Raw genomic sequence first — 144,179 nt, 5'->3', positions numbered from 1 at the left:
CAGTTAATTCAGTTTTATTAACTTTTCTTTACACTTTACTTTTTTTTCTAGTCCCCATAGGGGGCTATAACATGCAATCTTTTGATTGCATATACTGTTCAATGCTATGCCATAGCATAGCATTGATCAGTGTTTTAGGTGCTCTGCTGCTTCAGCCTGCTGAAGCTTCCTGGAACAGCAAAGGACTGATCGGACGTGAGTAGGCAGGTAAGGTCCACTGAGCTGATCGGGAAATCGCGATTTTACTGCAATGGTCCCGATCAGCTCCGCTTTTAGGCTAGGTGAGTACCCGGCATTGCCTGGTTTTTCCTTCCTAATCCTTGTTGGGGAGGTAAGTCAACAAAGGAGGAAGCTTTTGACTTTATATCCCGTCCTCATATATTGTTGTCATATCTTAACCCCATATCCCATTCTCATATCTCAACCTCACATCCCATCCTCATATCCCGACCTCATATCCATCATCATATCCTGTCCTCCTATCCTGTCCTCATATCCCGACCTCCTATCTTGACCTCATATCCTGTCCTCATATCCCGTCCTCATATTTCAACCTCATATAACGACCTCATATCCCGAACTCCTATCATGACCTCCTATGCCAACCTCTTATCCCGACCTCATATCTCGACCTCATATCCCGTCCTCATATCCCATCCTCATATCCCGACCTCCTATCTCAACCTCATTTCTCGTCCTCAAGCTCATATCCCATCCTCAAGCTCATATGCCATCCTCATATCCCGGCCTCATATCCCGGCCTCATATCCTGACCTCATATCTCGTCCTCATATCCTGTCCTCAAATCCCGTCTTCATATCCCGACCTCATATCCCATCCTCATATGCCGTCCTCATATTCCGACCTCAAAAACCCCGACCCTCACAAATGGGGGTATTTTAGGGTTAAATTAACTATCCTATATTTTAAGTGGACATATAAATAACATGTGACCGAGTATTATTAAAATATCTCCAGACGTTTGGACGTTATGCAGTAACATATATTTCCCATAGACTTGTTTGGGACTTTAAACAAAAACCCTGACCCTGGAAAATGGGGGTGAGTAAGGGTTAAATCACCTATCCTATGTTTGTTGTTGACATATAAGTAATGTGTGCCAAGTTTCATGTTAATATCTTTAGCCGTTTGGATGTGATGCTGGAACATACACACACACACACACACATTTGGGGATATTTATCAAAGCTGTCTATGTCCCGCATCAGTATAGACCAAACTACAGAGCGTTGGGCTGGTCTATTGTGCGCCTAATTTATTAAAAGGCACACAGCTCTTGATAAATTCTGCGCACGGACTTCGGAATCCATGCTTTAGACTGTATTTAAACCTGCTCCAACATGGTCTGACATTTCGGCGTACTTTCAGCCGATGCGTCGCTGAAAAGTCACTTTTGATAAATTCAGCATCAATGCATTTTCCAATGCATTTTTCTGTCTAAAATAGACTAGCATGCATCATGTTCTAAAAATCCGCTAAAGCAAAAGTCGCACAAAAGTCGCACATATTTAGACTGCGACTTTCTGTGCGACAAATTTAGACAGGAAAAACCAGTCTAAGGGTGCGTTCCCACAGGGCGTATATGCAGCGTATTTGACGCTGTGCAAAATTTATGGCAGCAGCGGGAAATACGCTGCATATCCCTTGCTCACTATACACACAGGGCTTTCCGGCGGCAGCCCTATGCGTGTAGTGAGTTTTGGAAGGGGGTCCGCGCGTCACAGTCACGCCGGCACACGGCCCCGCCTCCAAAACTCACTACACACATAGGGCTGCCGCCGGAAAGCCCTGTGTGTATAGTGAGCAAGGGATATGCAGCGTATTTCCCGCTGCTGCTGTAAAATTTGCGCAGCGTCAAATACGCTGCGTATACGCCCTGTGGGAACGCACCCTAAATCCTTTTGATGAATCTCCCCTATTGAGTTTTAAATATATATATATATATATATATATATATATATATATATATATATAGATGTTGTGATCAACTTTGATGATAAAGGGTTATTGCTGGGCACCTGTACTCACATTTAACCCCTGGACATATTTTATTTATACAGTTATCGCTTATATGAGCACTAGTATTCATGGAATATTATGTGAGATGCTTACGCCTGAATTTTCCGTGATTCAAAATTTGGTGGCAAAATCGACAATTTTGGTGCCAATTTTGGCTGATTTTGACACCAAACTCAGCATTTTTGGCGGAAAAAACTTTTTTTTATAGTTTTTTGGTGACAAAATCTTCAATATTGGTAATTTTGGCATTTTGGCATATAAAAAAAAAACAAGTGCCACAAAAATTTACTTTCACATATTTTCAAAGCAGCAAATGAGACCTTTGAAAATGTGAAGAGAAAAAAAAGGTGTAATTAATATCCCTCGAACATAAATTACAGTCGTTTTTGAATATCTCCCCCATTGTCTTTAGCAGTAAACTCCACTCTCCTTTCAAAGGTTCTTTGTCAAACAGTAGAGCTGAGATGATCTGTGGACTGAAGGGTCATGGTGTCCAGCTCTCTGTCATTTGGAGAAGAGGTATAGCTGTTTCTATTATTCACAGGCAGAGCACAGGATCACTGATTTCATCTGAGAATACAAATTAATTAGAGGATTTATCCAAAGACAGAAAGTAGCTGAGTGCTGATCAGGTGACTTTGAGAACTATAGGTCATCACTGCTCATTATGTGTTATCATTTTTGTCAAACATCAGATTATTGTAACGTTTGTGCTACATTTTGCTGTGTAAAAAATAAGTAAAGTGTATACTGCACTTTGCTTACATTAGCCTATGTCCAAAAGCAATTGATTAGCTGTGAATTAGTTGTGGATTTTAAACATGGAAGTCGTACTGGAAATCCATGACTAAAGTTAAAGGAAGACAGTCACCCATTCGCCCGCACTATAACCTGATACACCTGGTTATAGGACGGGTGAACAAGAGACTGATGTGGAGTCTCGGACTGCTGTACCTATCTTCAGTCCGGATCCCCGATCCTCCAAAGGTTCCCCTCTTCCACATAGATTTAAATATTCATAAGCGCCAATCACGTGAGCGCTCAGTAGGCACGAATGCTCACGTGACCAGCACTTGGTCATGAATGAATATTTAAATCCAGCCGGCGGGCCCGCCTCAAAGCGCAAGTCAACAATGGAAGAGGGGGACCTTTGGAGGGTCAGTGCTCCGGACTGCAGGTAGGTAAAGCAGTCCGAGACCCGCATCAGTCTCCTGTTCACCGGCACTATAACCCGGTGTATCGGGATACAAAAAACATGCAAAGAAGGTTTCTATATACCTAGGGCATATACAAGCATCCACCTATAATAAATGCCACAATGGGAAGGTAACTATAGTAGTTTCTCAAATGAGAAATGGGGTGCTGTATCACTAAAAAGCCCTATTGATGTGACAAGAAAAGCCAACTAGACTCCAAAAAATTCAAATAAACAACAAAGAGAGGGGAGCAATTTGAAAGATAAACAATTAATCTTTATTGAAGAAATACATATTCAAAACAGTGCATGAATAAAAACATATTAAAACAGGAGGAATAGGCAAAACCTGGGACAAAACACTTGTCAGGCAGTAATGGATATAATTCATAAAAGTACCATGTAAACAGAAAGATGTGAAGCAGCTGAGAATTTAAATGTGCAAAATGGCAGGGAATCTGGACAACATAAGTCCTAAAGTGCAGGTGCAATTCACTATCCGCCACAATGAGCACAAAAAGTAATAAAGCTGAACAGACATCATCTGGTTATAGTGCGGGTGAACAGGTGAATGTTTTCCTTTAAAGGGGTTGTGCGCTGCCCTGACTTTCAAGTTCATTACTCCGAACGCTGTGTGCGGGCTTCCATGTTCGCAGCTGCCCCTCGCGACGTCTCGCGACGTCTCGCCCGCCCCCTCGTGACGTCTTGCCCGCCCCCTCAACGAAAGTCTATGGGAAGGGGGCACGACCGCTGTCACGCCCCCTTCCCATAGACTTTGGTAGAGGGGGCGGGCGTGACGTCACGAGGGGGTGGACGAGACGTCACGAGGGGGCGGCCGCGAACACGGAAGCAGAAAATTAGGGCAGCGCACAACCCCTTTAAGCATAATGCATGTTAACAGTAAATGCCATTGTTTTCCACATTTACCACAGATTTCAGACATTACTGCAGAGAGAAATCCACTGGATAATCTGTACTGAACTCTTGGGCTGTGACATCCTTAAAGGGGTACTCCGGTGAAAACCTTTTTTCTTTTAAATCAACTGGTGCCAGAAAGTTAAACAGATTTGTAAATTACGTCTATTAAAAAACCTTAATCCTTCCTGTAGTTATTAGCTGCTGAATACTACAGAGGAAATTATTTTCTTTTTGGAATTCTCTCTGATGACATCACGAGCACAGTGCTCTTTGCTGATGTCATTATAATAATAATGCCTCTTTATTTATTGTTGTCCTTAGTGGGATTTGAACCCAAGGCCCCAGCACTGCAAGGAAGCAGTGCTAACCACTGAGCCACCATGCTGCCCTTAGCATACATCTGCTATGCACGGTTGCTAAAATGGACAGAGATGTCAGAAGAGAGCACTGTGCTTGGGATGTCGTCAGTGTTCCAAAAAGAAAGGAATTTCCTCAGTGGCATTCAGAAGCTAATAAGTACTGGAAGGATTGAGATTTTTTAATAGAAGTCATTTACAAATCTGTTTAACTTTCTGGCACCAGTTGATTTAAAAGAAAAACTTTTTAAAGGGGTACTCCACTGGCCAGCGTTCTGAACATTTAGTTCCGAACACTATGCTCGTGCTGCGGGAGTTGGCCATGCCCCTCATAATGTCACACTACGCCACGCTGCATTGAGGGGGCATCGCGTGACATCACGATGGGGTGTGGTTGACCCCAGCAGTACGAGCACAGCGTTCAGAACTAAATGTTTCGAACACTGTCCAGTGGAGTACCCCTTTAAAGGGAACCATTCTCTTTAAAAAAAAAAAAATTGTGACAAGTCATAGAAGTTTTAAAGAGGTATTCCAGGAATTTTTTTATTTGACTATGCTACCGGGGCTGTAAAGTTAGCGTAGTTCATAATAAAGTGTCTGTACCTGTGTGTGACGGTTTTCTCACAATTCTTCTGTGATTTTCACCCCAATGTTTATTTTTAACAGCATACAAAATGACTGTTGTGATTTTTCCCAGGTTGCAATTAGGCCGAGACTGGACTCACTAGTCAGCTGATGACAGGGAGCCTGTCTGCTTCAATGGGTGGAGGGATCGCATGGTGGGATAGAGATCAATCTGTAACAGCTGTAGACACCCTGATTGCAAACCACACTGATTTGAATGGATGCAGCTCTGATTCATCTAAAGAATAGGTTCCTGAACATATTAGGCCTACTTTCCTGTCGAGAAGAAAATTACTCCGTCAGTTTTTTTTAATGATCGGCTCTATTTTTGTCAGCAGCATTTTTTAATCACTGTGATTAGCTACAAAATTACCCCATGTGCACAGCTCTGCAGCATGCACATTATACACACACACACACACACACACAACACTGCTGTTCACACAATATATGTACAAACACAGCTCTGCTGCACCCACATACCCAGCTTAGCTACACACACAAATAGCTCTGCTACACATACACAGCTCTGCTGCACCCAAATAAAACACACAGCCCTGCTTTAACCACAAACACACACTCGCACACAGTTTTTGTACCAATTTTTTTTATAACAATCTGGGATGTGATTTGATCAAATATCAGCAATTTTCTGAATTTGGTATTTTGTTACCACAACTGATGAACTGCAACTGATGGTTTATAAAGCGAGTGTAGAACCTGACAGGTACATCCTGTGTCCTCTAAGAGTTAAAAAGAAACCTATTCAATTTTTTATAAATTCTTGTGAATTGAAACAGCACAGTATAAATGTATACTCTGACAGCAGCGAAACATTATTCAATACAGGGGCGGATCCAGAGTCTACTCTCGGGAGGGGCACTATTAGAGTATTTTGTGTTGGCAGACAGAAAATAAGATGTTGCTCACGGAACTTACAATATTATTAAATGTATCATACAGTCCTAACCTTGTTTAAGACTCTTAGGCCGTTGTTACGCCTAGCGCTCCGGGTCCCCGCTCCTCCCCGGAGCGCTCACGGCGTCTTTCTCCCTGCAGCTCCCCGGTCAGTCCCGCTGACCGGGAGCGCTGCACTGTCATGGCCGTCGGGGATGCGATTCGCACAGCGGGACGCGCCCGCTCGCGAATCGCATCCCAGGTCACTTACCCGTCCCGGTCCCCTGCTGTCATGTGCTGGCGCGCGCGGCTCCGCTCTCTAGGGCGCGCGCGCGCCAGCTCTCTGAGACTTAAAGGGCCAGTGCACCAATGATTGGTGCCTGGCCCAATTAGCTTAATTGGCTTCCATCTGCTCCCTGACTATATCTGACCTCCTCCCATGCACTCCCTTGCCGGATCTTGTTGCCTTGTGCCAGTGAAAGCGTTTAGTGTGTCCAAAACCTGTGTACCTGAACTTCTGCTACCCATCCTGACTACGAACCTTGCCGCCTGCCCCCGACCTTCTGCTACGTCTGACCTTGCCTCTGCCTAGTCCTTCTGTCCCACGCCTTCTCAGCAGTCAGCGAGGTAGAGCCGTTGCTAGTGGATACGACCTGGTTGCTACTGCCGCAGCAAGACCATCCCGCTTTGCGGCGGGCTCTGGTGAAAACCAGTAGCCTCTTAGAACCGGTCCACTAGCACGGTCCACGCCAATCCCTCGCTGACACAGAGGATCCACTACCTGGAAGCCGAATCGTGACAGTAGATCCGGCCATGGATCCCGCTGAGGTGCCGCTGCCAAGTCTCGCTGATCTTCCCACGGTGGTCGCTCAGCAATCGCAGCAGATTGCCCAACAAGGACAGCAGCTGTCGCAGTTGACCGCCATGTTACAGCAACTTCTGCCTCTGCTACAGCAGCAACCATCTCCTCCGCCAGCTCCTGCACCTCCTCCGCAGCGAGTGGCCGCTCCTAACCTCCGCTTGTCCCTGCCGGACAAATTTGATGGGGACTCTAAACTCTGCCGTGGATTTTTGTCTCAGTGTTCCCTGCATATGGAGATGTTGTCGGACTTGTTTCCTTCAGAACGGTCTAAGGTGGCGTTCGTAGTAAGCCTTCTTTCAGGAAAGGCCTTGTCTTGGGCCACACCGCTCTGGGACCGCAATGATCCTGCCACAGCCACAGTCCAGGCCTTCTTCGCTGAACTCCGGAGTGTCTTCGAGGAGCCAGCCCGAGCTTCTTCTGCTGAGACTGCCCTGTTGAACCTGGTCCAGGGTAATTCTTCCGTTGGCGAGTACGCCATACAATTCCGTACTTTTGCTTCTGAACTATCCTGGAATAATGAGGCTCTCTGCGCGACCTTTAAAAAAGGCCTATCCAGTCGCATCAAGGATGTGCTGGCCGCACGAGAGATTCCTGCCAACCTCCAAGAACTCATCCATTTGGCTACCCGCATTGACATGCGTTTTTCTGAGCGACACCAAGAGCTCCGCCAGGAAAAAGACTTAGATCTCTGGGCACCTCTCCCACAGCATCCTTTGCAGTCTTCGCCTGGGCCTCCCGCCGAGGAGGCCATGCAAGTGGATCGGTCTCGCCTGACCCAGGAAGAGAGGAATCGCCGTAGAGAAGAAAATCTCTGTCTTTACTGTGCCAGTACCGAGCATTTCTTGGTGGATTGCCCTATCCGTCCTCCACGCCTGGGAAACGCACGCACGCACCCAGCTCACGTGGGTGTGGCGTCTCTTGGTTCCAAGTCTGCTCCTCCACGTCTCACGGTACCCGTGCGGATTTCTTCTTCAGCCAACTCCTCCCTCTCAGCCGTGGCCTGCTTGGACTCCGGTGCCTCTGGAAATTTTATTTTGGAGTCGTTTGTTAATAAATTCAGCATCCCGGTGACCCGTCTCGTCAAGCCGCTCTACATTTCCGCGGTCAACGGAGCCAGATTGGACTGCACCGTGCGTTACCGCACAGAGCCCCTCCTCATGTCTATTGGACCCCACCTTGAGAGGATTGAGTTCTTCATTCTCCCCAACTGTACCTCTGAGGTCCTCCTCGGTCTGCCTTGGCTCCGGCTTCATTCCCCCACCATTGATTGGACCACCGGGGAGATCAGGAACTGGGACTCTGCCTGCCACAGGAAGTGCCTCTCCCCCCCTCCCAGTCCCGTCAGGCAAGCCTCTGTGCCTCCCCATGGCCCCCGTCCTGGTGTCTCCCTGCCCCGTGCCAAGCTTCACCCTCTGCCCCCCCTCCCCATTCCTACTCCTGCTGTACTGCCTGCCGTTGAGGGAACCATCCATTCTGTCCCGGTGTCCTCATCCCAGGGGAGGCAGTCACCGGACAAAAAAAAGGGGAGACCTAAGGGGGGGGGTACTGTTACGCCTAGCGCTCCGGGTCCCCGCTCCTCCCCGGAGCGCTCACGGCGTCTTTCTCCCTGCAGCTCCCCGGTCAGTCCCGCTGACCGGGAGCGCTGCACTGTCATGGCCGTCGGGGATGCGATTCGCACAGCGGGACGCGCCCGCTCGCGAATCGCATCCCAGGTCACTTACCCGTCCCGGTCCCCTGCTGTCATGTGCTGGCGCGCGCGGCTCCGCTCTCTAGGGCGCGCGCGCGCCAGCTCTCTGAGACTTAAAGGGCCAGTGCACCAATGATTGGTGCCTGGCCCAATTAGCTTAATTGGCTTCCATCTGCTCCCTGACTATATCTGACCTCCTCCCATGCACTCCCTTGCCGGATCTTGTTGCCTTGTGCCAGTGAAAGCGTTTAGTGTGTCCAAAACCTGTGTACCTGAACTTCTGCTACCCATCCTGACTACGAACCTTGCCGCCTGCCCCCGACCTTCTGCTACGTCTGACCTTGCCTCTGCCTAGTCCTTCTGTCCCACGCCTTCTCAGCAGTCAGCGAGGTAGAGCCGTTGCTAGTGGATACGACCTGGTTGCTACTGCCGCAGCAAGACCATCCCGCTTTGCGGCGGGCTCTGGTGAAAACCAGTAGCCTCTTAGAACCGGTCCACTAGCACGGTCCACGCCAATCCCTCGCTGACACAGAGGATCCACTACCTGGAAGCCGAATCGTGACAGCCGTGCTCATATGTCAGAATAATTATCAAATACACCAATTGCCACAGAATGGGAAAGCGGTAAAGAAGTTTTTACCATTTAAAACTACAGCTTCCAGTATGACCTAAGTAGTGGTAAGGGGATGCTGGGAGTTGTTGTTTCACCCATCATTACTGCAGAACTTCTTCAGTGACTACAGCTCTGATGGGACACACACAGGAGGATACAGAATGATGTCAGTGACTACAGGTGACGTCTTCTCTATAGTCTTTCCTTATCTAATTCAGATGTACATACCACGGGACTTGTTCCAGCTAAATGTTCTCTCTGCAGAACTTGATGCCCAGACGTCTCCTCACTATGTCAGCGCATTCTGATCCTCTATATGAAAACAATAATTATTATAATACTGCCAAACACTGTATTCTTCGAATTTAATACTGGCACATACCTTCTGAATATGATTCTTACACACTGTACCCCCTGAATATAATACTGGCACACACCCTCTGAATATAATTCTGACACACTGTACCCCTGAATATACACACTGTGCCCTCTAAATTTAATACTACCACAAAAATGTATTGTGGCCCATAAAAAACATACCACCCCAGAAATTCCTCATTACATACACTATACTTCTGAAATGCAAAACACTCTGTGCCTTCACATATGGTAATAATGCCCCATCTTGTGCCCCTACATATAATAATTATGACCTGTCCTGTTCCCCCCACATAATAAAAATGCCCTCTGTGCTGTGCCCCTCAAATATAATGCTCCTGTCATGTGCCCCTCACATATAATGCCCCCATCATGCGCCCCTCACATAAAATGCCCTCGTTCTTTGCCCCTCACATATAATGCCCCCTGTACTGTGCCCCTCACATATAATGCTCCTGTCATGTGCCCCTCACATATAATGCCCCCTGTGCTGTGCCATTCACATATAATGCCTCCATTCTTTGCCCCTCACATATAATGCCCCCGTTCTTTGCCCCTCACATATAATGCCCCCATCATTTGCCCCTCATATATAATGCCCCCGTCATGCGCCTCTCACATATAATGCCCCCATTTTTTGCCCCTCACATATAATGCCCCCTGTACTGTGCCCCTCACACATAATGCTCCTGTCATGCGCCCTTCACATATAATGCCCCCATCATGCGCCCCTCACATATAATGCCCCCTGTGCTGTGCCCCTCACATATAATGCCCCCTGTCCTGTCCCCTCAGGGGGCATTATATGTGAGGGGCACAGCACAGGGGGCATTATATGTGAGGGGCACATGACAGGAGCATTATATGTGAGGGGCACAGCACAGGGGGCATTATATGTTTGGGGCACATGACAGGAGCATTATATTTGAGGGGCACAGCACAGGGGGCATTATATTTAAGGGTGCATGATGGGGGATTATATATGAGGGGCGCATGATGGGGGCATTTTATGTGTGGGGCACAGCACAGGGGGGCATTATATGTATGGGGCACAGCACAGGGAGATTATATGTGTGGGAAACAACACAGGGGGCATTATATGTGAGGGGCGCATGATGGGGGCATTATATATGAGGGGCGCATGATGGGGCATTGTATGTGAGGGACACAGCACAGGGGGCATTATATGTGTGGGGCAAAGCACAGGGGGCATTATATGTGTGGGGCACAGCACAGTGGGCATTATATGTGTGGGGCACAACACAGGGGGCAATATATGTGAGGGGCACAGCACAGGGGGCATTATATGTGTGGGGCACAACACAGGGGCATTATATCATATAATGCTCCCTGTGCTGTGCCCCACACATATAATGCCCCCTGTGCTGTGCCCCACACATATAATTTATATGTGTGGGGCACAGCACAGGAGGCATTATATGTGAGGGGCACAGCACAGGGGGCATTATATGTGAGGGGCACAGCATAGGGTGCCCCCCTGTCATGTGCTCTTCACATATAATGCCCCCTGTGCTTTGCCCTGTAGCCCCTCATTAAATATTCCCCTTTCTCTGCCCCCCAAGTTTTTAAATCCCCCTCCCCCTCTTCCTGTACGATATAATGCCCCTAACAGTGGCACATATTCTGTTTCCCTAATACACTGGGCCCCGAGCATACTCTTGTTACTTACAGTATGCAGGCTGCGGGATTCCGGCGCGATGATGTGACGTCATTGCGCTGGCCTGCAGTGGATGGCATCCCCGCAGCTCACAGTGTGTGTGTGTGTGTGTGTGAAAGGTTAGTGAATAGTGGAGTGGGAGCTTACAGCTTCGGCTTCACCATGCTAGGGGGCTGTTACGCCTAGCGCTCCGGGTCCCCGCTCCTCCCCGGAGCGCTCACGGCGTCTTTCTCCCTGCAGCTCCCCGGTCAGTCCCGCTGACCGGGAGCGCTGCACTGTCATGGCCGTTGGGGATGCGATTCGCACAGCGGGACGCGCCCGCTCGCGAGTCGCATCCCAGGTCACTTACCCGTTCCCGTCCCCTGCTGTCATGTGCTGGCGCGCGCGGCTCCGCTCTCTAGGGCGCGCGCGCGCCAGCTCCCTGAGACTTAAAGGGCCAGTGCACCAATGATTGGTGCCTGGCCCAATTAGCTTAATTGGCTTCCACCTGGTCCCTGACTATATCTGACCTCCTCCCATGCACTCCCTTGCCGGATCTTGTTGCCCTTGTGCCTAGTGAAAGCGTTTTGTGTGTCTAAAGCCTGTGTACCAGAACTTCTGCTATCACCCTGACTACGAACCTTGCCGCCTGCCCCCGACCTTCTGCTACGTCCGACCTTGCTTCTGTCTACTCCCTTGTACCTCGCCTATCATCAGCAGTCAGAGAGGTGAGCCGTTGCTAGTGGATACGACCTGGTCACTACCGCCGCAGCAAGACCATCCCGCTTTGCGGCGGGCTCTGGTGAAAACCAGTAGTGACTTAGAACCGGTCCACTAGCGCGGTCCTCGCCAATCCCTCTCTGGCACAGAGGATCCACTACCTGCCAGCCGGCATCGTGACAGTAGATCCGGCCATGGATCCCGCTGACGTCCCTCTGCCTTATATCTCTGATATCACCACGGTGGTCGCCCAGCAATCCCGATAGATCGCCCATCTAACCCACCAGCTGTCGGAAGTATTCACCATTGTGCAGCAACTTCAGTCGCAACTTCAGCAGCAATCATCTCCTCCGCCAGCTCCTGCACCCCTTCCGCAGCGAGTGGCCACTCCTAGCCTCCGCCTGTCCTTGCCGGACAAATTTAATGGGGACTCTAAGTTTTGCCGTGGCTTTCTTTCGCAATGTTCCCTGCACATGGAGATGATGTCGGACCAGTTTCCTACTGAAAGGTCTAAGGTGGCTTTCGTAGTCAGCCTTCTGTCTGGAAAAGCTCTGTCATGGGCCACACCGCTCTGGGACCGCAATGACCCCGTCACAGCCTCTGTACACTCCTTCTTCTCGGAAATTCGAAGTGTCTTTGAGGAACCTGCCCGAGCCTCTTCTGCTGAGACTGCCCTGCTGAACCTGGTCCAGGGTAATTCTTCCGTTGGCGAGTACGCCATACAATTCCGTACCCTTGCTTCTGAACTATCCTGGAATAATGAGGCCCTCTGCGCGACCTTTAAAAAAGGCCTATCCAGCAACATTAAAGATGTTCTGGCCGCACGAGAAACTCCTGCTAACCTGCATGAACTCATTCATCTAGCCACTCGCATTGACATGCGTTTTTCTGAGAGACATCAAGAGCTCCGCCAGGAAAAAGACTTAGATCTCTGGACACCTCTCCCACAGTCTCCACTGCAATCTGCGCCTAGGCCTCCCGCCGAGGAAGCCATGCAAGTGGATCGGTCTCGCCTGACCCTGGAAGAGAGGAATCGCCGTAAGGAAGAGAATCTTTGTCTGTACTGTGCCAGTACCGAACATTTTTTGGTGGATTGCCCTATCCGTCCTCCCCGTCTGGGAAACGCACGCTCGCACCCAGCTCTCGTGGGTGTGGCGTCTCTTGATGCTAAGTCGGCTTCTCCACGTCTCACGGTGCCTGTACGGATTTCTACTTCAGCCAGCTCTTCCCTCTCAGCCGTGGCCTGCCTGGACTCTGGTGCCTCTGGGAATTTTATTCGGGAGTCCTTGGTGAATAAATTCCGCATTCCGGTGACCCGTCTTGTCAAGCCACTCCACATTTCCGCGGTCAACGGAGCCAGGTTGGATTGCACCGTGCGTTACCGCACGGAGCCCCTCCTAATGTGCATCGGACCTCATCACGAGAAAATTGAATTTTTGGTCCTTCCCAATTGCACTTCCGAGATTCTCCTTGGACTACCCTGGCTTCTACACCATTCCCCAACCCTGGACTGGTCCACGGGGGAGATCAAGAGTTGGGGTCCCTCTTGTTCCAAGGACTGCCTTAAACCGGTTCCCAGTACTCCCTGCCGTGACCCTGTGGTTCCTCCTGTATCCGGTCCCCCTAAGGTCGTTAGGGACTCTGCCTGCCACAGAAAATGCCTCTCCCCCCCTCCCAGTCCACTCAGGCAAGCCTCGGTGCCTCCTCATGGCCCTCGTCCTGGTGTCACACTGCCCCGTGCCAGGCCTCGCCCTCTGCCCTCCCTCCCCATTCCCACTCCTGCTGTACTGCCTGCCATTGAGGAAACCATCCATTCCTTCCCGGTGTCCTCATCCCAGGGGAGGCAGTCACCGGACAAAAAAAAGGGGAGACCTAAGGGGGGGGGTACTGTTACGCCTAGCGCTCCGGGTCCCCGCTCCTCCCCGGAGCGCTCACGGCGTCTTTCTCCCTGCAGCTCCCCGGTCAGTCCCGCTGACCGGGAGCGCTGCACTGTCATGGCCGTTGGGGATGCGATTCGCACAGCGGGACGCGCCCGCTCGCGAGTCGCATCCCAGGTCACTTACCCGTTCCCGTCCCCTGCTGTCATGTGCTGGCGCGCGCGGCTCCGCTCTCTAGGGCGCGCGCGCGCCAGCTCCCTGAGACTTAAAGGGCCAGTGCACCAATGATTGGTGCCTGGCCCAATTAGCTTAATTGGCTTCCACCTGGTCCCTGACTATATCTGACCTCCTCCCATGCACTCCCTTGCCGGATCTTGTTGCCCTTGTGCCTAGTGAAAGCGTTTTGTGTGTCTAAAGCCTGTGTACCAGAACTTCTGCTATCACCCTGACTACGAACCTTGCCGCCTGCCCCCGACCTTCTGCTATGTCCGACCTTGCTTCTGTCTATTCCCTTGTACCTCGCCTATCATCAGCAGTCAGAGAGGTGAGCTGTTGCTAGTGGATACGACCTGGTCACTACCGCCGCAGCAAGACCATCCCGCTTTGCGGCGGGCTCTGGTGAAAACCAGTAGTGACTTAGAACCGGTCCACTAGCGCGGTCCTCGCCAATCCCTCTCTGGCACAGAGGATCCACTACCTGCCAGCCGGCATCGTGACAGGGGCGAGGGGCAGCAATCTCGGGGGGGGGGGCAATTGCCCCGTTGCCCCCCCCCTGGATCCGCCACTGATTCAATATACAATAAAATATGTAGGTTGCTTATAGTTCTGCAGTTCAGATAAGACAATGTGAAATTTGTTCAAAACTTTTTACTCCACTTTTTGCATGTCTCCGGTTTATTCTAGATTATGGGACATTTTCAAAAGCTCATACTTGTGTTTACATGAAATTTCTGGTGCAAAGTTTACACTACCTTTATAATTGTGTAAAAACAAAACAAAAAAAAATCTTTTTATACTTTCCAATGTTACGTAATACATTTTTAAACTTGGCATTGCAAAATTCTAAGTATTTAAAGCTACATTTATTTATTTTTAAATGGGGTCTGTCCGAACATACCATCTGGTGTGGCTGTCTTTTAACTGGAGACATATATGGCTTTGCTGTTTTGCAGTTTCGGCCCATGTTGACAGTAATGGCACGTGGGTACACAACCTCTGGCCTCTGAAGAATGCAGTAATAATATCTTGCATATCTTGATACAGGGGATTTGTACTTTCCCATCTGAATTTGGGGGATCTTAAATTGGTGCATATGTAAAATTTTGGGGCCTGAAGCCTAACATAAATTACACAAGTCTTTGAATATGTCCCCTGCTGTGTGTATCTTGGAAAGTAAACCCTGTTTCTTTAACATTTCTTCAGAAACTAACTATAAATACAGTTATATATATTTTTGAAGTGCTCCCTCTAGGATATATTGACAAGTTTTTATTGCCCAAATATAAAATATCTCATATATACCATCTCTGGCTTTGACTGTCTTACTCTTTTGGTACAGGCCGTGCTGAGCAAGTGAGCAAGGGTCAACAGCAAGACCTTTTGAGAAAAAAACTGAAAGATTGATAAAAGTTTTGAACAATACATGTCACAGGAAGAAGTATCTACACTAAAAGAAATTAGTTGAAATGAAGTCACTGAAGCATTCAAGCTAAGAGGTCACTGTAGGCTCTATGCATTCATGTGCCAGTTGGGCATCCTTTATTATAGAAGATGTGAAAACACATCCAGAAAGGTCTTCTTATCCATTACTACAAAACACAGCTTTACGAAATGTTCTGCATTCCTCTAACAACATTAAGCTGAATACATGAAGTAGTTTGTTATTCTGTACAGAGTTTTTTTTAAGTACAGAGAAGTTAATAAATAGGATAGTAAACACACCCTGTCAACTAGGCAGAACAGAGATATGGCTTCAAAGATAACATGAATCAAGAAAGAGGAATCCATCTCTAATAAAAAATGTTCTAGAAAAAACATAGTAATAGTGGTACACGTCACCAGATCACTAAGGCCTGTGAATGGCTGCAACGGTGACAAGGAGTATATAGCACCTTTATTTATTTTTTTATTACAGTTTTAACTTAGCCCACTAGTCTGAATTCCTCTCAGAGGGAGGTCTCCGCCCCCTCCCTCAGTATGCTGTCTGCTCACATCTCCCCTAGCATTAGCAAAACTACAACTCCCAGCTTGTCCTCACTGACAGTAGTAGGACACAAGCTGACAGTGGGAGGATTTTTCCTCCAGCTGTGAGCCCTGCACTCACAGCTATCAATCAAGGAAGTGTGTCCATGACGCATGGACACAGCAGGACTAGTATGTGTCCAAGCAGGCAGGGGGGGGGGGGAGTTGTTTGACTGGCTTTTTCAGTATGAAATACTGAAATTTTTCTAATGAAAGCAATTGCAAAACATATTGGTTGTGCATGCTTTACAACATGTCAAAAGTTTTTGTATCTGACAGTGCCCATTTAAAAATTGAAAACATTTGTTGAATGTCTAGTCCAGTGTTTCCCAAACAGTGTGCCTCCAGCTGTTGCATAACTACAACTCCCAGCCTATCAGGAGAGCCAAAGGCTGGAGTTGTAGTTCTTCAACAGCTGGGGACAAACTGGTTGGGAAACACTAGTCTAGTCTAAGCTAAGAATTGGACACTTTTTTCCTTGCATTTCTATATGCCCTTTAAGTGAAGATAAAGATTTATGCACACAGGATTGTTGTGTATATGAGTAAGGCTGGGCTCTCATATATCAGGCATCCGGCATAGTTACCCTCTGGCATGCAGCGTCACAATTTTGACACCGGATGGTTGGTCATGCTGGAGAGTCCTGGACAGGGGAACGCAGCTTGCTGCGTTCCCCTGTCTGGTGCTAGAAACAATGGATACCGGATGCCATACAACTGAAAACAATAGGTCATCAGTTGGGACATCAGTTGCGTCGAAATCTAGGCTGAGTTCCCCTATGCCGGATGCCGGACATAGATGAACCCAGCCTTATTATTTCTGTCTGATAATTATCATTGGGCAGAAGAAATGTTGAGGATTTTCCTCAATCTGTTATAATCCAGTAATGGTTTCTTTGGAAATGTTGTACTTTAATAAAAAAGTTGCCAAAATAAATAAATAAATACATAATTTGAGTTAAGCCAGCTATCACAGAGGGCTGTTAAACCCGACTTACCTACTTGTACCTTTTTATATGTTGTTTATACAGTATATATCACTATTCTAAAGATACTTCAGAGCAATCTTGTAAAACAGTTCTATGGTTTTCACAGTGTCAGTCACACATTTGCAGGATTGGCTCATATAAATATAAAAGCTTCATTTAAAAGCTTAAATAAGAGGTACTATAATCTGAACTGGGAAAAATTTAACATCCTTGTGGTTTGTGGAAATTTTTTATGTGCCTGCTGGCTTTTCAATAAAAATCAATTATGCCTTAAATGTGAGCGGCAGTCAACATGCTACAGACTATAAATTCAATTTCATACTCAGAAATATGGATTAGCTGAACCTGATGCCCTTCCATTGATTTGAGAAAGCAAAACCTGATAAAGTAAATAAGAGTAAGACGCTCTACTGACACTTTACATCAAGTTACAAATTTCCATATTATTTTTGTAAGAATTTTACCGCTAGTAGAATTATCTTCTTTTGAAATATGTATAATGGATTGATAGTATAGAATGCTGAATCATCATATGCTATATACACAAGGATGGAAGTATGTGTCATCTGCTATGATGGAGCCAGATGTGCTTTTTAATACTTGTTTTTGTGTATGAAGAGTGTTGGTACGTTTATACACACGCACACACACACCCACCCAAATATATTTTTGGGGAATTGAGCAATATTAGAATAAAAAATGTAAAATTATTGTTTACATAGTTGTGTAGTAAAGACGTTCTATGTTCACCACATAGTTTTTATTTTTAATACATGTAAACATATTAATATTTAAAATGTATTCAAACAATAACCAATGTATGTTTCATTTTCGGAAATGGTAAAAAAAAAAACTGTGAGGGTAGGCTGGGAGCGCTCCATGCAGGGAAGTCTTTTGGAGTTACCTGTTGGACTGTTCTCAGCTAAGAGGCCTCAATAGTAGGACTGACTTAATTTATCATTATTAATATTTTTGCTGGTCGATACTCTGTTGTTATATTATGTTTACTTAAGGAGACGCAGACCATTTGGGCCTTAAGGACGCAAACAAATACATTTTTACGTTTTGTTTTCCTCCTCGCCTTCAAAAAATCATAACTCTTTTATATTTTCATCCACAGACTAGTATGAAGGCTTGTTTTTTGCGCGAACAGTTGTCCGTTGTAATGATATCACTCACTTTACTATTAAATGTATGGTGCAACCAAAAAAATATTATTTGTGTGGGGAAATTAAAAAGAAAACCGCAATTTAGCTAATTTTGGAAGGTTTTGTTTTCATGACGTACAATTTACGGTAAAAATTACATGTGTTGTTTATTCTTTGGGTCAATAAAATTAAAATGATACCCATGATAACATACTTTTCTATTACTGTTGCGCTTAAAAAAATTGCAAACTTTTTAACCAAATCAGTACGTTTAAAATCCCCCTATTTTGAAGACCTATAACTTTTTCATTTTTCCGTATAAGCGGCAGTATGAGGACTCATTTTTTGCGTTATGATCTGTACTTTTTATTGATACTATATTTGCTTATATAGAACTTTTAATCCATTTTTTATAAAAAAAAATTGGGAATAAATTGTAATGAAAAAGCATCTATTTTGGATTTATTTTTATATTTACGTTCACTGTACGGTATCATTAACATTTTATTTTAATAGTTCAGATATTTACGCATGCGGCGATACCAAATATGTATATAAAATATTTTTTTAACACTTTTTGGGGGTGAAATAGGGAAAATGGGACAATTTACGTTTTTATTGGGGGTGGGTGTTTTTCACATTTTTTTACTTAATTTTTTTACTTTTTCACTTTTATTTTTACACTTTAATAGTCCCCATAGGGGACTATTTCTAGCAATCACTCGATTGCTAATCCTGTTCAGTGCTATGTATAGGACATAGCACTGATCAGCATTATCGGTCATCTTCTGCTCTGGTCTGCGGGAAGGCAGATCAGAGCAGAAGACTCCGGGAAGGCAGCAGAGCCAGGTGAGGGGACCTCCATCTGCCGTGCTGGATGATCGGATCGCCGCAGCAGCAGCAATCATCCATTTAAGTGTCCGCATTGCTGCAGATGCCGTGATCTGTATTGATCACGGCATCTGAGGGGTTAATTACGGGCGGGTCCCTGGCTGTGATCAGCAGCCGGGACATGCCGCGCATGATCCGGGCATCGCTCCGATGCTCGTGGTTATGCTTAGGACGTAAATGTACCTCCTGTTGCGTTAAGTACCACCTCACCAGGTCGTACATTTACAGCGCTCGTCATTAGGGGGTTAAAAAAATGTAAATTTTACTAAAAAATTTAAATAGCCGCCACGAGAGGTCATCAATCTTTATGCAGACAGACTACTCTGTATTTTGCAGCATGAATACCATGTAATGAATACCGGCTGTAAAGTATGTTGGTATCCAGTATAGGAGATCATCACTAGAGCCTTCAGCTGTTCCTAAACTACAACTCCCATGATGGGAGTTGTAGTTTTGCAACAGCTGGGGGTACAGTCTTTGTCAAAACTATGTGTTAGAGCTATGTATTCTACAGCTGTGTGCCTCCAGCTCTTGCAAAACTACAGACAAAGGATGTGTGGGCATGCTGGGAGTTGTAGTTTTGCAACAGCTAAAGGCAACTCTGCTCTAACACAGTGTTTTACAAACACTGCAGCTCCTGCTGTTGCAAAACTCCCAGCATGCTTAACCCCTTAACGACGAAGGACGTAAATGTACGTCCTGGTGAGGTGGTACTTAACGCACCAGGACGTACATTTACGTCCTAAGCCTAACCGCGGGCATCGGAGCGATGTTCGCGTCATGCGCGGCAGGTCCCGGCTGTTGATCGCAGCCAGGGACCCGCCGGTAATGACGGACATCCATGATCCCGCGGATGTCCGCCATTAACCCCTCAGATGCCGCGATCAATACAGATCACGGCATCTGTAGCATTGCGGTCACTTAAATGGATGATGGGATCACCCACAGCGCTGCCGCGGCAATCCGTTCATTCAGCACGGCAGCCGGAGGTCCCCTCACCTGCCTCCGCTGCCTTCTGGGAGTCTTCTGCTCTGATCTGCCTTCCCGCAGACCAGAGCAGAAGATGACCGATAATGCTGATCAGTGCTATGTCCTATACATAGCAATGAACAGCATTAGCAATCGAATGATTGCTATAAATAGTCCCCTATGGGGACTATTAAAGTGTAAAAAGAAAAGTACGAAAGTAAAAAAAATGTGAAAAATCCCCTCCCCAAATAAAAATGTAAATTGTCCCATTTTCCCTATTTCACCCCCAAAAAGTGTTAAAAAAATATTGTATATACATATTTGGTATCACCGCGTGCGTAAATATCTGAACTATTAAAATAAATTGTTAATGATACCGTACGGTGAACGTCCTGAACGTAAAAAAAAAAGTCCAAAATAGCTGCTTTTTTATAATATTTTATTCCAAAAAAAATCAATAAAAGATGTATTAAAAGTTTTATATAAGCAAATATGGTATCAATAAAAAGTAAAAATCATGGCGCAAAAAATGAGCCCTCATACCACCGCTCATACGGAAAAATGAAAAAGTTATAGGTCTTCAAATTAGGGGGATTTTAAACATCCTAATTTGGTTAAACAGTTTGTGATTTTTTTAAGCGCAACAGTAATAGAAAAGTATGTTATCACGGGTATCATTTTAATCGAATTGAACCAAAGAATAAAGAACACACGTCACTTTTACCGTAAATTGTATGGCGTGAAAACGAAACCTACCAAAATTGGCAAAATTGCGGTTTTCTTTTAAATTTACCCACACAAATAGTATTTTGTGGGTTGCGCCATACATTTTATGGTGAAGTGAGGGATGGCATTACAACGGACAACTGGTCGCACAAAAAACAAGCCCTCATACTAGTCTGTGGATGAAAATATAAAAGAGTTATGATTTATTGAAGGTGAGGAGGAAAATACAAAAACGTAAAAATAAAATTTTCTGCGTCCTTAAGGCCCAAATGAGCTGCGTCCTTAAGGGGTTAAACAGCCAAAGATTTCTCTGACTCCTGAATGACAAAGAAGCTGATCAGACATTCAGGATTCTGTGAAAGCTGAATGACACACATAGTGACAACTATGTTGATTAGCATGCAGCTTTACTGGGAACAGATAGGAAATGTATGAATAAAAACTACTGGGCAGTGATTTGCAGACTGCCAGGCTGCTTCCAAACTCAGAGAAGATGAGTTATCCACAGTGGAAGAGAGAGATAGATACTCCCCCTTCATAAGGCAAGAAGACAAAGCAAGTGAGCAACATATAAATTCTATTTGTTAGGGATATATAGGTCCTAGACACAAAAATATATGTACATGATCAGGATTAGGTACTGAGTAACATATCACTTTTTTTTTGGCACTATGACAGGTAAACTTTAAAATGCATCTATATGAGCATTCCCTAGGATGCTTTTGAAATATTTTTTTTATTACTTGATTACTTTTTGTTTTGATCTTTTTGATCATGCCTTCGGTTGGAGGAGCTAGCTCTGCACCATGCCCAGGTGAGATGACCCTCCTTGGACCTCTGCATTTCAACACAACTATGAACAAAGTATAAAGGTCAGCTCCCTATGTAGTTCTCCATTTATGTGCTTGACATGCTACTCTGTCTACAGACCCATATGAGGGCTTGTTTGTTGCTGAACCATTGTACATTATAATGACACCCTTTATTTTTCCATAAATGATGCTTTAAAACATATATACATTTTTGTGAAAGGAAACTGAAAAAAGCAATTTTGCTAATTTTGGGGTTTCTTTTTTACACCAATCACTGTGTCGTCAAATTGACATATCTTGATTCTTCGGGTTAAAAGGATACTGGATTTGTATAGTTGTTGTATAACTTACTAATTTGACAAAAAGAAAACTTTTAAATTAGTATACTACAATCGGGTACTGTTCTGACCCATATAACTTTTATATTTGTCCACCTATGGAGCCATTTTTTTCTTTGTTCTGTTATCTGTAGCTGGCGCATGCTGGAGGTGTGAGCCTGTTTGCCCATAAGCATGGATTTTATCCACTTTAATAAAGAAGATTTTTGCACATGAACACAGGTGAGTGCCATCTACTTTTTCCATATATTTGTGGATTAACAGTTAGCAACACATCCGTTTGCTTTCTAATAGAAAGAAATAAAACAAAAACAGAATAATAAGAGCAAATTGATACAAACCCCATAACTATTGCTTGTGATACAGAACTCATTTTATGATATTTTAACATTGTTCAATAAGTCTTGCTGTCAAGTACTTATGTGTCATTGACATGTCAATACAGTCTGAGGTGGTCTTTTTGTCATTACATTTTTAAAGTTGAAGCCATGTGCCATCTGCTTGTCTGAGGTGTCATTCTGTTCAGTTTGTCATCTTTCTTAAAGGGGTACTCCGATGGAAAACTTTATTTTTTTTTATCAACTGGTGCCAGAAAGTTAAACAGATTTGTAAATTACTTCTATGAAAAAATCTTAATCCTTCCAGTACTTTTTAGCTGCTGAATACTACATAGAAAATTCTTTTCTTTTTGGAACACAGAGCTCTCTGCTGACATCACGATCACAGTGCTCTCTGCTGACATCTCTGTCCATTTTAAGAACTGTCCAGAGTAGGAGAAAATCCCCATAGCAAACATATGCTGCTCTGGTCAGTTCCTAAAATGGACAGAGATGTCAGCAGAGAGCACTGTGGTCATGATGTCAGCAGACAGTTCTGTGTTCCAAAAAGAAAATAATTTCCTACTAAGTATTCAGCAGCTAATAAGTACTAAAAGGATTATGATTTTTGAATAGAAGTAATTTAGAAATCTGTTTAACTTTCTGGCACCAGTTGATTAAAAAAAAAAGTTTTCCACCAGAGTACCCCTTTAAAAACATCCATAGGTAAGTGTTACTGTCATTCTTTCCATACTCCCCTCATTCAATTGATGGGAAATATTGCTGTGATGTATGTATGAGAAACATGTTTGTCTAGGCAAGGAAAATGTGAAGCGGAAGTGTAGAGCCCCCGCCTTGACTGTATACCCAATTTCAGGCCCATCATAAAAATTGTGGGAGGAAATGATTATTCTTGTACACCTATTTTCTGGCACACAAAAGTTTCAATTGTTGCACAAGTGGAACCACTGATGCTATTTTTTTTTTTTAAGTGGATGAGGCTTAGTGGAGAGGCATGACCTCCTGAAGCCAGGCACATTTAACATCATTTTTGCTAGAAATTGGTTCAATTTATATGAGAAGTCTTTTCCAGCTTATGGCTGTAGTAGATTACAAAGACTGAAAACAAAAAAAATAAAACATTCACCAAGATGATGAACAGTTTTTCATGTAGAAATTTAGGCTGCATTAGGAGATCCATATCAGAAGTAAAATAGGAATCAAGATGGCAGAAAATGTATGCATGCAACATGAACTAAAATAGGTATACCCAAGACATACACACTCCTCTATTATGTATCAGCAAGTGGTAAGAATTAGTCCTGTCTAAAGGCATATATCTGTAATTTCAAAATAAGGCTTTTTAATACATGACAGTTCTTTACAGAAAGACCACGAGGGAACAAAAGAAGTTGGGGCAGGGCTTCCTTAACCCCTTAACGACCACGGACGTAAATGTACGTCCTGGTTTGGCGGGACTTCCCGCACCAGGACGTACATTTACGTCCTGTGTATGACCGCGAGCATCGGAAGGGTGCTCACGTCATACACGGCAGTTTCCGGCTGCTAGCAGCAGCCGGGAACCCACCCGTAATGGCCGCTATAGCGCGGATGTCCGTCACTAACCCCTCTGATGCCGTAATCAATACAGATCACGGCATTTGCGGCATTGCGGCACATTGATTGGATGATCGGATCGCCCGCAGCGCTGCCGCGGGGATCCAATCATCCAGCATGCCAGCCGGAGGTCCCCTTACCTAGCTCCGGCCGTCTCCCGGGGTCTTCTGCTCTGGTCTGCGATCGAGCAGACCAGAGCAAAAGATCACCGATAATACTGAGCAGTGCTATGTCCTATACATACCACTGCACAGTATTAGCAATCAAACGATTGGAGACATAAAAAGTGTAAAAAAAAGTTGAAAATGTAAAAATAAAAAGTAAAAAAAAAAAGTGAAAAATCCCCTCCCCCAATAAAAATGAAAATTGTCAGTTTTTCCCATTTTACCCCCAAAAAGCGTAATTTTTTTTTTATGAAAGAGGAAAACCAACTCACCACCATGTAAGTTCTTAGGAGGAGGAGGACTTCAGGTATAGGTAGAAAGCACGGACAACATCCAACCGCATGCTTGAAGTGAAGACTTGGAATGAAGAAAAGGGCAGGGTCCAGCTCCCAAGAAAAATGAATAAAATCCAAAATTTTTATTCAAGCCATTAAAAAGTAACTGAACAAAAAAAGGGGGGATAAAATCATAGCAGAAACGCCGACGCGTTTCGGACTATATAGTCCTTAATCATGCCATGATTAAGGACTATATAGTCCAAAACGCGTCAGCGTTTCTGCTATGATTTTATCCCCCCTTTTTTTGTAATTTTTTTTTAAATAAACATATTTGGTATCGCCATGTGCGTAAATGTCCAAACTATCAAAATATAATGTTAATGATCCCGTACGGTGAATGGCGTAAACGTAAAAATTAAAAAAGTCCACAAATGCTGCTTTTTTGTCACATTTTATTAAAAAAATTTATAAAAAATGATCTAAAAGTTTTATATATGCAAATGAGGTATCAAAAAATTACAGATGACGGCGCAAAAAATGAGCACTCATACCACCCTATATACCGAAAAATGAAAAAGTTATAGGTGGTCAAAATAGGGGGATTTTAGATTACTGATTTTGTACAAAAAGTTTTAGATTTTTTTTAAGAGGTACAAAAATATAAAAGTATCTAGCCATGGGTATCATTTTAATCATATTGACCCACAGAATAAAGAACACATGTCATATGTTTTACCGTAAAGTGTACAGTGTAAAAAAAAACTCCAAAATGTGCAAAATTTGGGTTTTCATTTAAATTTCCTCCCTAAAAAAATTTTTCTTTTGGGTTCGCCGTACATTTTATGGTAAAATGAGAGGTTTTATTACAAAGTACAATTGGTCACACAAAAAACAAGCCCTTATATGGGTCTGTACATGGAAATATAAAGGAGTTATGGATTTTAGAAGGCGAGGAGGAAAAAACGAAAACGCAAAAATAAAATTGGCCTGGTCCTTGAGGTGAAAATGGGCTTGGTCATTAAGGGGTTAAAACTATATGGATATAGAGCAAGAGAGAAAGAGAGAGCGAGAAAGACTGTGTGCATGAAATCAAAGCCAGTCTGCTTTCTCCAGAGGGTCCACACTGTGTCTGAAAGTTAAACCAAGGCTTCCATCTCATCTTTTACCACCTATAAAGTTCTAGGTTCTAAAGTATTGTATAAAAAATGCTGCCTCACTTTAGCTTGTCAGCAAATTCAGCAGCTATAGATGTGGAATATCACAAGGATGAGTTATTCACTTGGAAATTCTTCTATTTAAAAAAAAAAGTCTAGCCATGGAGCCACTGCAATTGAACTGCTGTAGGTTGCGATTTTTTTGTTAGATTCATGTACTACTCAGCTCTGAAACAGCTTTTCATCTGATAATACTAAAGGATGCACTAAAAGACTATATTTGCCCGTGACCATGATATCCCCTTTTATACTGTGCTGGTAGAGTAGCATACAAGACCTGACAAAGCCACTTAAAGAGACTCTCTTACCAGATATCTGCTCCACTAGCAATGCTCGCTCAGTATTCCACAGCTATTAACAGTGATTTCTTCAGATGTATGACACCTACAAAGAAATGTAACTTGGTGTTTTACTTTGGGTCCCTGTTGCCAGGCTTATGATGCTGTCTGATAAATTTGGCAACCAATTCCCTTTAAAGTACTGTAGTTTTGAGAATGATTCCCGATTCCGTAATGCTCTCGATAGTGGAATGAATCTTGGCAAAATAGCAACAGGCTGAAAGGCCTGACTAGTTGATTTGCTCCTAACAAGAAGCATTTGAGAGTTAAGGTCCAAATTAATGATTATGCAAGAGTAAGATACAGTATTGATATATAACTTAACCCCTTTAAAGCTCACCTGTTATTTGGAAAGTTAATGTTTTTTTAAATAGGTAAATAGTAATGAAATAGAAAATTATGAATTGGAAAAACTATGCATTATAAAGTTATTGTCACGAACCGGCAGGACTGGTGGTGGATCCTCTAGACCAGAGAGGCGATGGCATGGGCCGTACCAGGGGAACAGAGTCTAAGGGACTACTGGTCTTCACCAGGGCCTGCCGCAAAGCGGGATGGACTTGCTGCGGCAGGTAACCCCCAGGTCGTTCCCCCAATAGCGACTCGACCTCTCTGGCAGCTGATACGACGTGGTACACAGGTAGTGGGCAAAAGCGTAGTCGCACGTAGCAGAGGTCAGGAAAGGCGAGTAGACGGAAGGGTTCACAGGCGAGTAGACGGAAGCAACGGGATCGGCAACAGGCAGGGAATACAAGGCTACAGGAATGCTTTCTCAAAGGCACTAGGGCACAAAGATCCGGCAAGGCAGGAAGGGACAGGTAGCATTTATTGGAAAAGGAACTGAGGTCAGGAACCAGCGCTCCAATCATTCATGCGCTGGCCCTTTAAATTTACTGAAGCCGGCGCGCGCGCACCCTAGATAGCGGGGCCGAGCGTGCCGGGAGGCAGAGAACGTCGGCACAGGGAGCGTGGAGCAGGGTAAGACAGATAGGGGCGCGTGAGCGGGGACCAGCGGCCACAGCAGCCACGTCCCAGACAGAAGGGGACCCGCTCTCGATCAGCGCTTCTGACCAGGAGGCTCCGGGAACCCGAGGAGGGAGGCCGAGGGAGCGGGATCTCTGGTCCGGATGAGAGGGCCGGAGTGCTCGCTGTGACAGTACCCCTCCCCTTAGGTCTCCCCCTCTTTTTGGTACCCAGCCCTCCCAGTCGACCAAAAAAAATCTTCTCCCCCGGGAGATCTTGGTCGCCAAGATCTCCTTGACAGAGAATATATTGGAGGTCCCAGCGACAGGGGTGGGAGAAAAAAGCTTGGGAGAAAAACGGTTCAAGACAGCAGGTTTAAGAAGGGAGACATGGAAAGAGTTATGGATACGGAAGGAGGGAGGAAGATGGAGCTGATAAGAAACTTGGTTGATACGACTCTTGATTTTATAGGTACCCAAGTAACGAGGACCCAAAAGTGCAAAAGTGTTATGTTTTATTCAGACAAAAGTTGTCAATAATATTTAACATGAATCCTGGTATAAACTTTTCATTAAATATTTTATGCATTTGCAAACTTTATCCTGCATAACAAGACCCCTTTTAGGTGTTTTGACCTTTTTCATGCCTTTTTGTGTCTTTTTCTTCAACAAGGAAATAATCCTACCCCTGTACAAATCACTAGTCAGACCACACATAGAATACTGTGTACAGTACTTGGCATCAGTGTACAAGAAAGATATAGTGGAGCTGGAGAGGGTTCAAAGATGGGCAACAGGGTAATACGGGGAGTGGGAGGACTACAGTACCCAGAATTATGGTTATTTAGTTAAGAAAAAGAAGGCTTAGGGGCGACCTCACAACTATGTTTAAATAAGGGCAGTACAGAGATTTCTCCCATTACCTATTCATACCCAAATCTGTATCTATAGCAAAGGGGCATCCTCTAAGAGGAAAGAAGGTTTCTACACCAGCACAGACGGGGGTTCTTTACTGTAAGAGCAGTGAGACTGTGGAACTCTTTCCCGGAGGAGGTGGTCATGGTGAACTCTGTAAAAGAGTTCAAAAGGGGTCTGGATGCATTTCTGGTGAGTAATAACATTACAAGTTATGGATACTAGATTTAAAGGGACAGAACGTTGATCCAGGGATTTATTCTGACTGCCATATTTGGAGTCGGGATGGAATTTTTACCTCCAGTATGAGGGTTTTTTGCCTTCCTCTGGATAAACACTGCAGGGACTTAACCCCTTAAGGACCAGGCCCATTTTGGCCTTAAGGACCAGATCAATTTTATTTTTGCATTTTGATTTTTTCCTCCTTGCCTTCTAAAAATCATAACTCTCTTATATTTTTACATCCACAGACCCATATAAGGGCTTGTTTTTTCCGTCACCAATTGTACTTTGTAATTACATCACTTACTTTACCAAAAAATGTACGGTGCAACCAAACAAATATTATTTATTTGGGAAAATTGAAAAGAAAACCGCAATTTAGCAAATTTTGGAAGGTTTAGCTTTCATGCTGTACACTTTCCAGTAAAACTGACATGTTTTCTTTATTCTGTGGGTCAATACGATTAAAATGATAGCATTGATTATATTATTTTCTATAATTGTATTGCTTAAAAAAAATCTCAAACCATTTTAACAAAATTAGTATGTTTGAAATTGCCCTATTTTGACCACCTATAGCTTTCTCATTTTTCCGTATGTGGGGCGATATGAGGGCTCATTTTTTGCGCCATGATCTGTAGATTTTATCAGTATCAGATTTGCTTAGGTTATACTTTTTATAGATTTTTTATAAATTTTTTTGGAATAAAATGTGACAAAAAAGCAGCAATTTTGGATTTTTAAAAAATTTTTTTTAACGTTTAAGCCGTTCACCGTACGGGATAATTAACAATATATTTTAATTTTTCAGACTTTTATGTATGCGGTGATACCAAATATGTGTATTAATTATTTTTTTAAGGCTTTTTGGGGGGTAAAATGGGAAAAACGGACGATTAACTTTTTTATTGGGGGAGGGGATTTTTCAAATTTTTTTATTTAAAATTTTTTAACTTTTTTTTTTCACTTTTCATGTCCCCATAGGGGACTATTCATTGCAATCAGTTGATTGCTAATACTGTGCAGTGCTATGTATAGGACACAGCACTGCTCAGTATTATCGGTCATCTTCTGCTCTGGTCTGCTCGATCTCAGACCAGAGCAGAAGACCCCGGGAGACGGCCGGAGCCAGGTGAGGGGACCTCCGGCCGCCATGCTGGATGATCAGATCGCCGCGGCTGCAGATGCCTTGATCTGTATTAATCACGGCATCGGAGGGGTTAATGGTGGACATCCGCGCGATCGCGGATGTCCGCCATTACCGGCTGGTCCTTGGCTGCTGGCTCCGGTGCTTGCGATCATGTCGGACCATAAATGTACGTCATGGTGCGCTAAGTACCACGTCACCATGATGTCCATTTACGTCCATTGTCATTAAGGGGTTAATAAGGATATAGGTTGAACTTGATGGACTCTGCTCTTTTTTCAACCTTATAAACTATGTAACTATGTAAACTATGTAACAGATAATCTGCTCATTTCAAATGTGTCTTTGTACCTGATTAAGTGCTGTCTCACCTTGAAACTGTTACGCCGAGCACTCCGGGTCCCTGCTCCTCCCCGGAGCGCTCGCGGCATTCCTTTCTCTCTGCAGCGCCCCGGTCAGACCCGCTGACCGGGAGCGCTGCACTGACATTACTGGCGGGGATGCGATTCGCATAGCGGGACGCGCCCGCTCGCGAATCGCATCCCAAGTCACTCACCTGTCCCGGCCCCCGGCTGTCATGTCCTGTCGCGCGCCGCTCCGCTCCTTAGGGCGCGCGAGCGCCAGCTCTCTAAGATTTAAAGGGCCAGTGCACCAATGATTGGTGCCTGGCCCAATTAGCCTAATTAGCTTCAACCTGCTCCCTGGCTATATTACCTCACTTCCCCTGCACTTCCTTGCCGGATCTTGTTGCCTTGTGCCAGTGAAAGCGTTTAGTGTTGTCCAAAGCCTGTGTTCCAGATCTTCTGCTATCCACATTGACTACGAACCTTGCCGCCTGCCCCGACCTTCTGCTACGTCTGACCTTGCCTCTGTCTAGTCCTTCTGTCCCACGCCTTCTCAGCAGTCAGCAAGGTTGAGCCGTTGCCGGTGGATACGACCTGGTTGCTACCGCCGCAGCAAGACCATCCCGCTTTGCGGCGGGCTCTGGTGAAAACCAGTAGCAACTTAGAACCGGTCCACCGACACGGTCCACGCCAATCCCTCGCTGACACAGAGGATCCACATCCAGCTAGCCGAATCGTGACAGTCGATCAGGCCATGGATCCCGCTGAGGTGCCGCTGCCAAGTCTCGCTGACCTATCCACGGTGGTCGCTCAGCAATCGCAGCAAATCGCCCAACAAGGACAGCAGCTGTCGCAGTTGACCGCCACGTTACAGCAACTTCTGCCACTGCTACAGCAGCAACCATCTCCTTCGCCAGCTCCTGCACCTCCTCCGCAGCGAGTGGCCGCTCCCAGCCTCTGCTTGTCCCTGCCGGACAAATTTGATGGGGACTCTAGACTCTGCCGTGGCTTTCTGTCTCAATGTTCCCTACATAGGGAGATGTTGTCGGACCAATTTCCCACAGAACGGTCTAAGGTGGCGTTCGTAGTGAGTCTTCTTTCTGGAAAGGCCTTGTCTTGGGCCACACTGCTCTGGGACCGCAATGATCCTGCCACAGCCACAGTCCAGTCCTTCTTCGCTGAAGTCCGTAGTGTCTTCGAGGAACCAGCCCGAGCTTCTTCTGCTGAAACTGCCCTGCTGAACCTGGTCCAGAGTAATTCTTCAGTAGGCGAGTACGCCATCCAATTTCGTACTCTCGCTTCCGAATTATCTTGGAATAACAAGGCTCTCTGCGCGACCTTTAAAAAAGGCCTATCCAGTAACATCAAGGATGTGCTGGCCGCACGAGAGATTCCTGCCAACTTGCAAGAACTTATCCATTTAGCCACCCGCATTGACATGCGTTTTTCTGAGAGACACCAAGAGCTCCGCCAGGAAAAAGACCTTGATCTCTGGGCACCTCTCCCACAGTATCCTTTGCAATCTACCCCTGTGCCTCCCGCCGAGGAGGCTATGCAAGTGGATCGGTCTCGCCTGACCCAGGAAGAGAGGACTCGCCGTAGGGAAAAAAATCTTTGTCTGTACTGCGCTAGTACCGAACATTTCTTGGTGGATTGCCCGATTCATCCTCCACGTCTGGGAAATGCACGCACGCACCCAGCTCACGTGGGTGTGGCGTCTCTTGGTACGAAGTCTGCTTCTCCATGTCTCACTGTGCCCGTGCGGATTTCTCCTTCTGCCAACTCCTCCCTCTCAGCCGTGGCCTGCTTGGACTCTGGTGCTTCTGGAAATTTTATTCTGGACTCTTTGGTGAATAAGTTCTGCATCCAGGTGACCCGTCTCGTCAAGCCGCTCTACATTTCTTGGGTCAACGGAGTGAAGTTGGACTGTACTGTGCGTTACCGCACAGAACCCCTTTTAATGTGCATTGGACCCAATCACGAAAAGATTGAATTGTTTGTCCTTCCCAACTGTACCTCTGAAGTCCTCTTCGGTCTGCCATGGCTCCAGCATCATTCTCCCACCCTTGACTGGACCACCGGGGAGATCAAGAATTGGGGTTCTGCTTGCCGTAAGAAATGCCTCACCTCTGCTCCCAGTCCCGTCTGTTGGGCCTCAGTGTCTCCTCCTGTTCCTGGTCTCCCCAAGGCCTATCAGGACTGTGCCGTGCCTCCTCATAGCCCCCGTCCTGGTGACACTCTGCCCCGTGCCAAGCTTCACCCTCTGCCCTCCCTCCCCATTCCCACTCCTGCTGAACTGCCTGCCTTTGGGGAAACCCTACAATCGCTCACAGTGTCCTCGTCCCACGTGAAGCAATTGCCGGACAAAAAAAGGGGGAGACCTAAGGGGGGGGGGGGTACTGTTACGCCGAGCGCTCCGGGTCCCTGCTCCTCCCCGGAGTGCTCGCGGCATTCCTCTCTCTGCAGCACCCCGGTCAGACCCGCTGACCGGGAACGCTGCACTGACATTGCCGGCGGGGATGCGATTCGCATAGCTGGACACGCCCGCTCGCGAATCGCATCCCAAGTCACTCACCTGTCCCGGCCCCCGGCTGTCATGTCCTGGCGCGTGCGGCTCCTCTCCTTAGGGCGCGCGCGCGCCAGCTCTCTAAGATTTAAAGGGCCAGTGCACCAATGATTGGTGCCTGGCCCAATTACCCTAATTAGCTTCCACCTGCTCCCTGGCTATATTACCTCACTTCCCCTGCACTTCCTTGCCGGATCTTGTTGCCTTGTGCCAGTGAAAGCGTTTAGTGCTGTCCAAAGCCTGTGTTCCAGATCTTCTGCTATCCACATTGACTACGAACCTTGCCGCCTGCCCCGACCTTCTGCTACGTCTGACCTTGCCTCTGTCTAGTCCTTCTGTCCCACGCCTTCTCAGCAGTCAGCGAGGTTGAGCCGTTGCCGGTGGATACGACCTGGTTGCTACCGCCATAGCAAGACCATCCCGCTTTGCGGCGGGCTCTGGTGAAAACCAGTAGCAACTTAGAACCAGGCCACCGACACGGTCCACGCCAATCCCTCGCTGACACAGAGGATCCACATCCAGCTAGCCGAATCGTGACAGAAACGTGTTCTAATTTTAGACAAAATAAGCTGATAAACCCACTGTATGCCTTTTCAATTTATCTAAAAATTTGCAAGTTGCGCCAATCACAATTGCTTTCTTTTTCTTTTTACCAATAGCAGATGACTGGAAGAACCATTATGTGAACAATGGAAAGCAGCAAAAAACGATTCAAAATTATATATATATATATATATATATATATATATATAGAAAAATAAAATAAACAGTGGCACACCAGGTGTAAGCAAAAATAAAATGTGATTTATTCCAGAGACGTGTAGGCAACGTTTCAGCTGGCTCACCCAGCCATTTTCAAGCAACAAATGACTCACAGTGATACATATATATAGGGTATACAATCATTAGTATCCAATAAATTAATTTAGTATGTAAACAAAAGCACAAAGTACATGAATCATAATAAATATACTCATAAAACAGTGTTTAGGATGCACATACATATAGAGTACATGGTCTGGAACACCGATCACGCTCAAATATGGATCCGCATAGACAGTATAAAAGTGTATATTATAATTATATAGTGGTTGTGCACAGGTGAATATTAAAATCATCATCAACTGGGCGGGGAGATGAGTCCACTCACCAAGAAGTGTACAACAGTGGCCACGAGGACGCCATTGCCAAGGGAGACAGCACACGCCAACAAAGGGGAACCGGAAACAACGACTCCAATAGAGTATCATGTGATCCTGCGTGTCACGCGCCGTGGCGCATGCGCAGGGCCAAAAACATAAGCACCGTCAACCATCTTGGTTATGGGCACACCCACACACATACTCGTAGGGAGCACAGCAATCTTTGGTGCGCGATCCAGCGCAAGGTGTGGCCAGGTGGAGGGCGGAGCCCCGTCCCCATCTAGCGAACCTGTACCTCCTATTCTCCAAAGCATCAGTATCCCTGATGAGCTGGGTTTCGGGGGCGCTATTTGGCACCATGTGAAGAAGTGCAGCCTTTTTTCTTCTGTGTTCTTCGGGTGGCTTTCATATGCGTTGATGGTTGGGTGATAAGATGTAAATGCGGTTCTTGCTGTAGAGGCGTGTGCTGTTATTAAATAAAAGTGTATAGATATTTGTGAGTGTATCCCATCTCCAGTGTCCAGTGATCTGAAATAAAATGGAAAAAAGAATAAATAAAAACAAAGTATGTAGTCAAAAATACAGGGGGGTAGCAAGCAGAAGTTGGTCCAATACAGTTATACATTATAAATTTCCTGTGTTACATGAAAATCTACATTAAGGCCAGAGGGTTTTAAAGTATTAAGTTCATAAATCCATTTTAGTTCCTTACGTTTGAGTATAGCCACTCTGTTCCCGCCCCACTTAGGTACCGGTACATGATCTATAAGCATAAATTTTAGATCTTTCTCACTATGTCCAAATTCTACAAAGTGGCTTGGGACTGGTAAATCAGTTCTCTTTTTGCGGATAGAATAACGATGTTGATTCAATCTAGTCTTAGCATCTAATGTAGTCTTACCTACATATATAAGGTTACAGGGACATTGTAGAATATATATTACATGGTTAGAGTTACAGGTAAGATAATAACGGTTATTATACTTTTTACCAGTTCGTGGGTGTGTAAACTCATTTCCCTTCATCATGTATGTACAATTCACACAAGTGCAGCATGGGTAAGAGCCCTTACTTGCTACTGTCAAGTATCGTTGTTTGGGTTTATTGAGGGAGACATCAGACTTGACTAGTTTATCTTTCAAATTGGTCGCTCTACGGTAAGATAGAAGTGGAGGATTAGTCATTTCTGGTATATGTGGCAATCCAGTGCTCAAGATCTGCCAGTGTTTCCTCACAATACATGCAATTTTCTGGGACGCGTCAGAATAGGTAGTTACAAAGGCAATTCTATTTTCTTGTTTTTTATTTGTATTAGTCTGTAGTAGTTTATGTCTGTCTAGATTTCGTACTTTATTTTTACAAGTAGTTAATAAAGATCGTGGATAGCCTCTATTTCTAAAGTTAGTACACATGCGATCTAATGCATCATCAATGTTGTCCTCATTACTCACAATTCTTTTAACTCGCATCATCTGACTCGTCGGGAGTGATCGTAACATACTACGTGAGTGTTGACTGTCGTAACGTAATATAGAGTTCACATCTGTCGGTTTTGTGTAAATATCAGTGATGAGCGTCTTGTTATTAACACTAATGGTAGTATCCAAGAATTGTACCTGAGTCGTGGAAAGAGTCAGAGTGAATTCAATGCTGGTAACCAAGGAATTCAGAAATTTGTGGAATGAATGTAATTGGTCAACTGTGCCAGTCCAAATCAGTAGAATGTCATCTATGTATCTCCACCACTTCAGCACATGGCTGAAGTGGGGAGATACATAGATCATAGTTTCTTCCATATGGGCCACGAACAAATTGGCGTAAGTGGGCGCCACGTTCGTGCCCATAGCGGTGCCATTTACTTGGATGTAAAATGCGTCGTTAAACACAAAATAGTTTTTAGTCAACACTGTTTCAAGTAGTCCCAAAATTAGGGAACATTGGTCAGGACCCAAGTCATCCCGAATGAAAGATCCTACAGCCTGTATACCCCCATCATGCGGGATGGAGGTATACAGGCTCACAATGTCAAAGGATGCCAATATAGTGCCTTCAGGAATGATAAGTGTGTCTATTTTTGTCAATAAATCCCCAGTGTCTCGAATGTAAGATTTGGCAGTATACACATATGGTCTGAGTATTTTATCTAGAAAGATCGATATATGACTTGTTAAAGACCCCCGGCCAGACACAATTGGTCTGCCCGGCGGGTCACAGAGGGTCTTGTGTATTTTTGGCAGTAAGTATAGTTGTGGAGTGATCGGATGTTTAACAATCAGGTACTCTAAAAGAGATTTATCGATGAGTCCCTTCTCAAACGCTAGATGTACTGTCTGTTCTATTTCACGGCCCAGTTGCCATTTGGGGTCTGAGTTGAGAGGTTGGTAAATATTTGTATCACTTAATTGTCTGTTAGCCTCCTGAATGTACTTGGATCGATCCATGACCACAACCCCACCCCCTTTGTCAGCGGGTTTAACGATGAGGTTGTGGTCATGGATCAGTACATTGAGTGCCACCAATTCATTATGTGTCATGTTGGGATGTGCCAAAGATAACACCTCATGTTTAAGTTTCTCTATATCTTTCCTGACCAGTGTGTGAAAAGCATCAATCAACGGAGAATTAACATTAGGTACAAAATCACTCGGGGATTTAATCCCTAGGTCTGAAAATTGAAATGCATTAGTGGCTTGAGGTTCAGTTAAATCGCAAACATTGTTTACAGGTTGATTGGAAAACCATAGTTTCAGCTTCAGCTTTCTGACCAATTGTAATAGGTCAAGCTCAAGCTGAAACCATTCAGGCATTTGTGCAGGGCAGAAATTGAGTCCCTTGGCCAACAATTTCAATTGATCATCAGTGAGAGTAGTGGAAGAAATATTTACCACTAATTTTTTGTTATTTTCCTTGATGGATTCTGTTTGGACGGCATAGTTTTGTTGTTGATTGCAGTTCGCTGTCCCCTGGTACGGACAAATCCGTTTGTGTCTCCGCCCTCCTCTTCTGGTACGTTTGTGGCGAATGAGTCTCTGGTGCCTAAAAAATCAGCATGGTCTGTAGAGGGAACAGTAGAGATATCAGCATTTATATCCACATTTTTATCAGTCTGTCTATTGCCATCACGCATCCTCCTATTGACCGGTCTTTTATTCTGTACTGTGGGTATACCCCACCTATACACTTTGCCATTATCATAATCGCCAGAGTCACGTGCCCATTTAAGTCTCTTTGAATCCTCTTGTTCACCTCTGAATTTTGTTAGAAAAGTATCTTGTTTGCACACCAGTTTTTCATAATCAACAGTTAATAAATGTTCCTTTAATGCAAAGTCCAAGTCCAATAATTTTTTCTTGGAAACCCCCACATCACGTTGCAGAAATTCAAGTTGTAATAGTATAAGATCCAATGAATACTTATTTGAGATCTGTTCATATCTGGCACGGAAATCTACATCATGTGAAAAAGAATTATCATGTGGTTGTATCCGCATTCCTCTTGGTATGCGTTGATGTTTAAAATATTCAGCAAGTGTAGTCAGATGTAATTCTAATGAGAGTAAACGTTTAGATTCCGCCTCATACCTTCTCTGTAGATCAATAGTGGATGGAGTATGTAGGAACGAAGGGTTACCATCCAAAAGGCCCATAATTCTGCTTGCATCGCCCTCTGTATAAGAAAACACGTTAGAAGCCGCTGTAGGAGGATCCGATGGTGTTGTGATAGTAGTAGGTTCCATGGTCAAAGGTAAAAAAATGGGTGCAGGCTCATAAACCAGAGAATAGATAGAGCAGGAAAGCAGCACTCCAGGGTAAGAAAAAGTGCTCGGGTGCCTACTGTGTCGGGTCTAGGTTGAGGACCCCTCCAAACACAGAAAAATAAAATAAACAGTGGCACACCAGGTGTAAGCAAAAATAAAATGTGATTTATTCCAGAGACGTGTAGGCAACGTTTCAGCTGGCTCACCCAGCCATTTTCAAGCAACAAATGACTCACAGTGATACATATATATAGGGTATACAATCATTAGTATCCAATAAATTAATTTAGTATGTAAACAAAAGCACAAAGTACATGAATCATAATAAATATACTCATAAAACAGTGTTTAGGATGCACATACATATAGAGTACATGGTCTGGAACACCGATCACGCTCAAATATGGATCCGCATAGACAGTATAAAAGTGTATATTATAATTATATAGTGGTTGTGCACAGGTGAATATTAAAATCATCATCAACTGGGCGGGGAGATGAGTCCACTCACCAAGAAGTGTACAACAGTGGCCACGAGGACGCCATTGCCAAGGGAGACAGCACACGCCAACAAAGGGGAACCGGAAACAACGACTCCAATAGAGTATCATGTGATCCTGCGTGTCACGCGCCGTGGCGCATGCGCAGGGCCAAAAACATAAGCACCGTCAACCATCTTGGTTATGGGCACACCCACACACATACTCGTAGGGAGCACAGCAATCTTCGGTGCGCGATCCAGCGCAAGGTGTGGCCAGGTGGAGGGCGGAGCCCCGTCCCCATCTAGCGAACCTGTACCTCCTATTCTCCAAAGCATCAGTATCCCTGATGAGCTGGGTTTCGGGGGCGCTATTTGGCACCATGTGAAGAAGTGCAGCCTTTTTTCTTCTGTGTTCTTCGGGTGGCTTTCATATGCGTTGATGGTTGGGTGATAAGATGTAAATGCGGTTCTTGCTGTAGAGGCGTGTGCTGTTATTAAATAAAAGTGTATAGATATTTGTGAGTGTATCCCATCTCCAGTGTCCAGTGATCTGAAATAAAAATTTGTGAGTGTATCCCATCTCCAGTGTCCAGTGATCTGAAATAAAACCCTCTGGCCTTAATGTAGATTTTCATGTAACACAGGAAATTTATAATGTATAACTGTATTGGACCAACTTCTGCTTGCTACCCCCCTGTATTTTTAACTACATACTTTGTTTTTATTTATTCTTTTTTCCATTTTATTTCAGATCACTGGACACTGGAGATGGGATACACTCACAAATATCTATACACTTTTATTTAATAACAGCACACGCCTCTACAGCAAGAACCGCATTTACATCTTATCACCCAACCATCAACGCATATGAAAGCCACCCGAAGAACACAGAAGAAAAAAGGCTGCACTTCTTCACATGGTGCCAAATAGCGCCCCTGAAACCCAGCTCATCAGGGATACTGATGCTTTGGAGAATAGGAGGTACAGGTTCGCTAGATGAGGACGGGGCTCCGCCCTCCACCTGGCCACACCTTGCGCTGGATCGCGCACCGAAGATTGCTGTGCTCCCTACGAGTATGTGTGTGGGTGTGCCCATAACCAAGATGGTTGACGGTGCTTATGTTTTTGGCCCTGCGCATGCGCCACGGCGCGTGACACGCAGGATCACATGATACTCTATTGGAGTCGTTGTTTCCGGTTCCCCTTTGTTGGCGTGTGCTGTCTCCCTTGGCAATGGCGTCCTCGTGGCCACTGTTGTACACTTCTTGGTGAGTGGACTCATCTCCCCGCCCAGTTGATGATGATTTTAATATTCACCTGTGCACAACCACTATATAATTATAATATACACTTTTATACTGTCTATGCGGATCCATATTTGAGCGTGATCGGTGTTCCAGACCATGTACTCTATATGTATGTGCATCCTAAACACTGTTTTATGAGTATATTTATTATGATTCATGTACTTTGTGCTTTTGTTTACATACTAAATTAATTTATTGGATACTAATGATTGTATACCCTATATATATGTATCACTGTGAGTCATTTGTTGCTTGAAAATGGCTGGGTGAGCCAGCTGAAACGTTGCCTACACGTCTCTGGAATAAATCACATTTTATTTTTGCTTACACCTGGTGTGCCACTGTTTATTTTATTTTTCTGTGTTTGGAGGGGTCCTCAACCTAGACCCGACACAGTAGGCACCCGAGCACTTTTTCTTACCCTGGAGTGCTGCTTTCCTGCTCTATCTATTCTCTGGTTTATGAGCCTGCACCCATTTTTTTACCTTTGACCATGGAACCTACTACTATCACAACACCATCGGATCCTCCTACAGCGGCTTCTAACGTGTTTTCTTATACAGAGGGCGATGCAAGCAGAATTATGGGCCTTTTGGATGGTAACCCTTCGTTCCTACATACTCCATCCACTATTGATCTACAGAGAAGGTATGAGGCGGAATCTAAACGTTTACTCTCATTAGAATTACATCTGACTACACTTGCTGAATATTTTAAACATCAACGCATACCAAGAGGAATGCGGATACAACCACATGATAATTCTTTTTCACATGATGTAGATTTCCGTGCCAGATATGAACAGATCTCAAATAAGTATTCATTGGATCTTATACTATTACAACTTGAATTTCTGCAACGTGATGTGGGGGTTTCCAAGAAAAAATTATTGGACTTGGACTTTGCATTAAAGGAACATTTATTAACTGTTGATTATGAAAAACTGGTGTGCAAACAAGATACTTTTCTAACAAAATTCAGAGGTGAACAAGAGGATTCAAAGAGACTTAAATGGGCACGTGACTCTGGCGATTATGATAATGGCAAAGTGTATAGGTGGGGTATACCCACAGTACAGAATAAAAGACCGGTCAATAGGAGGATGCGTGATGGCAATAGACAGACTGATAAAAATGTGGATATAAATGCTGATATCTCTACTGTTCCCTCTACAGACCATGCTGATTTTTTAGGCACCAGAGACTCATTCGCCACAAACGTACCAGAAGAGGAGGGCGGAGACACAAACGGATTTGTCCGTACCAGGGGACAGCGAACTGCAATCAACAACAAAACTATGCCGTCCAAACAGAATCCATCAAGGAAAATAACAAAAAATTAGTGGTAAATATTTCTTCCACTACTCTCACTGATGATCAATTGAAATTGTTGGCCAAGGGACTCAATTTCTGCCCTGCACAAATGCCTGAATGGTTTCAGCTTGAGCTTGACCTATTACAATTGGTCAGAAAGCTGAAGCTGAAACTATGGTTTTCCAATCAACCTGTAAACAATGTTTGCGATTTAACTGAACCTCAAGCCACTAATGCATTTCAATTTTCAGACCTAGGGATTAAATCCCCGAGTGATTTTGTACCTAATGTTAATTCTCCGTTGATTGATGCTTTTCACACACTGGTCAGGAAAGATATAGAGAAACTTAAACATGAGGTGTTATCTTTGGCACATCCCAACATGACACATAATGAATTGGTGGCACTCAATGTACTGATCCATGACCACAACCTCATCGTTAAACCCGCTGACAAAGGGGGTGGGGTTGTGGTCATGGATCGATCCAAGTACATTCAGGAGGCTAACAGACAATTAAGTGATACAAATATTTACCAACCTCTCAACTCAGACCCCAAATGGCAACTGGGCCGTGAAATAGAACAGACAGTACATCTAGCGTTTGAGAAGGGACTCATCGATAAATCTCTTTTAGAGTACCTGATTGTTAAACATCCGATCACTCCACAACTATACTTACTGCCAAAAATACACAAGACCCTCTGTGACCCGCCGGGCAGACCAATTGTGTCTGGCCGGGGGTCTTTAACAAGTCATATATCGATCTTTCTAGATAAAATACTCAGACCATATGTGTATACTGCCAAATCTTACATTCGAGACACTGGGGATTTATTGACAAAAATAGACACACTTATCATTCCTGAAGGCACTATATTGGCATCCTTTGACATTGTGAGCCTGTATACCTCCATCCCGCATGATGGGGGTATACAGGCTGTAGGATCTTTCATTCGGGATGACTTGGGTCCTGACCAATGTTCCCTAATTTTGGGACTACTTGAAACAGTGTTGACTAAAAACTATTTTGTGTTTAACGACGCATTTTACATCCAAGTAAATGGCACCGCTATGGGCACGAACGTGGCGCCCACTTACGCCAATTTGTTCGTGGCCCATATGGAAGAAACTATGATCTATGTATCTCCCCACTTCAGCCATGTGCTGAAGTGGTGGAGATACATAGATGACATTCTACTGATTTGGACTGGCACAGTTGACCAATTACATTCATTCCACAAATTTCTGAATTCCTTGGTTACCAGCATTGAATTCACTCTGACTCTTTCCACGACTCAGGTACAATTCTTGGATACTACCATTAGTGTTAATAACAAGACGCTCATCACTGATATTTACACAAAACCGACAGATGTGAACTCTATATTACGTTACGACAGTCAACACTCACGTAGTATGTTACGATCACTCCCGACGAGTCAGATGATGCGAGTTAAAAGAATTGTGAGTAATGAGGACAACATTGATGATGCATTAGATCGCATGTGTACTAACTTTAGAAATAGAGGCTATCCACGATCTTTATTAACTACTTGTAAAAATAAAGTACGAAATCTAGACAGACATAAACTACTACAGACTAATACAAATAAAAAACAAGAAAATAGAATTGCCTTTGTAACTACCTATTCTGACGCGTCCCAGAAAATTGCATGTATTGTGAGGAAACACTGGCAGATCTTGAGCACTGGATTGCCACATATACCAGAAATGACTAATCCTCCACTTCTATCTTACCGTAGAGCGACCAATTTGAAAGATAAACTAGTCAAGTCTGATGTCTCCCTCAATAAACCCAAACAACGATACTTGACAGTAGCAAGTAAGGGCTCTTACCCATGCTGCACTTGTGTGAATTGTACATACATGATGAAGGGAAATGAGTTTACACACCCACGAACTGGTAAAAAGTATAATAACCGTTATTATCTTACCTGTAACTCTAACCATGTAATATATATTCTACAATGTCCCTGTAACCTTATATATGTAGGTGAGACTACATTAGATGCTAAGACTAGATTGAATCAACATCGTTATTCTATCCGCAAAAAGAGAACTGATTTACCAGTCCCAAGCCACTTTGTAGAATTTGGACATAGTGAGAAAGATCTAAAATTTATGCTTATAGATCATGTACCGGTACCTAAGTGGGGCGGGAACAGAGTGGCTATACTCAAACGTAAGGAACTAAAATGGATTTATGAACTTAATACTTTAAAACCCTCTGGCCTTAATGTAGATTTTCATGTAACACAGGAAATTTATAATGTATAACTGTATTGGACCAACTTCTGCTTGCTACCCCCCTGTATTTTTGACTACATACTTTGTTTTTATTTATTCTTTTTTCCATTTTATTTCAGATCACTGGACACTGGAGATGGGATACACTCACAAATATCTATACACTTTTATTTAATAACAGCACACGCCTCTACAGCAAGAACCGCATTTACATCTTATCACCCAACCATCAACGCATATGAAAGCCACCCGAAGAACACAGAAGAAAAAAGGCTGCACTTCTTCACATGGTGCCAAATAGCGCCCCCGAAACCCAGCTCATCAGGGATACTGATGCTTTGGAGAATAGGAGGTACAGGTTCGCTAGATGGGGACGGGGCTCCGCCCTCCACCTGGCCACACCTTGCGCTGGATCGCGCACCGAAGATTGCTGTGCTCCCTACGAGTATGTGTGTGGGTGTGCCCATAACCAAGATGGTTGACGGTGCTTATGTTTTTGGCCCTGCGCATGCGCCACGGCGCGTGACACGCAGGATCACATGATACTCTATTGGAGTCGTTGTTTCCGGTTCCCCTTTGTTGGCGTGTGCTGTCTCCCTTGGCAATGGCGTCCTCGTGGCCACTGTTGTACACTTCTTGGTGAGTGGACTCATCTCCCCGCCCAGTTGATGATGATTTTAATATTCACCTGTGCACAACCACTATATAATTATAATATACACTTTTATACTGTCTATGCAGATCCATATTTGAGCGTGATCGGTGTTCCAGACCATGTACTCTATATGTATGTGCATCCTAAACACTGTTTTATGAGTATATTTATTATGATTCATGTACTTTGTGCTTTTGTTTACATACTAAATTAATTTATTGGATACTAATGATTGTATACCCTATATATATGTATCACTGTGAGTCATTTGTTGCTTGAAAATGGCTGGGTGAGCCAGCTGAAACGTTGCCTACACATCTCTGGAATAAATCACATTTTATTTTTGCTTACACCTGGTGTGCCACTGTTTATTTTATTTTTCTGTGTTTGGAGGGGTCCTCAACCTAGACCCGACACAGTAGGCACCCGAGCACTTTTTCTTACCCTGGAGTGCTGCTTTCCTGCTCTATCTATATATATATATATATATATATATATATATCATCTGCTCTAGATAATAGGTCTTTAAAGATCATCAGAATGATTAGCTGATATGTGCTGGGGAGGAGAGATAACATGTCTTTTTCAGGGTTACTTGCTATAGGGTCATATATATTTATCTTTCACTGTAGGTCATGTATTCCAAGTAAAGGATTATATAATGACCAATAAATTTTGTGCATTAAGAGTAAGACACCTGTCTAACACATTATGGAAACAATGTTATCTCTTACTGTTAAGATGCACAGTTGAATCTCATCAGTCATAGACATAAATATCAATACTATGTTGTTTTTGTTAACAAACACAGCTGTCTCACACTGCATAATTTATTACTTGGGGATAGGAATCGTCTATATTGTTTGTATTATCCTAATTTACCACATTCTGTTCTTCATTTACCACTATTACCAGCCAGAGAAATACATAGATAATTAAATAAATAAATAGACAGACAGATAGATAATAAATAGACACCATTTTTATTTTTTCTATTATTATGACATGTTTTAGGGTTTGCATACATCCTACTATTGGAAAGTGAAAACTTGTTCATTGTTTGATGATTCTGATTCACCAGCAATAAACTAAGAACTGGACCGCCAATGTGAAGTTTTTATGCCAAATCATGTGCCACATATCACAATTCTGCACAATGTGGAGAGTCTTATAAAGAACCTATTCAAACCAGAATTTTATAAAAAAAAATGTTTTGCTATCTTAATACTTGAGAATTTTGATTTTCTGATCTGCACAATACACAAGCAGTTTAACTCTAATGTGTGTTCTTTTTATAGGAGGCATAGGAAGAACAACAAGCACCAGAAATCCATGATTTACAGTCATATATAATGTGCCTGGTTTATCACATACAAATCTTCAAAACTAAAAATGTGTATATTTTTGTATGTTTTTACATCTAGGAAACAAAGCACTGGATTATTGTAATTTATATTCTGTACACAGGAATACTTTCGTCCATACATGACACAGGTAGAGGATATTGTGTAATTTAAGGGTGCCTGTATTTTTCATTCGATCCATGAATAGAGAAGAAGAATGGTGATCAAGATAGTGGCCGAACTTTATTACTCAGCAGGATGACTTAGGAGCTGTGGAATGGATTGCTAGTTAATTCTGGTACCTATTCTTATATCCAACCATCTACCAAGTATGCACCTATTCATTTCTTCATTGTCCTTTATTTCTTATAATAAATGTTATCACTACAATAACTATCTGTACAATCTCCTTTGTCAACAATTGGATTTATATGTAAAGTATTTATAATGAAAATGTACAATAACAACTTACAATAGATAAGAGGGGGAGGGGTAGTTAGTGTATTCCAATGGCAATGCATAGTGGTTAAATGTGAGTTCTGGATAAGACCGGTTAATGAGCTATAAACTTTTATTATGCAGAGGGATAGTTAACATTTCCTACATAATATGACTTTATAGAGTTTGTTGTAAACACTAGAAATAGGCAATACATTTTCCAAAACATTTTTGACATTAAACAAATAAGGCACATTAGGATCTAATTAAATATAAAAAAAGGGCAATTTGGTACTGATAATTAGAGACCCTTGCAGAGTACTGAACTGATAGACAATAAAGACAATTTTGGTGCCCTTTTACAGATTGTATTAATTCATCTGTCACATACTTTAGGCAGAATGCACTGTCAAATAAATGGGCTGGCCATATGTAGATCCCTGTGTGAACTTGTCCCTACCCTGCCCCCAAATTGCATAATGACAGGTGGGATAAATACATTTCCTTTAAGGTCAACTATTTCTTTGCTTTTTAATGTGCCCCATACAATCTGTCGTCAGTGTTTTTAGCATTCTAAATAAATGTAGAACTATGTTTTCTAAGCCACAGCTAACGCACAGATTAAATCTGCTTCTAAACCCCGTTCTTTTCTTATGTCTTGGTTTTTATCGTATTATTTTCATCTGGCTGCTCATTCACTGTTTCATTTTCTGGTTCTACTACTTTCTCTGTATTTTCCTGAGATTTCTTGTGATTCAGTGTTAAATTATCTTCTATTCTTTATTAACATAATTCCTCTAGGGAAAACCATCAGCAGATTTGGTTTTCAGTACAATCTTTATGCCTCTGATTGTAAAACCGCGTTCAAGGCAATGTGGAGACTGGACATTTACTGCTACAACTGAGACATCTAGAAGATGCAGAATCCCTTTGTGTAGTCAGCTCCCTCAGTGGACATTACATCCAGTGTACAAATACATATTTACACCACACTTCAGCTCAATATACATCCATAAATAATTTATTACACCTATATGCAATTACATTTATGGGAGAGATGAGTATAACAATCAGCCTCAATTATGTCTGAAATTCATATTGTTGATTTGATCAACTGATATTGATCCTAAAATATCTCTAACACAATAGAATGAGTTGTGACTATTTTTATATAGATATATTTGAATTATATACTGAAACCTAGTGCCCATAGGCAGTGGAATATATTGAGAATATATCATTATTCTTTATAAGGTGTTTGTCAAATGTATCTTGGTACCTGTACCTGCTGCACCTTATAAAAAATATTTTAAAATCATATGTGCAGTATATGAAGGATGTGTACGAATATATAGGTAGTTTTGCAGTTGTCACTGTATATCCTATAGTTCTTTGGAAGCACCACAATATTTAAAGAGAAGCTACAGCCAAATCATGGATTTGCCATTGTTATTATACATTAGGTTAATTCCTAAAACTAATTTGGCCATTTGTTTTGCAAAGTTGTGACTTGTACATGTTCAGGCACTTGAACTGCAGTGCAGGATTTGGCCTGTATGTTACATTTATCATTTATGCAGCTCTATTGCATTTATAACTCAAAATGCTTATTTTAAAGAAGTTGTTCTACAAACCTTATTAGCGTGTAAAGTACCAGCATACTGAGGCAGCATAATGCTATTGCATATGTTAGTCAGCCAGTTTCTACACTCATTGCCATAGGTAGGATACAGAACCATACATACCATGTGACACAGTCTTTGGGTGGCACCATTATAGTATTTTACTTAAAAGCTGCATTCAAAGTAGTCCAATCCTATAATAAAAAAAATAAAATAAAAAAACAGTGCTGTAACCTTCACCTGCCTGTTTACAGCCTCCTTGCTGCAGCTCATCAGCCACCATCTTGACTTTCAGATTTTATCCTGCTTTATTTTCCTCTGTGATTTGCTACCAGTCCCATGAGGAATCAGCGCCTCATCACCTGAACAGTAAGTCCTTTCACTGTCTGCTCAGAAGGCATTATAATAATTCTTACCACTGCAACATATTCTCCTGAAAGAGCAAAAACATTATAAGGCTAAGTTTCCGCACAGGTTTTTTTCTTGCATTTTTCAGAAAACTGCTCTGCTGTTTTTGAGCCAAAGCCCGAAGTGGAGCCATTGGGAAGGAAAAGTATAAGTCCTTCCTTTATATTTCCCATTCCTTTTGAACACACTTCTGGCTTTGACTCAAAAACTACAGTGGCAGTTTTCCAAAAAAATACCAGAAAAAAACTGTGTGGAAACCAAACCTAAGTATACAGTCAGGGAGTCTGACTATATCATCCATTATAACAATGTAATAGTAGCTGTATAATCATCAGTAACTGTGATGGGAGTTTGTGTTTCCTATGTGAAAAACTTGTGTAGAACAGTCCATACAGTTTCCTTATATAGGAGGTTTTAGCAAGTGAGTTAGTGACTCCATCAAGAGCCCAGAAGCATATTTTCAGGGGCTCACTATGAGATCATGTGGCTCAGGGAAGATAAGTATTCTTGGGTGTAGAATGATCCCTGCACTGCTATATAGGGATCCAGTACCAAGGCTGGGCTGCACCTTTCTGCTCCCCCAATATTCTGAAGGATGGCACATACTTAGGAATTAACACAAGAAGAGGTGTGTGAAGGAGAGGACTTAAGGGCCTTCCAAATAAGTCACATGCCCTTAAGGTCCTCAATGGAAAGTGTGGAGCAGCAATGGAGGAAAATGAGAAGAAAGTAGGTTGCAGCATAAATGTTATGTCTGTATGTGTGTGTGTAAGATATTTAAAGACACAATTTTTTTTCCAAGCATCTCAAAAATAATCTTTTTGGGAGTTGCAACAGGATTGGTTAAAGTGTCCCAAAATAATAAAGAACAGTGAAGAAATAAATTTTTTGGGTTCACTGAAATGGACTATTTCAGGTTTTTTTTCAGTGATGATGTTGTCAATCTGATGGTTGACCAGAGGAACCTGTACGCCCAACAGTTTGTCGCCGCAAACCCGCGCTCACTTTTGGCTAGGCCCAATGGCTGGTTCCCAGTCGATGCAGCCTAAATGTGGACATTTTGGGGCCTCGTGCTGTATATAGGCCTGGTCAAAAAACTCAGTGTCAGGCAATATTGGGGTGGGGGCATCCTTTACCAGACCCCGCTTTACAATATGGCCATGGCACATCCCCGGTTCGAGGCCATCTGGAAATGTTTGCATTATGCTGATAATGCAACATTTCCCACCTGAACTGATGCCTCGTATGACCGCTTGTGTAAAATCAGGCCGGTCATCAATCACTTCGGGGCTTAATTTTGGGAGGCCTATGTCCCTGGAAGGGAGGTAGCTATTGATGAGTCTCTCAACATCTTTAAGGGGAGACTCAGCTTCCGGCAACACATCCCTACCAAGCGAGGGAGGTATGGCGTGAAGATGTATAAACTTTGAAAGAGTACCCCAGGGTACACTTGCAAATTTATGGTGTATGAGGGACAAGATTCCCGTATTGAACCCCCAGAATGTCCCCCCACTCTGGATGTTAGCGGGAAAATCATTTGGGGCCTTTGCACCCATAGCTAGATAAAGGTTACCACCTTTACCTGGATAACTTTTAGACTAGTATCCCTCTCTTCACATCCCTCAGTGCCAGATCCATGCTCGCTTGTAGGACAGTCCGGAAGAATCAAAGAGGCCTTCCTTCCTAGCCCCTCCAAATTCCTATCCCCCGGGGTCACTCCCATGCCCTTACCCATGAAAACCTGTTGCTGGTCAGGTATAAGGACAAGAGGGATGTCCTTATGCTCACCACAACTTATGGGAATGGCTGCACCCCCTGTCCCTGTGTGAGGCACCATGGGACCGGCCCTCAAGCCCGATAGTATTCTGGACTTCAATCGGTATATGTGGGGAGTTGATCTTTCTAATCAAGTCCTCAAGCCATGTAATGCCATGGGGAAAACATGGGTATGGTACAAAAAAGTTGCAGTCTACATGGTATAGGTTGCCATGTATAACTCTTTTGTACTGTCCCAGTATGCTGGCAACACAGGGACATACCTGCAGTTTCAATAGGAAGTTCTAAAGGCCCTCATCTTTGATGACCGCCAAAGAGCGGGTGAGAGCATCTCTGGAACTGTGGGCCCCCGGATCGTCCCCGGCCAACACTTCCCAGGTGAGGTCCCCCACACTGGAAATAAGAGACGATCCCAGAAAAAATGTGGAGTGTGTCTCAAGAGGGGGATTTGTAAGGACACCACCACTCTGGGCCTCTGCATTAAAAACTGCTTCAGGGAGTATCACACTTCCACGGAGTTCTAAATTTTTTATCCTTTCACCTGATTTTCATTCCCCAGAATTCGACTCAAATGTACCAGTCCAGAGTACATTGTCTTCCAAATTTAAAACCAAAACACCCCTCCCCCCTAAAAAACAAAACAAAGCAAAAAAATACCTCTTTGCCAATGCCCCCTAATATTTACATTTTTTTCCCACAAAAACAATGGGTCATGGGACACAGAGTCAACAGCATTGGGGGTTTGCAGTTGCCTCAAATGTGCAGCACTCTCTCCCCACCTGAGCTGGGTGCGCATTATAGGTAACAGAATAGGGACGGCCACACACATCACATTCCCAGAATGATCATTCACAGCATAGGGTTTGGGGCGGGCATCATTTTTACTTTCGGCTATACTCTGGGTCATCATTCTGGGAATTGGCATATCAGTATTAAAATTGCAATTTTTATTCCCCCCCCCATAGTACACTTCATCCATTACTGGAAAATAAATTTAGGAAACACCCGTCTGTTCCAAAACTCCACTTCACCCCTATACACCTTCCCTAGGGGGTGTACTGTTTGTAATAGGCTCACATGTGGGTGTTCCATTCTATTTTCCTCTGAATGTATGTAACTGTTAGGTCCATAAGAAACATCGGCCTCAAATGCGTAGAGTTCTCGGTCATGAGCTCTGTCACATGTTAGTTGTTCACATGTTACATGTTAGTCACATGTTAGTTGTTCCCCCGAAAGATGAAGCAGAACATAGGTTGAAAATTGCAATTTTCAAAAGCTACCCTTCATCCATTCCTGGAAAATACATTTAGGAAACACCAGTGTGTTCAAAATGTCCTCTTTACCCCTATACCCATTCCTCAGGGTGGGTACTTTCTGTAATAATGTCACATGTGGGTGTTTCATTTTTGTATCTTCCTCTGAATGTATGTAACCGTCAGCTACTGATATGCCATAGGCCACAAATGCAAACAGACTTCTATGACTTCTGAGCCTTGTTGTGCGTCCGCCCAGCACGTTACCCCATATGTGGATGTATTTCCATAGTCAGGGGAAAAAGCCCTCCAAAATATGTAGCCCAATTTCTCCCATTACCCCTTGTGAAAATGTAAAAAATTGGGTAACCCCAGCATTTTAGTGTAAAAAATTTTCATCTTTCAATTTATGGCCCACTTTTCAAAAAAACCTGTGAGGTGTAAATACTCACTTTACCCCTTGTTACCTTCCTTGAGGGGTGTAGTTTCAAAATTGTGGTCAATTGCAGTATTTTTTTTTTATTTTATGTCAGAACCTCAACCATTGCAGTGCGAAGCACCACATTTGGCCTCAAATCTCATCGTTGGTGTCTCGCTCCTAAACCCTGTTGTGCACCCGCATAGTGCTTTACCTCCTTATATGAGGTATTTCCTTATTCTGGAGAAATTGGGCTACAAATTTTGTGGAGCTTTTTTTTCTCTTTTTTTCTGTGAAACAAAAAATGTTGGGGTTAATACCAGCATTTCAATGTTAAAAATCAATTCTTACACTTACAGTTCACTGTTCAAAAAACATGTCAGGTGTAAGTGCTCACTATAACCCTTTTTACGTTCCTTGAGGGGTGTAGTTTCTAATATGGTGTCACATGTGTGCGGTTGTTGCTGTTCTTGCACAATGGGGGCTTCTGGCCCCCAACTTCAATTCCAACAAACTTTTCACTCCAAAATCCCAATGGTGCTCCTTCTATTCTGAGCATTGCAGTGAGCCCGCAGAGCACTTTACATCCACATATGGGGTATTTTCTTTCTCAGGCGAAATTGCACTACAAGTTTTGGGAGCCATTTGCCCTATTACCCCATGTGAAAATTAAGCATTTGGACTAACACCATCATTTTAGCGTTAAAAAAACAAATTTTTCCCTTTTTACAGCCCACTGTTCAAAAAAAACTGTGATATGTAAGTAGTCACTGTAACCCTTGTTAAGTTCCTGGAGGGGTCTAGTTTCCAAAATAGTGTCACATGTGGGGGGGGGGGGGAGGAGGTTGTGCTGTTCTTGCTCCATGGGAAGTTTGAAAATGCACATGGCCCCGACTTCAATTCCAGCAAAATTCTCTTTCCAAAAGTCCAATGGCGCTCCTTCTGTTCTGAGACCTGTAGTGCTCCAGCAGAGCACTTAACGTCCACATATGGGGCGTTTTTTTAATCAGGAGAAATTGGGCTTCAAATTTTGGCGTCCATTTTCTCCTATTACCCCTTGTGAAAAAGAAAAATCTGAGGTAACACCATAAATTTAGTGTTAAAATAAAATTTTCCATTTTCACGTCCAACTTCAACGCAAAGTTGTCGAACACCTGTGAGGTGTTAAGGCTCACTATACCCCTTGCTGCATTTCTATTGGGGTGTAGTTTCCAAAATGATATGCCATGCATTTTTTTTTGTTTTTTTTATTGCTGTTCTGGCACCATGGGGGCTTCCTTAATGCAACATGGCCCCCCAAAACCATGACAGAAAAAATTGTTTTAAAGAATCCCACAGTTCTTTCCCTCTTGAGCCATGTTGTGAGCCCGCAGAGCACTTTATGTCAATACATGAGGTATTTCTATATTCAAGAGAAATTGGACTACAAATTTTGGGGGGCTTTTTCTTCTTATACCACTTTTAAAAATGAAAAAAATGGGGCTACAAGAACATGTTAGTGTAAAAAAAATGCAGATTTAGATTTTTCTCCTCCACTTTGCTGCTATTCTTGTGAAACACCTAAAGGGTTAACAAACTTTCTGAATGTCCTTTTGAATACTTTGAGGGTTGTAGTTTCTATAATAGGGTCATTTATGGGGTATTTCTCACAGAAAGGCCCTCAAATCCACTTCAAACTTAACTGGTCCCTGAAAAATCCAGATTTTGACATTTTCATGAAAATTTAGAAAATTGCTGCTATACTTTGAAGCCCTCTAATGTCTTCAAAAAGTAAAAACATGTCAACTTGATTATGTGAACATAAAGTAGACATATTTTATTTGTGAATCAATATATAATTTATTTTGAATATTCATTTTCCTTACAAGCAGAGAGTTGCACATTTTCTAAATTTTCATGAAATTTGGGGATTTTTCACCAAGAAAGACAATTAACGACAAAAATTTACCACTATGTTAAAGTAAAATATGTCATGAAAAAACAATCTCGGAATCAGAATGAAAGGTAAAAGCATCTCAGAGTTATTAATGCCTAAAGTGACAGTGGTCAGATGTGCAGGATTACATCATCACCTACGAGATCCCCGCCTTCTAGCTCCCAAATCCCTCCCAACCCAACCCAGATCTGTATGCTGCTGCTATTTCTATGGGATCAGAAAAGATATCGTTGTTACACACTTTCTTTGAGGCAGTTTTTTTGTTCTGTTTTTCTTTTAAGTTTTTGCTGTGATTATTCCCAACATTGTGGCAAATGTCAGGAATGTGAAATGTGATATTTTAACACAATTATCCAAATCACAGTAAAAATGTGTCTTACTGCTTTTACTACCTGACGGCAGCCCTGCACACACAACACACATACTGTACACACTGGCACTCATTTACTATTGCAAACCCGACATTTTTTGCGCCAGAAATTCTGTCTGCAACATCTGGCACAGACAGAATTTATGGCGCAATGCGACAGAATCTGGCGCACAACCCGACAAAACATGTCGGATTTGCAATAGTAAATGAGGGCCTTTGTATAGATACACACTCATGCACTATATTTTCATCCAGAGTACTCACACACACACACACACACACACACACACACACACAAATAGGCTCAATACATAGAAACACAAATATGCACACATACATATATATTCACACACACATGCTCACACTTTTTGAACAAATCCTTTTTTCAGTCACCATGTCATACAGCTTTTGCAGGGCTTTCCCCTGCTTACGGTTACAGTCAGCACTGTGCTCTGTCACCTTCCCTCTCCCTCATTCTCAGATGGCTGCAACTTGAAAGAAGAGTCCAGAGATGAGGGCAGACAGTAAGTTGAGGGGGAGCCCAGGTAAATATAGCGACTAATGAGGTAAAAAGAATGGCCCTGCTGACTTGCAAGGGACCTGTTCCTTTTGCCAGATAGTACAGTGGGCGGCCCGGCCGGGCCCCCTCTAATCTTAGTTTTAGTCCAGGCCCCTGGCGACAGGCCCGCCATTCTTGCTCTGATTATGGTCCTGTGTGTCAGTGACACAGGGGAACATTACCTGCTGTGGCCTGCAAATGCCTGATGGCCAGTCTGGCCCTGCTTACTAGTAAAAGTGTTAATAAATTCCCCCTCCCCCATTCTGTCAAAAACATTGTACTATACCCTCAGCTTCATAACATACTGTATGTTGCAAGACCTCTAAATTTTTTTTAACCAATTTCTCCTTATTAAAGCAAGCATGGAACTCAACTTTTTTTTCTGTAAAAAGCTAACAAAAATATGTTTCTAGAGCACTGGGACCACGTATTACCCTTTATATTTTGTAAAGATTTTCTTTCTCTTTTGTTTGTCAAATGATCTGAGAGTGTATTTGTTTAGATCAGGTTGGAGACCTCCCAATATGCCCCAAACCTCAAACAGAATCGTCTCAATCTGTAACATCTGTTTTAGTTATTCTCATTAGCACAGATACTTTCATCTGAAGATTTATTTGTTGTAGAATAATACATTGCAAAGTAACATACAATAAAAACCTTGCTTAAACCTGGAAGTATATATATATATATATATATATATATATATATATACATATATTAATTAATTAAACTCAACATGTGTATGTGTGTGTAAATGCATATGTATGCTCCAGCATAATTTTTTTTAACCCCTTAAAGATCCAGGGCGTACATGTATGGCCATGGGAATTTCGGTCCCCGCTGCTCACTGGGCGGGGACCGGACAGGGATGCCTGCTGAAATCATTCAGCAGGCACCCCGCGCAAACCCCTGGTGAGGTCCTGTGACCACAGTTTGCGATGATTACGGGTCAATCAGGTGACCTGGTGACCTGGAAAAAAAAGGGTGAATAGGGCTGTCCGAGAAAGCCCCATTAACCCTTACCCAGCACGGGTGCAACCTCACGATCACTTGATTGATTGATCGGTCTGAACAACCGACCAATCACTACCCTGCTGGGCTGTGATCGGAGCTGCGATCGGGGCTGACGCGGGTCTCTTACCTCTCCCTAGCCTGGCGGGGGACCCTCAGGAGCAGCAGTGGCGGTGAGCACGAGGTGAGGCCTGTTCACCCCCTGCTGTTGCTTAGAAACAGCTCTCAGCATGCACAGCCAAAGGGCATGCTGGGAGTTGTAGTTTTGCAACAGCTGGAGTTCCAACTACAACTCCCAGCATGCCCTTTGGTAGTCTGCACATGCTGGGGGTTGAAGTTATGCAACAGCTGGAGGCACATTTTTTCTATGAAAAAGTGTGCATCCAGCTGTTGCATAACTACAACTACCAGCATGCACAGACTACCAAAGGGCATGCTCGGAATTGTAGCAGTGTGCATCCAGCTGTTGCAAAAGTACAACTCTCAGCATGCCCTTCGACTTTCAATGCATGCTGAGTGTTGCAGTTTTGTAGCAGCTGGAGACACATTGGTTATGAAACAGAGTTTGTGTCCTAACTCAGTGTTTCCCAACCAGTGTGCCTCCAGATGTAGGGTCAGAGTCAGAGTTTTTGTCTAAAGTCCCATGCAAGTCTATGGGACTTCTAATACCTAACTCCACAAGCTTCTCTCTGTTTCTCCTGTTGAGTGTGCTGATCCAGCTTGCAAGCCAGACCCCTCCTGCAAGCCACACTCTTTCTCTTTGTGATGTCCCAGTTTGGCCCTGTCAGGTTGAGTCCCTCGGTGACCTGAGGGGCTCCCCTGCAGGGTCTCCCCTGTTTTTTCTATAATGTTATTTATCCTTCCTTGTGTGTAGTCAGTGTCCTAATGTATAGATAGTCAAAAGGACCTGCAAGTTATCTAAAGGACCTGTAAGATCTAAAGGACCTGTCCCATGTTATGTTATGTTGTCACATAATGTTACCCAGAGAGCACCAGCTTAGCCTCCACTATAAAAAAAAGGGTGGCCATTCCAATTTCTCGCAGATTCAACCTGCTACTGAGCACAGCAAAAACCAGAGATCTCAGTGCTAGTGACCATCATCTGGAAAACCACTAAGCTACAGTCATTCCAGTAAGTCAAAAGTCCGTCTGCTGTCACTACAAATAGTTAAGTCGGTGCATATAGTCAAGCCTCAAGATAATTGTCTCAAGTCTATTACAAGTATAATTGGTCCCAGCAAGCTGCAAGGTCCTTCTGGGTTCCTGGCCAACTCTCTGGGAATCTGTCCTAGTTGTGAATATACTTCCATCTGTCTTAACTCAGTAAAGCCTCCGTTAAACCATAACTGGTTGTGGACTCTCCTTTCCTTTATTGGCCATTGGAATAGCGGAGATACCATTCGTGTGGTTCCGGTACTCAAAAACCACTCTGGCATCACGAACACTAGGGATTAATAACATCTTGCCCCAGGGGTTAATACCATCTGGCCCCACCACCTACACTGCTACACCTGTGGTCCCGCCATACACCAGTGGTCCACCACATCTTTTTGGTTCTTTTTATGTTTCAGCTAAAGGCTGACAGCCCCAATTTTGCTCCACACGCCTACATCACAGGTCCTTTAACCACATGTTCACAGCTCAGCCCCTCCTTACTCTACAAGCTCTGCATTCCCAGGGTAAATGAGTTGGTCTGGCTTGCAAGCCACACCCCTCCCACAAAACAGACCCATCACAAAGCCACGCCCCTTCTATTTTTGACATACAATCTATTCATCACAACTCAGTCCCACCTCAGCAAGGCAGGATATGAGGATGGGATTTGAGTATGTGATATAAGGATGGAACATGAAGAAGGGATATGAGGTCAGGCTGTGAGGACAACATATAAGGAGGAGATATAAGGTCAGGATGTGAGGATAGGGCATGAGGTGGGGTTATGAGGTTAGAATATGAGGTTAGGATATGGGGATAGGATATAAGGACAAGATAAGAGGACAATATATGAGGTATGTATCTGAGGACAAGAGCGTCATTGTTGCTTTTCCTCTACCACAAGGTTTAGGTAGAAAGACCGGGAAATGCTGGATACAATAAAATATAATTACAATACAATATAATTGCAAAAATTCCATTGTTTCCAGCATTTGCTGGCAACAACAGCATTAAAGGGGTACTCCAGTGGAAAACATTTTTTTTTAGATCAACTGGTGCAAGAAAGTTAAACAGATTTGTAAATTACTTCTATTAATTTTTTTTTATCCTTCCAGTACTTATTAGCAGCTGTTTGCTACAGAGGAAATTATTTTCTTTTTGAATTTCTTTTTTGTCTTGTCCACAGTGCTCTCTGCTGACACCTGATGCCATTATCAGGAACTGTCCAGAGCAGGAGAAAATCCCCATAGCAAACCTATGCTACTCTGAACAGTTCCTGACACAGACAGAGCACTGTGGACAAAACAAAAAAGATAATAATCAAAAAGAAAATAATTTCCTCTGTAGCATACAGCTGCCAATAAGTACAGAAAGGATTGAGCTTTTTAAATAGAAGTAATTTACAAATCTGTATAACTTTCTGGCACCAATTCATAAAAAATAAAAAAAAGTTTTCCACCGGAGTACCCCTTTAACAGGCTCTTCTATAGAGAATGAAATGTTTCTTACAGTATGTTCTCCACACATATATACATTACATAGAAGCAACCAATACTACTGCTATGAGCCCCAGAGAAATGCAAGCCCAGCCTAGGGTGGCCAAATGCTTTAGCCTAATGGTTTGTGTCTATTTGTGCAGAAATTATTTTTCCATAGACCCTACTGTACCACAAGGTTTAGTTCCTTTCCTCATGCTTGGTTCCCTGTACAGAAGACAAATACAGATGATACAAGTAGTAAAGAGGGGATACCTTTCGTCAAACTGCCCACTGGAAGTAAAGTGACAGGTGCCATGCCCCTTTTTCTAACAGAGCCTCACTAGGCCACGCCCCCTTCCCTGCACAGCTTTGCCCCCCTTTTCTTTCACATTCTCTGACGTTAAACGTAGTCTCCTAAACAGAAGTGAATGTTTACAGTGTGGGGCCCTGTGTAATATGTGGAAATGTCCACCAGCAGACTATAAATGCTTCTACGACTGCTGTTCATAGTTACAGTTATGTAATGATCTTCTTATAGTTTCTGAGAGTATAGTAGAAAAATTTAAAGATATTGGGGGACATTTATCAAGCACTGTCCAGAGGAAAAGTTGCTTATGATATACAATGAATGCTTGATGCTATACTACGCACCTTGTGCTGTAATTAACAAACATCTGGTATGCATTTAGCTCTCTGTCATTTCTTATCATACTTTTTACAATATACCCCATTTCTAAAACTAGATAAAAAAGTTAAAGGAGGTAAATGTAGCATTTACACTATAGAATCCTACACTCCTAATTGAAAAAGAGATTTGCGGCACGTTGCATCTCTTGATTTCTATAACATGTTTAGCTATATAAATTCCCCTGTACTGCTTTTCTTTACCCCTGTAAATAATTTATGATATTAATGTGATTTTACTCTACATTTTACTTGCGTCTTATGAATATTATCCAATGACTGTTTCAATATCCAAAATGCGTCTAACCAGGCACTTATCTTTTATAAAAAATATTTTGATGTATTTAACCCTATAAATGTAGAAACACTTTACTCTATGAAATGTGCTTGAATATATGATTAGTTCTATTAATAAAGCTTTATAAACCCATCAGCCATAACATTAATACCACAGCATTATATTGTTTCCCATCATCCATAACAGCAATACCATCCTCTAATATTGCGTCCCAGCAGCCATAACGTTAATACCACTCTCTAATATTGTGTCCCATGAGCAATAACATTAATAGCACTGCCTAATATCATGTCGCTTGGTTGAACTCGATGGACCTCGTTTTTTTCAACCTTACCTAAGGTTACTATGTGGCCCTTTGGAGCATTCTGAGTTTTGTTTTCTTTCTTTGTAAACCATGATATTCTCAAAGTTCATAACTTCCAGTTACAGATACTTTTCATCCCCCTTTAACTGCTTTAGGTACTGTATACATGACAAAGATTCAGGAAAATATTACCCCAATAAGACAGGGTGGGCCATTTATATGGATAAACCTTAATAAAATGGGAATGGTTGGTGATCTTAACTTCCTGTTTGTGGCACATTAGTATATGTGAGGGGGGAAACTTTTCAAGATGGGTGGTGACCATGGCGGCCATTTTGAAGTTGGCCATTTTGAATCCAACTTTTGTTTTTTCAATAGGAAGATGGTCATGTGACACATCAAATTTATTGGGAATTTCACAAGAAAAACAAAGATGTGCTTGGTTTTAACATAACTTTATTCTTTCATGAGTTATTTACAAGTTTCTGACCACTTATAAAATGTGTTCAATGTGCTGCCCATTGTGTTGGATTGTCAATGCAACCCTCTTCTCCCACTCTTCACACACTGATAGCAGCACCACAGGAGAAATGCTAGCACAGGCTTCCAGTATCCGTAGTGTCAAGTGCTGCACATCTCGTATCTTCACAGCATAGACAATTGCCTTCAGATGACCCCAAAGATAAAAGTCTAAGGGGGTAAGATCGGGAGACCTTGGGGGCCATTCAACTGGCCACGATGACCAATCCACTTTCCAGGAAACTGTTCATCTAGGAATGCTCGGACCTGACACTCGTAATGTTGTGGTGCACCATCTTGCTGGAAAAACTCAGGGAATGTGCCAACTTCAGTGCATAAAGAGGGAAACACATCATCATGTAGCAATTTTGCCGGCTCTCTGAAATTTAAAGGGCCAGTGCACCACTAATTGGTGCCTGGCCCAATCAGTGCTAATCACTTCCTACACTATTAAAACCCACTTCCCCTTCCTGTCCTTGCCGGATCTTGTTGCCTTGTTCCCTGAGAAAGCGTTTCTGTGTGTTCCCTAGCCTGTGTATCCAGAACCCTTGCCGTTGCCCCTGACTACGAACCTTGCCGCCTGGCTTGACCTTCTGCTACGTCTGACCTTGCCTTGCCTTGTCCTTGTGTACCGCGCCTGTCTCAGCTGTCAGTGAGGTTGAGTCACTATCGGGTGGAACGACCTGGGGGTTACCTGCCACAGCAAGTCCATCCCACTTTGCGGCGGGCTCCGGTGAAAACCAGTAACCTCTTAGATTCCGTTCGCCTGGTACGGCCCACGCCATCGCCTCACTGACACAGAAGATCCACTACCCGTGTCCTCCCTGCATACCAGTCCGGATCCTGACAGTAGATCCGGCCATCAATCCCGCTGAGGTGCCGCTGCCAAGTCTCGCTGACCTCACCACCGTGGTTTCCCAGCAGTCTCAGCAGATCACCCAACAAGGACAACAGCTGTCGCAGTTGGCTGCCATGCTCCAGCAGCTTCTGCCTCCACAGCCTCTATCATCTCCTCCGCCAGCTCCAGCATCTCCTCCACTACGAGCTGCCGCTACTACCTCAAGAATCCGCCTGTCTCTTCCTGAGTAATTTGATGGGGACTCTAAGTTGTGCCGTGGGTTCCTGTCCCAATGTTCCCTGCACCTCGAGATGATGTCGGACCAGTTCCCCACAGAACGGTCTAAGGTAGGGTCTAAGGCTTTTGTGGTCAGTTTTTTTTCTGGGAAGGCCTTGTCCTGGGCCACACCGCTTTGGGACCGCAACAATCCTGATACTGCTTCCATCCAGTCCTTCTTCTCTGAAGTACACAGTGTCTTTGAGGAGCCAGCCCGGGCTTCCTCAGCCGAGACGGCTCTATTGAATCTTGTCCAAGAGAGCTCTTCAGTGGGCGAATACGCCATACAGTTCCGCACCCTCGCCTCTGAGCTAGCCTGGTACAATGAGGCCCTCTGCGCGACCTTCAAGAAAGGTTTATCCAGCCACATCAAAGATGTTCTGGCCACACGAGAAATTCCTGCTACTTTGTCTGAACTCATCCATTTGGCCACCTGCATTGACATGCGTTTCTCTGAAAGACGCCAGGAGCTTCGCCAGGAAAAGGATGTTGTTCGCACCAGGCGGTTTTCAGGCGGCATTTGGCACCTCTCTTCCAGTGTCCTTTGCAACCTGTTCCTGTGCCTTCCGCCAAGGAGGCTATGCAAGTGGATCGGTCTCGCCTGACCCAACAAGAGAGGACTCACAGCAGGAATGAAAACTTGTGCCTGTACTGTGCTAGTACCGAACATTTCCTGAAAGACTGTCCTATTCGTCCTCCGCGTCAGGGAAAACGCACGCACCTAGCTAACGTGGGAGAGGCGTTGCTAGGTGTAAATTATTCCTCTCCATGACTGACTATTCCTGTGCGGGTTGCTGTACCCACTAATACTAATACTTCCTTCTCCGCTGTGGCCTTTCTGGACTCAGGCTCAGCAGGAAATTTCATTGAAGCCTCTCTCGTCAACAGATTCAATCTTCCTGTTACCGTCTCGTCAAGCCTCTCTTCATTTCATCCGTGAATGGAGAAAGACTGGTCTGCACCGTGCGTTACCACACAGAACCTCTGCTCATGAGTGTTGGAGTTCACCATCATGAAAATATTGAATTTTTTGTATTGCCCAACTGTACCTCAGAAATTCTTCTTGGTTTGCCCTGGCTCCAGCGTCACGCACCCATCCTCGACTGGGCCACCGGGGACATTAAGGATTGGGGATCTTTCTGCCACAAGCGATGTCTCAAGTCGGCTCCTACCAGCCAAGTCTCCATCGCTACTCCATTGCCTGGCCTTCCTAAGCCCTATCAGGACTATTCTGATGTTTTTTGTAAAAAGCAGGCAGAGGTCTTACCACCACTTACGACTGCCCTATTGACTTGCTTCCTGGTACCACACCGCCCCGTGGCAGGATTTACCCACTCTCTGCTCCAGAAATGCAGGCCATGTCAGAATACGTCCAGGAAAACCTAAAAAGAGGTTTTATTGTGAAATCTTCTTCTCCTGCTGGAGCAGGATTCTTCTTTGTTGCTAAAATAAAATGGACCTCTACGCCCTTTTATAGACTACCGAGGTCTTAATAAGATCACAGTGGAAAACCGCTATCCTCTGCCACTCATCTCTGAACTCTTTGACAGACTGCGTGGAGCAAACATTTTCACCAAACTTGATCTAAGGGGCGCATTTAACCTTATTTGTATCCGTGAGGGTGACAAGTGAAAAACCGCATTTAACACCAGAGATGGACACTTTGAATATCTCATCATGCCGTTTGGACTTTGCAACGCCCCTGCAGTTTTTCAAGATTTTGTTAATGAAATTTTTCGGGACTTACTTTATACCTGCGTTGTTGTCTATTTAGATGACATCCTAATTTTTTCCTCCAACCTAGAGGAACATCGGCTTCATGTCTGTCAAATGCTCCAGCGCCTTCGGGAAAATCATCTTCACGCCAAAATTGAAAAATGTCTTTTTGAACACGACTGTCTACCTTTTCTGGGATACCTAGTCTCCGGTCAGGGTCTTAAAATGGATCCTGACAAACTCTCCGCGGTATTGAATTGGCCTCGCCCCTCTGGTATTCATGCTATCCAGCGCTTCCTCGGATTTGCCAATTACTATCGTCAATTAATTCAGCACTTTTCTACCATCGTTGCTCCTATTGTGGCATTGACTAGGAAAAACGCAAATCCGAGGTCCTGGCCTCCCCAAGCGGATGAAGCTTTCAATCGCCTCAAAGCTACCTTCGCCTTTGCACCAGTCTTGTCCAGGCCAGATCCTCTCAAGAATTTCTTCCTTGAGGTTGATGCATCTTCAGTCGGAGCCGGAGCTGTCTTTCTTCAAAAAACCGCTAAGGGAAAATACGTTACTTGTGGATTTTTCTCCAAAACTTTTTCTCCTCCTGAAAAAAACGATTCTATAGGTGACCGTGAATTATTGGCCAATAAGTTGGCACTGGAAGAGTGGAGACATCTTCTGGAAGGGTCCCTTCATCCCATCACCATCTACACGGACCACAAACATTTGTCTTATCTTCAGTCCGCCCAGCGGTTAAATCCTCGCCAGGCTAGATGGTCCTTGTTTTTTGCCCGTTTCAATTTTCAGATTCATTTTCGCCCTGCGGACAAGAATGTCAAGGCAGATGCTCTATCATGTTCCACGGATGCCTCAGAATTGGAAGCTCTTCCTCAGCACATCATACCTCCAGAGTGTCTTATCTCCTCTGTGCCTGCTTCTCTGGTGCCAATTCCTCCGGGAAAAACTTATGTTCCTCCACGTCTTCACCTCCAAACTCTCAAATGGGGTCATTCCTCCCACCTGGCTGGTCATGCTGGAATCAAAAAGTCCATACAGTTAATTGCCAGACACTATTGGTGGTCCTCCCTGGAGAAAGATGTGACGGATTTTGTACGGGCCTGTACAGTGTGTGCATGTGACAAGACTCCATGCCAGAGGCCTGCTGGTCTTCTCCTTCCTCTGCCTGTGCCGGAACAACCATGGTCCCATATAGCTATGGATTTCATCACTGACCTTCCTTCATCTCATGGCAACACTGTCATTTGGGTGGGCGTTGATCGTTTTTCTAAAATGGCTCATTTTGTCCCTCTGCCTGGTCTGCCTACTGCGCCTCAATTGGCGAAACAATTTTTTCTTCATATTTTTCGCCTCCATGGCCTTCCCACGCACATCGTCTCTGACAGAGGTGTGCAATTTGTTTCCAAGTTCTGGAGAGCCCTATGTAGTCAATTAAAAATCAAATTAAATTTCTCTTCTGCTTACCACCCTCAATCAATGGTCAAGTGGAAAGAGCTAATCAAATTCTCGGTGACTACTTTTGTCTCCGCCCGTCAAGATTCGTGTTGAGCGGAATAGGCCATATTCGAATTTGCGATATTTCGCGAATATATAAACGAATATTAGTCATATATTTGCTAAATTTGCATATTCATAATATTTGTGTTTATTTTCACATATGCGAAAATTCGCGTATGTGAAAATTCGCACGCCAGCCTCACACAGTAGTATTAGAGCCTTCTTTACACCACACAAGCTGGAAGCAGAGAGGGGAGATCACTGTGATGTGTACTGTGAAAAAAACAAAAACATTCGTAATTACGAATATATAGTGCTATATATGTGAATATTCGCAAATAAAATTTGCATTGTGAATATTCGCGAGCAACACTAGTCAAGATGACTGGCCTCATCTCACATGAAGAGACATGCTGATAAAAAGAGAAGAATTCCTCCTGTCTTTGCCCCCGGTGACAAATACATCAGTTTCTGCCCGACTGAGACCGGCGGCACCTCACGGGATTCTGCCACCAGATCTATCTGCGCGACGCGCGCGCTACTACCAGTAAGTGCCGACGCCTCCCTCCGGCCTCAGAGCTCGGCTGTATTACAGCCCCTTGTTGCCGCGTCACAGCTCGGCACAGTGTGTGCCCGCGCTGCACTGAACCAGGTCACCCACCAGCACAATCCAGGGGATCAGTTGGTGACCTCTTCCCCTCCTGCTGCCACATACCCACCTGTGCACTTGCCTGTGACTGCCAGCCCACCCATATCGGGACGCCAGTCTGCAGAGCAGACGGATGCTACCCTGCTACCTGCGCCCACTCACCTTTCAGTGGCACAGATGGGGACTACTTCCTTACAGGCTGATGAACACCAGTCTGTGCGGCATGCGAAGATACCTACCTCTCCTGCTCCCGACAGCCGCTTGGTCAAACAGCCAGAGCCACTGTCTCTCCCTGCTCCCGGTCACCAACAGGGGACACAACCTGAGTCTCCCATCACCACTGTAGTGCAAACTAAAAACACGACATCTACTGCAGCAGTCAGTGCTGACCATGTGAGCAACCATTCTGTCAGCCCCTCGCCACCCTTGTTGTCCCCTGCCGCCGGACAGCCTGCTCAAAGTGGGACTCAGTCTATGGACACCATATCTAAGCCGCCTGTCCAGCCTGCCTGCTCTGACCTAGTAGGTGGCCCACATGGTGACGACTGGCACCTGGTTACAAGAAGTCATAAAGTACAAAAGGCAGCAAGTGAGACGCCGGTAAGCGGCTCGCCAGTGATGACCCAGCTACCTGCAATCCCAGACAAGGTCCCTGGCCCTCCCGCTCGTGACATAACTGATTGGGCTAATGAAATGTACTCTGATGGCTCTAACTCCGATAGGGACTCACGAGACTCTTCTGTAGACAGCGACGCTCCCGAATACTGGGGTAACAGTCCGCCTGCAAAGAAAAAGTTGTTCAGAACCCCGTTGAAAATGAGACATAGCAGACGCCGCTCCCATGGCCATTCATCTTCTGAGGACTCTCACACTCCAACTGAGGATGCCCCTCAACGCCATGAGGCCCCAGAGATGCAATCCACTTCTGCTGACGCAACACATAGGTTAAATGAACCGGCTCCCAACTTTTCGCTTACTCCAGAGATGGCGATTTCGACTTTGCAGGGGCACCCTGAATTACAGGCCTTCATGACCCTTATTCCCACCAAGGCTGACTTAGTCACTCTAGCCACGGATCTCAAACATGCCTGGAACCGTGACCGGAAACCTGTTAAAACTGAGGTGTCTGCTTTACATCAAAAAGTCCAGAGCTTGGAGGACTTTCGTTCTAGAACTACATCCCAACTCCAGAAACTACAAGAAGCCACGGCAAAATTGACGCTGCATCAAACCCAGACAATTGATCACTTGGACGATATAGATAACAGGAACCGACGCAATAACCTCAGGATCAAAGGTCTCCCAGAGACAATCCAGCCTCAAAACTTATCAGACACATTGCAGCGCATCTTTAATGAGCTGCTGCAGAAGCCGCCTGATTCGCCTATAGAACTGGATCGAGCTCACAGGGCCCTTAAAGCAAAACATCCTGATCCTAAAAAGCCCAGAGATGTTATTTGCAGAGTCCACCATTTCCTCCAGAAGGAAACGATAATGAAGTATGCTAGACAGGCTAAAAATCTCTCATATAATGGGTCCCCGATACAAATTTATCCTGACCTCTCTCTCCAAACCCTCCGCTTGAGAGCCTCCTTGAAGCCGTTGCTGACTCTGCTACAGAACGCTAAAATAATTTACAGATGGGGCTTCCCCTTTTCTCTGATAGCGAAATATGGATCCACGATGTCTACGCTTAGGAGGCCTGAGGACTTGGACTTTCCTTGGAACTTTCCGTCTCCCCCCAGTCAGCTTGCCTGAGTGGGAAGCTATGGTCCTGTCCCCTTTACTTGCTGCAACGCAGCGTCCTGTTGACCGATCTCCGAGAGACCGTCCATCCAGTACTCCTACCACTGCTCTGCTGCGGCACAGTACAAAGCGTAAAACTTGAATTGACGTTTGTGATATTGATGTTACACTGCCTGAATTACTCTCTACTATTGATTGTAGTTTCTCTACGACATACCTAACTGACATGTGATGTTACTGATTTATTTGTGGTTTGCTCCCCTATGGTTACTGATTTACCGTCCTCTTAGACTTACACCTCCAGTGTGTTTAATAAGTGCTTCTACAACTCACTAGTTGTCACACTTCCTACTTGTGGTTTACAGTCTATATTCAACATGCCCATGGCCCACAGGTTACAAATTTTCCCTCTTTTGATTGTGGTTTTGTTATATTTAGCCCGTTCCATTAGCACTTCTCCCCCTTCCGGTGGAATGAAGCTTTTTTAGTTGTCAATAGGTCCAACGTATGGCCCCTAAATGCTAGCCTCTCTGGCTTGTCTATTGCGTTACCCCCCTAGCATGTGCGTCGTACTGGTTCCGTTTTCACTTCTGACCCTTATGGTCTACTCTTTTAGTTCCTCTGCTCCTGTGCCTGTACAGAAGCTTTTCTTTCTTTGTCTCTCTCCCCATTCCTGACTTATTTCCTTCTTCTCATTTGTGTTTTCTTTTACATGCAGATCTGAGGCCTCGGACACTTTCTTGCCTGGCGGACCGGACCCTCCACCTGTCTATCAATGGAATGGTGAGTCTTGGCATACCCACACTGACCCTGATGGCGGTTGACCTTCACATTACTACCCTTAATGTTAAGGGTTTCAACACCCCTGAAAAGCGTGCCCAGATATTGTACTCCCTACATAAGCAGAGATCCCAGGAAACACAGGAAATAGGAAATACAAAACAAATAGGAAACACAGGAAATAGCCCTGCAGGAAACACACTTCAAAAAGGACCACCTCCCCACTATACCTACCAGACACTACGATAACTGGCTGCACAATGTTAACCCTGATTCTAGGACTAAAGGAGTATCCATAGCCTTCCACAGAACTCTCCCCATCACAATCCAGTCTTCCCTGATAGACATGGACACGAGATTTGTCTTCGCCAATTGCCTCCTCGCAGGACGTAATCTGACAGTGGCTTCTATTTACGCTCCGAATCATAACCAAATCTCCTTCTTGTTGAGGACTTTAGAAAAACTCTCTTCCTTTGCCACTGTCAGATCCTCCTGTGTGGGGACTTTAATATCCCTCTTTTCCCCCAAGTGGACACCTCATCGGGACACTCGTATATTTCACACAGTAAACTCAGGGCCCTTAGGCATAAGCTGCATCTGTTGCAACTGACTGATGCTTGGAGAGCCTTTAACCCACAAGACCGCGACTATACCTTTTTTTCACACCCTAGGCAAACTTACAGCAGAATAGACTACATTTTTTGCTCGCACTCCCTACTCCCTTCCTTTAATAAGATCACGATTGGTGTTGTCTCTCTGTCTGACCACGCTTCAGTCCATGGCACGTTTACGCTTCCTGCCTTGGCCAAGCCCCATGCTTCTTGGAAACTCAACGAAACGCTACTATCTGACTCCCTCTGCATCCAGGAGCTGAAGTCGGCGATCCCCCTATTTAATCAAGACCACTCATCAGACCCATCTTCACCGCTGCTCAAGTGGGAGGCTTTGAAGTGTGTCTTGAGGGGTGTATTGATGAAGCATGGGACTCGGCTGAAGAGGGAAGCCTCGTCTAAACTGGCATCACTACACCTAGAACTCCACTCCCTAGAGACACAACACAAACAACAACAACAGGACTCGACCTACCGAGAACTTATCAGAGTCAGGAATGAACTGTTAGAGTTGCTCAATAAAAAACACTGCCACTATAAACAGTTGACGGGTAAGCTATTCTATGAATGGAGCAATAAATCGGGGAAGATGTTGGCGAGAGCTCTCAGGGCAAAACGCTCGACCCTCTTTGTTCCATCCATTCACTCCCAGAGGGGCACTCCTACCCAAAACTACCGCTCTCACTTCCTACACTAGTTCCCAACTCTCCTTACAGGACTACTTAAACGATATGGCATTGCCCACCCTGACTACTGATTCCATCTCAGACTTGGAGGCTCCGTTCACCCCTGGGGAACTCCACTCTGCAATATCTGCCCTGCCTGCTGGTAAAAGCCCAGGGCCAGATGGCTATGCCGCCAAGTTCTACAAGGCCCTCAGGGATGATCTGACCTCCACACTCCTGACGACGTTCAACACCATCTCAACCACCTCCTCAATACCTCAGGCCTTTCTTGATGCTTATTTAATGGGCATCCCAAAAGATGGAAAGGACCCTTTGCAGTGTTGTAACTATCACCCCATATCACTCCTTAATACTGACACAAAACTTTTTGCAAAATTACTAGCTAATAGACAGGCCCCCCACATGGGCTCCCTTATCCACCTGGATCAGGTGGGCTTCATCCGGGGAAGAGAGGCAAGAGATAACACTCTACGTGCATTCTCCGCAGTGCATTACGCACGCTTGCAAAATTCTACCCTATTCTTGCTCTCTCTAGACGCGGAGAAAGCCTTTGACCGAGTGGATTGGGAGTTCCTGGAATCAACATTGAAACAAATAGGGCTAGGCCCTTCGATGCTTGCCAGAATTATGGCGCTGTATTCTTCCCCCCAGGCTACAATCAGAATAAATGGACAGTTGTCGCAACGGTACGAAACAAGGATGCCCGTTGTCGCCTCTCCTTTACGTCCTCTGTATGGAGCATCTACTCAATGCTATACACTCGAACCCAGATATTAGGGGCCTCTCCTCTCCCTCGAACGGTTGCAAATGCTCAGCGTTCGCTGACGATGTCCTTCTGTTTCTCTCTTCTCCAATCACCACCCTTTCCTCTCTTCTTTCCACAATAAGACAATATTCAAATTTTAGCAACTATAAGCTGAACCAATCCAAAAGTGAAGCTCTAAATATCATGCTGCCCCCCTAATTGGTCACCCACATCTCATCCACTTACCCTTTCAAATGGCAGAAATCATTGCTTAAATATCTTGGTGTCCTTGTCCCTAGGGACCTAGCTACTACTTTCTGTCTCAATTTTCCTCCACTACTCCAAGTTCTGAGGTCCGACTTATCTAAATGGGACAAAAATAACTTTTCATTGATAGGCAGGGTGAATATTTTTAAGATGAACATCCTACCCCGCTTACTTTATCTATTTGCCTGTATCCCCTGTCATATCCCCCGCTCATTCTTTAAAGACCTCTCTACAATGCAATCAGAATTTGTGTGGAACAGGAAGCACCCCCGACTGGCGAGGACTGTGTTGTATAGACGCAAGAAAGAGGGTGGCCTTGCATTGTCAGATTGCCTCTCGTATTACGCAGCAGTAATACTGACCAGAATACTTGACTGTCTTCACGGTCAATCCACTAAAAAGTGGGTAGCTTTTAAATACATGGTCAGTAGCTTGGACATTAGGTCGACTCTGTGGACTAGAAACCCGCCTGCTTTCTTGCGCCCATTCGATCATCTCCCGCCGGTAACGTTTTCGATACTACGGGCACACCAGACCTACTTAAAACATACACCCCACTATTCCCCTGATGGTCCACTAATGCCCCTGTTTGGCAATGTGACCTTCCCACCAGCACTAACATCCACTACCTTCTTGACACTTAAAAAGTCGGACTATACTCCACTAGCTTCATTGCTGCAGACCACTGGCCTCTTTTGGAAATTTTGGGCGGCAAACTCCCTTCTGCTTTACACAGGTTCCAATATTATCAACTACTACATTTCTATAACGCTAACAAGACCGCCTTACGCTTTCATAAACAATTGACCCCATACGAAACCCTCTGTTCGGCCTCCGCTCCTGTCTCACATGCGGTCGGAACTCTCTATGCACTGCTTGTAGAGGAAAACTCCAATACCCCCCTGCCGTATCGAGCAGCATGGGAAAGGGAATTGCAGTGTGCTATTCCCGATAAGGACTGGTCTCAAGCCCTGCTCTATTGTCATAAATCTAGTGTCTCATGCAAGGCACAGGAAACTAATTAGAAAATCCTCACGAGATGGTACAGGGTGCCGTCGCTCTTGACACGTATGTATCCACAGGTTTCCGACACATGTTGGCGGTGCGGACGCTCGAAGGGGACTATGTCTCATATTTGGGTGACATGTCGGACGTTGAATACGTTCTAGACACAAGTATTATCCACTATAAATAGGCTGACATCCCTTTCCATAGACTCAGACCCGCAACCTATCCTCCCCTCCATATTTCCTTGCACATTCCCCCGAGCGTCAGTCGCTCTAGCACACCATTTACTTATCTCAGCTAGAGCCGTGATTCCTCGCCTTTGGAAATCCCCACATCCCCCAACCTACTCCTCCTGGCTGAAGGAAGTTACCTATACTTGCTGGATGGAGGAGCTCCGAGCAGATTCTGCTAGGCCAATAGAAAAGTACTATGCTATCTGGTCTCCATGGCTTTCCTACGTAGCCTCTCAGGAGTTCACTAGTGACTGACAATGTAGATCTGTCAGTACGCACGCTTAACCCCCCCCCCACTCATCCCCACTGTTACGCCTAGCGCTCCGGGTCCCCGCTCCTCCCCGGAGCGCTCACGGCGTCTTTTTCCCTGCAGCTCCCCGGTCAGTCCCGCTGACCGGGAGCGCTGCTCTGTCACGGCCGTTGGGGATGCGATTCGCACTGCGGGATGCGCCCGCTCGCGAATCGCATCCCAGGTCACTTACCCGTTCCCGTCTCCTGCTGTCATGTGCTGGCGCGCGCGGCTCCGCTCTCTAGGGCGCGCGCGCGCCAGCTCCCTGAGACTTAAAGGGCCAGTGCACCAATGATTGGTGCCTGGCCCAATTAGCTTAATTGGCTCCCACCTGTTCCCTGGCTATATCTGAGCTCCTCCCTTGCACTCCCCTGCCGGATCTTGTTGCCCTTGTGCCTAGTGAAAGCGTTTTGTGTGTTTATAGCCTGTGTACCAGAACTTCTGCTATCTCCCCTGACTACGAACCTTGCCGCCTGCCCCCGACCTTCTGCTACGTCCGACTTTGCTTCTGCCTACTCCCTTGTACCTCGCCTATCTTCAGCAGTCAGAGAGGTGAGCCGTTGCTAGTGGATACGACCTGGTCACTACCGCCGCAGCAAGACCATCCCGCTTTGCGGCGGGCTCTGGTGAAAACCAGTAGTGACTTAGAACCGGTCCACTAGCGCGGTCCTCGCTAATCCCTCTCTGACACAGAGGATCCACTACCTGCCAGCCGGCATCGTGACAGTAGATCCGGCCATGGATCCCGCTGAGGTCCCTCTGCCTTATATCTCGGATATCACCACGGTGATCGCCCAGCAATCCCGACAGATCGCCCATCTAACCCACCAGCTGTCGGAAATGTCCACCATTGTGCGCCAACTTCAGTCGCAACTTCAGCAGCAATCATCTCCTCCGCCAGCTCCTGCACCCCCTCCGCAGCGAGTGGCCACTCCTAGCCTCCGCCTGTCCTTGCCGGACAAATTTAATGGGGACTCTAAGTTTTGCCGTGGCTTTCTTTCGCAATGTTCCCTGCACATGGAGATGATGTCGGACCAGTTTCCTACTGAAAGGTCTAAGGTGGCTTTCGTAGTCAGCCTTCTGTCTGGAAAAGCCCTGTCATGGGCCACACCGCTCTGGGACCGCAATGACCCCGTCACTGCCTCTGTACACTCCTTCTTCTCGGAAATTCGAAGTGTCTTTGAGGAACCTGCCCGAGCCTCTTCTGCTGAGACTGCCCTGCTGAACCTGGTCCAGGGTAATTCCTCCGTTGGCGAGTACGCCATACAATTCCGTACCCTTGCTTCTGAACTTTCCTGGAATAATGAGGCTCTCTGCGCAACCTTTAAAAAAGGCCTATCCAGCAACATTAAAGATGTTCTGGCCGCACGAGAGACTCCTGCTAACCTGCATGAACTCATTCATCTAGCCACTCGCATTGACATGCGTTTTTCTGAGAGGCATCAAGAGCTCCGCCAGGAAAAAGACTTAGATTTCTGGACACCTCTCCCACAGTCTCCATTGCTATCTGCGCCTAGGCCTCCCGCCGAGGAGGCCATGCAAGTGGATCGGTCTCGCCTGACCCTGGAAGAGAGGAATCGCCGTAAGGAAGAGAATCTTTGTCTGTACTGTGCCAGTACCGAGCATTTCTTGGTGGATTGCCCTATCCGTCCTCCACGCCTGGGAAACGCACGCACGCACCCAGCTCACGTGGGTGTGGCGTCTCTTGGTTCCAAGTCTGCTCCTCCACGTCTCACGGTACCCGTGCGGATTTCTACTTCAGCCAGCTCTTCCCTCTCAGCCGTGGCCTGCCTGGACTCTGGTGCCTCTGGGAATTTTGTTCGGGAGTCCTTAGTGAATAAATTCCGCATTCCGGTGACCTGTCTTGTCAAGCCACTCCACATTTCCGCGGTCAACGGAGCCAGGTTGGATTGCACCGTGCGTTTCCGCACGCAGCCCCTCCTAATGTGCATCGGACCTCATCAGGAGAAAATCGAATTTTTGGTCCTTCCCAATTGCACTTCCGAAATTCTCCTTGGACTACCCTGGCTTCTACACCATTCCCCAACCCTGGACTGGTCCACTGGGGAGATCAAGAGTTGGGGTCCCTCTTGTTCCAAGGACTGCCTTCAACCGGTTCCCAGTAATCCCTGCCGTGACCCTGTGGTTCCTCCTGTATCCGGTCCCCCTAAGGTCATTAAGGACTCTGCCTGCCACAGGAAATGCCTCTCCCCCCCTCCCAGTCCCATCAGGCAAGCCTCTGTGTCCCCTCATGGCTCCCGTCCTTGTGTCTTCCTGCCCCGTGCCAAGCTTCACCCTCTGCCCTCCCTCCCCATTCCTACTCCTGCTGTACTGCCTGCCATTGAGAAAACCATCCATTCCTTCCCGGTGTCCTCATCCCAGGGGAGGCAGCCACCGGACAAAAAAAAGGGGAGACCTAAGGGGGGGGGTACTGTTACGCCTAGCGCTCCGGGTCCCCGCTCCTCCCCGGAGCGCTCACGGCGTCTTTTTCCCTGCAGCTCCCCGGTCAGTCCCGCTGACCGGGAGCGCTGCTCTGTCACGGCCGTTGGGGATGCGATTCGCACTGCGGGACGCGCCCGCTCGCGAATCGCATCCCAGGTCACTTACCCGTTCCCGTCTCCTGCTGTCATGTGCTGGCGCGCGCGGCTCCGCTCTCTAGGGCGCGCGCGCGCCAGCTCCCTGAGACTTAAAGGGCCAGTGCACCAATGATTGGTGCCTGGCCCAATTAGCTTAATTGGCTCCCACCTGTTCCCTGGCTATATCTGAGCTCCTCCCTTGCACTCCCCTGCCGGATCTTGTTGCCCTTGTGCCTAGTGAAAGCGTTTTGTGTGTTTATAGCCTGTGTACCAGAACTTCTGCTATCTCCCCTGACTACGAACCTTGCCGCCTGCCCCCGACCTTCTGCTACGTCCGACTTTGCTTCTGCCTACTCCCTTGTACCTCGCCTATCTTCAGCAGTCAGAGAGGTGAGCCGTTGCTAGTGGATACGACCTGGTCACTACCGCCGCAGCAAGACCATCCCGCTTTGCGGCGGGCTCTGGTGAAAACCAGTAGTGACTTAGAACCGGTCCACTAGCGCGGTCCTCGCTAATCCCTCTCTGACACAGAGGATCCACTACCTGCCAGCCGGCATCGTGACACCCACATTAGCTCACCAACGATTAGGACTCGCTATATGGAAGAGTAAAGTGGTCCCGTTCGATCAGGTAATGCTCTATATGGTCGTATACTACGATTACTGCAATTTCCCTCTTCTCTTCTCCCCTCTACCCCCTCCCATCCCGAACTTTCTTTCTCTCTCTCTCTCATCTCATTCCCTCTCTCTTTCCTTTCACCATACAGTATGTTGTCATTCCTTTTGTGCCCTTTATGTCTTCCCTGGCTCACCGCCTTACTGCTAGTAATTGTATCTGAATTTTCATTTTTGTTGTTGAATTGTTGTATGGCTACAAGCCCAGTTGGACAATTACCGACCTTGCCCTTTAGAGTTCTCATATGATATAAGCCTCTGTATGCTGTAATGTCTAATCTTTGTTGATTGACTAGGATGCCTTGCATATTTTTGTCTTGTTGGCTTACTTGCCTCGCCAGTGCCGACATTTAATGTACTGTTTATTCCCTGTATTAATGGAAAAACTTCAATAAAATTTTACTTTGAAAAAAAAAAAAAAAAAAGCAGCATCCCCATTCAAGCCACTCAAAATCCTATTCACCTCCTCCTCAACATATGATGAGACAGGTGATACTTCTAAACAGTCCTCCATGTTATGTGGGCAAGTAACAACATCAAATTATGGAAAGCCAAAAAATATTACAGCATTACTCAGCCTGGCTGTAGTTGGTGCCAGCGCCTTGATCTCCTTGATATAAGTCCTTTCAGATAGAAAAAAAGCAATGGCACAGCACTCAGAAGATCCAAAGAATAGGTGAATTTATTTCTGTCACATCAAACAAGCAACGTTTCAAGTCGTAACAACTTTGCATCATAGCAACATACCCTATGACAGCAATTACAAAGAAAAGCTGTCCATGCAACCAGCCACCTGACATAGTGCCATACTTACATGATGTTGGGAGCCTACCCCTATGTTGTTTTGCTCACTCGCTTCCTCAGGTCTCTTGACTCGCTGAGGAAGCAAGTGAGCGAAAAGATGTAGGGGTAGGCTCCCAACATCATGTAAGTATGGCACTATGCAGGTGGCTGGATGCATGGACAGCTTTCTTTGTAATTGCTGCTATAGGGACAATTGATGTTCCAACTTTCACGGAGGTAGCTTTGCTCCTCAGTTCTGTATGGTATGTATCTACTGTCCCTCTATTACTGTTCTGGGCACCAGGCAATTGACATTTCAGTGTCATGCCACTCTATATGTCCTTCTTTGTTTACATTAGTGTACTGGGTTTACCGATCTTTATATAGGGTTATATACATATATATATATATATATATATATATATATATATATGTATATATATATATATATATATATATATATATATATGGTGTGTGGTCTTTTTTGGCCCACCTCATACAGAGTACCATATGCTTATTACTTCTATTGTTTCCCATGAACTTATTGTGACATTTTGTATTCACGTTTGGAGTCTTTTTTCTTCTGACTGCTGCTTATTTTTAAAATGTTGTCATTTTAAAATTGCTAATAATAAAGCTTTATTTTTCATTATTAAATGTGTGAGTTTGGTACACTCTTGATAGGTTCTCTTGTCGATAGCGCCAAACAGTGGTATGGTGTATTTTGACTTTGGCCTTCATTATCATTTTACAGAGACAAAAAAAAATCCTTCTGGGAAAACATCCTGGGGACAGGTGAGACCAAACATAGAGCTTTTTGGTAAAGCACATCATTCTACCGTTTACTGAAAACGGAGTGAGGCCTACAAAGAAAGAACACAGTACCTACAGTGAAATATGGTGGAGGTTCAATGATTTTTTGGGGTTGTTTTGCTGCTTCTTGCAGTGGGTGCCTTGAATGTGTGCAAGGCATCATGAAATATGAGGAATACCAATAGATTTTGGGTTTCACTGTTGAGCCCAGTGTCAGAAAGCTGGATTTTGAATCTTCCAGCAGGACAATGACACCAAACATATGTCAAAAAGCACCCAGAAATGGATGGCAACAAAGCGCTGGAGAGTTCTGAAGTGGCCAACAATGAGTCAAGAGCTAAATCCCATTGAACACCTGTGGAGAGATCTTAAAATTGCTGTTGGGAAAAGATAAGAGAGACCAGGAGCAGTTTGCAAAGCAAGAGTGTTCAACATTCCGGCTGAGAGGTATAAGAAGCTAATTGATGGTTATTGGAAGCAACTGATTTCAATTTTGTCCAGCCCATTTTTGGAGTTTGTTGTGACATTTTGTCCAATTTGCTTTTTTTCCCTCCCTTTTTTGGTTTAGTTCCAATACACACAAAGGGAATAAACATGTGTATAGCAAAACATGTGTTAATGCAATCCTTTTCTGTGAGAAATACTTCATTTTCTAGAAAGATTTCAGGGGTGCCATCATTTACGGCCATGACTGTATATATATATATATATATATATATATATATATATATATATTCAGTCCCAAAGCAATGCAGCACTACTTATCTAGTCCAGAAACAATGATGGTGCCAGCGTCCAAAAAGACTTGATCAAAGTCCATCCATAGATAGAAACCAGAGACAGGTGCAGCACTCCAAAAAACAATGTGATTTAATATCTCATGTCAGCATTACTGACATGAGATATTAAATCACACTGTTTTTTGGAGTGCTGCGCCCATCTCTGGTTTATATATATATATATATATATATATATATATATATATATATATATATATATATATTGTGGCATTGAGGCAGGTTTGAGGGCAATGAAAGTGTGTCTTATTCCCAGTCCTCTATCCTAGCTGAGCTAGCAGAGATGCTCACCAGGTGCCTAATTAATGAGGCCAGCAGAGGTGTGGCAAGTCTATATATAAAGGAAACAGAATAGTCTGGGCTCTCCCCAGAAGACAGCAAGGTGGCTTTGGGGAGGCTGGGGTCCTTGCGAGGAGCACACAGCAAGGGCTGCGAGTGGCACCCCCAAAAGGGAAGTGGACAAGACAAGGAGTCTGCAGGAAACTTGTTTTAACTGGCAGGGAAAAGCGGTGAATGGACGGTCTAGAATTTAGTTTTTTCCTGTGTTATGTTTTTATTTATCCTGCAACCTGTCTAATAAAGCTGGTGAGGATCCAGACTTGCATAAAGAACTGTTGTTTACCTGCTGTATGAAGTAGAAACGTGTCCTGTGGCTGCATCAAGGACGATCCCAGAGCTATCCCCAGGATAAAATCCTTACAATATATATATATATATATATATATATATATATATATATATTTATTTATTTATACATACACACAGGGGCATAGCTATAGAGGTAGCAGAGGTAGCAGTCACATAAGGGGCCCTGGAGCCTAAGAGGACCCCAAAGCACATCTGCCCCATAAGAGACCGGTATTATAATTGGCACATGGGGCCCTGTTGCAACAGTGCCCAGAAGCAACAAGCTATGCATCTGTATATATATATATATATATATATATATATATATGTGTATATATATATATATATGTGTGTGTGGTGTGTGTGTGTGTGTGTGTGTGTGTATTGCTGTAATGATTTTGACCCTCAGAATAAAGATAACATGTCAGTTTTACCATGTTGTTGACTGTATTATTATTATTATTTTTTTCAATTTTTTTTTACCCCATCAAGTTCTTTTCGATTTTGCATTACATTTTATGGTAAAATGGAATGTGTCATTACAAAGAACCATTGGTTTTTCAAACTGTTGACTACAAAATGTATAGAGCTATAGCTCATAGAAGATGAGGAAGAAAAAAATAAAAAATGCAAAGCATAAAAGTGTCTGCATCATTAAGGAGTTAAACAAAAATACTTATCATGCAATCTTAAATTCCAATCTTAACACAAGCTTGCTGGAATATTTTTTGTGGCTGAAATATCATCTGCTTTAGGCACAAGTGAAATTAGTATAAATACACTGAACGCACTGCTGGAAAAGGTGAACTGTTTCATTTAGACAACCATCTGTGAGCCTAGAGTATAGGCCATCAAACTCTTCCATCCATTACAGTGAGCCTTCCTCACCTTCACTGCATGATAGCACAATAAAGATGACATACTAATTCAGTGACTTGTAATTCTAGCTAAACAAAGAAAAGAGCTGCAGCTTCTTTTGTGCTTTCCTGTCATATCATTGAAGCCAGCTATGCAAACATAGCACTGGGAGGATTTTACGACTGCAGTTGAATGGAGAATGTAGTTTGGTGTTGCTTTTAATGGTTCTTGGCGCCATCATTTTGGCTCTCTGCTGCTGGCCATAGCTTTTGTGTCTAGTTTCTATGTCAGCAGAAGCTAATTGTTCCAATAATGTTTATCATTGGCATCCACCAGGGAGCTGTATATGTAGAGATAAGCTGCAAAGCTCATGAACACTATCTCCTTCATCAGTACAGAATACTTTGTCTGTTCACATACACCAACGTAGTTCAGAAATGTTAGAAGAAAATGAATATTTTGTAGAAATTTCAACATTATATATAAAATAACTCTCATATTACAAATAATACTACTACTACTACTAATTATTATTATTATTATTATTATTATTAATAATTATAATAATATTATACTGATGTTTACATGTTAAATATTGGGCTGAATAATATATCTGATTTAGAGATGAGCGAACTTACAGTAAATTAGATTCATCACAAACTTCTCGGCTCGGCTTTTCCTGCATAAATTAGTTCAGCTTTCAGGTGCTCCCGTGGGCTGGAAAAGGTGGATACAGTCCTAGGAGACTCTTTTCTAGGACTGTATCCACCTTTTCCAGCCCACCAGAGCACCGGAAAGCTGAACTAAATTTATGCAGGAAAAGTCAGCAACCGCCGAGCTGAGAAGTTCGTGATGAATCGAATTTACTGTAAGTTCGCTCAGCTCTAATCTGATTCAAAGGAAAGGCTTGGTATCTTGTAATTATTTAAACTAGTCCCTAATCTATCTCCACTACTATCATTGGGTTCCTCCACTTTTATTCAACGGTATCCCCCTATGCTCCATGCACTTTGAATATTCAGATATTAATTGATGATTGCCTCTTCTACCTTCATGTCCATTTATAAAAGATGGCTGGGAAATTGTATAAATAAGGCACTTTCTGTATTTGTCTCCTTCCTTCTGTTTGAATAATTATAATAATAATATTAATAATTATTATTATTATTATTATTACTATTAGTAGTAGTAGTAACAGTAGTATATATAAAATATACATACCATGACAAGATATAACATTCTCAATAAGCTGTAAAATGTTGTAATGACATCACTTATTTTATCACAAAAAGATCATAATAAATTTACTTGTGGGATGGAATTGAGGAAAAAAATAGTGGGAGGTTCTGTTTCTATGCATATTTTGGGAGATTTGTCACTGAGTTTTGGAAGTCATTTTTAAAGTCTCTTTTGTTTTTGCTTTGTTTCTTATTTACAAATCTCCCCTACGGTCTTTGCAAATTGTGACACATTGTAATTTTCTTTGTGGGTTTTTTTTCCCGATATTTTTCCGTGGTATTCACTATTTTATCTTGTATGTGGCGATTTTCCTTATGTCTTGCTTTTTTTTTTTTACACATGCTCTGAGCTGCCATAAGTAAATTTGTAGATTTTTTTTTTTATGTAGGGGTTTTTGGACACGTTCCCCTTTTCCCCGATAGACAAATAGTTTTTTTTGGAGGGGAGGGGTTCTGTGTAAAGTGGAGAGTTAGTAGTTTTTTTAGAATGTTTTTGTCAGAAATTTTTGGGCACGACACACACAACACAAAAAACCCTACATATTTGTAAGGAGGCTAGATAGTGGATCCGCTGGCCTGTGTGGACGATGACTGAACCGTACAAGGGAGTGGAGTCGAAGATGTTGTTGGTTTTCACCAGAGCCCGCCGCAAAGTGGGATGGACTTGCTGCGGCAAACGGCACCCATGTCGCTACCCCTGACATGGTTCGTCTACACAGGTTGCCCAGATGTAACTCGGCACAGATGGTAAGGTGTAGCTAGGACGCAGCACAGGTCAGAAGGGAAGGCAGCAAGGAAGCGTAGTCGGGTTACAGGCACGAGGTCACGAGACAGGCAGCAAAGGAACAAGCTCAGGTCTCGAGCTGGAGATCAGGAACACTAAGTAGGCAAATACTGGGGAATGCTTTTTCTAGGCACAAGGCACAAGACACAAACATCCGGCACCAAGATAAGGAGGTGCCGGACTTAAATAAGGACCGCCCTACAGCAGACCAATTAAGGACGTACTAGCCCTTTAAATCTATTAATGCTGGCACGCGCGCCCTAAGGAAAGGCAAGGTGCGCTCCAGCAATGCACAGAGAGAGGGAGGCTGGAGACAGTAAGTGGTAAGGAGATGCCCGGTACTCGTATGCGGGCGTCCCGTGCAGCGAGTCCAAGAGCCGCCATGGACATAAGTAGAGGTTCGCTCACGGCTGGGCAGAACGGCTGGAGCTTCACCCATAGCAATGCCCGGGACACGCTTGCGGGCACGTACCACACCGCGAGTCCCAGAGCCACTAGTACCAGCAGGGAGGGATCGCTCACAACCGGAATGAATGGCTGGAGTGCTGCCCATGACAATAATCTACTAGTAAATGCCATAGTAAATCAGACCAATAATCTTTATTCTGTAGGTCAATATAATTACTTTGATAAATTATATAGGTTATTACTTTTTTGTACAGTATGCTTTAAAATGTCCACTTCTAACCTCTATGTCACGATGCCGGCTGGCAGGTAGTGGATCCTCTGTGCCAGAGAGGGATTGGCGTGGACCGTGCTAGTGGACCGGTTCTAAGCCACTACTGGTTTTCACCAGAGCCCGCCGCAAAGCGGGATGGTCTTGCTGCGGCGGTAGTGACCAGGTCGTATCCACTAGCAACGGCTCACCTCTCTGGCTGCTGAAGATAGGCGCGGTACAAGGGAGTAGGCAAAAGCAAGGTCGGACGTAGCAGAAGGTCGGGGCAGGCAGCAAGGATCGTAGTCAGGGGCAACGGCAGAAGGTCTGGAAACACAGGCAAGGAACACACAAGGAACGCTTTCACTGGCACTAAGGCAACAAGATCCGGCAAGGGAGTGCAGGGGAAGTGAGGTGATATAGGGAAGTGCACAGGTGAACACACTAATTGGAACCACTGCGCCAATCAGCGGCGCAGTGGCCCTTTAAATCGCAGAGACCCGGCGCGCGCGCGCCCTAGGGAGCGGGGCCGCGCGCGCCGGGACAGAACAGACGGAGAGCGAGTCAGGTAGGGGAGCCGGGGTGCGCATCGCGAGCGGGCGCTACCCGCATCGCGAATCGCATCCCGGCTGGCAGCGGAATCGCAGCGCCCCGGGTCAGAGGACGTGACCGGAGCGCTGCCGCGGGGAGAGAGAAGCGAGCGCTCCGGGGAGGAGCGGGGACCCGGAGCGCTCGGCGTAACAGTACCCCCCCCCTTGGGTCTCCCCCTCTTCTTAGAGCCTGAGAACCTGAGGAGCAGACTTTTGTCTAGGATGTTGTCCTCAGGTTCCCAGGATCTCTCTTCAGGACCACAACCCTCCCAGTCCACTAAAAAAAAATTTTTCCCTCTAACCTTTTTGGCAGCTAAAATTTCTTTGACCGAGAAGATGTCCGAGGAGCCGGAAACAGGAGTGGGAGGAACAGATTTGGGAGAAAAACGGTTGAGGATGAGTGGTTTGAGAAGAGAGACGTGAAAGGCATTAGGGATACGAAGAGAGGGAGGAAGAAGAAGTTTATAAGAGACAGGATTAATTTGACGCAAAATTTTGAAAGGACCAAGATAGCGTGGTCCCAACTTGTAGCTAGGGACACGGAAGCGGACATATTTAGCGGAGAGCCATACCTTGTCTCCAGGGGAAAAAACGGGGGGAGCTCTTCTTTTCTTATCCGCGAACTTCTTCATGCGTGATGAAGCCTGTAAGAGAGAATTTTGGGTCTCTCTCCATATGATGGAAAGGTCACGAGAAATTTCATCCACAGCGGGCAGACCAGAGGGCAAGGGAGTAGGGAGGGGGGGAAGAGGGTGACGGCCGTACACCACGAAAAATGGGGATTTGGAGGAAGACTCAGAGACCCTGAAGTTATACGAGAATTCGGCCCATGGGAGGAGATCTGCCCAGTCATCCTGGCGGGAGGAAACAAAATGTCGCAAATAATCACCCAAGATCTGGTTAATCCTTTCTACTTGTCCATTGGACTGGGGATGATATGCAGAAGAAAAATTTAATTTAATCTTGAGTTGTTTACAGAGAGCCCTCCAGAATTTAGACACGAATTGGACGCCTCTATCCGAGACAATCTGCGTAGGCAACCCGTGAAGACGAAAAATGTGTACAAAAAATTGTTTAGCCAACTGAGGCGCAGAAGGAAGACCAGGAAGAGGGATGAAATGTGCCATTTTGGAGAATCGATCAACGACCACCCAAATAACAGTGTTGCCACGGGAAGGGGGTAAATCAGTAATAAAATCCATACCAATCAGAGACCAAGGCTGTTCGGGGACAGGCAGAGGATGAAGAAAACCAGCGGGCTTCTGGCGAGGAGTCTTATCCCGGGCACAGATAGTGCAGGCTCGCACAAAGTCCACAACATCCGTCTCCAGAGTCGGCCACCAATAGAAGCGGGAGATGAGTTGCACAGATTTCTTGATACCCGCATGACCTGCGAGATGGGAGGAGTGACCCCATTTGAGGATTCCGAGGCGTTGGCGAGGAGAAACAAAGGTCTTTCCTGGAGGAGTCTGCCTGATGGAGGCAGGAGAAGTGGAGATCAGGCAGTCAGGTGGAATGATGTGTTGCGGAGAGAGTTCAACTTCTGAGGCATCCGAGGAACGAGAGAGAGCATCGGCCCTAATGTTCTTATCGGCAGGACGAAAGTGAATCTCAAAATTAAATCGGGCAAAGAACAGAGACCACCGGGCCTGGCGAGGATTCAGCCGTTGGGCAGACTGGAGGTAGGAGAGGTTCTTGTGGTCGGTGTAGATAATAACAGGAGAACTTGATCCCTCCAGCAGATGCCTCCATTCCTCAAGTGCTAATTTAATGGCTAGAAGCTCTCGATCCCCGATGGAGTAGTTCCTCTCCGCTGGAGAGAAGGTCCTAGAGAAAAAACCACAAGTGACAGCATGCCCGGAAGAATTTTTTTGTAGAAGAACAGCTCCAGCTCCCACTGAGGAGGCATCAACCTCCAATAGGAAGGGTTTGGAAGGGTCAGGTCTGGAGAGGACGGGAGCCGAAGAAAAGGCAGACTTGAGTCGTTTAAAGGCGTCTTCTGCTTGAGGAGGCCAGGACTTGGGATCAGCATTTTTTTTGGTTAAAGCCACGATAGGAGCCACAATGGTAGAAAAATGTGGAATAAATTGCCTGTAATAATTGGCGAACCCCAAAAAGCGTTGGATAGCACGGAGTCCGGAGGGGCGTGGCCAATCTAAGACGGCAGAGAGTTTGTCTGGATCCATCTGTAGTCCCTGGCCAGAGACCAAATATCCTAGAAAAGGAAGAGATTGGCATTCAAACAGACATTTCTCAATTTTGGCATAGAGTTGGTTGTCACGAAGTCTCTGAAGAACCATACGGACATGCTGGCGGTGTTCTTCTAGATTGGCAGAAAAAATTAGGATATCGTCCAGATATACAACAACACAGGAGTATAACAGATCACGAAAAATTTCATTGACAAAGTCTTGGAAGACGGCAGGGGCGTTGCACAGTCCAAAGGGCATGACCAGATACTCAAAGTGTCCATCTCTGGTGTTAAATGCCGTTTTCCACTCGTCCCCCTCTCTGATGCGGATGAGGTTATAGGCGCCTCTTAAGTCCAATTTAGTGAAGATGTGGGCACCTTGGAGGCGATCAAAGAGTTCAGAGATGAGGGGTAAGGGGTAGCAGTTCTTAACCGTGATTTTATTAAGACCGCGGTAGTCAATGCAAGGACGTAGGGAGCCATCTTTTTTGGACACAAAGAAAAATCCGGCTCCGGCAGGAGAGGAGGATTTACGGATAAAGCCCTTTTTTAGATTCTCCTGGACGTATTCGGACATGGCAAGAGTCTCTGGGGCAGAGAGAGGATAAATTCTGCCCCGGGGTGGAGTAGTGCCCGGGAGGAGGTCGATAGGGCAATCATAAGGCCTGTGAGGAGGTAGAGTCTCAGCTTGTTTTTTGCAGAAAACATCCGCGAAGTCCATATAGGCCTTAGGGAGACCGGTTACTGGAGGAACCACAGAGTTACGGCAAGGGTTACTGGGAACCGGTTTTAGACAGTTCTTGGAACAAGAGGACCCCCAACTCTTGATCTCCCCAGTGGACCAATCCAGGGTAGGGGAATGAAGTTGAAGCCAGGGAAGTCCAAGGAGAATTTCCGAGGTGCAATTGGGGAGGACCAAAAGTTCAATCCTCTCATGATGAGATCCGATGCTCATAAGAAGGGGCTCCGTGCGGAAACGTATGGTACAGTCCAATCTTTCATTATTTACACAATTGATGTAGAGGGGTCTGGCGAGACTGGTCACCGGGATGTTGAACCTGTTGACGAGAGAGGCCAAAATAAAATTTCCTGCAGATCCAGAGTCCAAGAAGGCCACTGTAGAGAAGGAGAAGGCAGAGGCAGACATCCGCACAGGCACAGTAAGACGTGGAGAAGCAGAGTAGACATCAAGGACTGTCTCACCTTTGTGCGGAGTCAGCGTACGTCTTTCCAGGCGGGGAGGACGGATAGGACAATCTCTCAGGAAGTGTTCGGTACTAGCACAGTACAGGCAGAGGTTCTCCATACGGCGTCGTGTCCTCTCTTGAGGTGTCAGACGAGACCGGTCGACCTGCATAGCCTCCACGGCGGGAGGCACAGGAACAGATTGCAGGGGACCAGAGGAGAGAGGAGCCGAGGAGAAGAAACGCCTCGTGCGAACAGAGTCCATATCTTGGCGGAGTTCCTGACGCCTTTCGGAAAAACGCATGTCAATGCGAGTGGCTAGGTGAATAAGTTCATGTAGATTAGCAGGAATTTCTCGTGCGGCCAGAACATCTTTAATGTTGCTGGATAGGCCTTTTTTGAAGGTCGCGCAGAGGGCCTCATTATTCCAGGACAATTCTGAAGCAAGAGTACGGAATTGTACGGCATACTCGCCAACGGAAGAATTACCCTGGACCAGGTTCAACAGGGCAGTCTCAGCAGAAGAGGCTCGGGCAGGTTCCTCAAAGACACTTCGGATTTCCGAGAAGAAGGAGTGTACAGAGGCAGTGACGGGGTCATTGCGGTCCCAGAGCGGTGTGGCCCATGACAGGGCTTTTCCGGACAGAAGGCTGACTACGAAAGCCACCTTAGACCTTTCAGTGGGAAACAGGTCCGACATCATCTCCAGATGCAGGGAACATTGGGAAAGAAAGCCACGGCAAAACTTAGAGTCCCCATCAAATTTATCCGGCAAGGATAAGCGTATCCCAGGAGCGGCCACTCGCTGCGGAGGAGGTGCAGGAGCTGGCGGAGGAGATGACTGCTGAATCTGTGGTAGTAACTGTTGTAGCATAACGGTCAGTTGAGACAGCTGTTGGCCTTGTTGCGCTATCTGTTGTGACTGCTGGGCGACCACCGTGGTGAGGTCAGCGACAACTGGCAGAGGAACTTCAGCGGGATCCATGGCCGGATCTACTGTCACGATGCCGGCTGGCAGGTAGTGGATCCTCTGTGCCAGAGAGGGATTGGCGTGGACCGTGCTAGTGGACCGGTTCTAAGCCACTACTGGTTTTCACCAGAGCCCGCCGCAAAGCGGGATGGTCTTGCTGCGGCGGTAGTGACCAGGTCGTATCCACTAGCAACGGCTCACCTCTCTGGCTGCTGAAGATAGGCGCGGTACAAGGGAGTAGGCAAAAGCAAGGTCGGACGTAGCAGAAGGTCGGGGCAGGCAGCAAGGATCGTAGTCAGGGGCAACGGCAGAAGGTCTGGAAACACAGGCAAGGAACACACAAGGAACGCTTTCACTGGCACTAAGGCAACAAGATCCGGCAAGGGAGTGCAGGGGAAGTGAGGTGATATAGGGAAGTGCACAGGTGAACACACTAATTGGAACCACTGCGCCAATCAGCGGCGCAGTGGCCCTTTAAATCGCAGAGACCCGGCGCGCGCGCGCCCTAGGGAGCGGGGCCGCGCGCGCCGGGACAGAACAGACGGAGAGCGAGTCAGGTAGGGGAGCCGGGGTGCGCATCGCGAGCGGGCGCTACCCGCATCGCGAATCGCATCCCGGCTGGCAGCGGAATCGCAGCGCCCCGGGTCAGAGGACGTGACCGGAGCGCTGCCGCGGGGAGAGAGAAGCGAGCGCTCCGGGGAGGAGCGGGGACCCGGAGCGCTCGGCGTAACACTCTATAACATTTCATTTTTCTGTATACGGGGCTGTATGAGGACTACTGTTTTCCACTATGATCTGTTTTTTTCTTTTATAAATTTTTTTTTTTCAGTATCATTTATGTTTTAATGGGCTTTTTGATCATAATTTCTTCTTTTTTTCTGATATATGAAGTGCCCAAAAACATCAATCCTGGACTTTGGACACTAAAAAATTATGTGCCGTAGCACAGCATTCATCAGTGTTAGGCATGAGCGAATCAAATCTGACAAATCTGAATTCATTAGGAATTTCAGGAAAAATTTGATTTGCAACGAATGCGAATATCGCTGTGATTCGAAAGCACTAATCATAGTTACATAGTAACATAGTTCATAAGGTTGAAAAAAGACCAAAGTCCATCAAGTTCAACCTATAACCCTAGTGAATCCCTACTGAATTGGTCCAGAGGTAGGTAAAACACCCTCATACTAAAGGAAAAATTTCCTTCACGACTCCAAATATGGAAGTGAGAATAAATCCCTGGATCAACGTTCTGTCCGTATAAATCTAGTATCCATAACTAGTGATGTCGTGAACAATAAATTTTCGGTTCGCGATCCGCGAACGTGGACTTCCGCAAAAGTTCGCGAACCGGGCGAACCGCCATTGACTTCAATGGGCAGGCAAATTTTAAAACCCACAGGGCTCTTTCTGGCCACAATAGTGATTTAAAAGTTGTTTCAAGGGGACTAACACCTGGACTGTGGCATGCCGGAGTGGGATCCATGGCAAAACTCCCATGGAAAATCACATAGTTGATGCAGAGTCTGGTTTTAATCCATAAAGGGTATAAATCACCTATGATTCCTAAATGGTTTGGAATAACATGCTTTAGCCCCCTTTAGGCAGCACATAGAGCCCCCCCTTTACTCATTTAGGTGGGATTTGAACCCAGGGCCCCAGCGCTGCAAGTCAGCAGTGCTAACCTCTGAGCCACCATGCTACCCTTACCATACATCTAATATGCACGGTTGCTAAAATGGACAGAGATGTCAGCAGAGAGTACCAGAAAAATTAGGCATGTACACATGGCTCAAAAATTTGATATTGTTGCAGCCGCAGCTGTAGCAGCGCCCAGAAAAATTGCGACAGCATAAAAAGTGCAGCACCAGAGGCCAGAAAAATTAGGCATGTACACATGGCTGAAAAATAAGAACAAGCGCATATCCAGTCCAGAAGACTCTATAATGCAGGATGGAGAAACAGACAAAGAAATTATTTTCTAAATAAAATTTTTCATCAAATAAAGAAACAGAGTTCATCCCTCTCTGTATTTTATTTTTGAAAATGTAAGTTTTAAAAATCACACGCAACAAGCATTCCTTGGTGTAATGGTTAGTACTCTGGAAAATTCAAGTTTAAATTATCAGAAAGTCCAGAAGACTCTATGATGCAGTACGGAGAAAATCACAGAGAAATCCTTTTCAAAATAAAATTTTTCATCAAATCAAGATGAAAGCAGCGGCCAGAAAAATTGTAGCAGCAGAAAAAGTGCAGCACCAGAGGCCAGAAAAATTAGGCATGTACACATGGCTGAAATATAAGAACAAGCGCATATCCAAAAGTCCAGAAGACTCTATGATGCAGGACGGTGAAAATCACAGAGAAATCCTTTTCAAAATAAAATTTTTCATCAAATCAAGATGAAAGCAGCGGCCAGAAAAATTGCAGCAGCAGAAAAAGTGCAGCACCAGAGGCCAGAAAAATTAGGCATGTACACATGGCTGAAATATAAGAACAAGCGCATATCCAAGAGGCCAGAAGACTCTATAATGCAGGATGGAGAAACAGACAAAGAAATTATTTTCTAAATAAAATTTTTCATCAAATAAGAAACAGAGTTCTTTCCTCTCTGTAGTTTACTTTTGAAAATTTAAGTTAAAAAATCACACGCAACAAGCGTTCCTTTGTGTAATGGTTAGTACTCTTGAAAATTCAAGTTTAAATTAAAATTAATTATTTAAGTCCAGAAGACTCTATAATGCAGGACGGTGCTGCGGTGTGACTCTCTGCTTTGAGGCAAGTCAACCCCAAGATGGCGTGACACTGCCGTATCCGGGATGCGGAATAGCACCTGTGGAGCTGGGGGGGGGGGGTGCCGGTGATGTGGAGCAAGACGTAGCAGTGGAAGAGGACTCGGCCGAGGATGTTATGGAAGAGGATGGAGTAGGAGGAGTAGAGGAGGTGGCAGCACCCCTGCCTGCAAGTCGTGGCAGTGTCACCAACTCCTCTGCAGAGCCACGCATTCCATGCTTGGCAGCCATCACCAGGTTTACCCAATGCGCAGTGTAGGTGATATACCTACCCTGACCATGCTTTGCAGACCAGGTATCAGTGGTCATATGGACCCTTGCCCCCCTGGTGAGATGGACCATGCCAGACATGCCATAATTTCCTTTTGCACAATGGAGTAAAGGTTGGGGATTGCATTTTGTGCAAAAAAAATTCTGCCGGGTACCTTCCACTGCGTTGTCCCAATGGCTACAATTTTTTTTAAAGGCCTCAGACTCCACCAGCTTGTATGGTAAAAGCTGGCGGGCTAGCAGTTCCGACAAGCCAGCTGTCAGACGCCGGGCTAGGGGGTGACTTTGAGAAATTGTCTTCTTGCGCTCAAATATCTCCGAATCCTTGACAGACACCTGACAGTGTGCAGATGAGCAGGAACTGCTCAAGGCGAGAGACAGAGAGGCGGATGGTTGAGAGGGAGCAAGGAGGGCAGCAGTGGTTGACCTGGCTGAAGATGCTGGACCAGGAGGAGGATGGCGGCTTTGACTTTGTGTGCTGCTTTTACTGACGTGCTGATCCCATAGGCATTTGTGATGTGACATCATGTGCCTTCGCAAAGCAGTTGTTCCTAGGTGGGTGTTGGACTTCCCACGACTCAGTTTCTTCTGGCACAGGTTGCAAATGGCCTGGCTGTTGTCAGAGGCAGACACACAAAAAAAATGCCACACTGCTGAGCTCTGCGAAGACGGCATTCTGGTGGTGGCAACAACATGCGTTGATTGGTGTCCTGTCTGGCTGACCCCGGCTGCCGATGCATGCTGTCTGACTGTGCCACTAGCTCCTTGCGACGACCTCCTCCTGCTTCCAACTCGTCTACTCCTCCTCTCTGTCTCCCCATCTGAACTTTCCCCCTATTCTTCTCTTCTAGTGGGCACCCACGTCAAGAAAGGAAGCAGCAGCGGCTACATCATCATCATCACACCGTAGGTCCATGTGTGTAATGCTGCCTGACTGAGACATATCCCTGTTAACTACATCCTCTGGCAATAATGGTTGTGCACCACTCATGTCTTCAAACTGATGTGTAAATAACTCCTCTGACGGATCAAGTAAAGCTGCTGGGGTGCTAGTGTTGGTGGTGGCGGCAGGCGGGCAAGTGGTAGCATGAGAGGAGCCCTAAGCTAGAGGAGGAGAAGGACGGTGCGTCAAGGTTCCGAGTGGAAGCTTTAGTAGTAGATTGGGTGTCTTGTGATAGCCAGTCAACTAAGTCCTCAGAACTTTGGGGGTTCAGGGTACGTGGCCTCTGAACACTGGCCATTCTAGGGCCAAAGGGAATCCCAGCACCACGACGGCCCCTGCGGGGTGGCCTTCCTCTGCCTGTCATTTTTTTGGTTAAATTTACACAAGTGTCACACCTAATGTGATTTGCACTAGGGTGACACAATTTGCCCTGCAGGCAAGAAAAATGGCAACTGTGACGTGAACTAACAGTGACGGCTGATTTTATTTAACAGCCAAAAAAGGTTTGTTTTTTTTTAATTTGCACAACTGTCAACCCTAATGTGATTTGCACTAGGGTGACACAATTTGCCCTGCAGGCAGGAAAAATGGCAACTGTGATGTGAACTAACAGTGACGGCTGATTTTATTTAACAGCCAAAAAAGGTATTTTTTTTTATTTGCACAACTGTCACACCTAATGTGATTTGCACTAGTGTGACAATGAGCAAAAAAACTTGCCAGCGGAGTTCCCCTTTTATGCAGTGGTCCCCAACCAGGGTGCCTCCAGCTGTTGCAAAACACACGGACTGATATCTTTCAGCCCTTTGAATACTGTAGTAGTTAGTTGCTTTAAAGAAAAAAAGCTTGCCAGCGGAGTTCCCCTTTTAAGCAGTGGTCCCCAAGAAGGGTACCTACAGCTGTTGCAAAACACATGGACTGATAGCTTTCAGCCCTTTGAATACTGTAGTAGTTAGTTGCTTGAAGGAACTTAAGTTTGATTCTGGAGTACCCCCTTTTAACCAGAGGTTCCCTCCCAACCAGGGTGCCTCCAGCTGTTGCAAGACTAACGGACTGATATCTTTCAGCCCTTTGAATACTGTAGTAGTTAGTTGCTTGAAGGAACTTAAGTTTGATTCTGGAGTACCCCTTTTAACCAGCGGTTCCCTCCCAACCAGGGTGCCTCCAGCTGTTGCAAGACTAACGGACTGATATCTTTCAGCCCTTTGAATACTGTAGTAGATAGTTGCTTGAAGGAACTTAAGTTTGATTCTGGAGTACCCCTTTTAACCAGCGGTTCCCTCCCAACCAGGGTGCCTCCAGCTGTTGCAAGACTAACGGACTGATATCTTTCAGCCCTTTGAATACTGTAGTAGATATTTGCTTGAAGGAACTTAAGTTTGTTTCTGGAGTACCCCTTTTAACCAGCGGTTCCCTCCCAACCAGGGTGCCTCCAGCTGTTGCAAGACTAACGGACTGATATCTTTCAGCCCTTTGAATACTGTAGTAGATAGTTGCTTGAAGGAACTTAAGTTTGATTCTGGAGTACCCCTTTTAACCAGCGGTTCCCTCCCAACCAGGGTGCCTCCAGCTGTTGCAAGACTAACGGACTGATATCTTTCAGCCCTTTGAATACTGTAGTAGATAGTTGCTTGAAGGAACTTAAGTTTGATTCTGGAGTACCCCTTTTAACCAGCGGTTCCCTCCCAACCAGGGTGCCTCCAGCTGTTGCAAGACTAACGGACTGATATCTTTCAGCCCTTTGAATACTGTAGTAGATAGTTGCTTGAAGGAACTTAAGTTTGATTCTGGAGTACCCCTTTTAACCAGCAGTTCCCTCCCAACCAGGACTGATATCCTTCAGCCCTAAAAAGGGCTTTTTTGGGTGCTGTCCTTAAAGCAGATGTTATACTAGTGTTTTAAGAGTAAACTGGACCCTGAATACACCTACACCACCTAGCAGCAACCTAGCTATCGCTTTCCCTATACAGCAGTAGCAGCTTCTCTAACCCTCCACTTCCTAAGCCTGCAGAATGCTGAATGAGGCTAAAATGGCGTCCGTGCAAGAGGTAGGAGGGTCTGGAAGGGAGGGACTGCTGCTGATTGGCTGTAATGTGTATGCTGACTCTGACTCACAGGGCCAAAGTTTACTGCAATGTTAAAGTATAGGGGGCGGATCGAACTTCACATATGTTCGCCCGGCGATGCGAACATGCGAAATTCACCGGGTACTGTTCGCCGGCGAACAATTCGCGACTTCTCTATCCATAACCTGTAATGTTATTACTCTCCAAAAATGCATCCATACCCATTTAACAATCACTTCATTAAACTCCATTTAGTGCTGTCCAGGCTCCAAGGCACTTAAAATGGTGGATCCACATATGAGGACATGGGGCAAGGAACTCTGGGAAAGCAGCAAGGCGGGTAGGCGGGATGACCTTGAATCACATGCAGCATGCAGCCTATCAGCAGCCAGCCACATCTGTGATGTCACAGCCCTATAGAATCGGCAGCCATCTTGCGGTCAGTCACTTCAGCGTTCTATTGCAGAGAGAGAGGGACAGTGAGCAGTGTGTTGTACAGAAAAGCATTTTTACCGCAGCAATTCACCTCAAGCCCAAATTCATCCTAGAAGCACTGATAGGGAAGGGAGGGAGATTAAGAAAGTGCAATTGTGGGTGTATTACAGCAGTGATTCAGCTCAAGCCCAAATCCAGCCTAGAAGCACTGATAGGGAAGGGAGTGAGATTGAGAGAGAGAGAGTGCAATTTTGGGTGTAGTACAAAGCGACTGTGTGCTGCAGCACTGGAGTGTACAACAACTGAAAAGCTAATAGTAGCCAGTTAGGGTTAGCAGAGCACTAAAAGCGTATTGTCCTCTATTGAGTGTAACCTGTGCGTACATCTAAGTGGTGTACCATTTTGTTCCTATTAAAGTCTCAAGGGCCTAGTTCCTGTGAAAGGCCAGCCAAAAGTATACACCTGCTGGTGTTGTAGACGAATACTGTTTTAAGCTTACTGGATCCCATTGAACTCCCCTCATAAGTGCATACCACACACATAAATCTAAGTGGTGTATCTTTTTGTTCCTGTTAAAGTCTTAATGGCCTAGTTACTATGATAGGCCAGCCAAAAGTACACACCTGCCCAAAAGTACACACCTGCTGGTGTTGTAGACAAATACTGTTTTAAGCGTACTGGAGCGCTTTGAACTCGCCTCATAAGTGCATACCACATACGTACATCTAAGTGGTGTACCATTTTGTTCCTGTTAAGGTATTAAGGGCCTAGTTACTGTGAAAGGCCAGCCAAAAGTATACATGTGTAAAGTACTGGGCACCAATGTAGAAGAAATATATAGTGGAGCTGGAGAGGGTTCAAAGACGAGCAACCAGAGTAATACGGGGAATGGGAGGACTACAGTATCCAGAAAGATTTTCAGAATTAGGGTTATTTAATTTAGAAAAAAGAAGGCTTAGGCAACCTCATAACTATGTATAAATATATCAGGGGACTGTACAGAGATCTCTCCCTTGATCTATTTATACCCAATACTGTATCTATAACAAGATGGCATCCTCTCTGCCTAGAGGAAAGAAGGTTTCTACACCAGCACAGATGGGGATTCTTTACTGTAAGAGCAGTGAGACTGTGGAACTCTCTGCCTGAAGAGGTGGTCACGGTTAACTCGGTAAAAGAGTTCAAAAGGGGCCTGGATGCATTTTTGGAGAATAATAACATTACAGGTCATGGATTCTTGATCTACAGGGACATAAGGTTGATTCAGGGATCTATTCTGATATTTGGAGTCGGGAAGGAATTTTTACCTCGAGTATGAGTTTTTGTTTTTTTTTAACCTTCCTCTGGATCAACTCAGTGGGGACTCATTAGGGTTATAGGTTGAACTTGATGGACTCTGGTCTTTTTTTCAACCTTGTGAACCACGTTACTCTGTTACTGCATGGAAAAAAATTTAGCTAAAGTTGCAAAACATTTGCCTCACTATTATTTTTATTTGATTTCACTGTATATATTGTGGTAAAATATGTGCTGTTTAGAGATGAGCGAACTTTTGAAAAATTCGATTCGGCCTATTCGTTGAATTTTCCAAAAAAAAATAAGTTTCGGGTCCAATTTATTTGTGGCGAATCTATATTAAAGACGGCTATTTCTGGCCTACAGAGAGCCTCAATAGGGGTCTAGAACACATTGCTTTGTTCTAACAAGCATATGCAGTGTGCTGGGGTAATGAAATAATACTGTTATTCAGTATGACATGCAGATTACAGGCATCACTATTAGAATCACTGCCGCAGAGCAGCACAATGACAGAGCCTGGAGGTGGCATCAGTAGTGGCTGAATGACACAGCATGGAGGTGTTAGCAGTATGAGGAGACCATATAGTGGCTTAATGACACAGCGTGGAGGTGTTGGCAGCATGAGGAGACCATATAGTGGCTGAATGACACAACTTGGATGTGGCTGAAGCATGAGGAAACCATATAGTGGCTGAACTACAGGCTATGCCATTCAGCCACTATATGATCCCTTCTCATGCTTCAGCCAACTCCATGCTGTGCCATTCAGCCACTATATGGTCCCTTCTCATGCTTCAGCCAACTCCAGGCTGTGCCATTCAGCCACTTTATGGTATCCTCATGATGCCACGAACTACAGGCAGTCATTCAGCCATCTCCAGGCAGATGCCACCTCCAGGCTCTGTCATTGTGCTGCCATGTGACTCCTTAGATTTGGTCCTTTGTACCCACATGCCGGGGCCCAGGACACTAAAACTTTGGAGTTAAAATTTCAATTTCAAAATCCTCAATTTCAATTTCAAAATCTTAAATTTAAAAATCTTAAATTTCAATGGTCTCTCCATGCTTCAGACACCTCTTGGCTGTGTCATTCAGCCACTATATGGTCTCCTCATGCTTCAGCCACCTCCATGCTTTGCAATTCAGCCATTATATGGTCTCTTCATGCTTCAGCCACCTCCAGGCTGTGCCATTCTGCCACTATATAGTCTCCTCATGCTTCAGCCACCTCTAGGCTGTGCCACTTAGCCACTATAGGGTCTCCTCATGATTCAGTCACCTCCAGGCTGGGTCATTCTGCCAACATATGGTTTACTGATGATGCTGGGCCTGGGCCTAAAACATTTTATGGTAGCACTATCTTCAATTAAAATTTTAAAATTCTTCTTTGAATCTTAGGGAATGGAAAAGCCTGGAGTTGGCTAATGCATGAGTAGACCCTATAGTGTCTGAAGGGCACAGCCTGGAGTTGGCTGAAGCATGAGGAGACCATATAGTGGCTGAATGAGACAGTCTGGAGGTTGCAGCAGCAGCATCAGGAGTCCTGAAAGTGACCCTGATGCAAAGAAATTTCTGAAACTGAGGACCAGCACCTTAATTATGTTTTGCAGTATCCATGGCAGCTCAATCAGAGAGCCTGGAGGTGGGAGCATTAGCATGAGGAGACCATAGAGCAGCACAATTAGAGAGCATGGAGATGGCAGCATCAGCATGAGGAGACTATATGGTGGCACAATGAAAGAGCCTGGAGGTGGTAGCATTAGCATGAGGAGACCATAGAGCAGCACAATTACAGAGCCTGGAGGTGGCAGCAGCAGCATGAGGGCCATGCCAACTGATGGTTGAGTCTGAGGAACCCACTGACTGTTGACTGGGGGTGTTGGATGTAACTTGGGATAAAGTAGAAGACCGAGTAAACGGATCAATTAAGGCTGCAGGGTTGCTGGTCCTGACACAACTGCTAGCTGACACCGTGAGTTCAGATCTCTTGCTGCAACTCTGGCTGGCACACACCATTACTCTGCTGCAACCTCTACCTGCACCTGATGAATTTAGGCCTCTGCCACTCCTCTGCGCACGTCCTGGCACTACTCTGCCTGACATACTTATTGTGTATATGAGGGGAGTACAATACGCTTCACTGCGATTAAAACAGTATTTGTCTAGAAAAGCAGCAGGTGTGTACTATTGGCTGTCCTTTGACAGTATCTAGGCCCTTGACAGTTTAACAGGTACAAGATAGTACACTACTTAGATGTAGGTATGTGGTATGCACTTATGAGGGCAGAAAAACACGCAACAGTGCACTTAAAAAATTTATTTTAGTAAAACACCAGCCGGTGATTACTTTTCCCGGGCCTTTCAGAGTATCTAGGCCCTTGAGAGTTTACCAGGTACAAAATAGTACAATACTTAGATGTACGTATGTGGTATGCACTTATGAGGGCAGAAAAATATGCTATAGTACACTTAAAAAAGTATCTGAGTACAACATCAGCCCATGAGTACTTTTGCTTGGACTTTCACAGTATCTAGGCCCTTGGCAGATTAACAGGTACAAAATAGTACACTACTTAGATGTAGATATGTGGTATGCACTTATGAGGGCACAAAAATGTGCTACAGTATGCTTAAATTTTTTTTTGAGTTAAATACCAGCCAGTGATTACTTTTGGCTGTCCTTTCACAGTATGTAGGCCCTTGACAGATTAACAGCTACAAAATAGTACACCACTTAGATGTAGGTATGTGGTATGTACTTATGAAAGCACAAAAATGTGCTACAGTACGCAAAAAAAAAAAAATGCCCACTACACCAGCAGTACACAACAATGCTGCAGCACACAGTCACTGTGTACTAAAACCAAAGTTGCAAAAAGACTCTCTCTCAAATACTATTAGGAATGGACTGGATTATGGATTATACCATCTACAGACTAGTACAACCAGCAAACCAGTTGTTGTGGCACAAAGACACAGATTTGCCCTAACAAAATAATTTCTCCCTCCTCAGAAAATGTTTCTGCAGCTGAGGCAACACACAGCTCTCTGCCCCTCTCTGTAATACAATGCTGTTCATAGTGACTGAGGGGTTAATTGCTACAGTAAGAATTAATTTCTGTGCAAATACGCTGTGCTCTGTGTCCTACAGAAGGCTGAGGGGACTAAGAGGTGAAACGCTACTGCACATAGCTTTTCTGTGTAACACACACAGAGAGATGTCTGTCTTATTCCTCTGCACTGTAATGAATGAAATGACGAGCCGGAAAATGGCTGCCAAATATATAGGGCTGTGACATCACAGGTGTGACTGGCTGCTGGTAGGCTGCCCACCTACCTGCCTCTCCGCCTTGCCTTCCCAGCATTCCTTGCCCCATGTACTGACATGTGGATCCACCATTTTAGATGCCCTTTAGCCTGGACCGCAGTAAATGGAGTTTAATGAAGCAATTCGCGCCATTGAATCGCATCAATATTTGCATTTGTTACAAATCAAATTTTTTATGAAATTCGTAACGAATTCGGGTTCATCAACTTCAATTCGCTCACCTCTAGTGATGTTGTTACAAAGAACAATTGATGACACAAAAAAAACCCATCAAATGTCTAAAGGTGGAAATTTTAAAGTGTTATAGGCTATTATAAGGTGATGAGGAAAAAAGAAAGTGTGAAAAAAAATCACATTCGGGGACATTTATCGTCGTTGTTTTTTTTTTTTGCTTTAGTTTTGCTTATGTATGACACATTTTATTATACACTGCTCAAATAAATAAAGGGAACACTAAGATAACACATGCTAGATTTGAATGAATGAACTAATCGTATGAAATACTTTCGCCTTTACAAAGTTGAATGTGCTGACCACAAAATCACACAAAAAATTATCAATGGAAATCAAATTTATCAATCCATGAAGGTCTGGATATGGAATCACACTCAAAATCAAAATGGAAAACCACACTACAGGTTGATCCAACATTGATGTAATGTCCTTAAAACAAGTCAAAATGAGGCTCAGTGGTATGTGTGGCCTCCATGTGCCGTATGACCTCCCTACAGTGCCTTGGCATGTTCCTGATGAGGTGGTGGATGGTCTCCTGAGGGATGTCCTCCCAAACCTGGACTAAAGCATCTGCATACTCCTGGACAGTCTGTGGTGCAACGTGACATTGGTGGATGGAGCGGGACATGATGTCCCAGAAGTGCTCAATCGGATTCATGACTGGGGAACATGCGGGCCAGTCCATAGCATCATTGCCTTCCTCTTGCAGGAACTGCTGACACACTCCAGCCACATGAGGTCTAGCATTGTCTTGCATTAGGAGGAACCCAGGACCAACCACACCAGCACATTGTCTCACAAGGGGTCTGAGGATCTCATCTCGGTACCTAATGGCAGTCAGGCTACCTCTGGCAAGCACATGGAGGGCTGTGCGGCCCCCCAAAGAAATGCCAACCCACACCATTACTGACCCAACGCCAAACCGGTCATGCTGGAGGATGTTGCAGGCAGCAGAACGTTCTCCACGGCATCTCCAGACTCTGTCTCGTCTGTCACATGTGCTTATTGTGAACCTGCTTTCATCTGTGAAGAGCTTTTGTGGGTTGTAGACTCCGTATCATGCTACCACTAGAGTGAAAGCATTGCCAACATTCAAAAGTGACCAAAACATCAGCCAGGAAGCATAGGAACTGAGCAGTGGTCTGTAGTCACCACCTGCAGAACCACTCCTTTATTGGGGGTGTCTTGCTAATTGCCTATAATTTCCACCTGTTGTCTGTTTCATTTTCACAACAGCATGTGAAATTGATTGTCAATCAGTGTTGCTTCCTGAGAGGACAGCGTGATTTCACAGAAGTGTGATTGACTTGGAGTTACATTGTTGTACGTTGTTTAAGTGTTCCCTTCATTTTTTTTTTTTTGAGCAGTGTATTATCACAGAGGGTTGATAAATTTGGTTCACAAAAGCAAAAACCATGTAAAAAATAAAAAAAACAGACTTGTTAAAAAAAACAAAAGCAAAAACCAATAAATCACTTTTGAATACCTTTTTTTAGCACACATAAGCAAAAACCAATAAATGACTTCAGAACACCAATTTGTAGCTTTGAAAAAAATGTGCGATATACAGTATATGTGCGATAAACAAATAGTGTTTATTAAAAAAACTTACCCCTTTTGTTACCTAAATGTACTAATTTTTTTTTATTTTTTTTTACTTCTCATTTCAGATCTGTGTATCCTGTGGATTATTTTTCGATTCGGAGGAGTACAGTGACCAGCGTTGTTTTGGTTTAATGTTAAAGGAAATCTGTCATCAGAATCACCCGCACTAAACCTGTTACACAGGCTTGTAGTGTGGGTGATCCTGATTAAAACGCTCCTTACCTGGTTAAAAATGGTTCAGCGGTTCTTCAGATGTCTTTATTTTTAGTTTTCTGTTATTCCCTGGCTTGGGACTCAGTGGGAGGTGTTATCATCTGGGACTCGGCTACACGTCATTCTAGCTGGGCGGAGCTGCCGCCCGTCTCATGAATATTCATGAACTTATCTTCGTAATCTAACTCCTTTTTCTAGGTCTGGTGGGGAGGACCGCGCATGAGGATAAGGTCATGAATATTCATGAGCCGGGCATCAGCTCCGCCCAGCTAGAATGACTGTAGCCGAGTCCCAGATGATAACACCTCCCTTTGAGTCCCAAGCCAGGGAATAACAAAAAAATAAAGATATCTGAAGAACCGCTGAACCATTTTTAACCAGGTAAGAAGCGTTTTAATCAGGATCACCCGCACTACAAGCCTGTGTAACAGGTTTAGTGCGGGTGATTCTGATGACAGATTTCCTTTAATAAAATGGTTAATGAAAGCTTGTGGGGGATAGTTTTTTTGGAATAATTTTTTTTAAACGTGTGGTGTTTTTTATTTTTTATTTACTTGACAGGCTTAGTAGTGGAATCCGTCTTACAGATTGAGATCATTACTAAGCCGGGCTTAGCGTTAGCCACAAAAACAGCGTTAACCCCCAATTATTACCCCGGTAACCACCGCCACAGGGGTGCCGGGAGGAGCCAGTACCAAAAGGCCCAGAGCATCAAAAATGGTGCTCCTGGCCCTAGCGGCAAAAGGCTGCCATTATTAAGGCTGGGAAGGGCCATTAACAATGGTCCTCGCCCACCCTGGTAATGTCAGGCTGTTGCTGCTTGGTTGATATTTGGCTGACAATAAAAATAGGGGGAACCGGTCACAGCAGGAAAAATTAACAGCTTTAAAACAGGATTAGATACATTCCTGGAACAAAATAACATTAATGCTTATGAAGAAATATAAAATCCCATCCCTTCCCCAATATCGCGCCACACCCCTACCCTTCAATTCCCTGGTTGAACTTGATGGACGTATGTCTTTTTTCAACTATACTAACTATGTAACTATGTAACCTAATGTATTTTTTTGCATAAATAATTAAATATTTAAAAGAAAAATGCATAGGGTTCCCCCTATTTTTACTTTCAGCCAAATAACAACCAAGCAGCAACAGCTTGACGTTACCAGGGTGGGCGAGGACCATTGTTACTGGCCCTCCTCAGCCTAAATAATGTTAGCCTGTTACCTCCTATGCCCAGGAGCACCATTTTTGTTTCAATTACTAAGCCTGTCAAGTAAATAAATAAATAAAACACGTTTAAATACATTTTATTCCAAAAAAACACTCCCCACAAGCCCATGTTAAACATTTTATTAACATTAAACAGAAAGAGAAAAAAAACGCTGGTCATCGACGCAGTCCACTGAATCCGAAGTAGTCCACAGCATACATGGATCTGAAATGAGAAAAAAATGAAAAAAAGAAAAGAAAAATAGGTTAATACATTTATTGTCACCTACCCACGCATCTCCCATGCCGCACGACTACAACTCCCAGCATGCCCTTACAGTAAAGACATGCTGGGAGTTGTAGTCATGTGGTGCGGGAGATGTTCGGGCGAGTGACAAGCTTGTCACCTATCCCCCGCTGCATGCTGGGAATTGTAGTCATGCAGCGGGGGATAGGTAACAAGCTTGTCACTCGCCCGAACATCTCCCGCACCACATGACTACAACTCCCATATGGTCTCCTCATGCTGATGCTGCCACCTCCAGGCTCTCTAATTGTGCTGCTCTCTGGTCTCCTCATGCTGATGCTGCCACCTCCAGGCTCTATAATTGTGCTGCTCTATGGTCACCTCATGCTGATGCTGCCACCTCGAGGCTCTCTCATAGTGCTGCTCTATGGTCTCATGCTGATTCTACAACCTCCAGGCTATCTTATTGTGCTGCCATGGATACTGCAAAACCTAATTAAGGTGATGGTCCGCAGTTTCAGAAATTCCTTGCATTAGGGTCACTTTCAGGACTCCTGATGCCACCTCCAGGCTGTGCCATTCAGCCACTATATGGTATTCTCATGCTTCAGCCACCTCCAGGCTGCACCATTCAGATGCTATATGGGCTACTTATGCTTTCCCCACCTCAAGGCTGTGTCATTCAACCAATATATTGTTTTCTGATGCTGCTGGGACTGTCTTGGATAATACCTACAATTTTTTATTGTAGTACTAGCTAGCATACATGCTCAATAAAGATTTCAATATTGATATTTTAATGTTAGGGGTTGTGAAGCCCTCTTATGTACACACCCTGCTGCCTGATCAAGGCTGTGTGTTTCAGGAACTACTTAGCTTACTGATGCTGCTGTGCCTGTGCCTACATTTTTTGGATGTTAGCACTAGCTAACATACATGTTCTTTACAGGTTTCAAGATTCACCTTTTAATGTTAGGGGTTATTAAGCCCTCTTGTGTACGTCTGCTGCTGCCTGATCCAAGCTGTGTTTCAGCAACTATATGGTTTAGTGATGCTGCTAGGCCTGTGCCTAAAACTTTTTGATGTTAGCACTAGCTAACATACATATTCTATACAGATTTCAACATTAACATAAATTTAGGGGTTGTGAAACCTTCTTAAAAACTTATGCTGATGCCTGCTCTAGGCTGTGTGTTTCAGGAACTACTTGGCTTAGTGATGCTGCTGGGCTTGGGCCCTACATTTTTGGATGTTAGCACTAGCTTACAGACATGCTTAATTGAGATTTCAACATTGATCTTTCAATCTTAGGGGTTATGAAACCCTCTTGTGCACTCCTGCTGATGACTGCTCCTGTCTGTGTCATTCAGCAACTACATGGTTTAGTGATGCTGCTGGGCCCAGGACATTACCTATACAGTAACCCCCCCGACATGCGATTGCCCCGACATATGATCAAATCGACATACGATGGCCTCTCAGAGGCCATCGCATGTCGATGTCAGCATCGACATACGATGTTTTTATATGGCCATCGCATTAACTGCTATCCGACAGCGCAAAATGCTTAAGCTGCTGTCGGATAGCAGTTTAAGCATCCCGGACAGGTTCACTTACCTATCCCCGCTGCTCCGGGTCCACTTCGCGATCCTCCGGCGTCTTCTGCATCTTCACCGGGGTCCGGGCCTCGCTTTCCGGCGGCGTTATTACGTCGCTACGCACGCCGTCCTGGCGCACCAACGTAATAACGTCACCATAAAGCGAGGCCCGGACACCGGAGAAGATGCGGAAGAAGCCAGAGGATCCCGAAGAAGATGCCGGAGCAGCGGGACAGCATCAGGAGTCCCTGGGACAGCATCGGGAGCGGTGAGGACGTGGTCCGGAGCGGCGGGGACAGGTGAGTATTAAATGCACTTTTTACATTGCACGGATCCCTCAACATACGATGGATTCGACAAACGATGGGTCGTTTGGAACGAATTACCATCGTATGTTGAGGGACCACTGTATATGTTTATGGTAGCACTAGGTACCATACATCTTCAATGGAAATTTCAAAATTCATCTTTTATTCTGAGATATTGTGAGCCCCTATTGTCTCCTCATCTGCTGCCAACTCCAGGCTGTGCCATTCAGACACTATATGGTCTCCTCATGCTGCAGCCACCTCCAGACTGTGTATTGTAGAAAACATGTGGCTATCCTTGAGTTACTCTCCCAGCATTATTGTCATGTTCATACCAGACCAGTAAGAAAATAAATATTGCCAAGAACTTGCAGAAACAGGGAACTGTGGATACTGACTACCTGCTGTTGGAATTGACTGACTATCCTAGGTGGTAGATTTACCATTTTGAAGTTGCTCAGTTCCAGTAGGATTTAAATCGTTCATTCTTTGTTGGGGTTCTTCAGTTGCAGAATTAAGTTCTATCATGTTTTTCTGTTCCTCCGATGAGCTAATGTCACTGGAACACACAATACTCATATTGTCATCTAAAAAAGGATAATTTTCTTCAGAAAACCTATATATATAATTTTATTATTTTGAATGTCAGGTGGTATTCTGACAATTTTTGTGAAGCCCGGGGGTCTCCTCATGCTTCAGCCAACTCCAGGCTGTGCTATTCAGACACTATATGGTCTCCTCCTACTGATGCCAACTAGAGGCTCTGTCACTGTGCTGACATGTGACATGAGACTCCTTGTTAAATTAGGTCCTTAGTACCCACACGCTGGGGACCGGGCCACTAAAACTTGGGAGTTAAATGTTCCATTTCAAAATCCTCAATTTCAATTTCAAAATCTTAGATTTCCATTTAAAATTCTTGTATTTCAATGGACTCCTTATGCTTCAGCCACCTTCAGGCTGTACCATTCAGACACTACATGGGCCCCTTATGCTTTCCCCACCCCCAGGCTGTGTTATTCATCCAATAAATCATTTTCTGATGCTACTGGGACTGGGATATTAACTACAAATATGTTCTGGTAGCACTAGCTAACATAAATGCTTAATTGAGATTTCAACATTGATGTTTCAATGTAAGGGGTTATGAAACCCTCTTGGGTACTGCTGATGCCTGCTCCTGACTGTGTGTTTCAGGAACTACTTGGCTTATTGATGCTTCTGGGCTTGGACCTTACATTTTTGGATGTTTAGCACGAGCAAAATGCATGCTTAATAGAAATTTCAACATTGATCTTTCAATGTAAGGGGTTATGAAACCTTCTTCGGTACTGCTGATGCCTGCTCCTGACTGTGTCTTTCAGGAACTACGTGGCTTACTGATGCTTCTGGGCTTGGACCTTCAATTTTTGGATGTTTTGCACTAGCTTACATACATGCTTTATTGTGATTTCAACATTGATCTTTCAATCTTAGGGGTTATGAAATCCTCTTGTGTACTGCTGATGCCTGCTCCTGTGTCTTTCAGGAATAACTTGGCTTACTGATGCTTCTGGGCTTGAGCCTTACATTTTTGGATGGTAGCACTAGCTAACATGCATCTTCAATGTTAGGGGTTGTGGATCCCTCTTGTGTACTCATGCTGCTGCCTGCTCCTGTATGTGTCATATAGCAACTACATGGTTTAGTGATGCTGTTGAGCCTAGGACATTACCTATATATGTTTATGGAAGCACTTGGTACCATACGTCTTCAATTGCAATTTCAAAATTCATCTTTTATTATTAGAGTGCACAGTCCAGTCTCAAAGATACCCGGCACTGCTAATCCACAAACTGCAAGACATCCGCTAGGCTAGTACGGCTCAAAGACCCTCCCAGTGCTATCATGAAACAATTCAAGGTAGATTCCAGACAAGGTATAAAGGGAGCCTGACGAAGCGCGAAAGCGCGATAACGGACCGTCGCCCATCCACTTCCCCCACTTCGTTCCATCTGTCCGCTCTCCCTCGACATGTACATCGACATGCAATAAAGAGCAAGTGACTTCACTTATGACCTGGTGAGTGCATCATTCCTTTTTACCTTGTCTGGAATCTACTTTTATTATTAGAGATTGTGAGGCCCTATTGTCTCCTCATCTGCCGCTTACTCCAGGCTGTACCATTCAGACACTGTGTGGTCTACTCATGCTTCAACCTCATCCAAGCTGTGTCATCCAGCCACTATATGGTCTCCTCATGCTGCCACCACCTCCATGCTGTGTCATTCAGCCACAATATGGTCTCCTCATGCTGCCAACACCTCCACACTGTGTCATTCAGCCACTATATGGTCTCCTCATGCTTCAGCCTCATACAAGCTGTGTCATTCAGCCACTATATGGTCTCTTCATGCTGCCAACACCTCCATGCTGTCATTCATCCTCTATGTGGTCTCCTCATGCGGCCAACACCTCCACGTTATGTCATTCAGCCACTATATGGTCTTCTCATGCTGCCAACACCTCCACGCTTTGTCATTAAGCCACTATATGGTCTCCTCATGCTGCCAACACCTCCACGCTGTCACGATGCCGGCTGGCAGGAGGTGGATCCTCTGTGCCAGAGAGGGATTGGCGTGGACCGTGCTAGTGGACCGGTTCTAAGTCACTACTGGTGTTCACCAGAGCCCGCCGCAAAGCGGGATGGTCTTGCTGCGGCGGTAGTGACCAGGTCGTATCCACTAGCAACGGCTCAACCTCTCTGACTGCTGAAGATAGGCGCGGTACAAGGGAGTAGACAGAAGCAAGGTCGGACGTAGCAGAAGGTCGGGGCAGGCAGCAAGGATCGTAGTCAGGGGCAACGGCAGGAGGTCTGGAACACAGGCTAGGAACACACAAGGAACGCTTTCACTGGCACAATGGCAACAAGATCCGGCGAGGGAGTGCAGGGGAAGTGAGGTGTACATAGGGAGTGCACAGGTGAACACACTGATTAGAACCACTGCGCCAATCAGCGGCGCAGTGGCCCTTTAAATCGCAGAGACCCGGCACGCGCGCGCCCTAGGGAGCGGGGCCGCGCGCCGGGACAGGACCGACGGAGAGCGAGTCAGGTACGGGAGCCGGGGTGCGCATCGCGAGCGGGCGCCACCCGCATCGCGAATCGCATCCCGGCTGGAGGCAGTATCGTAGCGCACCGGGTCAGTGGATCTGACCGGGGCGCTGCAGTAGCGAGAGTGTAGCGAGCGTTCCGGGGAGGAGCGGGGACCCGGAGCGCTCGGCGTAACAGTACCCCCCCCTTGGGTCTCCCCCTCTTCTTGGAGCCTGAGAACCTGAGGACCAGACTTTTGTCTAGGATATTGTCCTCAGGTTCCCAGGATCTCTCTTCAGGACCACAGCCCTCCCAGTCGACCAAAAAAAAGGTTTTCCCTCTGACCTTCTTGGAGGCCAGTATCTCCTTTACGGAGAAGATGTCCGAAGAGCCGGAAACAGGAGTGGGAGAAACAAGTTTGGGAGAGAAACGGTTGATGATGAGTGGTTTAAGAAGAGAAACGTGAAAGGCATTAGGAATACGAAGAGAAGGAGGAAGAAGAAGTTTGTCAGAGACAGGATTAATCTGGCACAACATTTTGAAAGGACCAAGATAGCGTGGTCCCAATTTGTAGCTGGGAACACGGAAGCGGACATATTTAGCGGAGAGCCATACCTTGTCTCCGGGAGAAAAAATGGGGGGAGCTCTTCTTTTCTTATCAGCAAACTTCTTCATGCGTGATGAAGCCTGTAAGAGAGAATTTTGGGTCTCTTTCCATATGGTGGAAAGATCACGAGTTATTTCATCCACAGCGGGCAAACCAGAGGGCAAGGGAGTAGGGAGGGGGGGAAGAGGGTGACGGCCGTACACCACGAAAAATGGGGATTTGGAAGAAGATTCAGAGACTCTGAATTTATACGAGAATTCGGCCCATGGTAGAAGATCTGCCCAGTCATCCTGGCGGGAGGAAACAAAATGCCGTAAATAATCACCCAGGACCTGGTTAATTCTTTCTACTTGCCCATTGGATTGAGGATGATAAGCAGAAGAAAAGTTTAATTTAATCTTGAGTTGTTTACAGAGAGCCCTCCAGAATTTTGACACGAATTGGACGCCTCTATCCGAGACGATCTGCGTGGGCAACCCGTGAAGACGAAAAATGTGTACAAAAAATTGTTTTGCCAACTGAGGCGCTGAAGGAAGACCAGGAAGAGGAATAAAATGTGCCATCTTGGAAAATCGATCAACGACCACCCAAACAACAGTGTTGCCACGGGATGGGGGTAAGTCTGTAATAAAGTCCATACCAATCAGAGACCAAGGCTGTTCGGGGACAGGCAGAGGATGAAGAAGACCAGCGGGCTTCTGGCGAGGAGTCTTGTCCCGGGCACAGACAGTGCAGGCCCGCACAAAATCAACAACATCCGTCTCCAGAGTCGGCCACCAATAGAAACGAGAGATGAGTTGCACGGATTTCTTGATGCCCGCATGGCCTGCGAGATGGGAGGAGTGACCCCATTTGAGGATTCCGAGGCGTTGGCGTGGAGAGACGAAGGTCTTCCCTGGAGGAGTTTGCCTGATGGAGGCTGGAGAAGTGGAGATCAGGCAGTCAGGAGGAATGATGTGTTGCGGAGAGAGCTCTACTTCCGAGGCATCCGAGGAACGAGAGAGAGCATCGGCCCTAATGTTCTTATCGGCAGGGCGAAAGTGAATTTCAAAATTAAACCGGGCAAAGAACAGAGACCACCTGGCCTGGCGAGGATTCAGCCGTTGGGCAGACTGGAGATAGGAGAGATTCTTGTGATCGGTGTAAATAATAACTGGAAATTTTGATCCCTCCAGCAGATGCCTCCATTCCTCAAGTGCTAATTTAATGGCCAGTAGCTCTCGATCCCCGATGGAGTAGTTCCTCTCCACCGGAGAGAAGGTCCTAGAAAAAAAAACACAGGTAACAGCATGCCCGGAAGAATTTTTTTGTAGAAGAACCGCTCCAGCTCCTACTGAGGAGGCATCAACCTCCAATAGGAAGGGTTTAGATGGGTCAGGTCTGGAGAGCACGGGAGCAGAAGAAAAGGCAGACTTGAGCCGTTTAAAGGCGTCTTCCGCTTGAGGAGGCCATGACTTAGGATTGGCATTCTTTTTGGTTAAAGCCACGATAGGAGCCACAATGGTGGAAAAATGTGGAATAAATTGTCTGTAATAATTGGCGAACCCCAAAAAACGTTGGATAGCACGGAGTCCGGAGGGGCGTGGCCAATGTAAGACGGCAGAGAGTTTGTCTGGATCCATTTGTAGTCCCTGGCCAGAGACCAAGTATCCTAGGAAAGGAAGAGATTGACATTCAAACAGACATTTCTCCATTTTGGCATAAAGTTGGTTGTCACGAAGTCTCTGAAGAACCATGCGGACATGCTGGCGGTGTTCTTCTAGGTTGGCAGAAAAAATCAGAATATCGTCCAGATACACAACAACACAGGAATATAAGAGATCACGAAAAATTTCATTAACAAAGTCTTGGAAGACGGCAGGGGCGTTGCACAGGCCAAAGGGCATGACCAAATACTCAAAGTGTCCATCTCTAGTGTTAAATGCCGTTTTCCATTCATCCCCCTCCCTGATGCGGATGAGATTATAAGCACCTCTTAAGTCCAGTTTGGTAAAGATGTGGGCACCTTGGAGGCGATCAAAGAGTTCAGAGATAAGAGGTAGAGGGTAGCGGTTCTTTACCGTGATTTTATTAAGACCGCGGTAGTCAATGCAAGGACGTAGGGAGCCATCTTTTTTGGACACAAAGAAAAATCCAGCTCCGGCAGGAGAGGAGGATTTGCGGATAAAGCCCTTTTTTAAATTTTCCTGGATGTACTCAGACATAGCAAGAGTCTCTGGGGCGGACAGAGGATAAATTCTGCCCCGGGGTGGAGTAGTGCCCGGGAGGAGGTCAATAGGACAGTCATAAGGCCTGTGAGGAGGTAGAGTCTCAGCTTGTTTTTTGCAAAACACATCAGCAAAGTCCATATAGGCCTTAGGGAGACCGGTTACAGGGGGAACCACAGGGTCACGGCAGGGAGTACTGGGAACCGGTTTAAGGCAGTCCTTGAAACAAGAGGTACCCCAGCTCTTGATCTCCCCTGTGGACCAATCCAGGGTTGGGGAATGGTGTTGAAGCCAGGGTAGTCCAAGGAGAATTTCGGAAGTGCAATTGGGGAGGACTAAAAACTCAATTTTTTCGTGATGAGGTCCGATGCACATTAGGAGGGGCTCCGTGCGGAAACGTATGGTACAGTCCAATCTTTCATTGTTAACACAATTGATGTAGAGGGGTCTGGCGAGACTGGTCACCGGGATGTTGAACCTGTTGATGAGGGAGGCCAAAATAAAATTTCCTGCAGATCCGGAATCCAAGAAGGCCATGGTAGAGAAGGAAAAGGTAGAGACAGATATCCGCACAGGCACAGTAAGACGTGGAGAAGCAGAGTTGACATCAAGGACTGTCTCACCTTTGTGCGGAGTCAGCGTACGTCTTTCCAGGCGGGGAGGACGGATAGGACAATCCTTCAGGAAGTGTTCGGTACCGGCACAGTACAGGCAGAGATTCTCCATGCGGCGTCGTGTCCTCTCTTGAGGTGTCAGGCGAGACCGGTCAACCTGCATAGCCTCCACGGCGGGAGGCACAGGAACGGATTGCAGGGGACCAGAGGAGAGAGGAGCCGGGGAGAAAAAACGCCTCGTGCGAACAAAGTCGATATCCTGGCGGAGCTCCTGACGCCTTTCGGAAAAACGCATGTCAATGCGAGTGGCTAGATGAATGAGTTCATGTAGGTTAGCAGGGATTTCTCGTGCGGCCAGAACATCTTTAATGTTGCTGGATAGGCCTTTTTTAAAGGTCGCGCAGAGGGCCTCATTATTCCAGGATAGTTCTGAAGCAAGAGTACGGAATTGTACGGCGTACTCGCCAACGGAAGAATTACCCTGGACCAGGTTCAGCAGGGCAGTCTCAGCAGAAGAGGCTCGGGCAGGTTCCTCAAAGACACTTCGAATTTCCGAGAAGAAGGAGTGTACAGAGGCAGTGACGGGGTCATTGCGGTCCCAGAGCGGTGTGGCCCATGACAGGGCTTTTCCAGACAGAAGGCTGACTACGAAAGCCACCTTAGACCTTTCAGTAGGAAACTGGTCCGACATCATCTCCAAGTGCAGGGAACATTGTGAAAGAAAGCCACGGCAAAATTTAGAGTCCCCATCAAATTTATCCGGCAAGGATAGTCGTAGGCCTGAAGCGGCCACTCGCTGCGGAGGAGGTGCAGGAGCTGGCGGAGGAGATGATTGCTGAAGCTGTGGTAGTAGCTGCTGTAGCATCACGGTCAGTTGAGACAGCTGGTGGCCTTGTTGCGCTATCTGTTGTGACTGCTGGGCGACCACCGTGGTGAGGTCGGCGACAACTGACAGAGGAACTTCAGCGGGATCCATGGCCGGATCTACTGTCACGATGCCGGCTGGCAGGAGGTGGATCCTCTGTGCCAGAGAGGGATTGGCGTGGACCGTGCTAGTGGACCGGTTCTAAGTCACTACTGGTGTTCACCAGAGCCCGCCGCAAAGCGGGATGGTCTTGCTGCAGCGGTAGTGACCAGGTCGTATGCACTAGCAACGGCTCAACCTCTCTGACTGCTGAAGATAGGCGCGGTACAAGGGAGTAGACAGAAGCAAGGTCGGACGTAGCAGAAGGTCGGGGCAGGCAGCAAGGATCGTAGTCAGGGGCAACGGCAGGAGGTCTGGAACACAGGCTAGGAACACACAAGGAACGCTTTCACTGGCACAATGGCAACAAGATCTGGCGAGGGAGTGCAGGGGAAGTGAGGTGTACATAGGGAGTGCACAGGTGAACACACTGATTAGAACCACTGCGCCAATCAGCGGCGCAGTGGCCCTTTAAATCGCAGAGACCCGGCGCGCGCGCGCCCTAGGGAGCGGGGCCGCGCGCGCCGGGACAGGACCGACGGAGAGCGAGTCAGGTACGGGAGCCGGGGTGCGCATCGCGAGCGGGCGCCATCCGCATCGCGAATCGCATCCCGGCTGGAGGCAGTATCGCAGCGCACCGGGTCAGTGGATCTGACCGGGGCGCTGCAGTAGCGAGAGTGTAGCGAGCGTTCCGGGGAGGAGCGGGGACCCGGAGCGCTCGGCGTAACACACGCTGTGTCATTCAGCCACTATATGGTCTCCTCATGCTGCCAAAACCTCCACTCTGTGCTATTCAGCCACTATATGGTCTCCTCATACTGATGCCACCTCCAGGCTCTGTCATTGTGCCGCTCTGCATTAGTGATTCTAAAAGCGATGCCGATAATCTGCATGTTATTCTGACTAACAGTTTGATTTCACTACCCCAGCATAATCCATATGCGTGTTAGAACACAGCCCTTTTGAGGCTCTCTGTAGGCCAGAAATAGCCGTTTATAATATAGATTAGCTGCAAATAAACTTGGATCAAAGCAAATTTTTCCGAAAAATTCGGCTAATTGGCCGAATCAAATTTTTCAAAAGTTCGCTCATCTCTAATCAAAATGTTGAACAGTACCTTAGATGTTATGTAGCAGATGTTATGTAGCAGACAGGATAAATGGGTATCTTTTCTGCCTCTTGCTGAGTTTGCCTTGTACAATCAAGGAAATTCTTCTACTGGTAAGTCACCATTTTCTTACTGTACGAATACTGATAATGATAACCCTGAAGTTGAGACTACCATGAGTAACCTGTGCACAGTATGGGCCAAGGTTCAGAAGAACCTGAGAAATGCCCAAGAATTAAAAAGAAAATCTGCCAACAAGAGACATACTTGTGGCATAAAATTTAAAGTAGGTGATAAAGTGTGGTTATCTAAAAATAATTTACGTCTCAAGGTTCCATCTAAAATGTTGGCTTCAAGGTTCATTGGACCTTATGAGATAATTGAAGTTATTAATCCTGTAAGTTACAGATTAAAATTGCCTTCTTTATTTAAGGTTCATAATGTGTTCCACTGCTCTTTGTTAAAACTGTATGTTTCTACACAGTCTCCAGTCTCGGTGCCTCCTCCTCCAGTTGTGATCAACAAAGAACTGGAGTATGAGTTCTCCAAAATACTGGACAGTCGCAGGGTACAAAATTCTGGCTAGTATTTGGTTTACTGGAAAGGTTAGGGTCCGGAGGAGAGCTTGTGGGTTCCAGACTCTTCTATTCATGCTTCAACTTTAGTAAAAGGGTTCCAATATTCTTATCCAGACAGACCTAAACCCAAATGTAAGGGTCCAGTGGCCCCTCTTAAAAGGGGGCGGAGGGTACTGTCAGAACCTATAGGGTTAAAGGTTTCTGACAGGTTCTGTGTTTGCTTTTGTTGCCGGGTTATGCTTAGCTGTCTGGCTGGTCAGCTGACCTTTTGATGAGAGCACCTGCTAGGTTGCCTATTTAACCTGTCAGTTTGCTCTCATTCAGTGCCTGCGAAAGAGTACAACTCCTGTAGCTAATGATTAACCCTGTTTATTCTTGTCTGCCCAGTATCTGTGACGTTTGGCTTATCTTCTCGACTTCGCTCTGGTATTAGCAATTTTGTACTTTGACAACGCCTGGTTTTGTCACGGATAGTGGACATTGACTTATAGTGTGTGAGTGTGTTAATTTTGCTTCTGTTAGTCTATCTGCTCCCTACTGTACCCTGACCTATGGCTGTATTATTGTAGTTTATTTTTTTGACAGTGACTCCCATCACTTGTCTAGGGAGGGACTGTAACTGTGGTTCTGTACTACTCTTAACCTATGCCACAGTTAGCTGCTCCTTTGGACACCAACTGTACAAAACCCTGAAGAAGCTCCTGTCCTCTACATAGACAGTGTTTTACAGATTCCAGCAGATCTTTCTTACTTTAATATGATAGGACTTGCTTTATCTTTATTAGTTATCTACTTATTTTTGTTTAATCCTCACTTTTTCATATTTTTAAAACACATTTTGGTGGCTTTAGAACCAATTACCAGGTTTCCATAGAGTTATGGCCTTAACATGGAATGGTTTCAACATAAAATGATTGTCCTGGAAACAATTAATATTGTAACTTGAGGGACCACTGTATATGTTTTGATCAAATAAATAGAAGAAAATAATGTAAATACTGTATATTCTTGGTAATGTAATATTCAAATAGATTCATACTTACAGTATATTAATTGTATTGCCACTAATGTAACCTGCTTGACTTCATCTGAGACTTCAAGTGAAGATAACCCTCAGGACCTTTAATAGTCTACATTCATCTCCATCTCTCTGTTGCCATATTTAATACAGTAAATATATCTGTGTTATCTAGGTGTTATAAGACATATGCAGGGCATACCTCATATATTCAACATATTGTACGTATACCATTATGAAGAAGTGAAAAAAAAAAGCAGACACCATAACCATGAGAGGTACTGGATGTTTATATAACAGTCATGACAACCTGAAAGCCCTAATCTCTGAGAAGATATAATATTTCAATACAAGATAAAACTCTTGGCTGTGGAATATGGTGCACTTAGGGCATTCCCTAGGCCTGAAGGGCACTGTCAAGAATCAAGCAACCATAGGCTAGTAAGTCTGACATCAATAGTGGGGAAATTAATGGAAACACTTACTAAAGGATAGGATTGTTGAACATCTAAAATCCCATGGATTGCTAGATGAAAAACAACATGGGTTTACTTCAGGGCGATCATGTCAAACAAATCTGATTGTTTTTTTTTGATGGGGGGACTAAAATAATAGATGGTGAAGGGACAGTAGACATTGCATATTTAGATTTTAGTAAGGCTTTTGACACTGTCACATATAGAAGACTTATGAATAAACTGCAGTCATTGAGCTTGGACTCCCATATTGTTGAGTGGATTAGGCAGTGGCTGAGTGACAGACAACAGAGGGTTGTAGTCAATGGAGTATATTCTGAGCAAGGTCTTATACTATTTTGAAATATGCATTATACGATATCTGGAGGGTCCAGTACCCCACGGAATCAGATTTCACGTTTTTTTCATCCCCCCATAAAATCTATACACAAATGTATTATTTCCTAATTAGTAGACCATTATTCGATTTAACTGTCTTTTTAGACATTAAACAAATAACATGGTCGGACCATGCCCCAGTTATACTTACCCTACGTGGTTTGATGGCTGGCCCCACCCAACGGTTCTGGAGAAGTAGTTTACATGTATTACAAAAACAGGAGTATAAAGAATCTATATCAAATTTTATAAGTCATTTTTTGAAATAAATGGGGGCTCTGTTTCCATGGGGTCTACACTGTGGTGTTTTTAAAGCAACAGTTAGAGGACAAATAATAAGACAAATGGCGCACCATAGAAAACAGACACAGTTGAAGAGACAGATCCTTTTAATGGAATTGGCTCATTTACATAGACAAAATAAAAGGAAATATAACTCCAAAATAGCAGCATGAATTTCTAGTCTTGCAGCTGAGTTGCACAATATTGATTTATATAAGTTTGAATTAGCTTTAAAAGGCATGAAAATAGACAAATAAGCCAGGATCCATTTTGAAAAAACAAGTAAAAAAAAAAAGGAAGATAAAAATAGAATACCATATATGATATCAGGTAAAGGGGGAAGGGTCTACGAGCCGAAAGGCGTGGCGGATGCATTTGCCAGTTTTTACGAAACACTTTATAATCTAAAGAAGGACGAGGAGACCATCCAACCAACTCTAAAACTAATAAATGAGTTTCTGGAAATGCATCACTTCCAAGCCTGACTGGTTCACAGATTATTGAGTTGTCTGCTCCATTTTCCGGGGAAGAGGTAGCCAAACACATCCGCTCCCTTAAAACCACAAAATCTAAGGGAACGGATGGATTAACAGGTGAGTTCTACAAGATACATAAGGATAAATTGGTCTTTAATGAAATTCTATTCTCAGGCAAAATACCCGGGGAGATGCTAGAAGTGGCTGTGGTGATACTGCCTAAGATGGGGAAGGAGCCCACTATATTGGGTAATTATAGATCTATCGCATTACTAAATGGCGATATTAAGTTGTATGCTAAACTACTGGCAGCGAGAATAGGTCAAAACCTCCCGAGCTTGGTAATATGGACTAGGTAGGGTTTGTTCCGGGCCGACAATCTTTGGATGGAACTAGGCGGCTTCTGAACCTTATTGATGTGGCAGTGCGTGGTCGGATGCCTTCTTTTCTCCTGGCCCTGGACCCAGAGAAGGCATCAACCATGTCCATTGGGGGTATTTGAGGTCTGTGCTGGAGAAGTTCGGGTTTACCCCCACCTTGGAAACAGCAATAATGGAATAATGGTCCTATATTCCAGACCATCAGCAAGGGTCTGTGTGGGGGCTCCATATCTAGAAGCTTCCGTATTACAAATGGTACAAGGCAGGGATGCCCCCTGTCCCCATTGCTTTTTGTTCTAGTAAAAGAGCCATTGGCTCAGTTGGTGCGGCACTCCGGGGAGATTCAGGGCATCCCTGTTGGTTCTAATGACCACTGTATAAGTTTATATGTGGACGATATACTCATCACATGTATAGACCCCTGTAATTCCTTGAAGACATTAATGACCTTGCTAGTACAATTCAGTACCATGGGTTACTACAAACTAAACGTATCTAAATCTACTGATTTACCATTATGTGTGGACAGGGACACTACATTTGAATTGCATACCAGTTACTCCTTTGTTTGGGCAACAGAGTCCTTAAATTATCTGGGAATTGATGGGGTCCCTTGTCCATACGATGACAAATTGATAAAGAAGTGCTGAAGACACAACTGAACATAGATAAAGCCGCTTACTCCAAGCTACCACTATCTTGGCTTGGACGTATCGCAGTTATTAAGATGTTTCTATTGCCGAAAATCTTATATATTTTTCGGAATCTTCTGATCAAAATTTATGGATTGGCAATTAAAGGTGTGCAAAATATTTTATCATGATTTAATTCTTGAAATAAAAAAACAAGAATATCAAGTAAGGAATTGTACTTGCCACTTAGAGAAGGAGGGCTGGGCTGTCCAGATCTTTTAACATATTATCGAGAAGTTTTACTCACCCAGGTGCAGAGGCTATGGCATAATGATGCCTCTGCACACTGGGTGACACTTGAAACACATTTAAATGTGAGAAATTTACCAAGTTGGGTACTATGGGAAACAGCATCTAGAAACATCCGGTCTATAAAGAGTCTGACTCTGAGGGCAAGTATAGATATTTGGTTATATGCTCTTTCACATCAAGTAATCAACCCCATTAAATACAATAAAACACCTTTAGAAGTGATTCAATGTCTCCTGCCTGCCACAGATCTCTCCCGATGGGTGAGCAGCGGCATAAATTCACTTAGGCATATTAGTGAAAGAAACATTCTGTGGCCATTTGAGGATGTCTCTTTCAGGTTTGATATTCCAGCTAAATACTTTTTTTTAAATACTTACAAATACCCCACTGCGTCTCCTCACTGGATTGGGGAAAGGGGAGACCTGAGAGGGGATATGAGACTCTCGATTTAGGGAGTCAAGTAATCAGAGGGAGAATATCTAAAGCATATAAAGCCCTACAATGGTCAGATACAGATACACCAGTAAAGATGAACTTTCAAGGGAAATGGGAGAGGGATCTGGGTTTCCCAATCCCTAGGGCCTTATGGGCCAAAATATATTGGCCTTATGGGCCAAAGTATATTTAATTCCATCTAAAGTGTCCCATTGTGTGTCGCATTTGGAGTCTTCCCACAAGCTGATGTACCATTGGCACTTCACACCAGATTGGTTAGCCAAAATGAATCTGAAAACCACTTCAGCGAGTTGGCGATGCGGGGCAGCGAATGGTTCACTTATACATATCTGATGGGAGAGCACAGGGGTTCGTCGGCTGTGGGAGGAAATCCATTGGCTTTTGCTGGTATTACTGGAAGGTGAAGTACATTTTTAGTGGGGACCAGAGGTGGCATTTTTATCGTTGGGACTGGAATCCATGTAACGTACGAATCTAACCATAACTTTCCATACACTAGCAGTTACAAGGAATGCTATAGCTAAATGCTGAAAGAATCCAGAACTACCTAATATAATAAAACTAATAGCGTCCCTTAAACAAGTATATATTATGGAAAGACTATGGTTGGATAGAATAGGGAATGCCAAAACAAAGGTGGAGAAAACTAAGATATGGGAAAAGTTTAGTATAAATTTGAAAAGGGCGGAAATGATGAAACTGGATATTTATCAACAATATATTAGAAAGGCCACTTAGTTAAATAGTGAGGGAACACAAAGGAGGTGTTTATGTCTTATGAATAAGAAAACAAGGGATGTGAAGGGGAAGTGATCATGGAAGCGATTATGGAGTGGATCTAGTCAGGTATGTGTTGAGTTGGTTTTTTTTTTTGTTTCTTTTTTGTGTTTGATTTGATTGATTATTGTATGTATTATGGCATTTTGAATTGAAAATTAATAAAGAAAATTTAAGACAGAGCAAGGTCTTGTTACCAGTGGGGTACCTCAGGGATCTGTACTGGGACCAATTTTGTTTCGTATCTTCATTAGTGATATTGCAAAAGGTCTCGATGGTAAGGTATGTCTTTTTGCTGATGACACAAAGATATGTAACAGGGTTGATGTTCCTGGAGGGATACGCCAAATGGAAAAGGATTTAGGAAAACTAGAAGAATGGGCAGAACTTTGGCAACTGAAATGTAATGTGGATAAGTGCAAGATAATGCACCTGGGGCATCAAAAACCCTCAGACAGAATATAGAATATTTGACACAGTCTTGACCTCAGTATGAGAGGGAAGGGATTTAGGAGTAATTATTTCAGAAGACTTAAAGGTAGAAAATGTAATAGAGCAGCAGGAAATGCTAGCAGAATGCTTGGATGTATAGGGAGAGGTATGAGCAGTAGAAAGAGAGAAGTGCTCATGCCACTGTACAGAACACTGGTGAGGCCTCACTTGGAATATTGTACACAGTACTGGAGGTCTTATCTCCAAAAGGATATAGATACTCTAGAGAGAGTTCAGAGAAGAGCTACTAAACTAGTAGATGGATTGAAGAATAAAACTTACCAGGAAAGGTTAAAGGACCTTAACATGTATAGCTTGGAAGAAAGAAGAGACAGAGGGGATATGATAGAGACTTTTAAATACATAAAGGGAATCAACACGGTAAAGGAGGAGAGCATATTTAAAAGAAGAAAAACTACCACAAGAGGACATAGTTTTAAATTAGATGGGCAAAGGTTTAAAAGTATTATTGGGAAGTATTACTTTACTGAGAGAGTAGTGGATGCATGGAATAGCCTTCCTGCAGAAGTGGTCGCTGCAAATACAATGAAGGAGTTTAAACATGCATGGGATAGGTATAAGGCTATCCTTCATATAAGATAGGGCCAGGGACTATTGATAGGATTCAGATTAATGGGCAGACTAGATGGGCCAAATAGTTCTTATCTGCCAACACATTCTATGTTTCTATATTGGCATACATGAGTTTTCCCAGAAGATCCCATGCATGCAATGAAATATCCAGCACACACACAGGAGAAAATAAGAAATAAACAATAAAGACTATTCAAATCAGTTGGCAGTTTCTCTTTAAAGGGCTGCAATTCACATCACAACAACTGAGTGGCTATATACAGACATACATATATTACATACATCCCCTGACAAAATAATGTTACTATTCAGGGCTGGTCATCTCATACTATACATCTCAAGCTATCCAAGCCAAGAGGAAAGCTAAGAAAGAAGACACCACTAAAAATAAGTGCGTGTGGTTCCACATTTTTGATGCTTAACCGTGAATACACTTTCTCTTTAGGATTTAGGACAATGCAACTGACTACAAAAGAACAGTACAACAAGTAATTCAAATATATTTAGTAGACAAAGAACGAGCGTTGTCAACATTGTTGTTAGGTAAGGGGGCTGTTATGTTAGATGGGTATATATTAGAATAGGCACTTTATTTATTTTTCATTATGTTTGTAAAATAACAGGCATCGGTTGTGTAAACATTTCATTTGGATTAATTATTTTACATGTAATGAACCAGTCCTTCAGAGTTTTCACTGAAAACATATAATTGACTTAAGCCTTTTAGAACAAGCATCAGATAACACAAATGCTTCAGTTTTACAAAGATAATATTCTAAACCCTACATGCTTTCAGAGGCAGAAGGGACGGTAATTCTCTAGAGGCTATTGATTTTGGATTAGGCCAAAAGATAGATTTCTATTGATTGAGGTGAAACTGACCTTAGATATAAATTTCTCAGCAGTCCAACAGGCAACAGTCTCAGATAGAAATTGCAAATCAGATAAGTCTGTAAAAAAGACCATTATTTTTGTACTCTTAAAAGAAAAGAAATTAATAACACTAGGAGAATGAAAAGAAGAAAAAAAAACTTGCTGAGAATTTAAAATAGAATTGGCTGCTATAGTAGGATCAGTTTAACTCCCGTGTAATACTTTTAAAATTTAGCATTGTCAAAGACTCATAAATGACTGTTAATGAAAGTCTGCAGTAGTGAGATGTTTGTATCTCCCAGTGAAAAGGAAACAACAGAAGTATGTAAAGCCAAGAAAAAAAAGTTCTTTCAAATTATCAAGGTGAAAACAAGTGGACAAAATTACAATCCGGGTAGTTGGGCTCTGTCCAAGGAAACAATATATCTGTCCACCTATAGATGTCAAAATCCTAGGAGAGCAACACACCAAAAGTACATAGGGTAAGGAGTGGAGGCTAGGTAAAGCTTAGGTCACAAGCTTGCCATAAAGGTAGCAGCAAAAAAAAAAAATAGCAGCACTTCCAATGGATGTGTAAACACTATTAAAAATGGTTGTCAGAGGCAAACTAAACATTGCTGTAAATGTTACCTGCTAAATAAAAAAACACTATTTACAAACCTCTTGGAAGCGCTCCTATATTTTTTTTGCTGACAACTAGAAAGAATACCTTTTTTAAAGGGTTATCCAGGGAAATAAACTTCTACAGGACAGGGGATACTGTAAGTGTCTGATTGCGGTGAGAAGAGGGCTTACCGCTGGAACCCACCACGATCTCCTGTACTGTGCCGGCTACTTACTAGTCCCTGAAGCGCTCTGGCCTCCACCAAGACAGGCAGGAGTGACACCCCTTTTAATCAATCACTTTTTTCTAACTATGTTGTGTAGGACTAATAATGTTTTCTTTCACATTCTCCCTCATCAGATGCCTTAACTTACCTTCCTCTATCAAATTGAGCACTTTCTGGTTTATGGTCAATAGTCTTAAATTTTTATTAGAAACCAAATGTCCATAAGACAGAACATTATTAATTATTATTATTATTTTTAATTAAAGGAATATTTTGGCATAAGAAAAAAAAATCAATAATGAGAGTGAGAAATAAAAAGTGTCACAGGTAGTACATACAGTACATATATTGTAAAGTACTCACAGCTTCATTTTCACACAGTGCTCGTCCCTGCTGACATTTACAATTCTGTTCAGAATTATGTCAGGTTTAAAGCGGTAGTCCGGCGCTTAGACATCTTATCCCCTTTCCGGGCACCCCGTTTATAATCAGTCCCCGGAGCATGTTCGCCCCCTCCCATAGGCTTGCTTTGAGGGGGGCGGAGCGTGATCGACAGTAATCAGACCCGGAGCGAACACGCTCCGGGGACTGATTATAAACGGGGGGCGGCGTGAAAGATCACGGGGGTCCCCAGCGGCAGGACCCCCGCGATCAGGCATCTTATCCCCTATCCTTTGCATATGGGATAAGATGTCTAAGCGCCGGAGTACCCCTTTAAACATTGCAGGGTTCTTTTGGCCACCAGAGTCACTGTGAGTAGGGCTGGTCGGCCTATCAGTGTATCAGTTCCTTGGAGTCCAACACTGTTGCTTAGTGGCGTGATTAACCCGTTAACGACCATGGATGTCTATGCTCATCCATGTGCTGTTAACGGGGTATGACGCGGGCTCCCAACTCGAGCCCGCGTCATACCAGCCGGACCCCAGCTGATTCTTGTAACTGGGAGCCAGTGTTAATAGCCGACATGCGACGATCGCCGTGGCTGGCTATTAACAATTTAGATCGCCGCTGTCAAAACTGACAGTGGTGTCTAAAGATGCCTTTATCTCATCCCTGGTGGTCCATTGGGGTGGATCCCCTCCCCCCCCCCGCCGCGCAGCGAGATCGCAGAGGGACGATCCACTGTGGAGGTAGCCTGAGGGCTTAACTCTCCTCCTGTGCTGGCTCTGGTGCTCAGAATGATAAAGCCTGGCAGGACCAGGCTTTATCAATCAAGCGCAGAGCACACAGATCAATGTGGTTTTATGGAACCACATTGATCTGTATGAGGAATCAAACGATTCCTCCTAAAAGTTCCCTAAGGGGACTAAAAGTAAAAAAAAAAAAAGTTTAAAAACACACACATTAACCCCAAAAATGATAAGGATTAAAACTTCAAGTCACGGTGCAAAAAATGAGCCCTCATACCACCCCGTATGGGGAAAAATAAAAAATGTATTGGGGTCAGAAGAGGACAATATTATATGTATTAATTTTTATGCATGTAGTTATGATTTTTTCCAAAAGTACGACAAATTCAAACCTATATAAGTAGGGTATCATTTTAATTGTATTAACCTACAAAATAAAAATAGAGTATCATTTTTACCGAAAAATGTACTGTGTCGAAACGTGAGCTCCCAAAACTTACAAAATGGTGTTTTCTTCCATTTTGCCGCACAATGATTTTTTTCCCATTTCGCCATAGATTTTGGGGTAAAATGACTGATGTCATTACAAAGTAGAATTGGTGGTGCAAAAAATAAGCCCTCATATGGATTTTTAGGTGCAAAATTGAAAGGGTTAGGATTTTTGAAAGGTAAGGAGGAAATAACGAAAGTACAAAAACTGAAAAACGCTTAGTCCTTAAGGGGTTAAATTAGCGATCTACCTTGAGTAGACACCTCAAAATTATGTCACTAACCTCTGTTATATAGAATTCTTCAAGTGGCATTTATCTTCTTCCTTGTGACGCATGGACCATACACGTGGTAACACTTTGTCGTCTGATTTTGTATATGCATGTGATCCTACCTTTTGAGCTCCAGACCTGTATTGTTTATTTCCTACCTGATGATCTTATTCATACATACTCTCCTGGTACTGATACAACTAGAAAACCACTCTTTATCCTCCTAGGGCTCATGTGTTATTTTGCGGTAATTTTTATCAACAATTGGTAGTCCTGTCATGGAAGATCTCATACCTGTAATCCTGTAACCTGAAATGTTCATGGCACTGCCTATACTTTGGTATTGAAACTAAGAAATTTCCCTCTTCCTTATCCTGATCCCCCCCCCCCCCCACCACCACCACCACCACCACACACACACCAGAATAAATGGACATTCTTAGTCATATTCCCAGGTTGGAGTCCCCCAGACAGTCTCTGATTGGCAATGGAAAGAACTTGTAGTTCCCTTTAAATAAATTACCAGGGTATGACCTCACACTTAAATGCTTGTTGCATTGTCAAGCTGATGGCACCAGCCAAGCAGAAAATGAAAGCTGGCATCCTTTGGTGATCTATAGCATTTGCAAAGTATAATAACTGCAAGCCATAACATTGTGGAGAACTGGTAAATAACTAATATGTAGGTAAATTATTTCTGTATATCTATAGTGTACTATTATGGCAGCAAGTTACCAACAGAAGTAACAAAACTAATTTTAGAAAACATTTTAAGTTCTAATATTAAATCATTATACCCTTGTCAGTCCCGTAGATAATACCTCCATTAGATTGAGGATATTTGTGTGTATAGTTGTCATGTTTAAAGGATATGTTACTTCAGTGGCATAGATACCGTATGGACTAGCTCTGGTTTCCCCGTCTAGTTAATCTAATTATGGGGGAGTGTAATTTTTCCATTAATTAATTTTATCAGCTCACACCAGTGTTTTGTTTGAACTCCACCGTGCTATAAAAAAGTGGATGCACGTGAAACAGCTGTCGGCAATTCTTTCTCTTTGTTCCCTCACTCACTATTTGATACAAGATTCTGCATTCTGTTTAATATATTTGCGCACTCTTCAATTTTTGATTTGTTAGTTCTGTACTCACGCTCCATTGCAATTATCTGTATAGAGACAAAACAACATGTTATATAGAAGTTTTATAATGAGAACCTCCTTAATGTTCATACAGTACAGTTAATATGTTTAATTAGAAAGAAAATGAAAACGCCTAAAGTTTTATCAAACTAAACATTTTAAATCCATGCTTAGTTCTTTTCATTTACATGCCATATATCTTTTATAGCTCTTTCTTTACTACACATCTCTTTTCATGTTACTTTCTACATACAACCCTCCTATATACTTTAATAGCCATTGAGTAATCCTGCACTCATGCTATTTTATTTCACATGTATTATGCCACCTGCTAGCCCTATTACATTTGCAGAATTCACTTGGATTGCTATGCTGGACCATTGAGAGGTTTTCCCTGCTATCATTGGTTGAAGGGCCAATGAAACATTAAGAACTTCCATTGACTCTTTAAAGATGATCTATGTTGAGCATCAGCACTTTTTGCAATCTTGCATCTACTCTCTTAAATTCATTCATTTACAATATCACCTTTATGTGAATGAAGAAGAGCAATTCCAACAACACCATGCCTTTCTTCAGACAGAATGTTATTCTGTCTTTCTAAGCATCTGTTGACCATAATTTGAAAGACATAGCTAATGTTTCTGTTTATGTTTGATTTGTACTGTTTGCTGTGAGAAGCTAAAGCAACATTTACTTTCATACAGTATCTAACAATGAATGTCTATAGTCCATTATAGTAAAGAAAAGACTATTTTAAGCATACCTGCTTACCCAAATATAGAGCAGTAGGTTGATAACTTTTTTGAAATTAAGATTCCATTGAAGTGTAATGTCCCCAACGGGTGAAAGGCTTGGATGGCGGATGAATGCCTTTGTCTTTACTTTTTGTAAAATATGTCTTTATTCCCAATGTAGGATTGTCTGTAGTGTATCCTTTTAAAGTGTACCTGTTATTAGCAAAAACTTTTATACCATGTAGAAAATAACATTGATTTGAGTGGAGTGGAGTTTTCTTTGTGTTTTTTTTCCCCAACAGATATTTTTCCATGCTCTTTACTAAGGTTTCCCTATATTTTGCACTTTTCCCTACATTTGGCTTTTTTTATTTTCACATTCTCTGAGCTGTGGGGTTATCTAGAGCTCAAATCCATCACATTTTCTGTGGAAAACTTAGTAAATATGTTGGGATTTTTCAACAATTTTGGGACACACACCATTTTGATGACCATGGCCTCTTTTTCAGGTTTTCTCAGTAAAATGGAGAGTTGTTCAGGTTTATTTTCTTTATTTTGGCGCAAATTCTGTCGCACATTCTGGCTCAGACACAAATTCTGTCACACAATCCAACAAAACAGGTCAGGGCCCATATGTATATTTGTAATATACATTGGTTAAAAAATGTGTATATTTTTGTCCCTGTAGCTATTGCCTGTGTGTCTCTGTGAGGAGGCCAATTACAGAAAGAGTAGGTGGACAAGCAGGACTCTGTGCACTGAGGACAAGCAGGGCTCTGTGCACTGAGGACAAGCAGGGCTCTGTGCACTGAGGACAAGCAGGACCCTATGCACTGAGGACAAGCAGGGCTCTGTACACTGAGGACAAGCAGGGCTCTGTACACTGAAGACAAGCAGGGCTCTGTACACTGAGAACAAGCAGGGCTCTGTACACTAAGGACAGGCAGGGCTCTGTACACTGAGGTCAAGCAGGGCTCTGTACACCGAAGACAAGACAAGCAGGGCTCTGTACACTGAGGACAACAGGGCCCTGTGCAGTGAGAATAAGCAGGGCTCTGTGCAGTGAGGATAAGCAGGGCTCTGTGAAATGAGGACAAGCAGAACTCTATACACTAAGGAAAAGCAGGGCTCAATACACTGAGGACAAGCAGGGCCCTGTGCAGTGAGGATAAGCAGGGCTCTGTGCAGTGATGACAAGCAGGACTGAGAACAAGCAGGGTCCTGTGCACTGAGGGCAAGCAGGGCTCTGTGCACTGAGTACAAGCAGGACTCTGTGCACTGAGGACAAGCAGGGCTCAGTACACTGAGGACCAGCAGGACCCTATGCAGTGAGGATAAGCAGGGCTCTCTGCAGTGAGGACAAGCAGAACACTGTACACTAAGGACAAGCAGGGCTCAGTACACTGAGGACAAGCAGGGCCCTGTGCACTGAGGACATGTAGAGTTCTGTACACTGAGGACAAGCAGGGCTCTGCGTACTGAGGACAAGCAGGGCACTGTGCAGTGAGGACAAGCAGGGCTCTGTGCACTGAGGACAAGTAGGGCTCTTTGCACTAAAGACAAGAAGGGCTATGTATACTGAGGACAAGCAGGGCTCTGTGCACTGAGGACAAGCAGGGCTCTGTACACCGAGGACAAGCAGGGGTATGTACATAAAGGACAAACAGGGCTCTGTGCAGTGAGGCTCTGTGACATGCCCCAGCTCACACAGCAGGATAGTTGATAAGCCAGGAGCCTGCACAGAGCCCTAGTTGGGCTCTGTGCAGTGAGGACAAGTAGGGCTCTATACACTGAGGACAAGCAGGGCTCTGTACAGTGAGGACCAGCAGGGCTCTATGCACTGAAGACAAGCAGAGCTCTGTACACTGAGAACAAGCAGGGCTCTGTACACTGAGGACAAGCAGGGTTCTGTACATTGAGGACAAGCAGGGCTCTGTACACTGAGGACAAGCAGGTCTCTTTGCACTGAAGACAAGCAGGGCTCTGTGCACTGAGGACAAGCAGGGCTCTGTGCACCGAGGACAAGCAGGGCTATGTACATAAAGGACAAGCAGGGCTCTGTGCAGTGAGGCTCTGTGACATGCCCCAGCTCACACAGAAGGATAGTTGATAAGCCAGGAGCCTGCGCAGAGCCCTAGTTGGGCTCTGTGCAGTGATGACAAGCAGGGCTCTATACACTGAGGACAAGCAGGGCTCTATACACTGAGGACAAGCAGGGCTCTGTACAGTGAGGACCAGCAGGGCTCTATGCACTGAAGACAAGCAGGGCTCTGTACACTGAGGACAAGCAGGGCTCTGTACACTGAGGACAAGCAGGTCTCTTTGCACTGAAGACAAGCAGGGCTCTGTACACTGAGGACAAGCAGGTCTCTTTGCACTGAAGACAAGCAGGGCTCTGTGCACTGAGGACAAGCAGGGCTCTGTGCACTGATGACAAGCCGGGCTCTGTACACTGAGGACAAGCAGGGCTCTGTACACTGAGGACCAGTAGGGCTCTATGCACTGAAGACAAGCAGGTCTCTGTACACTGAAGACAAGCAGGGCTCTGTGCGCTGAGGACAAGCAGGGCTCTGTGCACCGAGGACGAGCAGGGCTCTGTACATAAAGGACAAGAAGGGCTATGTGCAGTGAGGCTCTGTGACATGCCCCAGCTCACACAGCAGTATAGTTGATAAGCCAGGAGCCTGAACAGAGCCCTAGTTGTCCTGCCCTCACTTCCTGTATTTGGTCTCCTCACATAGACACACAGGCAATAGTTGCAGGGAGATCTTTTTTTTTTTACCCAAAAATATATACATTTTTTAATCAGTGTATATTACAAATTTGCATATAATAGTATTATCTACATTCTACAAAAAGTTTTTGCTAACGACAGGTACACTGTAAGGTATGGCAAGGGTTAATGTATGCTATCATTCCGCACCGTCACTTGCTGCAGGGCTCTGTACTCTAAGGACAAGCAGGGCTCTGTACACTGAGGACAAGCAGGGTTCTGTCCACTGAGGACAAGCAGGGTTCTGTCCACTGAGGACAAGCAGGGCTCTGTGCAGTGAGGACAAGCAGGGCTCTATATACTGAGGACAATCAGGGCTCTGTACACTGAGGACCAGTAGGGCTCTATACACTGAGGACAAGCAGGGCTCTGTACACTGAGGACAAGCAGGGCTCTGTACACTGAGGACAAGCAGGGTTCTGTCCACTGAGGACAAGCGGGGCTCTGTAAACTGAGGACAAGCAGGGCTCTGTACACTGAGGACAAGCAGGGTTCTGTCCACGGAGGACAAGCAGGGCTCTGTGCAGTGAGGACAAGCAGGGCTCTATACACTGAGGACAATCAGTGCTCTGTTCACTGAGGACAAGCAAGGTTCTGCACACTGAGAACAAGCAGGGTTCTGTCCACTGAGAACAAGCAGGGCTCTGTGCAGTGAGGACAAGCAGGGCTCTATATACTGAAGACAATCAGGGCTCTGTACACTGGGGACCAGCAGGGCTCTATGCACTGAGGACCAGCAGGGCTCTGTACACTGAGGACAAGCAGGGCTCTGTACACTGAGGACAAGCAGGGTTCTGTCCACTGAGGACAAGCAGGGCTCTGTACACTGAGGACAAGCAGGGCTCTGTACACTGAGGACAAGCAGGGCTCTGTGCACAGAGGACAAGCAGGGCTCTGTGCATTGAGGACAAGCAGGGTTTGTGCACTGAGGACAAGCAGGGTTCTGTGCGCTGAGGACAAGCAGGGCTCTGTGCACCGAGGACGAGCAGGGCTCTGTACATAAAGGACAAGCAGGGCTCTGTGCAGTGAGGCTCTGTGACATGCCCCAGCTCACACAGCAGTATAGTTGATAAGCCAGGAGCCTGAACAGAGCCCTAGTTGTCCTGCCCTCATTTCCTGTATTTGGTCTCCTCACATAGACACACAGGCAATAGTTGCAGGGAGATCTTTTTTTTTTTACCCAAAAATATATACATTTTTTAATCAGTGTATATTACAAATTTGCATATAATAGTATTATCTACATTCTACAAAAAGTTTTTGCTAACGACAGGTACACTGTAAGGTATGGCAAGGGTTAATGTATGCTATCATTCCGCACCGTCACTTGCTGCAGGGCTCTGTACTCTAAGGACAAGCAGGGCTCTGTACACTGAGGACAAGCAGGGTTCTGTCCACTGAGGACAAGCAGGGTTCTGTCCACTGAGGACAAGCAGGGCTCTGTGCAGTGAGGACAAGCAGGGCTCTATATACTGAGGACAATCAGGGCTCTGTACACTGAGGACCAGTAGGGCTCTATACACTGAGGACAAGCAGGGCTCTGTACACTGAGGACAAGCAGGGCTCTGTACACTGAGGACAAGCAGGGTTCTGTCCACTGAGGACAAGCAGGGCTCTGTAAACTGAGGACAAGCAGGGCTCTGTACACTGAGGACAAGCAGGGTTCTGTCCACTGAGGACAAGCAGGGCTCTGTGCAGTGAGGACAAGCAGGGCTCTATACACTGAGGACAATCAGTGCTCTGTTCACTGAGGACAAGCAAGGTTCTGCACACTGAGAACAAGCAGGGTTCTGTCCACTGAGAACAAGCAGGGCTCTGTGCAGTGAGGACAAGCAGGGCTCTATATACTGAGGACAATCAGGGCTCTGTACACTGGGGACCAGCAGGGCTCTATGCACTGAGGACCAGCAGGGCTCTGTACACTGAGGACAAGCAGGGCTCTGTACACTGAGGACAAGCAGGGTTCTGTCCACTGAGGACAAGCAGGGCTCTGTACACTGAGGACAAGCAGGGCTCTGTGCACAGAGGACAAGCAGGGCTCTGTGCATTGAGGACAAGCAGGGTTTGTGCACTGAGGACAAGCAGGGTTTGTGCACTGAGGACAAGCAGGGCTCTGTGCACCGAGGACGAGCAGGGCTCTGTACATAAAGGACAAGCAGGGCTCTGTACACTGAGGATAAGCAGGGCTCTGTGCACTGAGGACAAGCAGGGCTCTGTACACTGAGGACAAGCAGGGTTTTTACACTGAGGACAAGCAGGGCTCTGTGCACCGAGGACAAGCAGGACTCTGTACATAAAGGACAAGCAGGGCTCTGTGCAGTGAGGCTCTGCGACATGCCCCAGCTCACACAGCAGTATAGTTGATAAGCCAGGAGCCTGCACAGAGCCCTAGTTGTCCTGCCCTCACTTCCTGTATTTGGTCTCCTCACATAGACACACAGGCAATAGCTGCAGGGAGATCATTTTTTTTACCCAAAAATATACACCTTTTTTAACCAGTGTATATTACAAATTTGCATATAATAGTATTATCTACATTCTACAAAAAGGGTACACTATAAGCTATGATAAGGGTTAATGTCTGCTATCATTGAGCACCGTCACTTCATTCAGGGCTCTGTACTCTAAGGACAAGCAGGGCTCTGTACACTGAGGACAAGCAAGGTTCTGTACACTGAGGACAAGCAGGGTTCTGTCCACTGAGAACAAGCAGGGCTCTGTGCAGTGAGGATAAGCAGGGCTCTATATACTGAGGACAATCAGGGCTCTGTACACTGAGGACCAGCAGGGCTCTATGAACTGAGGACAAGCAGGGCTCTGTACACTGAGGACAAGCAGGGCTCTGTACACTGAGGACAAGCAGGGTTCTGTCCACTGAGGACAAGCAGGGCTCTGTGCAGTGAGGACAAGCAGGGCTCTATACACTGAGGACAATCAGGGCTCTGTGCACTGAGGACCAGAAGGGCTCTATGTACTGAGGACAAGCAGGGTTCTGTACACTGAGGACAAGCAGGGCTCTGTACACTAAGGACAAGCAGGGCTCTGTGCACTGAGGACAAGCAGGGTTTGTGCACTGAGGACAAGCAGGGTTTGTGCACTGAGGACAAGCAGGGCTCTGTGCACCGAGGACGAGCAGGGCTCTGTACATAAAGGACAAGCAGGGCTCTGTACACTGAGGACAAGCAGGGCTCCATGCACTGAGGACAAGCAGGGCTCTGTGCACTGAGGACAAGCAGGGCTCTGTACACTGAGGACAAGCAGGGCTCTGTACACTGAGGACAAGCAGGGCTCTGTGCACCGAGGACAAGCAGGGCTCTGTACATAAAGGACAAGCAGGGCTCTGTGCAGTGAGGCTCTGTGACATGCCCCAGCTCACACAGCAGTATAGTTGATAAGCCAGGAGCCTGCACAGAGCCCTAGTTGTCCTGCCCTCACTTCCTGTATTTGGTCTACTCACATAGACACACAGGCAATAGCTGCAGGGACATCATTTTTTTTTTTACCCAAAAATATACACATTTTTTAAACAATGTATATTACAAATATGCATATAATAGTATTATTCTGCACCATCACATGTTGTAACTTGTCACCTCTGTTTATGTTTACTCAATAAACAAGTGTTAAATAGTGATTGCCTCTGCTATTGCTATGCTCAATGTATTGTGTCTATATTAAGAGCAGAGAAATGTTGCTAAGAGGAGATATAGCTCTTTCATGTTTCTTATATCTTTAGCACCTGATTGTTTTTAGCTTTTGGGAAAAATATGGCATGAACATATTTTCTTCCATTGTGAAATGTGTGTGTTTATTATCTTGTAAATACTCAAGTATGTGTGATACAACAGAAGATTGCTTTTCAATTATTTCTTTCTAATACAGATCAAGCTTAACAATTAAATAAGCATGATATAATGGAGCTTCTGGCTTTTATTGACTTTCTTATTCAACATGGTGAGTACATTTTACTAAGCTGTCTTTCCTTAAAATAATATCCTTTACGCAGACTGGAATTCATTATCATGTGACACAATGTCGAAAGTAAAAACAACGGATTTTCATTTGCTTACTTTTAATAGGTTAATATGTAAAACAAGTCCTATATCTGGGTGAAACATGTCCTACAATTGTTTTTTAGGGTAAACTATTATAAGAAAAACTACACATATATATATATATATATATATATATATATATATATATATATATATATTGTTTTAATAAATTTTACAATATGCGTTTTATCATGATATCACACTTGGATTGAATTACAGAGTATACAGTACTGTATACCTTAGAGAGGATTTGAAGGTTTATGGGGGAGATTTATCATTGCTTTTAGAGCATTTTCTTGTATATGTTTTGGCGCAGTTCAGGCGCAAGCAGCATATATAGCGACTTTTATGCGTCTTTTGATATAGACAGTTTCACTATTTTTGCCTACCCAGTAGAACTTTTTCTTTTTGACCATGCAGTGGTCACCTATTTATAATTTGTGACTTATGTCAAAAGTTGCTATTCTGTGTGCAAAGGTACATTTTAGGCGCAAAGCTACACCACCTATCAGTAGGCATGAGAATCACTTCTACCTTCCACAATTTAACCTCTTGTGGAGGAGCTGAGCACGGGTCATACCTGGGTGGTCCTGTCGGCTATCTGCTATCAAGACCGATCTCTAATGCCAGATATCACCGATCATGGTGATGCCCGACTTTAACCCCTTAGACACTGTAATCAAATTTGATTGTAGCGTCTAAAATGCAAGTAAAAATGTCCCGGCAGCTCTGTGAAAGTAAGTGAAAACACCTAACCTGCCAAATTCAGCACCCAGGAAAGTGTTTACTTCCCTCCCTCACAAGCATCTAGAAAAAGTGTATTTGGTAGAGCTTTTCCCACCACAGAAGAGCTGCGCAAAATTCTTCCTCCTGCTGCACTTTCTTGATAAATAAGATGTACGCTAGTCAAACCCACCACCCAAATAAACGTGGGAAAATAGCTCTACCGTAGACATTCTTTGTTAAATCTGGGCCTATGTGTCTATTTTATTAATGTATTCTTCATTAATAATCAATTCTGGAACATCTTTTCTTAAAGGGGTACTCTGGTGGAAAAAATACATTTCAGATCAACCGGTGCCAGAAAATTTGACTTATTTGTAAATTACTTCTATTAAAAAATCTTAACCCTTCAGTACTTATCAGCTGCTGTATATAACAGAGTAAGTTGAATAGTTCTTTTCAGTCTGACCATCTGGCTATCTGTTGACACCTCTGTCCATGTCAGGAACTGTCCAGAACACGAGAGGTTTGCTATGGTGATTTGCTTCTGATCTGGAAAGTTCCTGGCACAAACAGAGGGGTAAGCAGAAAGCACTGTGGTCACACAGAAAAGAACAACTCAACTTTCTCTGTAGCATATAGCAGATAATAAGTACTGGAAGGATTACTATTTTTGAATAGAAGTAATTTACAAATCTCCAACAACTAGAAGAACAGGCACTCCTATGTATAGTTCATCACAATAAGTAATGGCCCCTTTAAATAGACAATGCTCCGATAGCACTCTGGTGGTGGTGCAATTAAGCCAAAAAGCAGCATTCCGCAATACATCCACAATGTAGAAAGAGAAGAGGCTGCACTCACCACGGTTTTTCATCTGTGCTGTATTAAGTCCACCACATGGGGTACGACACACGAGCGGGTGCTTTCACAGGGGTGGCGACATATGTTTCGCGCCTCAGCACATCATCTGGCTCCTGTATCTAACATCTACCTTTCTCGACTTATATACAAGTGTCAAAGACACTCACCTGAGGAGTTGATTGCGGTTCCGGTTCAAGCGTCCTCCCGCTCCATGTCTAGTGTCCATGTCGAGTATCATATCAGTATCCATTCGATGCTTCCCACCCTCACGAAAATGGTGTACCCATTGCAGTACCTGAGTCCTGCTTGAACCGTTTATTGTTAAACCTAAATGCATTATGTGATAGAATAAATTCCAATGATTCACAAATGAATATTACTACGGATGGATCCTTGCCCATGTCGTCGAGGAGCTCCTCCACCACCCGGACCCCACATTTTTGGGGGATCCGGGTGTAGAGACTCTCCACGTCGACAGAGGCAAGGCTACAATCCACTTGCCATGGAACATCTTTTAAAGCCCTCAGGAAGGCACCTGTGTCTTTTAGGTAAGTAGGGAGGTCCTCTAATATAGCTCTAAGTAACCAGTCTATATATTTAGACAGGCCCTCCGTCACCGACCTGATCCCAGAGACGATAGGACGTCCTGGGGTTGGGTCAGTGACTTGTGGACTTGTCGACCTTTGGCAGGTAATACCAATATGGGTTTTTTAGGGTGCCTTGGAAGTAGCTTCTCAGCTGTTTTGAATGGCCATTTGCCTCTAAGCCCTTGAGAAAGCCACAGCTTGTGGCGAAACGTCGGGCGGGTGGGCAATGTGTGATTGATTTTAATTTTAATTCACATGAGAAATGTTGACTGCAGCCACAGTTCTCTTACATAGGTTACTAGCATGCAGTTGCATGCAATCACTAATACTTGAGCACTTGTGAATTGTATTTTAATCATGGCTCAATAAACGTTATATTCTTTCACAGGGGTGACTTTCAAGAAATAGCAGAAAATAATTCACTCTTCTCTTACAGAAGAAATAACACATTGGCTTATATCCTGGGTAGCAACCAATTTAGGGAGAAAAACAGATACAGCCTCACCAAAAGGGAATTATAAATGTCTGCACTGTACCCATGTATATTTAACTCTGAGGCCAAATTCGTGAGGGTGGGAGGCTTCGAATGGAGAATGCAAAACGTCATCACATGCAAAAATAAATATGTCATGTACATGATCAGATGCCCCTGCGGGCTGTTCTATATAGGGAAAACTATACGTTGTCTTTACAATAGAGTGTGTGAGCACTTTAGATCAGTCCGCACAGGTATGGGATCCCCCCGTTTGATTAATCATGTCAAGGAGATACATGGAGGTGACCCTAATGTCTTAATGTTCACAGGCTTGGAGATAGTTTATGCCCCCCAGAATGGGGGAGATAGAAATAAAGCTCTCCTGCAGCAAGAAGCCAGGTGTATACTGAAAACTGACGCAATGGGCCCCCCCGGACTGAACGATAAAACAGACATGTCAGTGTTCCTATAAGCTTGTAACTTTATTTTCTTGCTATGATGCTATTAACTACTGTAAACTTCAAAGTGTAATGTTCTGATTGTGTTAATTGATGTTAGTATTCACATTTACCCTACACTTCTCTTTTTTGAGTGAGGTTATAGTAGCTGCAATACGGGACTGCATCCCCTGGACCCGCTGCGTAGTGCTGCCGAGAGCAGAGACATCCCGGCGGTTGCCAAGCAACAGAGATCATGTGTTCAGCACCTCAGTGACGCCCGCGCTGTCTCACGCGAGAGGTTTTACTTCTCGACGTGTGACGCAATGACGGAGACCGGATCACGTGACCCACCGGACTCGGGAGGTTCCGGAACTCGCCGCTGATACTCAACATGGACACGAGACGTGGAGCAGGAGGACGCCTGAACCGGAACCGCAGTCAACTCCTCAGGTGAGTGTCTTTGACACTTGTATATAAGCCGAGAAAGGGTAGATGGTTAGATACAGGAGCCAGACGATGCGCTGAGGCACGAAACATATGTCGCCACCCCTGTGAAAGCACCCGCTCGTGGGTCGTTCCCCATGTAGTGGACTTAATACAGCACAGATGAAAAACCGTGGTGAGTGCAGCCTCTTCTCTTTCTACATTGTGGATAATTTACAAATCTGTATTACTTTCTGGCACCGGTTGATATGAAATAATTGTTTTCCACCGGAGTACCCCTTTAAAGATCTATGTTATACCCTTTCTGAGATATTTTCTTTTGAAAAGTATGCATGCATGGACCGCAGGGCTTTAACATTCTACTTTTACAAACAATGGGGGAGATTTATGAAAACCTGTCCAGAGGAAAGTTGCTGAGTTGCCCATAGAAACCAATCAGATTGCTTCTTTAATTTTTGAAAAGGCCGTGGAAAAATGAAAGAAGCGATCTGATTGGTTGCCATGGGCAACTTAGTAGCTTTTCCTCTGGACAGGTTTTGATAAATCTTCCCAATGTCTGTGGGGAATCTGTGGGGCAACATCTTATTCAAATTGGAAGTGGGAATTGGCTGTTGTCTAGTAAGGAATTACTGGAATATATAAGGGTAACCATAGGAATTTTGGATACTTAGTAGTTTATACAGATAGTAATCATAGGCCAATATACCTATTTTGTGTAGATATAAGATTTTTACTCTGCTTACTAAAGGGGTTTTCAGGCAAAATTTATTTATGATCTATATATATATATACATATATATATATATATATATATATATATACAAACAAAAAGCGGTTGCAGCACTCAATAAAGTGAAAAAATGTGGTAGCTTTAATCCATTAAAAAATATACAGATGCAATGTTTCTGCTGCCAGTGCAGCCTTTTTCAAGCATACAGAGTCACTAAACAAACTGGTATATATATATATATATATATATATATATATATATATATATATACATTTATATATATGGTGTTCAATTACAATCAGTGTTACACAATTTCAAAGGTCAATTAATACACAAGTGAAAAATACAAACATAATAAAAAGTGCAAGTGTCATAAAGTGCAATAATAAAGACAATCCATACATTGTCTAAGTAATACAGTGAAAAATATTGCAGTGTTATTAAAAACAATTGGTAAAAAGAACCAAAAATAGCTTGATTACAAGTAGATTCATATTTAAAACACCTTGAGGGCAAGAAGTAGCGGAGGGGCGCTCACCTGTACCTGCTGTAAACATGCCGATTCCACGCCAACCTGGCGTGTATGTAAACAGAGGCTGCGTAGCAACCAATGCAGGGAGGAGGAGTTCACCAATCAGAATGGTAAAAAAGAGTCACATGAGCGGCCTCAGAGATACCGAGCGGCGCATGTGCACTGTGAATAAGAATTCACAGTGCGCCATGTAAAGTAAGGGCAGAGAGATAAAGATGACGCATGTGCAATTTGGATATACATCCACCGTGCGCATGGAAGAATTCAATGAGAGATCATATGAGTCGCATAGAAGACACTGAGTGGGGCATGCGCACTGTGAATGAGGATTCACAGTGCGCCATGTAAAGTAAGGGCAAAGAAATAGAGTTACATGAGGGCACATGCGCACTGTGGGTATACATCCACAGTGCGCATGGAAGATTGCTTTTTTCATTTTTCAGAAAACTTTTCAGAAATGAATGAAGTGATCTGGTTGGTTGCAATGGGCAACTCAGCAACTTTTCCTCTAGACAAGTTTTGATAAATCCACCCCTAGTGTGTGTGCTCTGTTGCATGGGAACAGCAGGTTTTGATAAATCTCCCCCAAAATTCAGAGAGGAAACCAGGAAGTGATCATATCCATAGGGGAGAAGAACATTACAGTGAAGTAGATCATTTCATCTGAAACAAACCAGCAAACAAAACCCAAAACACCTGTACCCTTTCACATTACACAATCTGCATTGTGCACATATCATGAACTCATCTGTCCCTAATTGCCCCCCCCCCCATCTGTCCCTGACTCTTCCTCACTCTAATCCTACCTTTTTGTTTTCTAAAATCCCTTTTCCTACCTTTATCATTACCATTTTGTTGCTCAGTTCCCTGGCTTCTTTGAGAGGAAGGGGGAGCGGCCTGGAAGGCGTGAAGTCAGCTGAAGCCTTCCTTGGCTCACTTCCGCCCTTCCTCTGCAGGACTTCTTCTGATACCCAGGGGGGCGGGTGTTTCTTCTCGGCGCTGTGGCCGGTATGTATTCACGGGTGGTGTTGGTGGTGGGGGGTTGCTGGGCATGTAATCACGGCGCGGAGGGTGGGGGGATGAGCTTCCGCGGGTGATGCAGGCATGTAGTTCCCAGGGAGGGGTGGGATGTGCTGTGGGGCGCTGCGGCAGCCATGTAATCGGGGGGGGGGGAGGGGTTGCTATTGGGTGCTGTGGCTGACATGTAATCAAGAGGGAGGTGGTAGGGATGCAGTTGGGTGCGGGCGCTGCAGGTCATCACGGGCAGGCTAGCAAGCACAGCAGCCATCCAGCCAACCATGCACAGCACTTGCTCCCGCCTGTCTGGTTGACAGGCAGGGAGCTCTGCTGTGCTCTTCAGTGTCCCAGTGGCACTGAGAGTTCATACTCATGCTGCCAGGAGACCCCTAGTGGTCAGTTTTTAAAATAAAAATAAAAAAGAACATATAAAGATACATTTTTGTTAATCACATTTTTTCAATGTTGCTTCTAATACATTGATTAACAAAATATAAAACGTTTTTGTATCTAAAAAAATTGCAATCTATTAATATATATATATATATATATATATATATATATATATATATATACATATATACATGCATGTGTTAAAAAATTTGGGTGAAAAAATATTGTCTATTGCCTGTGTGTCGCCAGAGACAAAATACAGGAAGTGTGAGCAGGGCAGGCAGGACTGTGTACTAAGGCTCAGCGACATGCCTCTAGCTCACACAGCAGGGTGATTGACAAGCCCAGGAGCCTGCACAGAGAATCTCTACGGTTTACAGAGAATAGTCCGAAAAAGAGAAAATATTTAGCGAGCAGAAGTTGTGTGGACAAAAATGCTTTGTTGATGTCAGAAGTGGCCAGACTTGTTAGAGATGACAGAAAATCAACAGTAACTCAAATAACCACTTGTTACAACCAAGGTATGCAGAATATGTTGAACCTTAAAGCATATAGGTTCCAATAGCCAAAGACCAAACCTGATGCAACTCCTGTCAGCTAAGAACAGGAAGCTGAGACTATAATTTGCCCAGAATTCACCAAAATTGGACAATGGAAGACTAGAAGAATGTTGCCTGGTCAGATGAGTGTCAATTTCAGCTGCGACATTTAAATGAAAAGTTTAATCCTTGTATCAACAGTTCAGGCTGATGATGGTGGTGTAATGGTGTGAGGGACATTTTCTTGGCAAATCTTAGGCCCCTTAGTACCATGTGAACGTTATTTAAACACAACAGCCTACCTGAGTATTATTGCTGACATGTCCATCCTTTATGACCACAGTGTACTCATCTTCTGATGGCTACTTACAGCAGAATAATGCACCACGACACAAAACTCACATCATCTCAAAATGGTTTCTTGAACATGACAATGAGTTCACTGTACTTCATTGGCCTCCGCAATCACCAGATCTCAATCTGATAGAACATCTTTGGGATGTGGTGGAACGGGAGATCATGGTCAAAAGTCTCTATGGAATGTTTCCAGCACCTTGTAGAAAGTAAGCCTAAAAGAATGTACACAAATAGGGGTTCAACCCAGTACAAGCAAGGTGTGCCCAATAAAGTGGCCAGTCAGTGTATGTACTTAATATGATTGTAAATATATACAGTAGGGTATAGCTATAGGGGTGGAAGTGTAGCATGTGCCAGTTTGTGTGTGTGTGTGTGTAAGGGGGGAGGGTCAAAACTACCTTTTGCTATAATATATAGTATTATTAATGGTAGTTAGATACAGATTATATATCACCGAAATGGAGGTCCAAATTACACTTCTAGAAATTCTCCAAAACACTAGGAAAGGGAAATTTCTAGTGCCTAACTTTTTAATTTTTTTAACTGTCTTGTGTGTTCTATAAACAGACCAGTACAGAAGAAATTTGTAACACTGCTGGTTGGCAACCACCAGCATGCCATGTGTCCTGATTCTTCCCAGCGACATTCTCTGTGTCTGCTGTATTTTCTGGTCTTGCTGCTCTGAAGTCTCTCCCACTGAAATTCATACTGTATATGCGTTCCTAATCCTGCCTGCACCTGTAGCCATCTTGGCTAGCTGTTCTCACATAAGCCGCTCAGCTAATATACACCTGTTCAGCTTTGTTGTGTCTGACACTATTTTCAGTGTCATATTGCCCCATTATGCCTGCCTGGCTGGCTGCCATTTGTGGCACAGAGGATCCACAACAGTGGGACGTTAAACAATTTACCTCCTACATAGTCACTATAGATAAGTAGTCGTTTATTATAAGGAAATTGTCTGTTTGACACAGAAAACGTTAATGTATACATGATTTGTATTATCATACAGCAGTTTATTCAGAAAAGATATTATTGAAATCTACATTGACCTTTTATGTTGCATGCAATAAATTATCTTCTGATGCATAATTTAAACTTTACAAAGAAGAACTTTTATACACATTCTTTTCTTTTTTTTTTTAACAGTAAATTAAGAAAAGCAGCTTTGCGTGGATTGTGCTAAAATCCCTTAGTGTGAATTCTATACTCTTATGTTTTCCCCTTGCTTGTCAAAAAACTTATCTCCTCTTAAATTTATTACTGAAGTCTTTCTAGTAGAACTACCCATTGAAGCCTTACGAAAGCTCATACATGATTTAAGAAGCTAACAACACTGAAAGAAATAGGTCAGGTAAAGGAAAAAAAACAAAAAAAACAAAAAAAAAATAAAACAAATGTAAGCTACCTTAGCTTATTACTTATGCGAGATTATGCATAATTTAGCACACTGCTGAATATGCAATTGAAAAATAATTGTTTACCAAAATATTTACTCAGTGTTTGTACCTGTGTTTTACAGAGATAAGGTGATTTTTTTTCAGACCTTGCTAATCACTTTGAATTAAAAGAGACAACAACAAAAATACATAAGAAGTAAGCATTTGATTGAATTGATATTTGCTTTGTATTACGTTAAAAGGCTTTTCAGCAACTCCAACAAAAAGAAAACCAGGAACACATATGATATTATTAAAGGAACATTAGCACATAACAGACTGCCTTCTGCTGACCTATTTTTTCACAACAGTGAAATCAGTCAATGAGATTTCATTTATTAGCTTTTAATATATAATATCTCTTTATTAACTTTTTTGTATTATTCTTTACAATATAGAAAACAAAAACTATCCTGTTCAACCTTATAATAGAATTGTGCTCAAGGCTCCACAAACATGCTCGTGACTGGAAAGGTTGCATACATACCTTTATGAAAACCTTAACTTAGCAAAGCGGTCAGAGGTGTGCCAAGAACCGTGTCCGAGGGTACACCTAGAGAGGGCATACCCTATAATAAAATAATAAAATAAGGGAGGGTTGGGCGGGTTCTGCAAAAGTCGCACATGCCATACCTAAATGGAGCAGGGACGTTATATACACATGCCCCTCACTTAATTCCTATAAACACCCCCCAGGAGATGCAAGGGGGGAGCGTGAATACTGACGTTCCTCACACAAATACAGCCCTACGGGCTTAAAACTTATTTTTAGAGTTAATTTATGGTGCTAATGTTAAGTGAAAACTGGCTAAGCTATGAAACAGTGTCATTATTACTATAAATGGTGCAGAGTATGATGCCACCAAAATAGGTCCCTCTGCTCCACATGAGACCATTATCATCAATTAAAAGTAATATCATAAGGTCTTATTATTACAGCTTTTGCATTGAGGTCCAGGAACTTTAGGTCACAGAGATTTTGGGCAGTTTGAAAAGTCATCAGTTTTTTTTTTTGTGTTACTCCTAGGCTCTTTCTCTACTCTTTCAATGTTGCCTATTGTGCTCTCAGAGTCATCTAACAGCAGTTTACTTTGCAGAAGGGTAGCAACAGTCCTGAATTTTCTTCATTGGTGACAAAATGTTTAACCAAGTATTTATTTACACCCAGGTCTTTAGCAATACTTTTGTACCCTTTTCCACCTTAACATATATCTATAACACATCTTCTGAAAGCTTTTGCTTTGAGGCATGGTTTATGCTAACCGATCTTTCTTATCCTCTTGAGAACGAAGGGCGTACCTGTATGCCCTTGTCCCGCTCCCCTTCTATGAAGCGCGTTCAGGAGCTAAGCTCGGGTCATAGCAGGTGGCTAATGCTCAACATTAACCCCTGAAAGTTTATTGTGGCATCTAAAATGTAAAAAAAAACACTTCCCAGCTGCTCAGCAGTGCTGGTTAGGACCACCGTTGTGAAAACGCGCTGTCCCAATCAGCTGAAAGGATGGCAGGAGGGCATTACCTGCCTCCTCACTGTCTGATCGGTAATCCAAAGTTCCACTCAGCCATGGCAGGCTGGAGCAATGGAGCACCGATAACACTGATTAATGTTATGCTATGACATAGCATTGAATAGTGTATGCAATCTAAAAATTTCATGTAATAGTTCACTATGGGGACTATAAAATTGTGTAAAAAAAACTAAATGTAAAAAAGTTAATAAATGGGATTTAACCCCTTCCCTAAAAAAATTGGAATTACCCCCTTTTCCCATTAAAAAAAAAATATGTAAACAAAAATAAACCTATATTGCATCGCCGCATGCATAAATGTCTGAACTATAAAAATGTAACTTTACTTTAACCACACGGTCAATGTCATATATGTAAATACATACCAAAAACCAGAATTGCATATTTTTTGGTCACTTTTTATAGCCTAAAAAAATATACAAGAAGTGATCAAAAAGTTCCATCAAAACAAAAATGGTACTGATAAAAACTATAAAAAATGAGCCCTCACACATCCCCGTATACGGAAAAATAAAAAAGTTATAGGGGTCGGAAAATGACATTTTTAAACATGCTAATTTCCCTACAAAATGTTGTAATTTTTTAAAAGAAGTACCAAAAAGTACACTGCTTGGAATTGAAAGCCCCCAAAAGTTATAAAATTGCGAGGGATTTTTCAATTTTTTTTGTTTCACCGTAGATTTTGTGGTGAAATGAGTGATGTCATTACAAATTAAAATTGGTGCCACAAAAAACAAGCCCTCATATGGATCTGTAGGTGAAAAATTGAAAGTGTTCTGATTTTTAGAACACGAGGAGAAAAAAACTAAAGTGAAAAAATGAAAAATGGCTCAGTCCAAAAGGGGTTAAGAAGATTAGATTTATCCATAACCAAAATTCTAACCAGATTTTTCCATAGCCAAATTCTTTTTGTGCCTTTAGGGGGCAAAGCATCTCTAAGAACGAAACATTCATTCTCACTACCAAAGCTGAAAAACATTTTGCCTATTAGCTTTTGGAAAAGTTATTAACATAGAAGTACACTCAGTTCTCTCTCTGTTCAGTGGATGTTTACCCTGTTGGCAGGGCCGGTTCTGCCTATAAGCAAAATAGGCAGTCGCCTAGAGCGTCCTCTTGATGGTGGTGCCTCTCTGCCTGCTGAAAGAAAGTTAGAAGCCAGACAGCATCCGAAGAACCTGCTCATCCGCTGCCCCCACCAAGCCTGCACCACTGACACAGGGAGGGGGTGTTAGAGAGGGGGTGTTACAGTGTGTCAGTAGTAAGGTGATTACACAAAGAGGAGGTTTGTTACAGTGTGTCACCCCAGTAGGAAATTAGCTTTCGCCTAGGGGGGCAAAAGTCTTTGCACCAGCCCTCCTTATTGGCTTAATAAAATACATGAACAGTGCAACTGTTTGTGTGTCATTTAGATTATGTTACATAGTTACATAGTTACATAGTTAGTATGGTTGAAAAAAGACATACGTCCATCAAGTCCAACCAGGGGATTGAAGGGAAGGATGTAAGAGGATAAGGGAAAGGGATGTAGTTTTATAATTCTGCATAAGCATAAATTTTATTTTGTTCCAGGAATGTATCTAACCCTGTTTTAAAGCTGTTAATTGTTCCTGCTGTGACCAGTTCCTGAGGTAGACCGTTCCATAAATTCACAGTCCTCACGGTAAAGAAGGCGTGCCGCTCCTTTAGACTAATCCTTTTCTTCTCCAGACGGAGGGAGTGCCCACTCGTCCTTTGGGGGGGTTTAACCTGGAACAGTTTTTCTCCATATTTTTTGTATGGGCCATTTATATACTTATATACGTTTATCCTATCCCCCCTTAAACGTCTCTTCTCAAGACTAAACAATTGTAACTCCTTTAATTGCTCCTCATAGCTAATATGTTCCATGCCCCATATTAGTTTAGTCGCGCGTCTCTGCACCCTTTCCAACTCCGCAGTGTCCCTTTTATGAACAGGCGACCAAAACTGAACAGCATATTCCAGGTGAGGCCGTACCAATGCTTTATAAAGGGGGAGTATTATGTCCCTGTCCCTTGAGTCCATGCCTCTTTTTATACATGACAATATCCTGCCGGCTTTGGAAGCAGCAGCCTGACATTGCATGCTATTTTGTAGTCTGTGATCTACAAGTACACCCAGATCCTTCTCTACCAGTGACTCTGCCAGTTTAATCCCCCCTAAGACATACGACGCATGCAGGTTATTAGTACCCAGATGCATAACTCTACATTTATCCACATTGAACCCCATCTGCCAAGTGGATGCCCAGACACTTAGTCTATCCAAGTCATCTTGTAACTTATGCACATCCTCTATAGACTGTACCGTGCTACAAAGCTTGGTGTCATCTGCAAAGATAGAAACAGAGCTGTTAATACCATCCTCTATATCATTGATAAATAAATTAAACAGCAGCGGGCCCAGTACTGAACCTTGGGGTACACCACTAATAACCGGGGACCAATCAGAGTACGAATCATTGACCACCACTCTCTGGGTACGATCCATGAGCCAGTGTTCAATCCAGTTACAAACTAAAGTTTCCAAGCCCAAGGACCTTAACTTACCTGTCAGATGTCTGTGAGGGACAGTATCAAACGCTTTGGCAAAATCCAGAAACACTATATCCACAGCCATTCCTCTGTCAAGGCTTCTACTCACCTCTTCATAAAAGCAAATTAGATTGGTTTGACAACTTCTATCCTTAGTAAATCCATGCTGGCTATCACTTATAATACTATTATCCCCTATGTATTCCTGTATGTAATCCCTTATAAGTCCTTCAAACAATTTACCCACAATGCACGTTAGACATACCGGTCTATAATTGCCTGGCGAAGACCTAGAGCCCTTCTTGAAGATTGGTACCACATTAGCCTTGCGCCAGTCCCTTGGCACAATACCAGACACCAGAGAATCTCTAAATATCATGAACAAGGGTACAGATATTACTGAACTTACCTCTCTAAGAACTCTTGGGTGTAGTCCATCCGGCCCTGGAGATTTGCTTACATTTACTTTACTTAACTTACCTTGTACCATCTCTACTTTTAGCCAGTTCAATACATTATATGATGTGTTACCAGCACTGACCTGGCCAATGTCAGCTCCTTCTTCCATAGTATATACAGAACTAAAGAACCCATTCAGTAGCTCCGCCTTCTCTTGATCGCCCGTGACAACCTCCCCATTATCATTATTAAGGGGTCCTACATGCTCTGTCCTTGGTTTTTTTGTATTTATATATCTAAAAAAATATTTAGGATTAGTTTTGCTTTCTTTGGCCACCTGTCTCTCATTTTGATTTTTTGCTGTTTTTATTACATTTTTACAGATTTTATTAAGCTCCTTGTACTGCTTAAATGTTATAGCTGACCCATCAGATTTGTATTTTTTGAAGGCTATTTTTTTGTTGTTTATTGCTCTTTTAACCTCATTTGTCAGCCATGTAGGATTTAGTTTTAATCGTTTATATTTGTTCCCCTTTGGTATATATTTAGCTGTATAGTTATTTAGAGTTGATTTAAAGATGTCCCATTTACCTTCTGTATCAGCATTTGAGAACACCTCCCCCCAGTCTATGTCCTGTAGTGCAGCCCTCAACCCAGGGAAGTTTGCCTTTTTAAAGTTATATGTTTTTGCTTTCCCCGTCTGTCTTTGTTTTCTACATTTTAAGTCAAAAGTAACTATATTGTGGTCGCTATTACCAAGGTTTTCCCTCACAGTTACATTACCAACCAGCTCTGCGTCACAACTAAGTCACAACTGTTTGTCTACAGTTGTGACTTAGATAACAAGCAGATCACATGTTATCAGTAACAATGCAGAATCTCAGGTGATTCCAAACTGTTAACTTGCTTTTTCATGCAACTGTATTTCTGATATGTTTGATTTAGACTTCACAAATAGGAGTCTATGTAACAGCAATAGAAGGAATTATAGTTATAACCGATAAGAAGAGAGCATAATCACAGGATGCTTATTTTATTTACTGTATATCATTGAGTCTGTATAGAAAAATGTGCAGTGGAAGAAAATGATTCAAGAAAAAACAAAATAACAATTTTATTGATGTATTTCAAATACTGGTGTTTTCATGTATAGTAAACGAAAACTAATCTAAGCCAATATCTGCTTTCAAGTAATCTGAAATTAAATTTGTGAAATTCATGACTAATCTAATTGTTTATATTTTCATCCTGAAATAAAGCTAACGGCCTAGTCCATTCAATCCTGATATCAGGCAGTGTTAAGCAACCTGAGAATTAAGCTCATTGTAAGAAATATTCCTAGAAAGTAATTTATATTGCATAGTAAACTTGTACCCAGCTGAAACAGCAAATTAAAACATTAATCACTTCTGTAAAATTTAAAGCCTCACACACACAGAAAAAATATTAGGGAAATACATTTTCTTGTATTGCCGATATAAATATTGCTCATAGGGAAGTAAGTCTAATCCTTCTCATTATAGAGTGGATGAAGATGAACATTACTGCAATATAACATTTCTTTCTGTATTAGTCAATAGCTCATTTTAGTGGGTAGCACATATTTCCAAACTTGAAATACCTAAGTTCAATCAAATTTGTTGTCATTTCTCCCACTGTGTAGAGCATTTTATCATCATAATGTAGGTCTCCGAAATATTTATTATTTCTGATGATGTAGCAGCCGGGATAACTACACAGTGAAGTTGAATTAAACATGAAAATGTCATATGATCTATTATGAAACTTTACTTTCGAACAAACAGCATGAGGGATTAGGCTACAAAAAAATCTGTGACTTTAGCCCCAAGGACTTTCTGGTTTCCAAAAACACTACATAAAGGTCTAATTCACTATATTTAGTTAGTATCACATCATTTTAGTTTTAGTAATAGTCTTTTAAAATAAATGGTAGGATTCACAATTTAGTTATATCTATAATATGGAAAACGTGCAGTTGTTGTGTGGGCTATGAGGACTCGCTCTTGCAGATAGGTGCGGTTGCAGTATAGAGGTAAGGAAACAGTACTTTTCAAATCAAAGTTCAGTTTTATTTACACTTGGCACACAGCAAACAGTCTATAAATGCAGAACAAAGGAAAACATAACAAAAGTCCACCTGTATTCCTTAGGTGTTTATTCCCACCTGAGTCCATGCCATGCGGCATCAAGCAAGTCTTTTCCAGGCCTCCAGGCAGGCTGTTCACCAGCTTCCAATGCAGGGAAGAACTT

Source organism: Hyla sarda, chromosome 3 (assembly GCF_029499605.1).
Source record: "Hyla sarda isolate aHylSar1 chromosome 3, aHylSar1.hap1, whole genome shotgun sequence".
Classification (NCBI taxonomy): Eukaryota; Metazoa; Chordata; class Amphibia; order Anura; family Hylidae; genus Hyla; species Hyla sarda.
This window is presented reverse-complemented; position numbering follows the sequence as displayed.